Here is a 127333-nt window from a genome sequence, read left to right as displayed (position 1 = left end):
GCAATTGTTTTCATTTAGTTTTTTACTGCTTAACTTTCACGTCCAGGATTTCACTAAAGTTTTCAGGCTCTGCTCTAACTTGACAGATTTTTTTTTTAAACAGCATGATGATTGAGCATCAAATAAAAATACACTCTTCTGAATCAATGACAACAGAAAAAGAATCACATTGAGGGGATATTAGATGTGAATCCTTGCTATGATGATGTCCTTGTAACAGATCATATTGTAAATAAGATGGGTTAAATTGCACTTGTAGCTTCCCTTTCAAACAGTCAGGCTATTCTCTGGAGGGCGACGAGAGAGTGCTGCACACTCTTCCTCTAATAACGCTAGACAATGAGATCCCAGCTCATAACATAGGCCTCCACTATATAGAACAAGTAGTGGGGGCTTAGTAGCTAATAAAGTGGCAAGTCTTCAAATCCATGTCAGAAGAGCAGAGTGCCATAGGGACCTTTCATAACACTTGTATGTGCAGGTTCCAATGCAGTGTAAAGGTTACACATCCACATTGTACTGATCTAACCTGATGAATTGCCTTAAGCCCCACAAATTTTCAAGGCCGTGTTTCTTATTTAAAGAAGCAGAACTGAATAATTCTCCCACTCTCAAAAAGATGACAGGAGGTGTGCAGTGAGCGTTCAAGACACTACTCTATTGGATGAGCGCGCAGCAGTGACATGTATAAATCTCACATGTATAAATTTGCTCTTGTTTTTATATCTGATAAGTTTTTTTTCGTAAAAGGTAATTTTTCAGAATTATAACACACATCAATTTTGTTAATTGAATCACGGTGCATATTGAGTTCAGTCTCAGTAATTAGCCCTGATTGCTTGGCCTGTGTTTCATAAATTGTCGCCGCCGCTTTCTCTCTAGTGAACCTGTCCTTCACTCGAGCAAGAGACACTCCTCCAGCATTTCCACCCACTTTGTTTGTGAGTCTTTGATCCACAGTATTCCAGTTAAAGTTACACCCATGCGCTGCAAGTTGAAACTTTCGGTATTGTTGCTCTGGGGAACCTTATACCCGTGGCGCCTTCTGCTTTTGTCCTTCCCTTTAGCAACAGAACTCTCCTATGGTCCTGGACAAAAGACTACTCACGACACCATTTTATGATCTCTGTGATGATACCGTTTCCTTCCCCTGCTCGCATGTTACCTCAGTCTACTCATTCTAATCCAAAATGTTGTGTCAAAGAACAAGAAAAAAACAAAAACATTAGAGGTTCTCCCTTGAGATGGTTGTTGATTTGGAGAAAGGGATGATGAAGTAACAAACAATACTAGTTTTAACTTGTGCTTTTTCCTATATGCATAAAACAGATGCCATGCTATGTTGATACCTGAATCACAACACCACAACTTCTTGTTATTTTTCCAATTATACTGAGCTGCTGGACTACACACACACACAAAAAAACTGTCATGAATTTAAATTTGTTTGTGTGTCAAGTTACACATGCATGTTAGGTATAATTGATGCAACATTAAAAACCATTTTCTATAACAACAACACAATCTGGTGAAGACGACACCAACAAATACAGTATATTAAAGTAAGAGTGTAAAGTGCTGCGATGTCTTGCCTCTCCAGTCTGTCTAATCACTATGTGAGTGAAACATTCATGGTACACTAGATCAGTTCAATATTTAATTTCTCAACAAAGACTACATGATGGAACAGATGCTCAAACTTTGTATGTTCCTCAGGAGAGCGAAACTCACTTTCACTGAGCTATCGAGTGCAGAAATTGTGATTGTGTACGAGCTTTGTGTTGACTTCTTTGGGCTCTTCACCTATGCACTAAACACACAGTGGTGGGTAAAAAAAAAAAAGATGCTCAAAGACGCTGGTGAGTGAATCTATAGTGAATATATCAATTGTTTACACTGAAAATTCAAATGTGGAATCACATTAGTGATGCGCTAAAGGTTGCCCTTTGCCTTTATGTCACATTTCAAGTGAAAATTTGACTTGGCATGTTTACATAGGATTTCTTCATCTCCCTTTTAAACCCCTGTGGGCAAGCTGAAGGTGAGGGGAACTAAGATTATTATCCCCTGGTTTCTCTGAGGAGCTTTTCTTTATGCACACCCTCACAGATGTCGACATTTGGTTAGGCGGTGTACATAGAAGCCCCAGATTATCTAGCGCTTCAGGAAGTCTGTTTAGCTAAAGTTAGGAGTGGTTACTTTCCTGCACCTTTCTAATTTACTCTGGTGTGCTTTGACCCAGGTGCTTAGTCATACATCTGTGATTTTAGTTTTGTATGAGAGGGGGAAAAAAATATTGGTTATTGAATATTACTGTCCATTAAAATGAAATACTATAGTTGCACTGATGTTCACATCAATAGGCTCCACTTAGTGCAGATGTAGACCTAGTCACAGAGAGCGTAACAGATGGTGTACTATATGTCATAATGCTATAAAATCCAACCAGGAATTGACAATTGAAATCCCACCCTGGAGTTTGCCTCTTTTAGCTTTGGCATAATCTTCTCAGGATTTCAATTGCAAAGTCAAAGAGAATAGTGGAGCACATGGGGACTAGTTATCTGGGGCAAACGCGGTCTAAGGTTGACAATGCAAAGGCTATGTTTATGTGCATCACACTTGCTATACTGAATGTTTCCCAGAGTGCAAGAACATCCTCCCCTGAATACTATTCCTCTTCCCACGTCCCAGTGCTGCCGTGGAAAGTAGGCCAAGTGAGCACCAGGGCGTTGCTTTTTTAAGATGATCAGTTTGTCAGTGTGTTTTTGTGTGTGCTCAGGACGGCTATTCATGTGGCTTGACTCTGTAGAACAAAGACCAGCATTATACAATTTGCAGCACTTCCAATAGCAAGGAAAAAGGGAGAGGTTGGAAAATAGGGACAGGACAAGTGTGGATGAAACAAAGACAAAAAAAAATCTGGCTTGTACTCTAATTCATTTACTTCCTCTTTTCCACCTCTTTGTTGCAGCAAAAAGGTCCCTTGCCAGTAACACTCCTCTGCAGGATCATACTGTACTGTAGCTGGCATGGATTATTTTTAGCTATTGCTGTGCAGCTTTCACCTTGACTCCTTCTGTCTTGACATCATAATTAACATTTCTGTTAATAGTAACACAGTTCAATATTAATAAGCATCTCTGCTTAAAAATCAAAATTCAGTGGTAATGAATTGTTCTGCATTGGTTATATATGAGACACCTTGCCAATCGTCATCAAATATAAAAGTAAAATTCATGATGAAAATATACATTCTGATGTTACTGGGCTCTTGCAGGTGGGGGTAGTATCACTGTAAGCTGGCAGCACCTCCATCACTGGGGTCAACAGGCAAATTAAAGTTCTCTTGAGTGTTGAGGCAAAAGCTGTTGCCTGTTTGCTCATGCACGCACAGCTCTCTCTCTAGCTGGGAAAAAAAGGGACCAAGGTTAAAGCTGATGCCTCCCGTTTTGGAGGCCACGTTGCCCAATGCAACATGTGCCCGTATCATACTTACTGATGAGGTTTTTTAAATGACCTTTAAAGTGAGATTTTTTCCCTTTTTTGTGTGTTTGGCACTATAGCCGCCCTGTATTAAGTGTTAATATGTTCCAGTAATCAAATTTGTCTCACTTCCATCACCGCCACCGAGTAATGTGAAGCAGCGTGATAACTTTTTTTTTCCTTAAATAAAGAATTTTTAGATAGGCCCACAAAACAGTGATGGACACAATCAAGACGGGGGCTGCATAAGAGGCGAAGGTATCCTGGGTATTTGGTCATGTGTATTTTGGTCTAAATTTCCAGGGGATATTTTAGATGTTAATAGCCCTGAAGTGGTCTCGGTTTCTTATTTAATTTCTCTCGCCTTCTTTAAATGTAATTCGCCCACAGACTGCGCCGCGAGGCTCTAAACCGCGCAGAAACTCTCTCATCATTTCCACAGCAGAATGGAAATGCAAATTGTGCGCACGGGCAATGCCCTTGACAGAACTCACCACTGCACACAATTAACATGAGCACTCTGACAGAAGTTAGTGACGAAACGTGAGGTCACACCAGCACTGTGTCACATATAATGCTTGCGTTTATTCCACAAAATCACACAATAAACACATCTTAAAAAAGCACAGCAGTGGACTCAATAACAACAATAACAACAATAATAATAACATTAATAATAATACTCGTAATAATAATGATAATAATGCTATATTTTACTGTTTTACATCTACAAATCCACATTTTATTTTGATTTCATTCATTTTTTTTTTACTTCTTTTCTGCGCGCTGGCCTGCACTTTTCTAAGAATTCTTCTCCAAAAATATTTATTCGACATCATTTGTTCTTAATCTAAACATTTATTTCTTGATGCAGGAGGGCTGCGAGACTAAAGTTAAGAGATTTAGCTACTGAAGAGCACAGCTGCCTCATATCGACACAATGATCTCAAGTGTAACCAACGAGGGGCGCTGTCCGTCTATCAGCTATAAGTACTTGACACGAATAACCTACATGATTGATCTCATCACTCTTGGCCATTTTGTGTTTTACTGCTATAATTAAAAATAACGTGTAAACTGTATTTTAATGTGATATTTGAATATGTCATATCAAGTAATCCCGGTCGTGCATTTTTATTTAAATCAGTCCTTTGACTGGATAATACTTATAATAATAATAATAAAATATGGATTCAGAGTTTTCATTCAGGCTTTCTGAGTCAATGGTTTTAGTAAATTAAATTAAATATATATGTATATGTTTTTAAATAAGTGTTATCTAATATTTCTGAGCCCACATAATCCTTTAGAGACAAGTGAGAGGACATTTCAAACACTCACTAAGTCAATTTGCGCTTTTTCTGCGCAATAACTTGCACATTTCACATGTATATAAATACATTTCAAGTTCAAGCACACCAAAAAACAAACAATGGAATAAACAATGTTAGTTGACTTGCTGTAAACACTAAGTGGGCTGACTGCCTGTTTGTTCCATATGGAATTTGGAATGATGCGTAACTGTGGGCGTGTGATTAATATTTAATCGAAAAAAAAGATCACTTTAAAACAACCTCTGTGATAAAGCCGTGAGCGAACTTGCTTGGTGGCTGTTAATAAGATTTTTTTTTCTTACTTTTTGCCAATCAATCCATTAGGAAACAATGCAGGTGAGCATAATGAAAGTGTTGTCCCAATAAAGTGCATCGATGGACAGCTGGGCAGCGGCCGGCTGATTGACTTTGCCTTGACATCTGGGAGGCCCGCTGGCCCCTGGCACGCGTATAGGCTGATGTCGCCATTTACATGCAAATTTAAGGAGATCATGAGGGCCTCGCCCCGTAAATTCACACACAAAAAAGAAGACGTCACCCTCAATACGGAGGAGGCTTGTCCCGGCGAGACGGGAGGTCTTCGAAGTCACCCTGTACATTTTTATTGGCGAGCACGCGTCCCGAGGAGTTTGGTTTTTATATCTGTGGTCAGGCCCAAACCTTTAGGGGTTCATTCATTGTGATCACTGAATAGAAGAGTGAGATAACAGCCCCCCCGTGTCATCAGCCGGTCATTTAAACGAGCATCCAGCCTGGCTCAGTGCGCTCAAGAAAGATGCAGAGATCAGGGGTAGTTTGCACTTGTTTCCTTTCTTGTCATCCATCACTTACCTCCAGCATACTGCTGAGGAACAGATTTTTTAATCATTATTTTTATTATTATTATTATTTAGAAAAGATAAAAATGTGCCTATAAATCCACGCTTGTGCAAAGTTTCCATTCATGCAACCACTAAAACAAACGGGGATCAACATTTCTTTTTTTTATTTTGATGCTAACATTTCACCTAATGATGAAGAGCGCATTTTCCACGGTGTAAGCCCACCACGCAGATGATCCCACAGAATGAGCTGAGACGGATTCAGGCTCCGCGCCTCAGTGTGTGGAGCAGCTGACTCCCTCTCTCCACGTCCAGATGGCTCCTGCACACAGATTTGCATTCATTTTCCTTTAATATCTTCTGAAATAGCGGGGCAGCTGCATTTGTTGTCAAATACGGTTTAAAACTCCCTTTCAGGACAGCATCGTTACCTACGTGACGGGTGTGGAGATCCATTTTCCCTCTCCAGTCAACAGTATCAGATCTAAGAGGATTTGTCTCAAAGTCTCCTAATTTGATAATCAGATTTAAATCGCCTTGGTGCGTGTAATCAGGGGTTAAGTTCTAATAAGCGACTTGAAACTGTGCTAAAAAAGCATAGTGAGTTCTGTGCAAAAAAGATATTTGCAATCTCTGTAGAACAGACAAAAACATTTACAACATGCGTCTCGGTTTGTTTCATCTATAAGGGAAAAAATACAATTAACAAAGAGCCACGTTTCAAGGTTTTCTCTGATATTTTTTTTTACACAAATTAAAACTTGGATTTTGTCTTAAATTATATTAAAAAAAAATGAATCTACACACCTCATTTTGTGACTGGGCAATTTGGCAATAGACTAGATTGTGTAGAGGTGAAAGCAACAGCTTATAATTCACTTATCTTTGGCAGCAGCTATTAACCCTCAGCACCAGCTAGATAGATTGCTCAGGATATAGCACACATCTCTCTTCCTCGCACCCTCCCCTCTCTCCCTCCATCCTCTCCCCCCTTTTCACCACTAATGAACCGGATTGCCTGGCTTGTCCCTCTCGGACAGAGTCGGACATGAAGACAGTTGGCTCTTTAAAAAAATGATTAAGATGTTTCTGATTATTAAGTGATTTTAAAAGACGTGCATGAAAAGAAAAAGGAAGACACAGATGCATGGATTTCCTGAACTTTGTTTAATGTCATGAAGCTGATTTTTTTTTTCTTTAAGTCCATAACAGAGGTCAGGAGATCAGACTTTATGTTCTTGGAAATGGCACAGCGATGTGTGACTGAGTTGTTTTAACATAGATAAGAACTGATATTCAAACTTTGAGAATGCTTTATTTTTTTTTAGCGCAATAACAAAAGAAAGTCTCTCACAGCAAAACACACCCCGTTGTTAAAAATACTTGATGAAAAATTAATGTTAATTAATAGATTTACAAACACGTCTGATGCTGTGAAATGCTCTGAAATCAGCGAGTTATTAATTACATTTTAATAGTATCAAAAGTAATCCACGAGGTCAAATGTACACTCTATATGTTCAATATACATGAAGAAACATGATATTAAAATATGATTCATGGCCTGTGTTCTCACAGATGCTTTCGACACACCAGTGAACAAACAATCTCATCATCAACTCATAATGCTAGCAAATTTAATCGAATAAATATATCAAAAACTATTAATTTTAATCCATTATAATCAAACTAATCACGGAAATTGCAATCATTAGGCCAGCTAAAAAATAATAAGCAATGAATCCTGAATCCCCAGTTATTATTATTATGTATATTTTTTTTTATTATTATCATTTTTTTCCTCATTATGTGTGATGGTTACACCCGGTTGAATTTTCCATATCATTAAAAAAATCAAACTCACCACATATAGGGCCTAAGCAAGAGGAAAAGTGGAGCGAATGAGTGTTCTCAGGCTGCTGCACTATAGGGCTGTACCCGTACAGTGGAGCGCCACTGCCTGACAGGAACCGTCAGAGCTCCATATATGGTCAAAACCACGCCCCTTCAGCGTCATATTCTGACAGCGCCTCTCCCGTGGGTTTAGAGTTTTGGCTCCCGGGAAAGATTTCAGTCCTCGGGGAAAGAGGGCTTAGTTTTGCATGTTCCCATCCATCCTGCACGACGCGAAAGGGCCCCTTATCCACCTCTCCTGTGTACTAGGAACACCTCCACTGGTGATCAGCCTTTGCCTGTGTTTGTCTTGTGGAGAAGCAGCAGCACCTTTTTCAGGAGTGGGTTTTTTATTCAACAAGAAGTCCTGAAGGTTTTGGATGCGGTGCTTCAGGGATGTGGGCACTTTGAGAGCAGCATCACCCACAAACACAAACAACTGCCATCGATTTTTCTGTGAATAGCACAAAAAAAAGAAAAAAAAACAGAGGAACAATAGCAACACAAAAAAATCTTGTCTATTGAACAATTCACTTTTCCAGTCTGTGGATACCGCTCTAACTAAGTACAGCACTTTGAGAATTGTTCACATCGGACGGACTGAAGAGGGAGGCAAGACCTGTGGACCGGGTTTTCCCTCGCAAGTCTGAATCGGCTCTCGCTACTTATCCCGTGAAAAAAAAACCCTGAAGGATAACGCGCTTGGACGTTTATTTCCCTAATTTCACAGGAGGCTCTTTTTCACGCAAATTGTCCTAAATGTTTGGGATTCAGGAAACTATACCGCGGGGTGGGACGACAATGAAGGAGGAACCGCTGGGTGGACTGAACTCGGTCCGCTCCTGGATGCACACAGCTGGGGTTGTGGATGCAAACACAGCCGCCCAAAGGTACGCATGCCAAAAGCATCTGATTTTTCTCACGCATTCCCTCCTCATCATATCGACCCCTCAATCCCCTGAATACTCTGTATCAATTACGGTCTCCCAATAAATGCCCCCCCTTCGGCTTTCCCTTCTTTCATTACATCAGATTACCCATTATTGTGACAAATCAAGAAATCTCCCCCGTATACTCAAGCGTGCTTCTGCATCTCCAATGTTTCCATCAGCTTCTCCATCATCTAGTATCCCCGGTGTCCGGTGCTTAACCGAGATGGTCTCTTGTTTTCTCCCCGCAGCGGTGTCGGCTTGGCACGGGCACATTATGAAAAGCAGCCCCCTTCCAACCTCAGAAAATCCAATTTTTTCCATTTCGTCCTGGCGCTGTATGACAGACAGGGTCAGCCCGTGGAGATCGAAAGGACAGCTTTTGTGGACTTTGTGGAGAAAGAAAAAGTAAGCGCTGTATTTTAGAAATACATGCACCCCCTGTACATAATCAAGCACATGTTATCGAAATTATGTTCTCTGAAATGGCAATGGGTTACTAAGGGGAAGTCACGTGTAATATTGATTTTCTTAAAAACTCAATTCGCTGATGACAGAGAGTCGTTTTCAGCCCTTATTCTTCCTTTGCACAAATTATCAAAATATCTTATAAATATATATATTTTTTAAGAACACACACACATACACGCAGGCATGTGGTAGCGATGGACATTTGTTATGTTGATGCTGATTTTCACAAACTGTTGTTCTTCTGCAGGAACCAACCAGTGAAAAAACTAACAATGGGATACATTACAAACTACAGTTATTGTACAGCAACGGTGAGTCAAACTGTCCTTCATATTACACCAGGCGTTACTTTGTCAATAATAATAATAATAATAATTATAATAATAATAATAGGCTACATGTGTCTGATCATTGTTTATTTTTGGGACTTGTTAATAAACTTTTATTTTGGAGGCTCTTGTTGAATTGTTGCCTGTTCCTCCAAATTCACTCATCTTTTCTTCTTCTTCTCTTTCTTTTTCTCCTTCTTCTTCTTCTTCTTCTTCTCTCCCCAGGTGTCAGAACAGAACAGGATCTTTACATACGGTTAATCGATTCCATGACGAAGCAGGTAGGCTGCTGTTACACTTGTTTCTATACACGCACAGTGCAACATCCACGCTTCACCTGTGTAAAAATCTTAACATGCCGTGCAAATTGTCACCCCTGAGATCCAATATATAGCTGTGTATATATATAAATATATATATAATGTGCTTGCAAAACTCGCAGTTGTGGCACAAAATAAAAGTCAAATTACCGGTGTAATATGAAGAGACAGCATCCATTTTGACTGTTTACGTTTGAGCAGATCATATTGCAGCACTCTTAAAGTCAATTTCACTCACGCCAGAGTTGGGCTTCAGTTTGTCCAACATTAAAATTTAAACACTACCTCTGCTCCATATGATCTGATTTCCTGCAAAGAGTCTTCAGAGGTGACGCTCTCGCTCCCTCTCTCTCTCTATATATGTATTTTTAAATTTCATTATATTTATAAATATAAATGTTATTGTGCACACGTGCGTTTTTACGCAGAGCCAGAACGCACAACACTATATGATACGTAGATCTGAATCCAAATGTAATTATAATTTAGGGAAATAAAATCAGCGTCCAGGTCCTCCATCTCATGTTTTTTTCATTATTAAAGAGCAGGTTTAGTCTCCTGAATAGAGCCGTGAAGCCTGGACCACTGGTCACAGACAACATTCCTGTGCGAATGATCCGAGTCAATGACGCAGAACAAGCAATTTATGGATTTCTGTTTCTACAGCTGCAAATAGCGACATAAATCAAACCAATATAGATAATCGCTCGGTTCCCTGAAAAAAAAGAAAGGAAGAAAAAACACACATCAGGTCACGTAGGACATCTTTTAGAAGAAAGAGAGTGATGCGACCTGGTTCAGATATATCAGTTTTTTTATTGGCTTCATGCGTGACAAAAAAGGAAAAAATAATACATTAATTTTAAAAAAGCAAAATATAATATAAAATATAAAATCTTGTATTTTTAAAAACTATTTCTATATTTTGTTATAATGCTAAATATTTTGTCAATAACGTGCAGTTGTGCTTGCGTTTACACTTGGTGCCGGTTCAGTACGAGGGAGTAAAGTGTCTATCCTTAGAAATGGAAGAAGGAGGGAGGGATCGAGGGAGGGAGAGAAGAGCGGCAGAACTGATAGCTCCACGCCATCTGTTTCAGCCAATGCTCAAAAATTACTCAACCGTACCGCCAGACACCGCTTTTTATCCACAGAAAGATCATTGTTAGCGGCTCAAAATAAACAACAGATTGCCCATTAACACTTTCCCCCAAATATCCCCAGATTATAAGCATATTGATGACACTTCTATTGGATCTCTCCTTATGAAAATCCCTCTGTCTCTCCCTCTTTTTCTCTGCCTGTCTGTCTGTCTGAGTCACTGGATATTAACGAGATTAATAAAAAAAAATACTGTTTATTATAACAGCAATAATAATAATAATCCTCATTGTTATTATTGGTCTCTTGAATTTTAGAATTATTCATTTTTTAAATATTTGATGTTAATAAAATCTGTTTTTAGTAATTCAGGGACGTTTAAGTTAAATTGTCTAAAACATATTTCTTACTCAACAATACACATATTCACTTGTCCTTATTGTATTTATTTTATTAATTAATAATTATTATTATTTCTGAATCATGTGAAAGGTTAACATGCCTAAGATTTGACTGCTTTGTTTTTCACTTCTCACTTTGTTTTTTCAAAGGCCATAGTTTATGAGGGTCAAGACAAGAATCCAGAAATGTGCAGAGTTCTTCTTACTCATGAAATTATGTGCAGGTAAGCATTTTCTTCTTTCTTTTTTTTCTGTGGGGGTCCTTTTTTTTGCAGATCCAGGCAAAAAAAAAGAAAAAAAAGAGTAGTTAATTCCCTCCCCTTCAATAAGTTTTGACACTCATGATGTGATGCAGCTATCCAAACTGTCCTGTGGTCCTTCAGTAACTACAGAGAGAGAGATGGAGGCAGTGAGAGAGCTGCTGTCATTTCTAACTTTGATATGATGTGATTCAACTTTGATACAAATATGACAGTGAAAATGAACTGACTGTCTTTTCCAGTGAAGGGAAATTGAATGTATAATAAACAGTCAGTGACAAAGTACATGAGGTCTTTTTTTTTTTAAAGAAATGTATGTGAGCATAGAGAGCCTGCCTGAGACAATATGCTTTCTGTTATGCATGCTATTTTCCCCTCTATTTAGCACATAGTCACTTCTCGCTTGATCCCACCTGTCAACAATGATCAGCAAGCCTTTTAGTGTCATTTAACCACATAAATCTCAACTGCTCATATTGCGCTGCTATTCAGCGGTGTCATTGATACTAAAAGGAAAAACGCCTTTTGTTGTTATTGTTGAGCTCAGCGTGAGCTTTGTGAACATTGAATTCGGATACTGTCGGTTAACCTCTCCTTTGTTGCACCGGTGCATTGTTCAAGTTACTGGTTGAGAGCAAGTGCAGCATGAGAGCTGAGAAGGATTTGTCTTTTTCCATGCATAAACTCATCACTCACACTCAATTTATACATACATCCATCACTTATTTGTGACACGTTGAATATGCCCGTGCTGTAGAGGTAATTTTTTTTAGTCAGGAGGAAGTGTATTTTGCTGCTGAATAAAACAACTACCACAACTGCTGCCTGTTATCACGTAATAAGATATATTATCTAATTATTTTTTAGACTTGTAACCCAGTTGTTTTTGAATCATATTTTTGCAGCTATAAAACACTTCTTTATTATTGCTTCTTGACAGCCATGTAAATCAGGGATATTTAAATAGCTTGAGGTTGACTGACAGTAGCTTTGCACAAAATCTTTGTTTTCCTTTTCTGCACCATATGGCATAAATCAATCTTATTCACATATGCTTATATGTTTTCTTTTCAAATGGAAGCAGCGGATGATGTATTTGTTTATTTCTTTTGCGGTTTTGATTCAAGTCCCAATCAAAGAAGTGAACGGCAGCTAGCTATAGGCTCAGGGAGGAGATGGCTGAAACATGTGGTGGAAGATAGATTAGTGCTTTTGAGGCCATAATTGATAAATGCCCTGCAGAAATATTGGTTGAGGGTGGCACCTTGCATCTCCCTCAGAAATAGCAGCTTGGCAATTAGAGGTAAACAAAAGCTGAAGCTGTGAAAAGTGACTCCCCTGCCTCCTGGCCCAATCCCCACTCCCCTCCCCTCCAACACTAAGCCAAACAACACAACATGTTGTTTTCACCATTTTTATCAGCCATCAGCATCAATGGAATGGACAGATTGAGTGAAAGAAATCTCATGGCAATTTTTTCCTCCCTAATATCAAAAACCACTCTTAATGCATGCTTGTGGACTATTGTGTGTTGTTGATTTATTTTTTAATTGAGCATTTCTTGTGCTAAAAACACTTTCTATGTTTTTGCAGCCGATGTTGTGACAAGAAAAGCTGTGGGAACAGGAACGAGACCCCATCAGACCCAGTCATCATTGACAGGTAGGCTGTGTGCAGCTGCTTCTTTCCCTGTTTGTGAATGAGTGAGCGTCAGGCTGACTAAATGGATGAGTGACGGCGCACGGATGAGATGGTGAACAAATTAGTTCCCTCCCGGTGTTGCCAGACGGCCCAGTTGGGCTGACTTGCATCTTCCTGCTCACAGTGTGGGAACTGTGGGTGAGTTTGTGTGAGTGGCTGAGGGGCGTCTTTCCCAGGTACCTGTGCACTGAGGGGCGGTCACCACCTGGATAGGGTTTGTTCAATCACAGGTGGTTCAATCACTAGAGGATCATGCTGGGAATACTCCTAATTAGCTTAGGCAACTTCACATTTATTTGGCTGGCTTCCTCTCTTTGTTTATGACAGTGATGCTTACACTGTCAATAGTTGTTTTTCATTGACTGTTTCCTTCTCTCGTGTTAGCTGTGAGTTAGATGCCATTAAAGTTTTGTTTTAAATGGGATAAACATTTATGTCTGCTCTTTGGTTCTGCACCTTCAGGGATATATTACCTTCATCACCTTCTAAAAAGGAAGAATAAATTGCCTTTTTTTAAGGAATTGACATTTTTCTCACGCTGTGAAACTATAGGTCTCGGTCAGTGTGAATATGTTTAGGAAGGTGAAGGAGTGTGTGTGTGTGTGTTTGTGTGTGGTGGGATATAGAGGTGAGGCAGGGGGTGTAGTTTGAGCGTCGATCTCAATGTAACTCTCACCACGTAGTAGGGAGAGACAGCAATGCTAATGTTTGACTAGCCAGAATCACTGTTTGCTTAGTGGAGAATGCCTGGTATCTGACAGAGGGGACAACTCTCTTATTAGTAATCAAATAGGGCTGAGCAGTTGTTGCTGCCACTCCACTCCAGCGGCTTCTCATGCATCAGGAAGTAGGAGCTGGCTGCCCTGGGAGCCTGGATGGATTACCAGAGCTACTGCTGTCTGAACTCAAAGTCACACAGACACACATGTATATAAACGCAGACACAAACGCAGACAGACACACACACACACACACATGCATACATGTGCATCCCCATGCTGTTGCTGTGGTTGAATGTTTATGTTTTTAACAGTGCATGCACAAGACCAAGGATAATGCAATAGATGGAGTCCTTACTTAATTCATTAGTCAGGTGCATTTGTTAGTGACGGGGATGATAGTGCGAACATTAACATATAACTTGAGACGTCTACTTTGCCTGTCTTCCGCTGCTTTCATGTTTGCTTTGTGTTGTTCTGCTGCCTTTTACTGTTTAGAGTTTCGCACACCATTGTTCTTCAATCTGCGGGACAAAAACATGTAACTTAAGTACAATAAGCAAAATGAATGCATGGAGAATTAAAGTCAAGAAGAGGGGTGGGAAAAAAAAGAGCAGGGGAAAAAAGGAGCGGATGGATATTGTAAGCTCAACTGGCTCAGTGAGGGCTCGGATTTTCATTGTGACGAGTCTGAATAGGAGTAGAGTATCCCTTTCCTTGCACAATGAGCAGCTCTGTTGAAACACAAAAGCATATGTTCCTCATTAGACCCTCCCATTGTCTCCATGTCGTAACTATGAGCCCGTCAGCTCACCCTAACAGACCCACACAGGTTCCCAGTGACTGAAGGAGGCTTGCAGAGAGGGGTGCTTGTGAAAGGTTGCAGGGTTTAGCAAGAGTTACGGACATGACCAGAGCACACTCTAAGCCCGGCACATACGATTATTTACTGCAATTACTTGACTGTTCCCGCTGTGCATATGGGTAAGCTTTTAGTTAAAGCTTCCATGTTTTACAGCCGTTGCTGTTACATCTGTCATTTTCTCATGCACATCATTACAGGCACCTGTGCTGCGGTCGCTGCTGGCAGAAACTGATTATTTCCAATTGAGTAGAACATAGTTGAGTGACATAAACCTAGAGGAGAGGTTTGATTGTTGGATCAGGCATGTCTCATCTGTCTACAATTACAGTTTGAAAACCGGCTAGCACTGCCACATTTCCTAGAGAAACAGTAGCACGGCCGAACCTTAAGAAACAGATTTGGAGTGAATCATTGATGGCGTTCATTCTGTAACATTTTCCCAGATGGTAAGAGGGGAAAGCGCACACAGCTAGCTGGCATCTAGCAAGACATTAACTGGCGTTCCCATGGATCTGGCATATCCAACGGAGTTTGGGAAACTTATCATTCCAAATGTGTCCTATTTTCCTGCGGTCAAGCCAGACATCTGTTTACCCTATTTTCTCTCAGAGTTTTGATACAGATTTTCACTCAGATTTTTGAAGAGGAAGGATTCTCTTAAAAAAAAAAAAGTTGGTTAGATATAGGCCCAACAGCTGTCACAAAGTTTCAGCACTGCTTGGTCTGTAAATATTTCAGCACGTACATTTGATGCCCTTGCATTATTCATTTTCATTTTTGGATGAAGAAAGGCACTATTTTTGCAGCGTTTGGGGGGGGTTTATACTTGAGGTCCAACAGTACATGTAAAGTACATATTTTTCTCTACAAAAAAAAGTCATCAATAATGTCAGAAAGCGTTGCTGTGACCGCATCACTTTGCAGTTTGGTGTAATCATCTCCCCCCTCTATAAATCCAGCAGTGCTACAGATGTCACATTTATAAGTTAATGGTGCTTTAAAGTAAGTGGGAGTGTAGGTTTATTTAGTCTGTAATTTGAGTCTTTAGAATTATAGTGATGAGGTACCCAATATCTGATTAGACGGTTTTCCCATTTACAGTACAGGTGGTGTATAACCAAACATAACTCAATTTACGATGACTCCTCTGCCGTGGTATCTGTCTTCTCTCTCTCTTGCATATTGACTTTGTCTTCTCTTGTGTGAAAGATTAGATACATTGTTCAGGCTTACACATGGATTTTGTAATAAGACAGCACATGTTGTTGAAAGAGGAGAGAAAATGACTCATTCTGTCTGTCAGGGTTCAAAGGTCACATTTGACTCTGGAAAGCTGCAGCAATTTATGCAAGCAGAACCGGGCCAGACGGGGGGGTGAGAGCAAATGTGTTATCGGTGTGTGTGTGTGTGTATTCTCCCCATATATGAATTTTGATTTTAATGTACTGCATGTTCATACAGTTTAACATCCTGTGTCAATTTACACTGCCATTCACAAATAGATTCCAGGACCAGACCTTAGCATGTCAGCTCCATTTATTCCAGTGGCCACGGCACTCCCTTTCACTTCCTGTCACAAAGGTCAAAGAGCACTGACCTTTGGAGTGCAGCCCAGCCACTGAATAATTCATGACATTGACTTGTTTTTCCCCTTATTTTTCCCCTCGTCTCTCTCTCTTTTTTTTTGGTCAGCACACATGGTTGTGCTGTGGGAGGCTTTTATTCATTTAGCTCATTTATAAAGGCCTCACTGCACCTGTTCGTGTGTTAATGCAATTAAATTTTGGCCTAATGTAAATTTTGCTTAGCTTTCTGTTATGTCCCTCATTAGTGAGCCTGTATTTTCTAAATGACTTTGCGTTATCGTTCATTTGTGGAACACCTACGAGGTCATTTCCCAGAGTGCACTTGACTTGTTGTCAAGTTGTTTACCAGAAACAAAAGACCGCAGCCTTAGAACGTCTCACATGTGGTTCCCTCGGCCTTCTAAGAAACAAATCGGAAAATTTGTGTGCTCCCATCTGGTTTTTGCAAAACCGTGATTACCTCCAAAAGCTGAACAAATGCCAGTATTTATAAGGTCAGCCCTTTATGTGGAAATGTGATGTAAATGAGAATCAGCGAAAGGGGACATTAAACAAAATTAAATTCATTGTCTCCTTTAATGTCATTTACATTTTTGGCTAAGCCCTGGACTGTCAAAGAGGATTTCTAAAACCATTTTAATTGCACATCAGCATTGGAAAAGAGGGTGTGTTTTCACTGAGCGGCTGTCTTGATAACCTGCAAAAGAGAAGTGTGTTTATGAAGTACCTAAATGACATGTTTTCACTGCATCTGCAGAGGGGCAATTAACATGGCACTCACTAGGTAGTGTTAATCTAGCATTGTGCTCACACCATCAATAATGAAAATGATGCAGTGTATGAGGGTCACTGTTGTTGTGATTTAGATCTGATTGCTGCAGGTGTTGAGCTGTGGGACCTGCACTGCAACGCGTTTCAGGCTTTTACAGTGAGTCATTTAAAGCCGCTAACTCGTATAGGAAATTCTCTCTTATTATATTTGCACACACCTTATTATTTGCGGCTTAATAACATAACCATCTTGGTGTTGTATTTATGGCCGTGTTTGGTGTAATTCATGTGACAGATGTGGGTTTTTTTGACGCCCATTGAGAAATGAGAGAACAACCTGGCCACCCCTGGCTAAGTCAACGTGATGTTTGAGTGAAGCCTGTCTCCTTCAGAGCCAAAGTAGGAAGAGCAGGAAGTGTTGAGAGCGAAAGCTGTACTTGGCAGCTCTCCTTTGGCTTGCACTTGCCGAAAAAATGAAACCCAGACCCTCTCTGCAGCCCCATAGCCAGAACCTCCTTCCCAGTGCTCCAACATCCAGGATTGGGTAATACTGTTCACTAAGCAAAACATTACCTCAAATTATTCTCGCCCTGTTTTCTATTCCCTCCTCCCTCATGTCGGTTTTATCGCAGTTTGTAAATGTCAAGACACGTACAAAGACGCACAGTATAAATGATATTTTCCAAATTATGCTCACATGTTTGGGTTCACATGAGTGGCGGCTGAATGTAACGTGGTGCCTGACGTTCCCAAGGGAGACCCACCTCACTAGGGTAGGATTCCCCAGTGGCATCAGCTAATGGCAAGACTTGACAACAGCAGAGAAGCCGGGGGTGTTGTGTTTTACTAGCGCTGAGCAGGGGTGATGACTTTAACATGTGTGCAGAGAAAGACGGAGATGTTTGTGTGGTGTGTGTGTGTGTGCATGTGTGTGTGTGTGTCTTACTGCATTTGCGCGTGCACTTGTGCATGTGTGTGTGTGTGCGCTGTGCTAAAGAGAGAGGTGTGCAGTACGAAATACTGGCGCGGGCCAACAGAGCGACGGATTCGGCTCCAGCTTGACGGCAGTGAAAGACGAAACATGGTTCCACATGTGTTGAGAAAGAGCAGTCCATCTGTCCATGGAGACAACCCCTCCCCCCCTTCACCACCCCCGTCTCTTTCCCTCTTTCCTTCTCTTCCTCTCCTTCTCTCTTTGCTCTCCTCCCCTACCCTACCACCACTCTTTACTCCCCTGGTTCACTGCTGACAGAAACAAGGCCAGAGCTGGGGTGATGGGATGAATGCTGGGCCAAGAGCAACACTGGAACTTGTATACACACACTTACACACACACACACACACATGCTGAAGAAGAGTAAGAAAAGGTTATCAAAGATGTTTGTACATGTTGTTGAAGTTTGCTATCCTCAGTTGTTTTAATGTGCCACTGATGTGATTTAAATCCTGCTGTGGAGTAATGTAAACAACATTATTATTATTATCCACTAGTGCTGCAATAAGCCACCACGGTGAAAATTTTGCATTATTGAAGTTAAATCTGAAGTACATAAAACATGCCACTCTGTCAAATATTTAGCAGCTGTCCTTTATAATTAAAACCCATAGTTGTTTTGAAGGTGTTGTTTGGTTTCTTAAAGCATTAATGACGCAAGAGCTTTGTCAAGCAGCTCCTGATTCTGTGAATCACATTTAGGTCACTCAGACCCTTGTTATTTTTTGCCATTTTTTCCTGCTGAAAAAGGGTCTCCTTTCTTTCTTTTGGCATGTTCTCGCTCCCATTCAATCCTTATTAGGTTTCCCCTAATTGTCAAACAAACTGTTGGGTCAACCTCAGTCGTATCTGGCCGTAAAACAGCACATTAGGCCCTGGTGAGGGATATATGTGGTATTTCATCGGAGACGGAGTAATGCTGGGGTTTTATGGTTAAGTACCAGTTCACGCCCACGCCATTTGTTTCGCATTAGAGTGGAGGTTTTGTAAATCAGATCAATATGTTCGCTGAGATGTGATTCCATGTTGGGATCTCCCGAGTCGTTCTTTCCTCAAGTATTTTTCTTAGGGGACTGGTTGTCGATGCACACTCCTCCGCTTCCCCCCTCCCATGCCCATCCTTCCCCTTTTTTCCCTACCTCTGTCAGTCCCCTCCACCTCCACCTCAATCTATTTCCATTTTCTGAATGTAGCAATTTGTAGTGTGACACGGGCAAGATTAGGATGGGAAGCAGTCTGAAGATTTCATCGGACATGGTCCTGCTCCCACTGGTGTGAGGTCACAGGACAAAGATGGGGGAATTCAGGGATAGGGTCATCAGTTACCTCGGGGAAACGAGCTGGTCTGCTGGCTGCTCTGTTGGCCCCAGGGGTGCCTGGGATGTATCGGAGGAGAAGCCCCAGAGAAAGAGCCCTGAACCAGTGTCATTTATTAAAAGTGACAAGTTATTTCTAACTATAGCTCTGTTTTTATTGTTTTACAATGCTGTCATTTGGAACAGTGCCCCTCTGTTCAGGAATCACAAACGAGTGATGAATGAACCAGGTGACCAGCTTTTTTTTTCTTTTTCTTTTTTTACCATATGCTCTATGCACTTTGGCGACACATGGACGCTGTTAAATTATATTATGTATTTTGTTGCCGCACTAAATTAAACAAACGTGCAGCTTTAATAAAGATCGACCGAATGATAAGTGTAATAAAAATATTTCACCATTCACCAGTTTTCTCCAGGACATTTGTTCAGTAAATGAATAACAGCTTACAGTATGAATCTCAAGCTGACCTCTGCATAATCAGTACCAGAAGTCCCACAGAACATGACCACACTGTGGTGTGTGTGTATGCAGAGAGCAGAGCTTCAGCTTTTACTATTTGAGTTGGTTACGTTTTACTCTTTATAAAAAACATTCACGCTAATAATGGAGTATTTATTCAATGTTTGACCAAAGCTCTTCATTGAGGGTCACTAAGGTACTCTGCTCCCCCCTCTTTTTTTTACTGCCTGCCCCAACTGCGTTAATGATATATGACAGAAATTTCCTTGTGCTGGTTCAGTGGCAAGAAAGGTCCTGGCTAGTCTATATCAATCCATCTGACTTATGTTCCCATGTCTTGAATTACCGCTTGATGGAAACCTGCTGCGGGCTTCTCTTGCCAATTGAAATCAGATCTCCTCCACAGCCTGGTGTGATATTGATCCATATTCAACACCCAGGCTGCAGATCGATCAGTATTGATTTACAATAAAAAACACTCCTCTGCTTGTTCAGCACTGCGATCGATACTTTAAAGCAAAAGGGGAGAAAAAAAAATTTAAAAAGAAGAAAAACAGGACTGTGCTCTTTTTTTTTCACCATGCAGTGACCAGCTGGAATGTATAAAAATGTGAGGGGCATGTTTCTTTTCATTAGCGAAGTATGAATTTAAGTGACCAAACCTTGACCACAGCAGCAACCAGCAACCACAGTCTGCAGTGAACAATGATCCGCTCCTGCCATGTGAGACAAACCAATAAAAATGGTTTAACAGGATGACACTTCTATAAGGACTCATTTATTGAAGGAGGTGTGTCTGTTTCTGAATTAGTGGCACATCTGCACTGCAGTGGGGAGTGCTAAAACTGTCATATCAAATCTATCAGAAAATTGAAACGGAATGCTAAAAGTGGCGGATCACTTTAGCTTGATTTCTGCGTGTTAACACGATGACATGATTTCCTGTGGTTATGATATTAATTCATTCTCTATCCCACCCGCACACGCACCCGGCCTCCCACACAGTCATCATTAGGACCCGGTACAATGCCGAACACATTGGAGCAGACTAAGACGACCTATTGAGCTCCATCCAGATCCACTTTCCTCCCTGTCACATCTTAGTCCTAATCTCTCGGACTTCCTCTCCTCTGCCAAATAACTGTTCCCATCCAGCAGGTCCCAGCATTGGCCCAGGCTGCCAACATCTGAAAGTTATTATCCCCAATCTCTGACATCCAGGAGTTTACAGTTATATAATGATGGGGAAAACCACATGTCCCCAGAGGCAGAGAACATTTTTGAGATGCCTCCCCATCTGTTTTGGGGGAGCTGCCCATTTTGGGCCAAACTGAGAATGGCAGGCAGGCAGATATTTTTTGTAATCTTTTATTTTCGACCACTGGAACAGCCCAGTCTGGGAGTCATTATATGGGGTGATAAAGCAAATCCAATTGGGTCAGGTTCCCCTTCCACACAGTGCTGGTGGCATCATCTCTCCCTGCCTCAGTGCTCGTCCCTGACTGTGTAAGTGGTGGTTGTTTGTTTGTCCTAGAGAGGCTGGGCTGGGGGACTAATGCAAGCCCGGGGGCCAGCCAGGTCGGAGGCGACGGTAAACCCGAGCTGCCTGGTATAGCAGTACTCCCTCGCTGCTGGCTCGGCCTTGTTTGGACTGCAGCTCCGGTTTGCTTTCTTAGAGGGAAGCTGAGCCTCCGTAATCATTGAGCCTTTCGCTCGGGTGGAGAGCGCAGGCGAGACCAGAGGGAGTGATGACATAGGTCCACAGAGGCCTGGCCCAGTCCACCCCTGCTGCTCTTAGCATATTTATTTTCTCTTCTCATTGTATGGTTTAAGTCACACCATATTATGTTCGGACCTTATGCACGTGCATATAGGCACCCAGATGTGATAAAGTGCATGGCGTAAAGCTGTAGGCTTTGTTTTTACTAATAATGCTAGGGATTACTGACTTGCTGACCTCAGTGTAATCTTTATTAGTCTGTTAACCATATACTCTAGTTATGAAGCAGCCCCACCTGAGGTGTGCAGTTTAGGTTAGCGGGAAACTAAGACTGCATGCAGTTGTTTAAGCCATAAGTAAAAGGCTATTTCATATTTTGTCTGGATAAATGTGTGTTTCTGCTAAAGTGTTCCAAAATCTTACAGATTTGGATCATTTAAGACCTCCATCTTTCCCCAGGGCACTCCTCAAAAATGTTTTATTCAGCATCAGCACTCTGTTCTGTTTTGTTACGTTATTGAAATGGGTTGTCGATTCGAATAGAGTCAACCTGGTGGGCCAATCTCATTGTAGCCAGTGGAGAGTGAAAGCCATCTCTGCAGCATAGGCTCACCAGAACACACACAGAGATTGGACAAGGGGGGCAGTGAGAGCGAGAGTGCGTTCTCCAGATGGAGATCCCAGATATGGGGGAAAATGTCCGGGCCATTTTCCAGGGTTTCCATAATGGGAATCTACCCCTTGCTTGCTTATTAAGTTGTGCACACAAGGAGGAGTGAGGAGAGAGATGGAGAGGAGAGGAGATAAGGGCAGGCGAGGCGAGAGATGGACAACCTGTGTACCGTCACCTCTCTGTTGTAAGTGTCAAGCAGACCCTGTCGGAGAAATCACAGGTCATGTGGATAGATGATTGTCAAAGCTCCACGTTGATATAAGGGTTTTCTTTTTTGTCTCTTTGAGCCACAGAAGCGCATGATGAGATTTGTTTTTGTTTTCTGTTGGAGAGGGAGAAAGTATGACGCCGAGGTCAGGGAGGTCGGCTCTGAGGGTCACAAGGGTCGCAGCCTTTTTTGGTACCTGAGTAACCTCACATGGCTAAGCCATTTCTCAGGCTTCCCTGAAATGATGGTAGGGTGCGGAGAGGAGGGGGCAGGTTGAAGGGGTGGGCAGGAGAGTGATCTATCAGCGGCAGCAGGAGACATGCAGACAGCATGGCAGCTACTGCAGCTAAACAGAGTGAGACAGATAGGCAGAAGTCTCTCATACGTAACACCAGGAGCTTTAAGAAGACAGCGCTGAGTGTTATGGATGCTTGACATTGACCTCTTATACAGAGATGGTGTATTTATCAAGGTTGTAGGACAATGGTGTATTTGTTTGTAAATTATTTAGTTCACTGGGTGAAATGCTGCTTTCCTCACCTAACACTTGCCACTTTTGTAAGATAAGAACAATCTGTTTTTATTCTCCCCTTTGTGCTTCTTGTCAGCTGTTTTCTGCAAGGCTTAGAATTTAGGTGATCATATTTTGAACACTGTCAGTTCTATCAAGTCAAATCTACTTTAAAAAGGAGGAGAGGAAAAAAAAAATCTCTGAAGCTTACATTTTTCTCGAACAGAAATATTTGTGTACAGATAGGCCTGTCATTTTGCGAAACAACATTCATGATTCTTTTATTGGTGCTCAGCCATCACCCCCTCTCTTCCTCTGTGGAAAAAAGGGCTAGTCTACAAAGTGGCTTTTTGTCGTTTGAGAGAAGTAAACTTCATCAGGTCGACGGCGAGGTGTGCTTCACATGTCACTCAGTCGAGCTCCCTCCTAATGAAATGCTGCATACAGATTTCTGCCTGCGGGCTCAGGGGGATAAGACCGTGGTAACAGAATGAAACAAACCCCTTCCCATTCCCTTCACTCACTCACTCGCTCACTCACAAACACACACAAACACACACACACACCCTTGCTGGAGAGCATCCATGTGAGGAGATCCAAATCTGCAATTTATTCAAATATTGATATTTCTACTTGTCAGGAGAAAGGTGCCTTGAAATTTCCTCTGAGTACTCCTGTCAAAAAAATAGCAGGAAATATGTCAGATAATTCATAAATGGAGTTCAGCACTGCAAAGTCAGTTGGGAACAGCAAAAAATATATATGCTTGTCAATGAAGAATAGGAGCAATATTACAGAGGCTGCTGCTCATTCTTCCATCATGTCAAGCAAACAGCTTTTTTGCACGACCATAAGTGTACGTTTCTCTGTCTGTGCATATGTTTGTGTATATGCATGTATATTTGTATTTGTCTCTGTGTATGTACACGTGTATGTATATTATTGCATGTGAGCGTGTATGTATGTGTGTGAGTGTGTGTGCGCCTTAGCTATGTTGTGACTCCTACTTAGATGTGTTTGTTATCTTTTTCCATCAAGACACCCCATTTCCCGTCCCGGAGCAGCCAATGGGAATGTGTCTTTTTTTTTTTGCAGAGGTCCGTAACCGGACGCTGGCCTCCATGTGGTTTGAATTAGGGCCCCTGAAACTGTGAAGGACGCCTCGAATGACGTGAGGCACTTGCAGACTAAATTCCATTCTGCTGAACGGTGGAGAAAAGAACTCTCCGGAATCCTCCGAGATTTTTTGGCTCAGACCCGTAAGCGATTAAAACAGGGCGGAAACCAATAACTCAATGAATCATGGGGCAACGTCCCATGAAATCTTTCACTGCTCTGTCACACCCTCATGCGAGCCCAAATCAACTTCAAGTCTGCTGATTAGTCTGTTTTCCAAAGTGAAAAAAAATCAGACAAAAGTCGTGTTCTTTTCTTTGGTTTATTGAGCAGAACTTTCAACACTCTGAGCAGAAAAGGCACTTTACTCTCCCACTCTCCGTTGCTTACCCTTGCTGTTGCTTACCCTTGCTGTTGCTTACCTCCATTTTGACAGAATGGCGGCTTCCTGATGATGCATCGCTCAACCATGTTGTGCCAAGGCGGGACAGAATAGGCCTCCACATATCTCCTGTGGTCATGTGATGCCATAGTTCATAGCTGTTGATGAGATGCAGTTTGGCACAGCTTGGGACCCATCTGGGAGATGCAGATACGCAGACATGAGAAGTATTTTACAGCAATGCATCTGCGCGCTTGAAGAGCTATTTAGCATATGCTGCTATACAAGAGAATTTGCTTTGCTGTTGCCAGCTGCAGATTAGTCTTCATTTCTCAAAAAATCTGACAGACCAGCTGATCCATAGTCAGAGACAGCATGGGTGGGCATTGAGCAAAATAATAAATGATAATATTTTCCCTAACTACGTGCGCATTGTGTTGAATGATTATATACAGGGAAAAGAAACAATCTCCAGTTTTTCTTGTTTCAACAATAACAATGTCAAACAGTGCAGTAATGCTGCTGCCAGCATTGGTCGTTTTGTTTCTGTTAGCTCCAACAGAAGTCGAAGCCCATGCTGCTGCTCTAACTCAAGTGGCTGATATGTTAGGCCATCTAGGACATGGCAGGCGGTTGACAGTCCATGCAGCCTGTCTACCCACAGGACATCTCCACACAGTGTGTCCACAGTGGGGCCAGTGCTGTCATCTGGGCCCACTATGGACCACTGCTCTGCTGACAGTGAGAGGGTAAACGTTTACCACCTCAATCCCCCATTAACTCGGTGAAGGCACTTCGATCCTCTGTGAAAATAATGATATTGATTGGAGCTTGGCTCTACAAACGAAACGGTTGCAACTAAAAGAGGGATGGGCCCCTGCATTAGAATATGGGATTTTCGAGGATAAAAGAGTGTTTGGATCTTGTTATATTTTTCCTCTCCTCCATCTCCCTCTAGCTTTCCCCCACCTCCTTGTCTCCTCTCTTTCTGCATTTTTATGTGTGTGCATGTAGTGTGAGAGCCTGCGTGTCTCCTAAGATTACCCTCTGCTATCCCCGCAATCAAACAACAAATGACAACATCATTGCTCAGGCCTTTCAAAATACGACACAAAAAAGTGTGTTGTAGCTACATTAACTTGCAACAACCCCCTAATAGACCCTTGTGGGTTTTGTATCGCTCCCCCCTTCCCTCTCCTCTCGTCTCTCTGCGAGGCTGTCACATATCCACCCCCCCCCCTCACAGTGCGAGCCTCCGAGCCTCGGTGGAGATCAGGAGCTCCCTGTCGGAGGTGCTTTGTCACGTAGCCCAGGGAGCGTGGAACTCACCCAGAGCTGTTGAACAAACACAAGCACAGGGGCTGTCAATAGCAGCTCCGCAAACTAATTGCCTGTCAAATGAACCACCCTCGTTAAGCTGCCCTCACACACACACACACACACACACTCACACATGCGTGCGTGCATGCACTGTGACATTCATACGCTCACACACACATGCACTAACACCCACACACAAAGCCGATTTGATTCAAAGAGTAGTGATACCTTGTTAGAAGAAAAGACACACGAGTGGCACTTCTCTGTTTGCCGTCTTGTTTCTGCACTCGTTAACAGCGTGTGTAGTGCAGTCACCGTGAGATTGCCTTTTTGTTATTATTAAGGCGAACATAGGATTGTATAGTATAGCTGATGTAATCTAAACACGTCCCACACACCCTACACTACATCAGCTGGTGTAATATTTCAGTTTTTAAAACCTCTCATTAGATGGTAGCAGAGCTCCATACGCCAAATGTTATTGTTTTTGTGTTTGTTTTGCTTTTTTTTTTTCTGTAGTCATTAGGCGGTAGCAGTGGAGTGCCCAGCGCCTTGTCTGGGTGCCTGTAACAGTGCTGTCGGATTGACACAGCTGGGGAGAGCAGCTTGAGGCTGCACGCTCAGGAATACACAGGGGTGTTCAAAGCCCCTCTCTGAATCCTGATCAGAGCGCTGCCCCGGCCAACTGATGGCCTATTAAATATACATGCGCAGAGGTCAGAGCTGGAGGTCCCGGCTTCCTCCCAGCCATGTGCACTTAAGCGGAAGGGCTGGGCAACAATAAAACCTCCTCTCTCTCCAGCGAGCTCTCCCCTGACACCCTCACCTCCAGTGTGTACGTCAAGTACAGTGCTCACCTAGCGCTATATTACAACTGCCTTTGTGAAAAGGCCAAATGATGCATTTTTTACATGGTTATTATATATTTATATTCAATAACACCAAGGACCACTCTTGTGTCTGTCTGTCTCCCGTTATTTTTTTTCGGTTGTCACTGATAAATAGCCCTGCTCCACACAAGCAGTGGTGAGTGTGTGGTCTTTGTAGTTTACCAGAGACAAGGAGGTAGAGGGAAGAGCCCCATAATGGCTAGTCATGATTAACATATTCAGAGTGACACTCTCTCTGTGTTCCTTCGTTAAGCCCGGTCTGTCTGACTAATGAAGTGGAGCGGCAGTTTATCAATTAATCCAGCACTGAGCCATTTGTGCTGTGGGATAACGCTCCTTGCTGGGTGTCACGGTGATCCAGTTTGGTGCCCTTTAACCTCCGAGAGTGTCCAACAAGGCACGACCGTGTGACAGTGACAGCAAGACACACAAGTCCACAACTGGAGGTCCACTAAACAGGATTTGTGCCTGCTGTTCATGGAGAAGGGGTGTAAATTGATTGGGTAATAGGATCATGAAAAAAAAGGGAGATCTCCACAAACTAACATTGGGGGTTTTCAGCATTCTCAGACCTCGCATAGATCATAGCAAACAACTTAGTGCTGTCTCTATTAAAACAAGCCCTCCCCTGCCATTATCTTTCCCCCCACTGCTCCTTCCTCCATTTCACATTGTTTGTGTTCATTAAGACATGGGCGACCTGCCTTATCCACACATCAGACCTAGCTCTCAAGAGTAATTGCGATGGTCTCGCAGAGGATAATGTGGTTTAAACTCAGTATAGCCTGTCTATTAGGAGAGACATGATGGCAACCACAAATAATAAAGAACTATTTATTCCTCTCTCTGTGACGCTAACTAGGTAACATATCAAGCCAGCAAGCGCTAAGGGTCTCTCTTACTGTAAGAAATGGCACCCTTCATCCATTCCCAGTGGCCCCTTGCCTCGACATCCCTGCTCTTCATTTTCTACATGAGCTTGGTCATAAATGCACACACACCTCATATATATTTGATAGTTAATATTTATCCTCGCTAGGGAAGTGCACTTTACATGTGGTAACATACGATTACCTGCAATTCTTATAGCAAAGAAACAAAATCGATATGGATATATAATTCATGACTGAGGGGCTATCAGTTTTTATGGCTCTCTATCCAGCCTCATTAAAGTTTTATCGTAATTGACTGCAAGCAAGAGTTTTTAAGGCATGTTTCTCCCTCACTTTCTACCTTTAATAATTAAGTAAAGTTTAATTGGTTGTATTTTGAAGCACCTATAGTGGATGATAGGAGTCTCCCAAATTCAGGAGCATGAATTATAGAGTGATATGTTATGCATTAACCTGTCAGTTTGTTCATTTGTTAAGGCAGAAAAGTACGGTACCAACCCCCCAAATCACATCCCCAAATCGAATAACTGGCCGAGGCCCCTTCAAAAAATTCCTTTTTATGTCTTTCATTGCCGTGTTAATGTAGTGACATGACGCTGTCACTCAGAATGCTCCCATCAACCGGCAGGCCCGAATCGACTCCCCTGATTGGTGGTCAACTTGTTCTCTTGAAGGGAGATTGACAGACGGAAAATTGCACTCTCAGATTTCACCCTTCATTCGTTGCAGTTGTTCTTCCACTCGTCAACTCTCCGCCATGCCTGAGACAGACAGAGGCTTTATCCATTAGCTGCTGGCTTGGCGGGTGGGTGGGCAGATTGAGGCGGGATGGAGGAGGAGATGGGGGTAGGAAGACAATCCTACATTTGAGCACTCTGAGGGAAAATCAATCATGTCATCATAAGTGAGAAGTATGGATGAATTTCATCAGCTGGTTCCTGTCCTGTTCACGCCGCTGGCTTTCTGACTGGCCTGTCCCTCTGATTGGCTTTCTCAATGACCCTTAAATCCAAAAAGGGAAGAAGATTTTGAAAACACTCTAATAGGAGAAATCGGACAAGAGGTTTCAGGGTTACAATTTCCCACTTTGTCTGCTGTTACACTGTGGGAAACCTCAAGTGGTTTCTCTCTGACAAAGTGGTAATAGATTTACCATATGATTGTGTGCCAAACCAGCATTAGGCAGTTTTGTAAGAAAATGTTTCTCAACTATTTTCCATCCGCAGCAGATATGATGAAGTGTTATAAAGGGCAGCATCACTTTGCCACTGAAAATTTATTTTATAATTTTCCCCATCATCTCACAAGGTCACCGATGAGCACTAAAAGCATCATAGGTACAGGGTGTGAAGCAATCAAAAAGTGGATGAAAATGAAGACATGGGAATCACAGATGAGAAATTGACAGCCGTTTACAGCCTTGTTGTTGAGGTGAGTGACAGAGTGAGGGAGAAAGTGAGAGGGAAGGAGTGAGAAGGAGAAAGGAGGGGAGGGGAAAGGCAGAGTTAAAGTGGTGATAAATTTAATGGAAAAATCAAATACAAAACAAATTCATTCCTCTAAACTTGATGCTTCACTCGTTCTTTTCTTGGCCTGTGCTAAGCCTTAGAATAAACTGTCACTCCTTATCGATCGCATCTGAATTGTTACCGAGATTTCTGAAAAGTAGTCTTGACACACACCCCGCGAATAGTAATCTTGGGAGATGAGAACATCCAGACTGAACAGCTAACACCCCTGACTTAAAATAAAAGCGGCTTTTCTTTTCTCCCTTTTTTCAAATCCAAGCTAATACACTTTGGAGAATTACAAATTCAGTGATAAATATGTTCCGGTGAAAGATGTGCTCGTTTTTTTATTGTTTTTGCTAGTTAACTGTGGAGGAGAGGTGGTGGAGGTGGTGGGGGTGGGAGCTTACTATTTTGTCATGGGGGAATGTTTATAAGCAGCCACTGAGCATGAAATGTTTGTACACAATTTGTTTGCCATTTGTGATGGAGATGACATGATCAAAAAATCAATTGACTTCACATTTGATTTCCAGCTAGCGGTTAAATGACTGCTGTCGACATCACCCACTGAAATTCATGTATCATGGTATGGTTCATTATATTCTGATGGTGTATTAATTATGGCTATAGATAGAGAGCTCTGCTGTGAGCGGTAGCCTAGCTGCTGTGTGCCAGGGGGAGCTAGCCTGAGGAGGAAAGCTCTGCTTGTATCCACTCATCCCTCAGCTGACAGGCCTGCTCCAGGAGAAAAGGATTTCTCCGGATTGAGTGCCATTTTCTCTTCTTTAACAAGGAAATTAGTGTGTAAAGGAGATCTGTCAGGATAAAGTGCAGCTTGACTGCTGCCGCCCTCCCCTCCTCTCTGTCTTTCTTTCCCGCCCTTCTCTCGTTCTCTCTCTCTCCCTCTTTTCCCCACGCCATTTCTCCCTCGCCACCTCTCTCTTGCTTTTCTCTCCCTCTATCTGCCTTTTCCCTTCCTTTTCTTTTTTCGTTTCCTTCTCCCCCACTCAATAGCTCCCTCAGGGGATCTTCCTTGAGCATTAGCAGAACACATCCAATGTCCCAGCTACATGATTTCATGATATGATTTGTACCGGGGATTTGCAATAATCCGCAAATAAAGTTGAAAGTGAATGACTCTCAATAAGAGACGCAGACAAGCAAAACCAAACCTTTTAAGATTTTCTTTATCTTTAATGGCATGAAAAATGAATTTGTTTTGCATTAGATCACAACAATTTAGCAATGGCCTGAGTGTGTTGTTTTGTCTTTGGCTTTTATGATCATGATTAATTCCTGCACAGGAACCTCACTGATATACATAATGCATCATTCCCTCATTTAAATGTTCAGTTCCTCTGCAGTTGCAGAGAGCTCGGTAGCTCATTACACATTACCCGTGTGTGCCTGGGAGTTGGAGTATGCCAGCTTCTCACTTGTAGTCAAAGATACACTATCTGCTGCTTTAGCAGCATGTCATGAATCAACGATGCGATTAAACTCAGGTGTCATCTCCACCACACCAGCTTTCATTCACCTCGTGTTAGTCCCTTTATTTTGTCTCAACATTAGTGAGAACTAACTTTTTTTTTACCTAGAGGAGATGGACAGGGATGTGCCCCGCTGGCACATTTTAATAAGTCTGCTTCAAAGGTGTAGGGTGAGAAAAAAAATATCAAAAAAATCAAAAACATCCTGGGTTAATTTGAAATGTACTCTGCATCTGTGATGGGAAACAGCCTCACAGGTAAGTAAGGGAGACAATTAGGGAATATCCGTAAGTGCAGGAGCTGCATACTAAAAAACGCAAATCACTATTTCCCCATCTGGCCCCTACTGTGCCGAGAACTGCAGCTGAGGTCCGATTTCACCCGTCAATCACGGCCGCTTCGCTGTGGGGTGTGTGTCCTGGTGAGAGAGCCTACCCCCAAGTCATTAGCACACACAGTCAAACTGTACTGAGAACTGCCCTGCACTGCTCTGCTCTGCACCACGGTTTAAATATCCCCAGCCTGTGACAGGATCAGTTTAGCGATCTGTAGGATTGATCTCCTCTTTAAAGTTTTGCCTGAGGCGACTCTAATTGGGAACGAGGCTGCCTCCCACTCCCCTCACTCCCTTAACTGTCAGTCTTGGCTTTGTTTACTGAGGACATGCCCAAACCTATTTACTCAATAATGAGGAGACGTGGTGGGGATGCTGCTGATCACATTGAGGCCCCCAGCGGGACTTCTGCATGCTGGGAAGGGCGGGAACATCAGTTTAGACTTTTTGAGCTGCTAAAAGTTAGCCTACGCCGTCACTGTAATGTAGTGTAGTGGATATTTTTCCTCCTTGTTTTTCTCATCTGGCTCTCATTCCTTGATTTGCACAGCACTTGTCTACCTCTGGGAATTTTGTGCTTTTTTTCTTTTTTTTTCTCTGCCATACTACGCCGTTAGCAAAAATAGAACAGCATTTAAAAGACAGAGGACATAAGTAGCACCGTTTTACACTTGTATAATGCCGTCCATATGTATGCCAGCTGAAGCATGTGAGGTATCACTGGTGGCTTACAGTGGAGTAGACTATTCATGTCTGGAGTGCTTTTGGCCTATTGGGCCGTTTCCTTGCCTCTTATGGTGGATTCTTTAGATTCTCATTTAGGTTGTTTTCATTTGCACTGAATGACAAAGCCTTTGGCGTGCATGGCTGGGCTATAGACTCCATTGATGCCCATTGGGCTTATGAATGATGAAGTGGAGAGAAGCTGCCGCTATCAGAGGGACACAACACTGCTCTTAATAGAAAAGCATTTAGAAAGGCAGCGGGGAGGAGGTGGCAGTGCTGGGGGCTTTCTGACACTCGACTGATAAGAGGCAGCTCTTCAGAGGTGGTAGTGTGTACAATGAAACACGCTGATGGGGATACAATGACACACATGTTGCATCTGACAGGCGAATGATTTAGATGTGTGGTGGGTAGAAAAAAAAAACCTGGACCACACAACAGAGAGTTCTGTGACATGATACCTCCACCTGCGCAGAAATTTTGGAGTCTGCCTGTGAACGTTTCTACTTAATGGTTTGATTTGAGAGAAAAACGCATTGTCATTACTCATAACCGGGTCTGACAGATTGAAGAGGGGCAGGGAAAGGGAGAGAGAGGAGTTAGTAGTGTAGTGGCACGGGAGTGAAAGAGAGATATGCAGAAAGGGAGAGCTGTCAGTTTGAGGAATGAGCCTGATAAGAGGAAGGGACTCGGCAGATGGGCACAAGAAACCGGCAGCACACTTCTCAATTAAACATGTAAATACCAAAAGGAGGCAGCGATGGAGAAGGGAAAGTTAAACAAACACAGCACCGTGCTGTGATTACAAGCTCAATCACCACCACCTTTGTCACTATTTTTTTTAGTTCCTGCAACTCCAAGGAACTATTTAATCCAGCTAAACTTCTGCTTCAACATCTTGTATATTTCTTTTTGTTTTGTGTTTTTTTTTTCACCTCCTGTGGCTAAATTGATTCACGCAGTCAGATTCTTTGAGAAGTTGCACACCCACCAGGAAGTCTTGATATAGATCTAATTGAGCTATTCATCTATTCTATTTGCCCTTTGTTGTAATTTGTCTATTTTTATATCTCTCTAATAATCATTGTCCATCATTTTTACATACGTGCTCCCACCTCCAGCCCCCACATGTGCACCCCCTGCTGAGAACTACAGGGAGTATCTTAAATACTTCTGTAGGCAGTGTCTCTGACATTAATAACAATGAGCTTGGCATAACCACAGTGCATTTTTTTAGGGTAGATTCACAGTTTGACATTCAGCCCAGATGCTATCGTGGAGCCTCAGTGTTTAAGACCGCAGAGAAGACAGACATCTGTCACTTGTTACCTTTGAAGTGAATAAGAGAGGGATGCAGAAAAACACAGTGGACAAAAGGCCATTCTGACCACAGACCCTCAGTGTTTACAAACGGAAAGAGAGAGTGACAGGAGAAACTCAAGATGAATGGATCACTGCTGTTGATCTCTCCTCCTCATTCCATGTGCTAAGTTATTCCGTGGCTGCTACCCCAGTGGGGGGTGTAGGGAAACAGGAAGTTGAGAGAGGCAGGCAGAGGCAGACAGAACGCCTCAAGGACTCTGGAGGAGCAGAACACTGCAGCCTGCATGGGAAAAAAAACTTACTGTACACTTCTCTAACCTGAGGTACCAAACATTACAAATGTGAACATAATCCACATTTTAATGAGCAGATGATGCTACATTAAGGCAATATTTGCAATAGTGTTGATTTGCCATGTTGCAATAGTCGCGTTGGTTGCTGTTGTTTGTGCATAGTGTAAGAATGGAAGTGTAAAGAAATGTATTTTTATACAATTATTAGAACAATGGCCGTATTCATTTATCTTCTGTCATGTCTCCTTAGACCTGTTTCTATTTCAGGTTGCACGTCAAGTGAGAGCAGCTATATCTGGCTGGCAATTAAGCTGGTCCTGCCTCCCCTTGATGCTTGATTAGTCCGATTGATGGAGGAGGCCATATGTGGCGGTGTCAAAACTTGGCAGCCAGTCTCCATCCTCTCAAATGAGAGGCAGGCAATAAAGAGGCAGGCTGCCCAGAGTGGGTGCACGTATGTGAGGCCTGTAGCGCCACGATTTGGGCCCCCTGATATGCAGCGTTTTCTCTGGGGGTCTTTGGGGGCACTGACCACTCTAGCCAAGTTCTCATCGGGGCAGAGGTGGCCACTGGCTAGGCGTGTCACTGTACCAAGCCCTGTGGGGCTCAAGCTCCAGGCAAGGCGTGAGTGTGTGTGTGTGTGCGTGTGTGCATGTGGGGGAGTGGTAGATGGGGGGTTGGGAGGTTTAGAAAGCTGAAAGATATGGCCCCCTTCCCAATCTCGCTCGGAGACAACAAAAAGGGAATGCTTGAGAAGGGGAAGCAGCGGGAGGAGAGCACAAAGACAAAGGCGCGGGCAAGGTCAGTCTAGCTAATGGGCCTGAGCCGTAGGCTGCCTGGGGCTAGGCACACTTCTGTTCTCTCTCACACACTGGGCCTTCAAAGACCCTTCAGTCCACCCCTCTCCTTCTCTCCTCTCTCTTCCTCCATCTCTTCCACTCCTCTTTTACTGGGTTCCCTCACTTCCATTGGTGACACTTTCTCCCTTCAAAAGGTTCTGCACCGGTGGCTTTAAAACACATTTTTCATGAAACGCTCGGCCATTGTATCAACAATTGTGATGTTAATGAATGACATTTCGTCCAACACAAATAAGATATTTTCTTTCTTACACTGAGAGGATGCAGAAATCTCCAGGTTTATCTGCTGTCACTGGCCATCATTAGGTCCAAGGTGGGTCCCTGGAAGTGCTAAGAGGAACTGTTGGAAATGAGGAGGAGGTGGAGTGTTGTTGTCAGGTTGGCTGGCTGGCGTTGCTTGGCTCCACTCGAGGGCTCCTTTAATGTGCAGCGGAGTAGAATAAGTGAGTGGCTGTGGGCACCAGCTGAGCTCACTCTCGTCTTCGCCTGGTAGCTGAGGGGTGAGCCGCTGCCACCTGACACTGGGCACACGGCTCAGGGCTCCTCTTGGCAACGTGGCACAGCACACATGTCCCCTCATTTGGATGGAGATTCAGACACAACACACAAAAGCTTTACCCCCCTCCCAGTCCTCCTCCTCCTCCTCCTCCTTCTCTCCCTTCCCTTCCCTCACTCACTCTCCTGTTTTTTTCTCCCCTTCCTTTAGTTTTTGACAGCATCATAATAATCTGGGTATCTTCTTGATCATGCCCCATGTTTTTTTTTCTTTTCTTCCTCATCTTCTCAGAGACGAGTTTGAAATTGCCTGCGTCAGGACTTTGCTAATTAAAGTCATACTTTCAAAAATGCCATAATAACTGTTAATTAGCTTGATGCTATTTTCAGCATAATTTGCTAATTAGTGGAAAACCTGTACAGCGTTTCTCTCTAATTACAGTATGGCTCCGCACGGCGCATCTGTGCCTTGACTCCAAATGATACCATTACAAAGTCCCGTATTACGCATTCTCTCAAAACAGTTAATTGCCTCCACAGATAGTGAGATACTTCAGTCAGCTGATTTTTATGGTAATAAATGGACAGGCACAGACACAAACCACCCTGGTTCATATTTATGAAATATGAAATAGGAAAAACAACCTCCTTATGAGATGCATGGAGTTAGTTTGGAATATAATCTGGATGGTTCTGTGATGATTTTGTGTGCTCATGCGTTGAGTTACTGAGACTTTTAATGAAGTTTATTTTATTCTTTGTGGTAACCTTGCGAGCCATAACACTATAATTAAAGAGAGTAACAACATCAACAGCTTTATATAAGGTTAAGGCAGAGCTCTGATGGATTGTACTTTCCGGGGTGGTTGCCATGTAAATACAAGCAGCAAACATAATGTGGCCGTGCCACAGCTTATTACTGAGTATGTAACTACCTTGTTGTTCGCGCCGGTTATTTTCTTGTACCCTTGCAAGGGGAGAGAATTATGGACATGACCACAGGTTGACCCTAATACATGTATATACTAGACACAAATTATGACTCATTAAGTGTGGTGAGGAGTGTGATTGGCATGACCTCTGAACTCAGGACGTCAGCTGTGCCCATCCTCCGCTTTGCCCTGCTTTTGACAGCCACCAGTCTGACAGGGCTAGCATCGGTGCTGGCTAATTAATGCACCACTTCAGAGACCCTTTCATTTATGGCTTCTGAAAGGCATTATTAAATTAATTAAACCACCAAGAGTTAGTCATTATGAAATCAGGAGGTTTACATGGATGACAGCGTTTATGAATTAAACATCCCCAAAGTTCCTCGCAGGAGATACCCCGAGCTGCATGCGGGTACCTAGCGCGACAGATGTTTGCCCCCCCCTACACCCCCCTTCCTCAAGCTAACCTGTATTGCAAGCGATTTAGGTCTCATTTGGGGGTTTGAAAACTAAAGGCAGGAGAGAAAGAGGTTCAGGATAGCTAATGAGCAGAGAAAGAGAGGGGAAAAGGAGGTCACTAGCTCTGTTCATCTGTAGACAGTACAGATGGTTCTGTTTTATACAATACAACAATGGCGTACATCAATTTGTTGATCGCTAATAGATAGCTACTCTCAGATGAATTGCAGGCTGGGAGCAGTTGTCTGTGGGTTTTAACGGAGAACTCTACATTTATAGCCTCAAAACATTTAGAGAAGCTGTGTGCTGTTTTTAACTCATCATGTGATGTGAAAACTACAAATGGTTCACGAGATAAATCCCATAAACTTGGGCTTAGCTGGAGAGCAGAGGGCAGAGATGAGTAGCTCACTCAGGAGCCTTGACGATAGACTCCTTTTCATCTGTGGACTGAGATTCACAGATTATCTCAAGAGGCTCTCTATCTCTGTCCTCGTCTCTATTTCTCTTTTTCTGTTGCACCCTCCCTCTCTCGCCCCTCGATTCAGGAAGTTTGCCAGCTACTGTCTTTGTTTACAATGCCAAGGGAAAATGTCAGAGCCGTTGAGAAAAATATCCTTAGAATCTTTTTTTTTTCATCTTCTTAATCTAACAGTTTACTGAACTTGATAAGTGTCCTATCAACATGCTAATCAAATTACTTCGGAACCAAAATTGACAGTTTTCATTAATTATACAAGATTATTCTAATTGCAATTCAAATTTATTCATTCCGAACAGAAGGTATTCAGTAATATTTTACAAAATTTGCATATTAAATGGAGGGAGTTGTGCATTATGCATGGTAATGTATGCACAGTTTCTTATTTTTAACTTCACGGCCATATGTGGTGTCGTTGTAGGAGCAGGTGAAAAGTCTAAGTGTGTTTAATTTGCTTGACAAACATTCGGCTGGAGCTTGTCAAGGGGAGTATTGTGAATGCCAATCTTTATTCCCTCTTTATTGATTACCCCAAACTCTAAACATCTGGAGGTAAATGGCACTGAGAGAGATGAACTGAATCATGGGATTAGTACCTTCAATGACTGAATCACTATCAATTACTTCAATAGCATAATTCAAGTGTACCACATAAAAGCTGCAGTACCTTGGTTTGAGCCAGGATTAATATTGCAATTTAACGTAACAATGGAAGCATGGGAATGATATGGATGGCGTCCAACTTTTTCTACATTGATGTCATAAAGCTAATGCCGTTATCTAAATACAAATGTATTTAATTCCTAATTTAGGCTTTGTTTGTAGAATGAAAAGGCTCAACGCATTAGGCACATGTTTTAAAAGGTAATGGATTCTGTGAGTAAAACAACCTTATTTATTCACTGAGACGCAAAACCCCCAATTTGCTCTTTGTTTTTATTTCCTAGAGCGGGCAGTGAAGTGCAAACAGCTTACTGGGAAGCTGTTTACTACTGTATATGACAAAGGGGGTGCATGTGCGCATGCATGTGTGTGTGTGTATGTGCAAAAGGAGTTGGGGAAGGTGGTGGTGGTGGTGGTGGTGGGGGGGGGATGGGCTCTTCCAGCTCCACAGGCAAGGTCTTGTGTTGTAATGTAAGCGTAATAATTATCAAACAGCATCGGGGGCTCTGGGTACGGGCTTTAACAGGGGGAGAGCATGTTTGATATGTAGAATCAGCCCATAGTGCATCCATAGAGGGTGACTAAATCGCACGGTTCATGGATCACATTAGTATTGCTCTGCATCCACCGTCGCACTATAGGTGATTTCCATTTAGACACACATTTCCACATGAAGATAAATATGACTTGAATCGTAATTTCCCTGAAGTAAATATAATACAAATACAACATAATACAGTGTCAGGCCAGGCAGGCTAATAGATTACTAGCGTGTTTTCCATTTGTATGGTAAGTGGTGAACCTAGGTGGTGGTCTGGCGAGCAACAAATTGAATGTTTAATCCATCTCAGTGCAGATTGAGGGTATCAGAAAGATCGCTGTAGTCGTCCGGGGGTTCTCTTGTGACTGGAAGTATATTAGATATTTTTTACTCTTTAGGGGTTTGAGGAATGTTGTCGGATTAACAAGAGGTGCAAAGTGGTAGATAAATTCAATTTCTTATCTTTTCTGAAGTTGTCTGTTATTTTTCAAATAGGTGTTTGGATTTGACGTGCCGTATTTCCAGTCACTCAGCGGTGTAATCTCTGATGTCAGATTACTCTCCTTGAGTTACACAATATTTTATGACTTTTAATTAGAGAATTTTATATTCTAGTCCTGAATTATATATGTGGAAATCATTACGCTCGCTCATTATATTCTTGTCAGAGGCTTCTTCCTTACAAAACCGTGACAAATATGCAAAAGATATGCTTTCTTAATGTTACCAAACATTCTCTAAGTACATATTTAATTCTTTAATAAATGTTTGCTCTGGCATTTTGGAGAAGCTAGATTAGCGTCAACTGCACAGCATCTCATATAAGTGTGACAAATTGATATTTTTATATAGCTTAATCTGTTTACTATGATGTTTATGCGAGGAATTATTACAAACTAATTAAAGAAATCACTTTGATATAATTAGTCAGATTTCAGGAAGCTCATTAGTAGTAATTTGCATGAAAAATAAGCCCTGTAGTGGTGCTTAGACCCAGCTATCCGATCTGTGTTTTATCTGGTTACACATCAACCCCCATTGTTTGTTGTTTGAGGCTGTCTGAAGTGGCCCACAATATTTTCAGTCATTGCCCTGAGAAGCGGCGGGGTGTCTTTCAACAAATTCCTCCCCTAAAGCAAGTCAACCTGTATGTGGAAGCAGACACACGCCTCTGTGTACATAAGGCAGGAGGAGTGAGCAGCAAAACACTGTCTATTTATCTGTCAGGTTCCTGACAAAGAACTGAGCTGACAAGTAAGGGTTTCCCTCAGCAGAGCAGGGGGGCTTTATTCACCGTACTTACATGCCCAGTCTATGCCCAGAGACTCATGTTATTTGCAAATCACACTCTTTGAAAATTCACAAACGGGGCGAGACATGCCACGCTATGGGTTTGTCAGCTGCCTTCACAACAGCTAGCCATATCGCTAACAGTGTGCGGTTCGGTAAGGAAGCAGCTTTCTCTTAGCATTTGCCTTGCTGTCACTTTTTCCAACACATGCGTTCTGTGTCTTCATGCTTGGGGTCTCTCCTCCCTCAGAGGGTTGCCATCTTCCCTTTGGACTGACAAAACGCCCACACTCCCGCAGAATAAAAAAAGGAGGGAGGGAAAAAGAAGACATTCCTGGAATTACATCATTCACTGCTGAAGCAGTTCTTCTAGATACTGATGCACATATTTTATATTTGTCATATTTAAAATAAAGCAACTTTTTTTTTTTTTTTTTTAAAGATTGCCCCTGTCTTGCACTGTGGGGTTCAATATACTGGTACAAAAACAAGACCTGTTTATTCTCTATACCCTTTTCCCACCATGGGAGAAATCCTTCCCTAAACATCCGGACAGAGAAGCACTTGTGTGGCGCTGATGTCACAGACCTACCTGGCCTCCCTCTCACAAAAGCTAAGGTATCATTAGCTAGGCCCACACAATGGCCATTCAACCAAGCCACTGCGCTCCTCAGGACTCAGGAACAATGTTATTTTTTGTCTCAGAATTATAAAGACAGAGTTTTGCAGGAAACCTGACAGACAAAACCTTTTAGAGGTAAATGCTCCAGGCGGCTTTTGGGTTTAATCTTTTCCCATTAGCATTTCACCCCCCCCTCACCACCACCACCCCGTCTTCCCCTTGCTCACACACAAAGACCATATTTACAGGGTCAAAACTAAAGGCTCATAGTCTCTGGAGACTGCTTTTTGTGTAGATCTTTAGTGTATATTTACAAAAGTTTTAAATTGTATTTTTGCCTCCTAATAGTTTACAAAAAATGCTAAACGTGTATTTGTTTGTGTTGATATATACTGATAACAACAAAAGCCAGAACCATCGAACACACCTTAATTCCAGAAATCAAACTTAAAGCCAAATTACATTAAAAATATTAAGACAGAAAAGCAAAAAATATAATCTTTATATTATCAACAATACAACAGCAATGCTGAGGGTTCATATGGCTACCTTTGTGTGTGTGTGTGTGTTTGGGTGCATGTGAGCGTGTGCACACATTCACTTACACTTGTGTGTGTATGTGTGAGTGACTCCATGTGTGTGATTCATTCCAGGGCAGTTTTAGTCCTTATAAAATATTCATTTTGGTTGTGCAGGGCCCTGTAATTGCCATCTCTCACCCTGAATTATTTATACCTCGCACAGACTGACAAAGCTTTGCCATACGGCCCCAGATGAATCAGAAAGCAGCCATCTCTGCTGCCAACAGCACTGGGCTTTCACACAAATATGGCAGCCACGTCTCTCTGCCTGGCCTCTCTTAATTTGACATTTTCTTTTTCCCCCTGCCTTTGTCCTAGGTGCACAGAAAGGTTACCTGTTAGCTTTAAGCACCGACCCGCTCTCTGTCTTTCTGTCTCTATCCCCCCTCTACCTACATGACAGTCCACTGTGTGTTTTTTTTTTTTGGCTCTTCTGAGAATGCGTTAATGCGGTGGCGATGTCAGAGCGCCTGCCTCATGTTTTATGATGACTGACCAGTCCTGACAGCCACTTTAGATGTATGTATTATACATTAGTAATAATATGATGTAGGAATACACTCGCATACATTTGAACATGCATGGACAGACAACAAAACCACTGACTCACTGACCTATATGTAACACACACACACATACACACACACATGCAAATCAGCTCCTGCTGGCCTGCTGGGTCTTGCAAGGCTGTCTGTAAATGGTCAAAGCCCCCCTGCCGGCCTTCCCTGTACAGCTGTGTACCTCTGTGTCCTGCCTGCCTGGGTCTGATCACTCCAAGGTGCCACAGCCAGAGAGACGGTGCTCTATAGCTCTCATTGTAAACTGGCTCTGGGGCCTTCCAGAACCCCATGTCCAACACCCTAAATACTACTATTCACCCAGGCCAGTAACTCCAACATATGCTTATCTTCCATCTCACTAGTGCAGGGAGGTGCTGACTGGTATTTCCTCAAGGCCCAGAGCTCCAATGCTGACCAGCAATCAAAGCACCACATTACTCCTCCTGGAGATGCCTCTATATGGCGTCCAGCTGGTGAACATGAGTAAATATTCCTGAGAGCTGTATTGTTGATATGTGTGTGATTATTTTTGGAATGTCAGCAACCTTGTGGCTTGTTGCGGCTGTCATGGTCATTATAAGTAATCATCCTCACACGGTGGTGATTCAGTGTTACTCTTGTTTGGATGTAGATGATGTTGGTTCAACTGTGTTTGATTCGTTTTTACAAGAGGACTGTGCAAGACAAAACAACGCAGAATTATTTATGTTTTGTGTCTTATTATATTGTGTTCAAAGTCCTGGTAGAGAAAAAGCTGCATTCAGAGTAAAACAAAGAATAGCGTGCAACAGTACACAGCCTCAACAGTATCTTGATGTGAGGGGATGGGAGAGGCAGAGAGAGAGAGAGAGAGAAAGCTTGGGGCTAAACATGCAGTATGTGGCGGGCTGGAGCTAAAAGCTGCATAAAGCACACAGCCTTAGTCCACTGTTAGCAAGTGATGGATAGTTAGCAGGAGCTCGGAGTCTTCATCTAATCTGTTACAGTAAACCTGTGCCAAAGCCTGAAGGGAATCAGTGGAGGCTAGCTAGGAGTGGGTTTGACGTGAAACCATTTGTGAAGACGAGCGATTCTCTTAAGTAAGAAACTAACAGTGTCCAGAGAGAAAGAGAGAGAGAGAGAGCAGGAGAGAGATGGAGAGCGAGCAAGACAGGAGGTGAGGAGAATGAGTGAGAGTGTGAGAGAGAAGGAGGAAGAGATACCATAATGAGTCCTGTAGCCATGGAGTAAATGAAGAGGGATTGACAGAGTGAGGGATCCTCAAGTGAAATAATGTCAATGCCACTCTGCCCATTAGAGAGAAAGGGGGGATGGTGGAGGAGAGGGTAAAGAGGGATGAATGGTGGGACACAGCTACATCTTACGGTGCAGAGGAAGCACATAAATTATTTGTGACACCCTCACAACACACATACCACTAACAAAATATGAAATATGAAACAACAAAATGAACCGACAATGGCAGTTGAGAAAAAAAAATAAAGAAATAAAAACAAAAAAGTCCTTGGAAATACCCAATAAACTCACTGAGACACGTAGTTGGGATATTTGATGTCAAACAATAATAATCACTGTGACATCTGCCTTGCTGCTCTCGAAGGGAGGCTTGCAGAGGCTGTGAGTGGGGAAGGGGTTAATTTTCCAAACCCAATAAGGTTGGATAGTGAGGCACTTGTTCCCTGATAAAGAAGTGATAGGATCTGTGGGTCTGGTCCCTCGGCGCTTGTACAGGGGTAGAGCAAATATTGTTAATGTGCTGTGGTTTACTTCAGCTAAGGCGAGAAAAACAGCTCTGCCTGACGAGAGGGGACAGTGGCGAACCAGAATACGACAGAAATGTCCATGCAGCTCAGTTTGGCCTCCCGGGGACTTAACTGGCACGCATATCCGAACCCACTCAGTTGCATAAATAAGTGTTCGGGAAGATTAAGATCTGTAAGTGTCTCTATTTCTCGTTTTACCTGCTCCGCCTTGTCACAACAGGGATCTGAATGCAGTTCAGTGAAGTGCCTAATAACTGGAGCAGTAGGTAGGGGAAGGCAGGAGGCTTGACATTAAGACCCTGGCGTTTTGGAAATCCGATACGCTATTGACCCGTGTACTACTATCTCAGCGTAGAGATCTGGTGTCAGCAGATTGTAGTCTGGTGTTGGGAGCCGTTTCTTACAGGGCTCCTGTAACAGGGGCCCATTGAGTCTGGGAGGCAGCTGGGGCCTGATGGGCTGGAGCTGGGTGGTGATCGATACTCACCGCCCTGCAACGGATGACCTCACTGTCATGGCTGCCGGCTGTGGACACTGCATGCTAGTCATTAGTGCCGGGGCACCAATCAGGAGCTTAGAGTTGTCAATACCTGACTCTTACGGATACTGTGGCCATCTGTCAGTGTATTGTGTAACGGCCTGTGTAAATATGGGGAAGCTCTTTTGAACAATAAGAACAAGATGTACTATTGGAGAAAAAATACATACTCCCGAGTAAGTAATTTAAGAAGGGAGAATAAAATTTCAAATTAAATTTTTACAGGTCATTAAAAATCATAAAAATCCGTGCAGATAAAAAAATGAACGAAATTGACAGGACAGCTAGCCTCCACTGTCGATAGAACCTTCTTAATAATACAACATTATCCTTATTTGCCCTCTTCACTCAAATCAAAGAGATGGACATTTATGCATGAGTGACATCAACCCGGCAATTAAGTTGGCCATTTAAATGAGAGAAGGCCTTGCTCACCTCGGCTGTTTGTTTTTTCTGCCTCTCTCTCTTCTTTTTTTCTATTCCCCCTCTGTTTGATGATGGGAGAGGGTGAGCTAGAATTAGGGCGATGGGTCTTCCTTTGAGTGTCAGCCTAAAATGATCAGAGTAAAGATAAGAGGGTCTAGCAGCCCTCAAATCAGTCAAAGTGCCAAAGTCGGCCTTTTTCTCCTCAATTACCGGGTCTGTGAAGCCAGGGAGTGGAAGGCGCAGAGCCTGCTGCATTACTAAAGAGACAATCTATTTCCCCTTTGACCAGAGGGAGAGAAATCATTATGGCATGATTAGTAGCTTCGGCAGTGGGCGAGCATGGAGGTACTACAGGAGAATCGTATTAATTGCCTTAGACCAAGGCATGAGGCAGATTGTTTTAACGTTGATTTGTGGACCTGTATGACTAGCTGTCGGAGATAAAAGCTGATGTCAGGTCTTAGTTATACTGGCAGACTTCGGGCATACAGACAGAGAGGGTTGATGTCAAAATGAGCTTCCGTGGCTGCTCTGGAAGTCTTTCTCTATGAGCCTGTCGATGTCTTCCTCTTTGTCTTTCTTCACACTTTATAGTTTTCCTTTACGCCTCCCACTATCCCTCCCTATACTCTCTCCCCCCCCAGCTCTCCTCCTTCCCTCAGATAGACTACACCCCACCCCTTCCCGCACTCCCTTTCTCTCTCCCTCTCTCTCCTCCAACTGATAGCTGCCTTGGCCGATTATTTCATCCAGTGCGGTCCACTGAGAGCCTCCTCTCCCGGCTTTGGAAGAGCTTTAATTAGCCATGTTAATATCCCCTTCATTGGCCTTAATATCACTCAACACCTTCCTCCATCTCAGCGGCCACCAGGGTCCCCCTGTCCTGTCAGAACAGCTGATTATTGAGAAGGATAGCTTTAATCAAACCTAATTGCAGTTCATTCTTTCTCTCTATCCCCCTTTGCCCTCCATTGCCAACATCTAATGGCAGCGACGACTTGATATCCCATTAAAAAACAATTAAACAACCTCCTTTTGTCTCTGTGCGTGCCAAAACACCAGCACAAACTTCTGTAGATATTTAAGAAGTAAAAGAGAGAGAGAGGGGCCTTGTCTTAATTGCTCCCCTTTTCACCAAGGACCAATTTGCACTGTGCTCATGGAGAATCTTAACCAACTCAAATGTAATGGATGCTATAGCACTGCCACTGTTGTGGACTATGAAAATTAAGCTTATCTTTTTAGGAGAGAAATTGTGCTTAATTGCCTTCATAACAGTAAACATAAAGGAGGTACTTTATGATAGCGTGGGCACTTGGCTTCTTGTGTTTATTGTTTCTTAACTTTTGCAGAAACAGTATGTAAAAGCGTTCAAGTATCCAGGAGAAGACACAAGACTAACTCTGAAAGTAATGTGTTTCTTTTATGAAGTCAACGCATTGCCTGGGAAATATATTGTACCGCTCTGACATAAATTGTCTACCAACGGGCGATGCATGCACAAACACACACACATACACATAGCACATATGTGCAAAGGTAGACGTGCACGCACAAACACACGCCACTGGTCTTACCCAATCTGTATGAGAGGCGACAGACAAATAAAAGTCGTATTTCAGGTCTGCTTTCCGCAGATGTCTGCTGCTCTACATTATGACTCTTTGGGGAAATAAAAACAGGGTCAGGGAATTAGAGTACATAATGGTCATTTTGATGATCAGCCAACAGATGCAACCCGAAAACACAGTGAACACAATCAAGCGAAATGCACTAATGACAAGTCAGGTTTTTTATGGCTTCACCACACACCGACAGGCAATCAGCATTCTGGCATGGGTTAAAACGTCTTTTATTGATGTCCGAGCCAAAGCTCCTTGGATGTGGAGTGAAAATATTTTCTCACCTCTCCTCTCCCTCTTGGGTCCTCTGAGAAGCACAAGGTATAGGAGTCTATCGAAGAACGCTTCTAAATGACCAGTGCATGTGTTAATGTGGCCAGGGTTAGAAGGGTCATTTCAGACTCTGATTTATGGCCTGGCTAGGATCCCACTGGGCGAACGAGAAGTCTTAAGCGTTGTGAAAGCGTCCTCGCACGGCCACACAAGCCACTGTATTTAGCTGAATGAAATGGCCATGCAATCTATGGTGCAATCTATGGTAATCCAATGAGCCGCCTGTGATTCTGCGAGCCAAGTTAGTATTACAATGGAAACCACAGTATTGCATATAGTAATGCCAGTGCAGCGTGATGAAAAATAAATATCACAGCACTGTATTTATAATGAATCGAGAGAAAGCAGAGGGGCGATCTGTCACGATTCTGTGGGGAGAGTTTGCAAAAACAAGTCGATTTCATTGTTTATTCTGTCCAGCCATGTCAGATTTTACACACCGGGCTAAATCTGAGATAATTTTCTTCTATTGGTCTTGTTAATTTCTCACTCTTTCTTTTTTAACTATTTAATGCCTGTAAGGCCACATCTGATACACTCAACAAGATGCCTTATCAATAAATTCAGCAAGACCCGAGAGAAAGCAGGGGGAGGCAGCTTACAAACTAACCAAGCCCAGATCTCACTCAGACGTGACATTTGTTCAGAGACGATTAGCCAGGTTGTAATTTGTGGCATAATTGCCTCACCCACCCACAAGTACAGGGGTGTGTGCGTATGTGTGTCTGGGTGTGTGTATATGTATGTGTGTGTGTGTGTGGCATACGGTGGTCCCAGGAGTGTCCGCCTAATTGCCTGACAGGACTATAAGTTTTGTGGCGCGCTCTCACCTTGTTAGGTCCTTTATCCCTGATGCTCTTCAAACAAGACCTGGTCACAGGTGGGCCTCATTTGCTTCCCTATTGAACAGGAGAACTTTAATTGCACAGGGGGTGTCCTGGGATTAAAGAGGTGGTTGGAATATCAAGTGACTTCCTGTATGTTAGTGGCAGATGGGTGTTAGGAAAGACCCGTGAACTCAGGTGAGAGGATGAGATCACAAAGGGACTGATGAGCCAGATTTGAAAACGATAATAAGGAGTTTCACGTCCCAAACAGACATATCATTTACGTCACATTTCTGACTGCCATCATGAATGTATGAACTGTTGAGCTTTAAAGTTTATTTTTTGTTTTTCTTCTGTGATCTTTTTCAGATTCTTCCTAAAGTTCTTTCTCAAGTGCAATCAGAACTGTCTGAAGAATGCAGGGAATCCACGAGACATGCGCAGATTCCAGGTGACTGAAATCTATTTCACACATATCGTGTCTCTCTTTTATACACACAGGTGTACAAACACACAGCTGCTACACTATACTAAGTCACAATGACACAGAGTCACATATGAATACATATATATTTTTTTTATTATTGGCACTGAAAGAGGCACAGAAAAAGAGAGAGTGAGGGATTTTGTGTCCTGTGCACTCTGGACAGAATATTTATTAGGGAATACCATCTGACACAAATAAGGATATAGGATTTAAGAGCACCATCAATTGTATTCCTGACAGCTTTCTGAGCCTCAGCGCAGAGGGGAGGACGATCCAACCACATGTAACAACAGTGTTAACTCAGGATCTGTCTGGCAGCGGAAACGCATACCTTCTTGCGCACACACAGGAGCATATGTTTGCTTTGTATCTCTCTCATACTCACCCACATATGCACACACTTAATATCACACATATGCAATTCTCTTAAGCCATCTGAAACTCATCATTACAGAGGACTGACAAAATGCAGCCATTTACACTAAAAGGACACATCCACTGAGCACTTTTCTTGTTTCTTTAACCCTCTCGTATCTAATGTGTCAAGCAGTTGAGCCTTGAAATTATCGACCACCCCACCCCCCACACCCCACACCCCCGCCTCCTGCTTATCTATTTAACCAACCATCCATCCAGACTACCCAGACATGTTCACCACATAGCAGCCCGCTAGGTCAAGGTGAGACAGCGAGAGTTTAGTGTGATTTGTCCTATCAGGGCAACGACAAACTGCAGGAGGGGCGTTCGTCACTGACAGCACTGTTCTGTGATAGACACATAAGCCAGCATCCTCCAGGAGGAAGCCCAGACATGAAACAGACAAGACAGGGTGTCCCCTCCTGATGTCACCACCATCAGACCTCCCCTGCCTCCTCAAATCTTCCCTCAGGGTGAATGTGGACTGATGCATGACAGCCACCAAGGGCTTTCACCTCTCACTTCTCTGTGTCAAAAGAGATGCAAGTTTTTTAGCATCATTCACTTCATGATACTACTGTATATATATAGTGCCTTAAACAAGATTTGTGTTTTTTTAAATTGTTGCTGATGATCATCCCTTATCTTCCAGTCCAACAGTTAGTATGCCCCTAAATAGATTTAACAGATGCTCCAGCATAGGTGTTTCTCTGGCCAAAGTTGTGTATTCTGCATGCCTTCCACTCTACTTATTACCCCCCAAAACCAGCTGGAGGCCAGAAAGGGCCCAATCCATCATCCTCAGCTTGGCCCAGCTCTGAACCTGCACACAAGAATGGAGCTCTTTCACTTCCCCTTCTCTCTCCCCCCGTCTTCCTCCTCCTCCTCCTCCTCCTCCTCTCTCTATACCCCCACCCTTCCCAAACCAACCCAAAAAAAAATCACCCCCCTAAATTCCACTGCTACACCGAGGTCACTTACCGGCGAAGCAAACCTGAGAGGGGCTCTCTGTTTCCGGCTCAGAAACACTTTGGCCATTCACATGCGGGCTCACTGTTTGGAATGTGGTGGCCAAAAAACAACAACAAAAATAAGCATTATGAAATATGGAGTGTGGCTTGGAATTTGATCCTAGTAAAATGTTTGTTGAGTGATGGGATGGAGTACGGTTCAGTTGCTAATGACTCCAGTAATATTTTAAAAGGGAGGCCTTCCTCAAATAGATGGACAGGCTGATCAATATTCCTGAGCTTCAGCTATGATGACAGTTGGTGGAGTGGGTAAATGGTATTTTAGTGATCGAAAAGTCAATTAGCTGTACACAAATGCAAGAGAGTGAAAAGCAAAAACAAAATGGCAGAGAAGCGAGGTAACTGTAATGTGATATGTCCATAGAGGTTTGACAATAGTAATCAATAGATGCACAGACCTGTATGCATTTTTTTTTGTCTCACAGCTTGCTTTACTCTGACTCTTCTTTCAGGTTGTCGTATCGACGACCGTCAATGTGGACGGCCATGTCTTGGCTGTCTCTGACAACATGTTCGTACACAACAATTCCAAGCATGGGCGAAGGGCTCGCAGACTCGACCCTTCAGAAGGTACGCCTCCTTATCTGGAGAATGGTAGGCACATTTTTACATCTTATAATTTGCTACGCTCTTTTTCATTTTTTTCCTCTTAGTTCCTTTTAGACATTTTTCCCATTTTTTTCCAGATCACATTCCTAGTTCCTTCTAGTTCCTTTTTGTTCATACATCACTTGAATTTATACTTTTTAAGTTGCTTTTTTTTTTGCCTCCCTCATACCATACGTCTTTTTTTCTCGACTGGAAATAGTATGCATTACTCAGTGTGTTTATCATTTCACTAATGACGATGATAATACTCAGGCTAACTTAAAAATGTTATACTACTTCCAGTCTCCTAATGCACCTACATTTGTCCTAAAAGCTTATGTGAAACATGATCAAATTGCTGAAGAATTTGGCTGTGAGGTCAATTTCCTGCCATTGGGTTCTGCAGATTTAGCTGTGAGAGAGCTGAAACAGGGAGAGGAAGGAGAAAGACAGAAAGGAGGGGTGGGTTGATGGTGTGTGTGTGTGTGTGGAGGGGAAGGGGGGGGTGGCCTATGAGAAAAACAGAACTTACTGTTTTTCTTCCAACTGATTCCATATGATAGACTGATTGCCTTCTCAGCCAAAAGAGAGAAAAGGAGGACCACCAAACCATGGGAAATCTAAAAAGTAAAATGCACTAAACGTAACCTTTTGACCCCCGTGGCCTCCACATGCAGATGGGAGCACACACGGCTGAAAGATTGTAAGAAAGAAAGAAAGAAAAAAAGAGATGTAAACTGACTTAGGCCAATTGTGCAAATTGCTTATCTTCAGATTTCAAGGGCCAATTATGGCTGGGCAAACAGTTTATATACACCACTGACTAAAACAAGCTTCTCTACACATTAATGGGCATTAATGGTTCTATCACCAAAAGCAAATGTAATGTTTAATACAACAACGACTAATACAAAAAAAAAAAAAGACTAGACAATTAATATATCTCAGTGCTCTCCAGTCCTAGTGGGGGAAAAAGCTAATCTATTTGTTTTTGTCTTTATTAATGACTCCTCTACTGGAGAACAAAATCAAATAATTAAAGTCCTGCCCGGAGCACCAAAGTCATTATGTTCGCTGACGTTCTGTTTGTGTGTTTCACGTTTATGACACGATAGGTGTGGATCGCCTAGCAACCAGTTTCTTAATGAGGAGAGCAATTAAAGAGGTTGAGCCCTCGCCTCCATGTTCCCCCACTCCCATGAGACTCCTGTGTTTTCTGTGTATGTGTGTGTGTGTGTGTGTGTGTGCACACATGTGTTCTTTACAGGTTACCCCAACCCATCCTTTTATTCCTCTCTTCACCACACTCTTCAAAGCAGCAGAGTGACGCCCCGTAAAGCAAGAAAAGACGCTATTGTCAACCGCCCAGTTGAACATGTCTTTGTCTAATAACTTTAATACACCTTCCCTCTGCTTAACTGCGTGTGCTCTTCAAGTTTTTTTTCTCTCTCTCCCTCTCAGGCTCAGCTCCATAACAAACTAATTTAACATGCATCAACAGCCAGCGATCACTCACTTTGTTTGAGTCAACCTTTAACAAACAGAGATGTGACACATGAGAAAAAGGGAGACCTGGTCATAAAATGTAATTCCAGCCATGTCCTCCACTGTGCTTTGACAACTAGCAGGCAGACAGACAGCGTGCTTTAAATTAGCAACACATTCTTCACTGGGCGAGAAGCCTCAGATATGTGACCGAGTGAAACACACAGAGGCATCCTCTCCTCAGCTCTCTCTGCACTTGTACCTCACATTGATCAATAAGTGCTGCCCCCTGTTGGCGCAGAGAGGGCATAGCCAGCGTGGATGACAGGCTGATTCTCACCATGTGACATTTTTGTTCACTTGTGTGTACTGTCACACAACAAGCATATTATGCATTCAGACACGAACATGCTTTGTGGCTGCCTGTCACTCAAACATGTATAGATTCAGGCTCAAAGGTGCATAAACATGCTCACAAATAGCTGAGTCTTTCACACACAGCATCACCCCCCTCAAGCACACACACACGCATGAACAGCATCAGCACCGACACACACTCATAGACACACGTTCCTTAGCTCAGTTCCACCATTATAGAGCCCCAGACAATATAGGAGACTCAGCATAGAGCCTGCAGCGCCTGCCTCATTTGCATGCCAAGTGGCTGTAATGCTGTTAGGGTTTATGCAATAAAGACAAGTGAATCCAGACTGCTGGGCCTAAGAGGAAGAAAGAGAAGGAGAAAAGAAGGGGGGAAAAAGGATAGGAGGAAAGGAGAGAGAAAAGGGGAGAGTACAAGAGAGAGAGGCAGAGAGAGAGTGAGAGAGAAAGAGAGAGAGAGTCAAAGGGAACAGATGGCCCAGGGAGAGGTAAAAGGTATAATCCCATCAGCTGCACTATCAACCGACCATCTGGACATCCCACAGCACAATTACAACACATTTCAGCAGGCAGAACAAAGGACGGCTTCACGGGGCCACATCAGACCTGTTTGAGTGTCACAATACTAGAGCTAGGACCTCCTCTGCTCAGATCTCGGATCAGTTTTGACGTCCTCCACGGCGAACCCTAAGCAGAGAAGAGAAAGATTAGAACAGATCACGCATGGGCTGCCCCCGCGGTCAATTCACAGCATCTCAAAATGAATTCGACCACACAAACAAAACAATACAAGCTGTGACACATGAATTCGAATCGAGTTAATTTCCTCCACTGTAGCCCAAAGTTTGCAAAGACTTAGTGATGCAACACTCAGACTGGCTCTTTGCATCCTCATCCGTCCACTCCTCATGATGCCTATCATCTGCTGAGGGGGGCATTGTGCGTGTCTGTCATCAGATCGCCTGTGCTGACTGTGTAATCCACTTCGCCACGGTCCCCATTCAGCACATGCTCCCCTCTCTGTCTGTGCATTGAGACATATGCAAATTTTTTAGGCAGAAGGGTGGACGGCTTAGGGCCTCAGTCGCTGCCTCTCCATGGGTCCTTCTGTGTGTGGGAGGGGGCACTGGGATTTCCGTGGTGGTGCGTCTGTGTGTGTGCGTGTGATTGTGTATGCCTGTCATAGGTTTCAGGCTGCAGCTGCCCCCCAACAGTCCCCGTCACCATCAGGCCCTCTTCTTGCCTCCTCCTCCTTCTTCCTGCCCCCCTCCTCTCTCTCATCCCCAAAGTCAATTTGTTTACAGTAATTTTGAAGGGTGAATTATTTGCTGTAATCGTCCGCACTGATGAAGGTCAGGCCCTTAGAGGGGGCCCAGCATGCCCATAGAGGGTTGGTCCTCTTTCAGACGCTCTGCTTCGCAATTAAGGAAAGCAAATGTCACTCCTCCAGGCCTCACAAATGAAAATCTGTACGAGGTGATTAGCATGAAGTCAACAGCGCCTGTTAAAGTCAGATTCCCTGTAGTACCAATGTGTGTGTGTGCACTTTATGGGCAGGGAGAGAGAGCAAACATGACCTGAACAGACCCAACAGCAAGGCAAACAAAGGGAGATGTCTTGTCTGAGGTGATCCATACAACAATGGCTGACTGTGATTTACTTACTGGATGGAAAGGATAATAGAGGTTTAGAAGTGAGCTTGTAAAGAGAAAAAAAGGGGACTTGCTGAAATAGTTGTTCACATTTTGAGGTTCAGGGGGAAAAAAACATGCACAATTCGCAATGTATTAAAAGATATTGATGGAAATAGATTAAATTTGATATTGCTGTTTTATGGCTAGCTGTCATGCTATTTCTGTTGTAAACACGGTGTTGTGCTGAACACCATATTAAGGTAATGCATCAAATGACAGTGAATGTGAGGCACCAGATCACTCAAATTAGATTATAATAACAACCCAGACTGTTGATGAATGACAGAGCTACGTAGCAGAAGTCATGCCAGATGAAAAGCATTGTAATAAACAATATGAAATGGATTGAATCGATCACAAAAAGAAAGAAAACTCAATCTGAATAATTCATGAGTGCATTTCACGTTATGAAACCTGAAACTACACTGAGTGAGCCTGCACTGTGCTGCACATGCAGAACAAAGGTAATGAAATAACATGAACCAGCAAAGCTTTAGCTTGTCATTTCCACTTTAACAGCCTGTATCCTTGACTCATTTAAGATGTGTTCAACTTTGAAATTTTTACTGTACATGCGGGTGCATGCTTAATCAATTCTGATAGCTGCATGTGCCCTGACACATAATTTGCTCCATCAAATCATTTTCCTGGTGAGCCTGGCGTTTAGCCTTTGTGAAGTGGACCATTTGAAGGGTCTGCTTAACTACACCACTCCAGCGCGCTGATAAATGATTTTGATTCTCGTGCCTTAAAGGACAAATCCATCATTTTTTTTCCAGGGGCAATTTCCATGATATGTCTTTGTGAAAGAAAGACATGTAGGGCTGATCGTAGAGGTGATGCAGTAATGTGTCGGAGTGGAAGGAGACATGCTCCCGAGTGTTTGAGCCTAGGTGCTGAATTTGCTCTTCTCTTTGTCTTGGATAAGCAGCCACCCCATGCATCAAGGCTATCAGCCCCAGCGAGGGATGGACCACTGGAGGAGCCACTGTCATCCTCATAGGGGACAACTTCTTTGATGGCCTACAAGTTGTGTTTGGCACCATGCTTGTATGGAGCGAGGTATGATGTAGATATGAAGTATTTTAAAAGGCAAGTGTTCTGTTATTGCAGGGGGGGCTCATTATTTCCTTTCCTTTCCTTTTCCTCTGCGATCCAGCTGATAACTCCACACGCCATCCGCGTCCAGACTCCACCTCGGCACATCCCTGGCGTGGTGGAAGTCACACTGTCCTACAAGTCCAAGCAGTTCTGCAAAGGTGCCCCTGGGAGATTTGTCTATACTGGTGAGTCAAAACCTCCTCTTCCTCTTTCTTTCTTCCTCTTTTCTACAGGCTTCTGCTCTACCCCCCTACCTCCTCCATCTCTCTCTCTCTCCCTGTCTCTGGATGGAGCCCTCAGCACCAAGTCCAGCCACTAATAATGAACTAACCAGTGCACTGCTTGCTGAATGTTAAATGTGTGAGATTTGCACTGCTAGGAAAAAGCTGTTTCGCGGAGGGGGCTCCTACAAGTGCAACTCAATCCCCCCTCTGACCTGCCATCATACAAGGGCGTTGCCAAGCTCTGTTAAACTCAAGCTGTCAGGCTAACTCCTTCTGCCAATCCTCTTTATCTGTCCTTTAGTGTGACAGATAATGCGTTCTGCTAATTCTGCGGATTTTGTAAGCCAAAATGTGGTTTCATTTTTTTGTGAATCAGATTAGAAAAGCAACGTCTTAGCTAAATGCATGTCCAAAGTTGTTTGACATGAGGGAAGGTGTGCAGGGAGTTGAGAGACGTGTATGTGAGAGAGAATGTGTGTGTGTCACACTCTAAGTAAAGGATCTGATTATCTTGGCTAACAGAAGGAAGTGGTGGTCTTATCTGTCATCATTGGTGAGGAGACAGAGGTTGCGGAGGTCAGAGCCTGTCTGACCTGGAAGCCTCTGTCTGTTCCAACTTTGATGGGCAGAATGAAACAGGGGGGTGAGTCAAAGCACTTTCACTTCCCCCCAGTCAGCCAGCACTCCCAGGCCTGCAGCAGCAGCACAGACCTGGCCTTGAGCACTGCAAGGCCATGGAGCCCCCCCGCTCTCCACCATCCCACCCCTGAAATCCACGTCCAGACCCCTCCATCCTGGGGCAGCTGTTTCTCATCAAGTCCCCCCCCCTCTTTCTCTCTCTCTCTCTCACTCCCCAAACCTCCACACTACCACCCCCAGCCATCCGTCCCCTTCTCCTCCAACCGTGCAGTCTGGCCCAGCTCTCCTGCATTTAACCTCCCTAGCAGGAGTGGAGCAGAGGCCAACAAGGCACTGGGATAATGAAACAGGAGTGTAGTGTGTATGTGTGAGAGAAGTGAGCGAGGGCAAGGAAGTGTGTGTTTGTGCGTGTGTGTACATGTGTTACTGCACAGCCCTGAGAAGGTGTATAAGTTAAGACATTAATGGCTTCTATAGCACCCTAGTGAAAGTGCCAGGTCCCTTAAGAACAGACCCCATTAGTCACAGAGGCTAAGCGGATTGGGATGATTACCATCAGGTTTTACTGGGGAAATGTGTCCCCTTCTCTCTATCTGTGTTGATTTTTCCCCCCCATTCTTCCTCTCTGTCTTCCCTGGGTTCCTACTCACTTCCAGTTAGTATAAAGATACAATTACCCCTGGAGGCAACGGTGGTACAATTGATTAGTGCGGTGAATTAAAAGAGAGAGTCACCAATAGACAGGTCCGACTCCTCTGCTCTGCTATTCCCTGTGTGGCTCACCCTGATTGTATGGGAGGTTGACGCTTCAGAGAATGGAACCATTGAAGAGAGCAGAAATTAGGTATCACTGATTTAGTATGTACAGTGATTGCTGGGTGAAAAGCATGTTAGCTGCCTCTGTCAGGCAGTAAAATGTGAATGAAAGCAGGAGAAGTTCTTAAGAATGAAACCACCTCTGTGTTACTGTAACGTAGCAAATAGACTTAAAATGACCCAGAGTTACAATCATGCACTACATGGGTTAAAAAAATGGCATGTAGTGAAAGAGTGCTGTCTTAAAAGGCAGAGAATGTTCCGGTGTCATATTGGAGAGCACCATGTGCATATCAAAGGTCTGGTTATCAAAGCATATGGCTTCAAGCGTGACTTGAGAGGATGGCTTGAGAGGAGTGCCTTTTTAGACTTTTTTCTTTTTTTTTTTCCATGTTGACTCTTCTTGCACCACCACCCTAATTGTGGAGATTTAACTCGCTCAATTTAAGAAATTATCACAAATTACCAAGAGTCAACACAGAGGAGACTGCAGTCGATTCGAACAGCAGAGGGACACGTCCTCACTCGGGTTAGCACCCTGGAACGGCTCCAAAACTCACAATCCATTCTCAGAAAGAGAGCACCCTGTAGTGTATGTCAAATAATCCTGTTGGCATTGACTATTGAATGTTTAAAACACTAATGAGACAAACAGACAGACTATATAAAACTTTAGTAGGCTGTAGTTTACTGACTGCTTCCAGGAGCTTATGTTTCTGGCCTGTAATTGGCAGTTTTTTTTTAAAGCAATGACATATGGCCTATTTTTTGTTATTTTACAGTCCATACCTTTTACCTTCCAACACAGTGTTGTCCCTTGGAGCTTGCTAGCTTGTCCTCTGTCTAATCCATGTATTGGTTATCCATTGGTCAGGACAGGACTGGTAGAACCAACTGTCAGCAAGGTTGTAGAAAATCAAAAGGAGAAAGTCCTGGCTGTACCTGAGTCAATACTTTATTATACTCTACACTTTATTAAGCCCTGAAAACAGCACACACTGGTTTGATTACATATTATTTTTATAAACAAAAAGAACCAATTTTCAGCCTCATTTGCAGCCCCATAACCTTTTTACTGCATACTTACAGAAGTGTATGAAAGAGTAAATCATAAATAAAAACTTGACCGCACAATTTATCCAATTTAAGCTCCTAATTGCATCAGAGCTTTTGGTTTTCTATCTTGGCCAAGTTTCCACGAGAGCTCCCCTCCAGGGGCAACGATGCAGGCCCTTGGTTATATGGTTCTGCAAGCAGTCCTAACACACTCAGCCACTATTTATCCTAATCAGTGACATCCACATAACCAGGATTGCTTAAAATGAACCCCTTCCGCGCCCCAGAAAACGCACATTTACCGGGACCCCATTTGTCATGGGTAAATTGAGGGTCAGTAAACTTCGCCTGTATCCTCCAGTGGGGATCCAGGACATGCATCATAACGTTAGGAGAGAATGATTGGCGAAGGCGAGCTGTCACACATTTGTCAGGGGGAAGGGAACATTATTTGCTAATTTCCCAAGCTGGGCACTGACAGGGTGCTTCGTCTTCAGACCTTTGGTGACCAGCATGGCTTCTCAGCTATTAGTACAAGTCAAGTGTTTTTTTTTTTTTTTTTTTTTTTTTTTTTTGTTCCTTCACTGTAAAGCGGCAGTAATAAGAGCCATTCGTTCGACCTCACAAGACTGCGGCACACTGGGTGAAGGATTTTTGGATTGAACAGATGCCCCCATACAGCGAGCTGTTGTTGCCAGGCCTTAGTTGTGGCCAGACAGCCTTGAGGGCTGATGGATCACAAACTTTCCTTGTCAAGGTGACGCTATCGACTCCACTGCACCAAAATCTGACAAAATGGGTATGAGGCAGTCATTCATCAACATAAGGACAAAGGGGTCATGTGTGCTTCACTCAATACTGGTGGAGATCAAGAAATGTCAACCCTGTAAGGGACTGAAAAGGATGTGTTGATAGTGAGGAAGTAAGGTCTCCTCCTAGATACGCTTCATGTGGAAATCTGAAGCAAAGCAGAGGTATAAATAGTGATATCAACATCCAAAATTAAACTCACGTCTTGTTACACTCTTGGAAAGAGGAACAAAATGTTTTGAGCCTCCTCTCCCTAAAAAAAAATAATAAATAAACAAACAAACACAGACATCTTTATCAGAGCACATCAGATCGAGGCCCTGTGCTGTCCAGTCTGCGACTCGGGCCTATCCTTACGTCTCCTCTCCACCCTGCCGTGGCTTTGAAGTCCCAGACTTACAAGCAGATCAGATGGAGAGCTTCCTTTTCATTTCCTGTCCTGCAGGGTTGGGTTTGGTGCTCCATTGCTGGTCAGTAACGGGGTGTGGCCAACAGTAAAGATATGCTGTAATCAGAGGCATTCAGAGCGGTATGTAAACAGATCAGCTTCTGAGGCGGATTTACAAACACACACCAAAGTACTTTGTTGTATATTTAACTCCACACAGCAGCAAAAAATTCCCCTTCCAGTATGAAGTATGAGGTGCTGCAATGAGAAAAGGATGACATAGGCATTTATAAATGTCATCGCCACAGTCAAGTGGGTTGTAACCAGTTGGCACAACAGTTTTAGCATGTGTCAAACCATGTTATCCACTAGCCATATCCCCATACCTGCCTGTCTCATTACAACGCTGGTATTTAGCACTAGCTCCACAGGAGTGAGGCAGACGCTCGTTGCCAAGTTAGATGGGCCTGGTTTGAAGGCCTTGTGAGCTTGTGTGGAGCGCGACAAGGTTCCACGGAGGAAGGTCCTTGTGTCCAATTAGAGAGCTGACGTGACACGTGCTCGCACTCCCCCACTGTCAGGCAGCTTGTCAGGTAGGCTTTGAGAAGCACACTGTGGCATTATTCCACAGCGTGTTATCAGCAAGTGACCTGTGAAATCCAGCTCCAGGAAATTGATTGAAATAAGTACTTGCAGTTGAGCATGTATTTTTCCCCCATTACATCTCTCTGTGAAATGTATTGTGGTTATCTTTCAAGAGAAAAATGAAAGTATGGCAGTATGTGTGTGTGTGTGTGTTTTTTTCTCACTCTCTCTTTCTCCCAGTAAGGATGGTATTCATTGATTTAATTTTAATTGGACCCACTTTTTGTCCCACAGTATTGTTAGAGGTCTGTTTTGTAATGGTTCACAAAATGGATTGTCCTCACTAAGTCACAGCATCAGTCCTCTACCACAGGAAAGATAGACAGAGGAGGTGGGGTGGTGGGGGGGCTCTTGACAGACGAGAATCTTTTTTCCTCCTCCTCCTCCTCCTTCTTTCTCTACCTCCTCTTCTTGCCCCACTTTCAGTATGATCCACACCCAACGGGCTTTAAAAGAACTCCAGCCCCCGCCGCCCACCCCCTCCGCTGCCGCATTTTGATTGAAATTCATCGGCAAGTTTATTGAGAAATGAATGAGGGAGGCAGCGAGGTATTGACTTTGAGAGGAAAACACAACTCATCTTGAATGAGGGGGAAAATGCGGCCGTAATTTAGCCGTCATCGATCTGTGCCCCGTCCATGTATTGATCTTCATTTTACAATATTAATTTGCACTTGCAATCAGCTGTGAAGTGAACCCATTTGATTTCTGTTGGCCGGTAATGTGTGAAAGTCCACTGACGTCCTTAGAGAAGTGGCACACATACTTTAGATGTCATCTAAGAGGATTGAACAGGTGTCTTCGGCCCTTTTCTAATAATACAGCCGATATGAAGGGGAGTCAGAAATTATGGATGTGCAATCTGTAACATTGCTCCCTTTTAACCGTGTTAATTACATTTTATCTGTTGCAGGAGCAATATCTGCTGGAGACTGTAACTGTCTAGGTTTTTTTTTCCATCTGTATTGGCGCAAAGTTCATGAAATTTCAATGAACATTGATCTGTCTCCATTGATTTATCTTAACTGCAGATCTTTGAAATTTTAATTTCCTGTTCATCTTGAGACTGCTGGAGATGGAATCACTGAGTGATAACTGGCTGCAGTGGATGGAGATGATATGGTCAGTGTTGAAACAGATGAGGTTTGCTTTGCGTGGGTTTGCTGTGAAAAATACAATTTGGCTTGGCTTGTTTTCAAGATGGTCTCTACATCTGCATGCGTGTTCTCTGTTCTCTCAACATGTACTATACTGTGGAGCAGCAGCATGACTTATGAACGCCTTCCTTGTATGCACAGTTTTCAGTTTTTAACTCCTTACAGTAACACTGAGAGGATATTCACTCTTTCCGCGTCTCCAGTAGCTGAATATCGGCGAGTGAAGGTCATTAAGTGTGTGTTGATGCTGTTCTGAACTGCATTCATCTAACAGACTGCAGGTGCCTAGAAGGCTTCAGTTAGACTGTTTGACAAGTCGCAAATGCAATAACACTTGAATGAACTTCTGCCTGTGCTGTTTATCTGTCTCCCCCTTTCCAACTCCCACTCCACCTCTAATTTGTGTTAAGGGGAAAGAAAAAAATAACTGCTCAATGGTGTAGGAGGAGTGGAGATAAGCTCGAAGCAGTTAAGTATAATTAGCGAAAGTAATAGCTGGCAAATGGCAACAAGGCTAGGTTTTTATCTCCTGGAAAGATAGAGTTATCGTAATAAGCTGTAATGGCTGGCAGGAATGCTAGTACTCTGTGCAAGCTTCCATTCAGCCTCATAGACTTAACAAGGAACAATTTCCCTTAAATTTACTGCTTTGCTCAAACATTTCCCTATGTTTATACCCCGATACTGTAAGTCAATACATGTGTTCAATCCACTTTTATATAGACCGAGGGCACACAGAGGTGTATTGCCATGTAAGCACTTCTGCCTGCCAGCGTCAGCCATGTTACACTGTTCCTGTAGAGCAGTTACTCATGTCCTATTTCCAGAGAACATGGAGAAGGAGCAGCAGACCACACTCAGATGCCATGTACACACACCATCCACTCTACATTTTAAGTAAAGTGACGAGTCCGAGGCAGCGAGAGGAGCTCTTAGAGAAAATGCGCTAGTGGCTTGAAAAGGACCAGCAGATTAAGGCGTCAGATCAAAATAAGATTGGGAAGTGCACATTCCAGGCAGAGGAATTCCACTGAAGGCCTGCCACGGACACCTCTGCGCATGTGTAGTATTCAAAATTGGATATGGTCACAGCTGTGCACCGAGTCATGCATTCCATTTCTTCATATTCTGAAACATGATCATTCACTCTCCAGAGAGAGGGAGGAAAATTACTAAAATATTCATAAAAAATGTTCTTCCGAACCTTCATGCAGGAGAAGCTGCCTCTCCTTTGTCACTCATCTAGCTGATTTTACTCACATGTGGCAGTAATTCTTCCGCTTATCAGCTGTTTAATTCAGAACATATTTGCTGTCACTTATTTGTCTTATTACATTTGTAAAATTTGAATTATCACAAGCAGGGGGGGAAAAAAGACATAAGCGATATAATTGAACAAAACATGGAACCTGTCTAAATTTGAGCAGAAAATGAAAATTCTATTAGTCCCTTAATGCTCCCTCTCCCCTCCCCTCTCCATGTGCTCTTCATCTCTCCTGCAAAGTATTCAAATTCAAGCCCTGCCTTACCTCCCTGTGTCTCTTTTTCTCTAATTATCCATGAGGTCAGTAAGCAAAATGGGGAAGAAGCCAGGAGATCAATACAAATTATCCCTGAGCAAACCAGTGCTGACAGTTTGAATTGCAGCATATGTTTACCCAAAATCAGGCAATTTATCTTAATATCAGGCGAGTAATGCAGCAGGGGTGAGAGGTCACACAATCTCTCCACCTCATAATTACCCGCCTCTAAAACAGGAAAGTGGTATTGATTGGCCGCGGGCCGGGAAGCGGGCGTGACTGGAACGTGCCAGCGACTCCCCACCACACACACACATACAACCCCCTCTGCACACACATACACAGACACACATACACACACCCCTATCATACCTCCCTCCGTTCTTGGTCCCTCCTCCCCTCGGCTAGACTCCCCACCCAGTGCAGAATTTATGGGATGTGTGTGGAGGGTTTCATGTTTCCTTGCAGCAATTGAGAACCCCCCCCAACCCCACCTCACCCCTCCTTCTTTCACCATATTGTGTTGGAAGGACAGGGAGGACCAAAACAAATTTTGGCATGCATGGAGTCATGCAAGGGCATCGCAGAGCCGGATTTGCTCTTTAAAGGAGAGTAAAGTTTATGACAGAGTGTGAAGTTTGGAACATAACGGCGTGTCAAGGATTAAAAAAAAAAAAAAAAGTCATGGAAGGGGTGAGAGGTGGGGGGTAAAAAAAGAGGGGAAAGGCTGCTGTCAATGTGTGTGGTGTAAGAAAAAGTAAGATGAGCAGCACCAATGATTCTTGTAAAAGCTCTCACAGATGAAAGAAAATCTTTGCTCGGGAGGAAAAATGTGCACAGCAATGCAACGGCTACACACATTTATTGTCTAGATTGAATATAAGTGCTCAGTATATATCATCAGCGGCTCTTACAGGATTATTGACATTGTCTGTGTCTGTCTGCACCAATGTACATGCTATGACTACAAAACTGTCAACTCATCAACTGACAGCACCGTTTAGTGCTAATGCAAGTCTCCATCAGCTGTCAAAAGCATTTGCATGAAATCAATAGCAGATGGCGGTCTGTGCCACCAATTTCATTACGCCGGGGTTGTTACAAAGATCATCTCCATGATAGATGAGATGGCGACATGTCGACATGTGGAGATCACGCCTGATGCCTGAGCTGCAACTGCTGAACAGTGGGTTTAAAACTTAGACAAGTTTAAATGTGATTTTTTTTTTTAGGGAGGGTTTTGATAATTGATTCAGTATAACTTCACCTCCAAATCGTCACAATACCTAAGGTCTGCATGTACAGTAGGGCATCATTATCATTGCAAAGGCACATCAAACAGAACACCTCTCCCAACCTAGGTCTCGTCCTGTACTGTACGTCTCTCCGGCTGTGTTCCCAGCATGCCTGGCGGGTTGTGTAGGCCCCAGCTGAGGCAGAGGACAGGAGAGCGTGATGTATCACCCTGAGAGAGCCCACTGACAGCCTCTGATGATGGATGGCCTGATTATGGAGTGCTTTTTACACATACACAATTTACATCACACTGAGCAGCGGGGTCTGGCAGGGCTGCCGTGCACATACACTCTCTCAACCGGGCACTCACACACACACATGCATATATCCACACGTGTATGGGACTGCCAAGAGTGCATAGATAAAAAGGCAGGAGGGTTGGAAATAACAAAAGAAAGGGGGCAAATTCCTTCCTACAGCCTTGTCATGTACGATCAATATGGCAGATCAATCCTTTATTAAGGAGAAGATGGCTTTCCCTCACATTCCGAAGCAGACCTTTGTCGTTTCGGGACACATGATGACATGTCAAATCAGATTTCCAGCAGTGTATGTTGTAGTGGCGTTGGGTTTATTCAGGTGTGTCTGGCCTATAGGGTCGAATACCACTGTATTTGTAAGCTAGATCCTTGCTATCGATTAGCACCCTGCATTGTCCATGCTTGAACACATAATTGCTCCATTTGATCACGGTCGAGCTGGCAATTACTGTATTCAGGTTTTGGCACAAGCGGTGCATGTGTTCGATTGTACGCGTGTGTGCGTACATTGTGGAAGCTTGTGTTTAGATGGGAGGGAACAAAAGAAAGTATGAGAAACATAAATGTTCGCTTTCCTGCCGTGACTCCCTGGCTTGTGCTTCAGTGGCCCTGCCTGCTTGCCTGTGTGTGTGTGTGTATTGGTGGGGGTGTATGTGTCGGGGGGGTGGCGCTTGCTTGCTTTCACATTCTCTGGTGTTCAGCAGGTTCAGCGAGCTGTGCGGTGTTAATGCTGAAATTACATGCTGAGTAATGAGTGATGGGCCAAATTACAGGCTGAACAATGAATAGAGGCAGGCAGCTCTTATTAGTCTCCATAGAAAGCCATTGATTTATGAAGCGCCTTGCTCGGCGGAGTTACTCTCCTGAAAATGATATCTACATTGAGAAGTGATGTTCTCTATTAAGTCGTTCCTTCCCCCTTTACACTGCTCTCCTCCACCCACCCACCCCCCACCCCCCACCCCCCACCCCCTCTCCCTCCTTCCCTCCCTCGCCTTGTCCTGCCTACGAGTGTACACATGATTGTTTAGAATCAGGCGGAGCTGTAAGGAAGCCTTCAATTACCCATTAGGACTGTCAGACATAAAACGCCCTGCTCTCACCAAAGTCTGGGTTATGATTCATTTACTTTGTGCCACTGATTCATCGCCCAATATGCCTCATGCCCCAGATTACTATTTGAGGGGTGGGAGAGATTAATGGCTTTGTGGGATCTGCTGCCGTATTTCACAGGCCCAGTGTTGCAGTACAGTTGGTGCAGAAGGGTGAAATGACAGCAACTTACACTAGATCAATGTGTGGACAGCCTTTCACAGATTATTAAAACTCTGTTAGATTAAAAGAACCCCGCTATGTAGTTTGCTGTAGTCAATATTCTCAAGCAGATATAAAAAGGGGGGGGGAGGGGTCCCTCTGAAGGCTCCTCAGACTGATGTAGGTCATCATGGCTGTTAATGGAATAGCACTTGGTGACACAAGTGTCAGAGGAACCTGTGTCATTTTCCATCAGTGCTGATGTTTCATAAAACATCATCTCACCCCTGAGGTTTCGACAAAATTAGGCATTCTGAAATGACTTTTGTACCGTAAACTCAACAGATTTCTCAATTAGCCTCTTCCTGTCTCAAAATTAGCTCCGAAACTAATTTTCATCTCCTCCTTTCTCTCTTTCAGCCCTGAATGAGCCAACCATCGACTACGGTTTCCAGAGGCTGCAGAAGGTCATCCCCAGACACCCCGGAGATCCTGAGAGGTTACCAAAGGTCAGTGCAGTGCCTCTGGTGGATGGGGGGAAGAAAAAAATAATAATAAGCAATCTGGATCATAATGTCTCAATACTCTGACGGATAAACAAAACAACATTACCACCAGCACAGAGCGCTGTGACCCTCGACAGCTTTGCTCCACATATGCAGCTTACCCACTAACCAGTGTGGTAATGGTATTGGTTTTGTGTGTGGAGAGAGGCGTAAACTCTCTGTGTGGTAAAATAGCTCAATCAGGCGTTTTCCTCTCCAGTAGTCTGTGGAGATGGTAATCTGGTCAGAAACGACGTCTGCGCCCTCATTACCCCACTCATGTTTTCCTTTCATTTTCTGCAGCTCGATTTGGTTTAATCTTTTGTTTACAGAACCCTGTGCCGTAAACCCCCTAGTCTTACTGCAGCTAATAGACAAAGACTGCATGTTATTATGCTTTGGCTTTCTTATTGTTTTCTTTTGAACCTGGGTGAAGGAGTTGAAAGCCACATCAGTTTTAGACACACTGGTGTGGCTCATAAACAGGCTGCCATATTGAAAGACCCGAGCGTGAAAACTGAGGCGCAGAAACTCTTTGATTCTTTTATTCTTTCACTCCTTTGATTTTTGTACTCTTTCCATTTTCTATTGATAAAATCTATCTGTGTGTTTTCACTAATTGCCACCCCTGCCAGTAACCATTTTGATGACTGACGTTCCAGATGTGTCATGTGTAATAATATGACTGATTAGTACATTCAGAACCCTCTCGGCATGTAGTAAAGTGGAGGCCACCTCAGAGTTTTAATAATACTGTAAAACCTTTAAAGACCTTATCTATTAAATCCCAGCATGCAACACAGCAATATCATTACTGTCCAACGGACAATTTAATAAAGAGCAGGCTGTGTGGTAGCTATAGATGTTTGACCAAGGCAATGTGGAGGAATGGAACATCACAGCCAGTCCCTGCTTCAGTATATGAAGTGTTTCAATTAGACCTGGTCCCTGTGGAGGCAGGAAACAACACCTAGACATGAAATGTTACTCTAATTTCAACTATAAACGTAGACCAAAAGGTACACTTACCTTTAATATCCACATGGCTTGATCCATCTCCACAGGCATCACTTGTGAATCTCTACTCTTTCTTTACAAAAAATCCACATCTTTCCAACAAAAGAGATGTTTAACACAGCTACATTACACAGGAACCTTACTTCTTTCCTTGAATACAAAATGTCGTTGGCTGCAAGACAGATTTTGACACCGAACCCGAGATTAGTTTCCTGGGTTGTGCGTATACTTAATATAGCACGGTCTCCCAGCCTTTGCATGAAACAATCACAGAGTGAGATGAAACCCTGCACTTCCAATAAACAACATAAATATTTGATTTGCTCTCTAATGGACCCAAATATGGGGTTCAGGGGGCATGTAAATGATCCCACCGAGTGATTCGTCATTGTTAAGCTTGCCATCTGAGGGTCAGCTCTCGGGGTCAAAAGCACATTCCCAATAAAACAGCCTGCGGCGGCAGCGGCTGAGCCTGGCATGTACATTTGGAATGAGAACAGAAGCGGCATATAGAGAACAGCCATTACAGGCTGCAGGTGAGGTAGGGAGACTCTATAAAAAGAAGATAAAGCTGGAGGACGTGCGGTGTGCATTAGCAGAAAGGCAAATCGACACCAAGCCCACTCACCGCCTCTACCCCCCCCACCCCTTCCCACACCCCACCCCTCCCATGACTTCACCCTCCAGTTGATAATATTACTGCGCTATTGATTTCCACCAGCCTTCTCCCTGGGACCAGTAAGACACGTGGTAATTGTAAGGAGACAGAAAGCCAATATGGGAGTGCTCATGGATAGCAAGGGATGCACGCTAATATTGTTGCTACACAGAGAAAAAAGGGGGGAAGCTGCCGCTGATTGAAGTTTACCTCGTAATTCTAAGACAACATCGTAGATGACAGTCTGACCCTGTGGGAGGAGTGGAGATATAAAAATTCAATGCAAAGTCCAGGGTGAATATGAAAGTAATAAGTGTGAGCAGTCAAGTGATGAGAAAGGAGATTGGTTTGCGGGCATCGCGTTAAGTGAAGAGAGACTTTGGAATTCACCCTCCTTTTTAAGATCTTGTTATAAAACAATTTTCTATTCATAATATAAAAAAGACAATTTATAATACCATTTTGTGCCCTCTGGCAGTAATGGACAAATAGACTGGATATCGCATTATATCACACTCAATTTCTCTCTTCTGTAACAAATTAGATTCATTATGAAATTAAAAGTGGAAACTCAATATTGTTTTATTATTAAGCTGATTGCTTTGGATTCTTTTCTTTCCTCCCAAAATGAGCATAAGCCCATTCCTTTCCAATTCTTTGTGTAATCCACAAGGAGAAAATATTACAAATGTGTTCATGTCAAGCAATTACCCATGTATTTAAATGAATCTCTCTTCCTGTGCTCTTTGAAGTACCTTCATCTAATGGCCCTATGCTTCTAAATGCATTCATTACCTCAGGCTAGAGCTAACAGAGTAATTGCCTTACAGTTTTATAATGGCATTAGCACTCCAAGCTACATAACCTAGGCCCTCTTTTATTAACTGTGATAATATAAATACAACATCCATGCTAATCTAGTGCTTGAAGAATCACATTGGGGCTGTTTTAGACCACCATCTCCTTATTGTTAGATATTTCTTATCCTCAGCAGCAATAACGCAAACTGGCGTCTAAATCTGCGGTGATCTGTCATCTGAGCAGCGGTGGAACACGAGACCTTTATGCAAAGCACGGCAAACAATAGAAGAAATCTGTCACACATTTGTCACAGAACAACAGAAATCATTTGAAGCCTTTAATTGTTTCAATTTAACATGGTGTGTTCTGATATGTCTCCATGACAAGAAAGCCAATTACACTTATGCCGGAGCAGTATTGAGATTTACATGGAAATGCCCTCAGAACACTATTCCGTGTTAATCGTATTCACAGCGTGAGCTGATACGCATGAAAGCGTCTCGTCAGAAGAAAACAAACTTCTCCCTTGATTGGGTGCAGCACTTCTCATCATCCGCGGATATGACTAGGTTGCCACTTAAGCATAGCCCTGCGAGTCAGCTTGGTTAGTTAAGACACCACGCGGTAAACGACAGATTAAGGATGAGAGGCAATATCGTTTTCTCTCCTCCTTTTTTTCCAAGCTGTCCTTATGTCACTGCTGCAAAGTACCATATGGACAAGGAGGGAGAGGACGTTTTACAGAGAATGAAACATGGCTTGCGAACGCGACAGTCTTAATTGCTTTAATTGTTGTTTAAAATTGAGAGCCATGTAGGAGATCTTGAAATATGATAGAATAGATTATTGGTAATTATTAACTGCAGACAAAAAGAAAGAAAACCACTTTATCTCACTCAGCAAGAGAGAGAGAAATCTGTTCTGCCTGATGAGAACACATCAAGACAGCTGGTCCTCTCATTTAGTCTACCTGCCTCACGACAACCATAATTCTTTATTTGTATGCAAACTAGATGCATGCAACGTTGAGCATACACACCAATTTCAGAGGTAAATGCCCATTCTAAGAGCCACCCATCCGGTAACTTGGGGTGGATTAAGCGATATGTTTCTATAAGAGAGCATGGCATACGCTGGAAGTGGCTTCTACAGTGATTCATCTTGATAAATCAAGGACTGTGGTAGATATGCTCCTCAGGATGAAAGGGCCCATACACACACTCCGTACACACTACATACACTGTGCCTTGGAAATGCAGGCCAAGTCTTGGAGGCCGCTGTTTGAAGGCGCGAAGGCTGTGTTTACATTCATTTACGGCAGCTGCCGTCTTAATCCCACACTGCTATTGCCAAGTGATGGAACACTTCAGACAAATTACCGAGGCCCGCAAAAGAAAACACAGCGAATGTGGGAAGAAAACAAGCACCATCTGAGATGTTTCTGGTGACAGATTTGCATTGCTTTTAACCAGAGTTCTAACAGCACAGTCGACAAATCTCTGCTCTACAGCAGGTGACAACAAGCGAGCATTTTAAAAACACACGCAACAGCCATGTCTGCAACTCGCTTTTGTCAGATTAAATGCACTCTAAAAGGAGGAGAAGGGTTTTCATACAGCATATTGCCTTCTGTATTATAGAAAACAAAGAGAGCAGTCTGGTTGCTTGAGAGGGATTTAATTGTAAGTGCTGAATTCAAAGAGCAGATAAATACACACCAACGGGCCAAACCCCACCTAGCTGAAAGCCCGAAACAGAGTGGGGGGAAACGGGATCCGGGGCCAACTCATTTTCAGTGTTAAGAGCCAAAGCAACACAGCTAATCCGCATTGTCAAGCGGGGGCAAGCATGCAGACATGGATAAGACCACATCCTGAGCATCCGTGTCCCCAAGGCACAAGCACCCAGCTCTTGCTGGATGGGAAGTCATTTGTGAAGTCCTTTGCAACAGCCAGTCAAAGAGGTTAATTGAAAAATTCCTTAATGTCATTACAACAGAACTAGATTAACCCAGAGCTAATTCACTTTATTGTTCTGAAGAGAGGGGACTCGGCGCTGAACTCCGGTGCAAACGTGAAGCCCAGAATCAGGGGTGAGGTGTTGTTTTTAAAGGACTATGCCAGTTTAATTAAGATAGGGAACATTATTCACTGCTCCGCATGGTTGGAAGGAGCAAAATTGTAGCGCTGTATAAATGCAGCACTGGTGCCTCTTAAATCAAGGTGGCGTTTATTTAGGAGGTCGAATATGTAAACACTTCTAAAGCTCCCCATGACCCTGCTGTGTTTGGATTTTGTTTGTTACTGTATGAAGCGCCGGGATTCTCCCACATAATCTGTTTGGGTCTTAACTTTTGCTCTGCCTGTTTTCCTCATCAGGAGGTGTTACTGAAGAGGGCGGCCGATCTTGTTGAAGCTCTGTATGGAATGCCCCACAACAATCAGGTCTGTGTGCACACGGCTGCTTACACCTCTGCTAAACAGCTGAAATTTTACTGATAGCATGACCAAAGGCTATTTTCACCACTGTATCTAGAACAATGTAGGCTTAAATGCATTCAGAGTTAACCATACAGCCACAAACCAGGCTTCAAAGAGAATATATACACAGCTATAAAACAACCATAAATAACAAAAACCTCTGCCTTCTCTGCGCTTCTCAGGAGATCATTCTGAAGAGGGCAGCTGACATTGCCGAGGCCCTGTACAGCGTTCCCCGCAACCACAACCAGATCCCCTCTCTCGCTAACACAGCCTCCCACGGCATGATGGGAGTCAACTCCTTCAGCAGTCAACTAGCAGTCAATGTGTCTGAGTCACAAGGGAATGACCAAGGTATGTGATTTAGGGGTATGGCTCCATAACTTTAGAGGTTCTCAAAAGTGCAGGCACCTGCAGAGAGAGGGGGGGCCCTTCAGGGGGGTTTACAGCAAAATGAGAAATAGTTAAAACACAGGCAGTTAATGGGTCCAATTAAGTGCCCACTTCTCCTCTTATTAAACTGTCATCTGCAGCATGTGCTGATATAAAAATGTTTGACTGCAGCAGTAAAGTTCCTTTGTCATAATCGGTGAAGATTTCCCTGGTAAATACTACGCAGAAGAGAAGAAATGAATGAACACCCTTTTCCCTTTTCTACCTGTGTTGTTCAGTGGGCTACAGCCGGAACACCAGCAGCGTGTCCCCCCGGGGCTACATCTCCAGCAGCACCCCACAGCAGTCGAGCTACAACACCGTCAGCAACAGCATGAATGGCTACGGCAATGCCGGTATGAACCTGGGAGTGCCAGGTTCCCCTGGGTTCCTCAACGGATCCTCTGCCAACTCCCCATATGGAAGTGAGTAGCTTGCCACTATTGCACGCTGTAGTAGCACTAAGCTGCTGCTGATTTAATTCCAGCTTCCCACATTCATTTTCACTTCTATGAATCACTTCAGACGGGGATTTATAATATTATTGATGCTGATAATATGTTACCGTTGTTTGGTTTTTAGTGCTTCAGAGAACACACATGTAGCTCAGAAATGCAGGAATATTCATTTTTTTCTTATGTGTATTTTCACCATCTGCCACCTGTATTTGTTCAACCGGACAAGATGTTGATGGTAGGGGCCTGTGAGTACTGATCGTGTATCCCCCCTGGCAGTAATACTATCCCAGCCTTACCTTAACTGCCCTCTCCCTCTCGAGCACTACTCACAGCACGTTCTCACTCTCACCCTCCCTCCTTTCCTTTCCCTCCCTATCGTCTCCGCAGTTAAACAAAAGAGCGCCTTCGCCCCTGTGGTCCGACCCCAGGCCTCCCCACCCCCCTCCTGCACCAGCGCCAACGGCAACGGACTGCAAGGTGAGCACCCCTCACCCCCTCATCCCTTCCCTACGGACTACTGGTCAGATACCGCTGCTCAGGCCTCTGTCCGGTTTGGTGAGGGATTAATCATTACAAATATATGCATTTTGACAGGCCAATTTACACCTTTCAGTTTACACTCAAACATACACACACACACGCTCACACACATATAGGAGCATGTCTTCACACACTTACACACACATACACATGCCAGTGTAGGATTTCGCGTCTGCGCAAAACAAACACAAGCATCCTCGTTGCCCTTTCGTACAAATGATCCCTCTGATGTCGCAGGGAAAGACCTTCCCAGAATTGTTTTAGTAATTATGTTTATTAGGTTTTGTGCATGTGTCATGACCAACATGATTGCTTTGAAAACAAGCTTAGCCGTAGTGTGTGCCCCAAGATTAATAACATTGGGCTTAATGAAGTGGGAAATTAAAGTTCATCTTGCTACACGTTCATACTTATTAATACATGTTGTGCAGAAATTAATGAGCAATGCCTTGCCATCATCTGCGCTGGCAAACTTAAAAGCATTTCAACCATGACTCTACAAATATACTCAGAGCAATATAATAATACATCATCCCAGCACTTCACTAGTCGCCTAATTGTTAAAACGTGTGAAAATACTGAATATATAAACTCTCGGGGTGAGGTACAGTTGCTAATGATATCCTAAGCAGATGGTCTTGGTAAAATAACGGAAGCTACCTTTGATCTTGCCTAATCTCTCTTGGATAATGACGCAGAGGCACAACTTGTGGAAATGTACGACTAATGTGCTGCAGGAGGATGAAGAGGTACTGATAGGAATAAAATCAGAGGGGAGTCTGTCTAGTAGTACTGTAGCATTGTGGCATTGTGGGAAGTGACCGTGTTGTTGCTCTGCCGTCGCCACGGCCGCGTCTCCTGGGAGTCTGGGCCACTGTTTGCCATTACCCCAACGCCAGGAGAAATATCACACATAGCAGGACTGGCGTGCTGGGGGCTGAAATGTCAGAGCAGGAGGGAGGTTTTCAAACTCTTTCTCCTCGCATCGCCCCCTCCATCCCTCCCTCCCTCGCCCCCGACACCCCACCTCCACCACCACCACTCCTTACGCAGGACGTGCAGCAGCAGCAGGCTGGCCAACACAGCAAACACTCACAGGCACATACGCAAACAGGCACATTAGGGCACACACTTGCGCTGGACACACACACATACATACACATGCATGCACCACCATTTTAAGGATCTTTTTCATTTTTATATCCACACCTGTTTCAGGCTGAATAAACTAATCTCCGCTCTCTTTTGGTTTCTTTTCTTCCTCAGCCATGTCCGGCCTGGTTGTCCCTCCAATGTAAATGCACTTTTTTGTCATCTCAAGCACCAGTCTACCACTTCACAGGACAACCCCCCCTCCCCTCTCCTCCTCCTCCTCTCAGCACAATGCTGGTGTAATGTATAGTCAACCGCTTGTTCTGTTTTTAAAGAAGAAGAAGAAAAAAACAAAAGAAAAGAAAGATTTTTTTTTAAAGACTAACAACCTGCAGAAAAAAAGATTTCACAAGGAACAATATTCTTTTTCTGTGGGTTTTTTTTTGTCTCCCTGCCCCCCCCCCATTTTATCACCCCTTAAAGAAGAGGACACAGAATGATGAAGGGTTTATTTTGTATACCTGTCGGGTTCGGCCTCCGGATATGTCCAATCAGCCACACATTCAATACTGGAAGGGACTCTGTGGACTCACCATCTGGTTGTAAAGTTTAAAAAAAACACACTGATGTACAGTACATTTGCCAATGAACTTGTTTGCCTCAGACTTTGTTTTGTTCTGTTTTGTTTTAACTCTTTTAATAGATTCACAACAGTTGTGCGTCTTTATAATGTGACTTTTTTGTATTTTTGTGTGAGAAAAATACACAGGGGCCAAGACAGTTTGAATTTCAACTGGAAAACATATATGAGATATATAAAATGTAGAAAAAAACTGATCATAAAAGTACAACAAATACGAGTTAAAAAAAATAAAATAAAAAAGGGTGTGTGGGGGTGGGGGGGACGGGGACGGGTGGGTGACGTTGTATCATGTTTCATTCCTGCATTTTAACTTAAATTTTGTAATTTATTGTAGCTAGAAATCATCTTCAAAAGTTAAAAAAAATCCTCTTTGATTCAACAAGCACACTGACGTGTACAAAAACACTGCTCTGTTGATGAATATGATGTACTTCCATGTCTAGAGCTTCCTTTTAAGCAAGTGTGTTTTGCCATGTTTTCAACTTTTTTGCTAGCACTGTATATTAATGCATTCCTAGGCTACTGTGAAGTCTGTTTCTTGTTGATGAGGAGCAGTCTCCCCCCTTCTAGCTCCAAACCTCCCTTATGTGTTTTATATGTGGTTAAAAAATTGTAGACTATTGTGATATTGCCAAACTTGTGCTAAATATTTATACATCTGTCTTTTTCATGTTCTTTTAGATCAACGAAAAAAAAAAACATAAAAAAAAATAAAATCCATTGAGAATGTAGGAGTATAGTAGTTCATTGTCATATTTCTGTTCAAATACACACTTGCGCTCACTGAGGGAAATTTTGTAACATATCAACTATAAATAATGTATTTATCTCTGAAATTTTGTATATTGCTTTTCATTATGTATGTATTAATCGTCATGCCCTTAATATAGTGATGCAGCACAGATAATTCAGCCAAGAACTGTTGCCTTCATTTGTTTTTCTTTTTTGTATTTGATGAAATGCAATGTGCATATATTTCATGTGTATCCTCAAAAAAAATTTGTGTTACTCCGTCAAGACTCTCTGTTCATTTTTTTTTTTTTTTTTTTTAAGAGGGAAGTCAAACTTCATTGTTTATTTTTATATTGATTTTAAATTATCTATACAGACCATTTTTGGAGAAAACTTTGTTGGTTGTATTGTCAAATAAATTGTTTGTGACCCATATGATAGTTGTTAAGATCCAATAGAGACTAATGTGCATGAGGGACAACCTTGGAGATAAAAAAAACACTCCATTTGTGGTTGTATTTTTTTTTTTCTGTTTTGTAGAATGTATAGAAGTCATTTTTACTCACCACTTATGACTCTGCCACATAGCTTACATGTGTTTACAGGGAAGAAAAATTTAAAAATGTTCAACATTTGGAATGGAAACAGAAATGAATAAGTGATGTTTTATTAAAATTTTCAGTAAAAACACAATAGCTCCTCAGCTGTGGACTTCTTCAGTTTTACGTACAGTTTGGCTGGCAGACAAACTGACAATCAGGAAAAAAAGAACCTCTGAGGACAAACCTGTGATTCGTCTGTAAGATGTAGTGTTTAGAGATAACTGTTTGAAACCTGTGGAAAAAAAAGTGTAACATCCATAAAATATGAAAACTGCCTTTTTTACTCATATTCTTTCAGCAAAGCACTCTGACATTGTGACATATACCTTACTGGTCTTTGTATCAGTGTATCCTGCATCTGTGGTGCTTCAAAGGTTCATTGTAGTCATTCATAAACAGTGCAAGCTTTTTATTCAAAGCACCCCAAATGGGGCTCATTCAAATCCCTCATTTCATTGCATTAAGCCACCTAGTTAATAAAGAATCAATACATTGAAAGAGCAAGGTTATCCTTTGTCTATAAGGGCTGGTATCGTTTTGAACCTCTTATAGTTTGAGTGCTGAAAGGGGGGCCGTGGTGAAATCTATACTCATCAAGTGGGTCAAACAGAAGGATAGAAGTGTTTGAGGAAAGAATGGTGCTTCTCCTTAAAAACAACTGAGCATCTTATCTGGCATCCTGAGTGGTTGCGGGTAGCAGGTCACAAAATGTCAATTTCTCATCAAGGCAACATTGTCCGAGGCCACCTCTGCCTTTAATGCACAATTAAAAGACAGCAACCTGAGTGGCAATCAGCATATCGCCGCTTATTATGTCAACCGTCATGCACGGATCTCGCCGTGTGGGAGAGATAGTCCAGGAGCTGCTGATAGCGCAAAGGACAGATACACTCAAAAGAGCCGTTTAATTTCCAGCTGCCTTGTGCTTCAAATCATTCCCCCGATAATCCAGTGTGTCTGATAACAATAGCCACACATCTGCTTCCTGACGTTGCGTTATCTGCCTCAGATATGCAGGTTGGGATCTATCTAGCTGACTGCTGTCTCTATTATTCAATAAAAAATGTTGCACAAACAGACAACGCAGGAAGCAGAAGTTTGTTTTTTAAGAGCTCAGGCTGCAGGTGGGAGTTTATCGTCTCAGCAGGTTCCCCTGTACCCAACAACCAGCTTCAACCTCAGCCACACCATTCAATCATCGTGAGAGCCTCTTTTATTGGAGAACTCTAATGGCCACCCTCCACCATGATCTTAATGTGTGCATTAAATATTTATAAATCCTGGGTCAATAATGCCCCATAACCAGAGCCTGACAGACCCCCACCGTAACCATGTGGCTGCCTCGCTCTCAAACGCAGGCAGAGGTCGAGGGGTCACGCAATCAAAAGAGAGCGAGACTCGCCACATCCATATGTTGCCACTCTTATCAAGACTTTCTTCAGTACTGGTTATCTGTCAAAGGAAAGAAATATTGAAAGCAATATCGATCTTAACTAGCCTTGTGTTGCCGAGGGCCACTCTTCAAACATCTGCTCATGCATTGTTATATTTCAAAAAAAAAAATCCCCTCAATAATATAAGCCTGAGTGGTAATATCGAACATCTCCACCAGCACCACTAATAACTGCACCCCTAACAAGCATCAAAGGAGGTTTTTACAGCTTGATATAAATATTTCTTCATTACTGTCGTGTTAATTGTGCGGCCTGGCATCTACATGGGTGACTCGGTCTGTTTTTTTTTTTTTTGACCATATCCAGGCTGCGCTCCTGTGCTGTTCAGGTGAAAGATTGTGCTCCGGTGATAGCACGCACAAAAGAGTGGCCGGACAATGAGCCAGTCAATGGAGAGCTCCAGCTGAAAGAGCCACAATGGCCGTGCATGCTGGGAATTGGGCTGGATGATATAAAGGAATGAAACCTTCATTGAGGCCATGGAGGACAAGCATTCAGAAAAGAGGTTTTGTTTGCTCTTTATCAATCTGCCGTTTCCCATGAGAAAAAACAATTCAAACTGACCTTAAAAAGAGAATATTACCTTACGCATCCACTCCCTATGTAACACTTATTGAGAGCCTTATACATTCACTCTTAATGCCATTATCACATGTGATCATACTTGTGTGGGTACAGTAACAACATGGCTGGGAAACTTAAAACAACAAAGAAAGTGGAGGACAGTAGTTTATCTCCGTGCTTGCTGAGAGGTACTTTTTTAGGGATTTACTTTTGGACAGGCAGGATTTGTGTAACCGCTGAGTGATGTGGTTTTTTTGTGTTATTGTGGAAGAGAAAAAGTGACTGTGGTGAAGTTTACACCCAATTCTGCTTCTGTGTCTCATAAAATCTGCACAACGAGAGATTGTAACTTTGGGATGACAATGAAGCCAAAAATCTGACCTTTTTTGAACAATTTAAATCAAAACAGAGAACATGACCCTTTTTTTCCCCTTTAAAAAAAACTAGTGCCACATTAGCACATTAGTCTCCTGTCTGTGAATCTGTACATCAGATAAGACACGGCTCCCCTGCTACTGTACACTGGGAGTCAGCTTTGCAAGGAAAACTCTAGATCCTCACAAAGATTTCCACTTCACTCACTGCAGTCAAGAAGGATGAGCAAAGTATCCCAGTGCTTCAAAATCCATTAAACTTGTATTTGGGTGTCATTTGATACTTCATCAATGTTTCAGTGCATTTCAAACCCACAAATGCAGGGTTTACCCCTGGTAGGAATACAGTATTCACCATATTTTCCTTCGATGAACTTCACTTAGTCCAAAAAAAAATTACAGTGTAAAGACTGCCTGGTCAGGGAGTGCTATAGGCTGCAGTGATAAAATAATATCACTTCAACTGTTGTTTTTTTTTTTTTTTTGCCACAAGTCTCCACCACATAGAGCTCCTTTCATAGTACTCCTCTGTAGTGCTTTGTCCAGTAGTTCTGGATATGATATCATCTATTAATAATGTATTGGCAATGGATTACATAAAAAGGGAGCAGAAATAACATCCAATATTCATGCCCCCTGAGCTTGACTGTGTCCAATCCGTTTGGCCCATAAAACCTTAGCCCCATTTCCATATCCGCTGTGGGTCACAACAGGTCTGCCGCACAAAGGCTCACAGAGCAGCTCAACTCAGGAAAAGGGCAGTAAAAATCGGGTGGATTTCTGAACCCATATGAAACAGCCCCCCTTCGGAAAAAAAAAAAAGTGAAAAAGCCCTTTTCCGATTTCAGTGCCTGTGAAAAACCTGGTACTGTATTTCCCTCTTTAATTGTGCCACTTGAGAAATTGACGTGCCTCTGAAACATGGCATGAATCTCACAGTTATTGCAGTCCCCTTGGCAGGGAATGTTGATACAACATCTGCATGCTATAGAAAGTAATGGAAGTAGCAGAGGTGGCAGCTGCAACTCTACAGGAAGTGTGCCATTTTCAGGCAGTGCTGCTGTGAGAACCACTAACTGCCAGCCTGGTCTTGCAGGCAGCTCTGATTGCCAGGACACTATGACAAACACGCAGGGGCTGGGAGTGTTGCATCCTGGGGGATGACAGCTTCTGTTTGATTGTCAATAAGGCTCATTAGCAGAAAAAATGGAGAATGTGAAAAGAGATTAAATGGCTTGAGACAGGGTCCCCCCTCATGTTTCATTACAGAGGATTTATCAGAGCCTTTATTTCATCAATTCCACCTAAAAAAATGCTTCCACCCAAAAAGCTGAATTTAAAAACTCTTTATATTGTAATTCCAAGGAATGCTAATCAAGCCCTTTCAACATCATCCACACCTTAACATAAACCGCTCTCCTCTTGCTCCGAGCGACTCTCATCTTAAGAACAGTGGCGGATGTTTCCCTCCATCTTAGGGAGGGACGGCCAACAAAGCAGCGTGTAAGGGCCTTTCCCTGAAGAGTCCTTGTCACGCCGCGCCAAACCTCTGTGATTATCGTTGTTTTTGCAGAGAGTGTCCACGCCTGCCAATACCGCTGTTCCATAAATGAATTTGGCCCCTCGTCAACGAATTACCTAACACGCAGAACTGTGTATGTGTCACATCCAATTCCAACTCACCGGCTTTGGTGGTGTGTGTCAGCTGGAGGACTTAATCATCAATCGTCAATCATAATAAGCGAAACACATTGATAGGGATTCTTTTTTTTTCCTTCTTCTCCTACACAGTTAAATAAAGTGTAAAGGGAGAAGTTAAAGCTGACCTTGTTAAATTGGGACCACAATTTATATTCCTAATTTAGTGTATGGATTAATTAGTCTTGGCAAGTGTGTGTATCAGTTTCCATGTGGCAGAGCTTGATCAAATCATTGCTCACTTTCATAAGGAAACTCTGGAATGATATCTATCAGTCTTATCATGATGTGTTTTTGCTCTGAACGGGCTTTGCATATTTTTAGCTGCACACTTTTAATTAATACTTAATTGGACAGTTTATAAAAAGGACTTTTCCAGCATTAGTCGCTAATCAATAACCCCCATCTCACATCATACAAAATTAATCACTATGACCTGTTATCAGGCCTTAATGCAGCCACACACACACACACACACACACACACACACACACACACACACACTACATGCTAACTGGCAAAGCATGCATTTTGCACAAGGCTGAGGAATCTGGCTCATATTTTCCCTCTCCCTGATCCAATGCACTCCTCTCCCCCGTCATATAGATCGGAGTCTGCAGGGGCCAGAGGCGCTGACAGAGCCCAGATGCTCCCAGTCTGTCTGGGGGACTGGGGAGACTGGTGCCATGGGGTCCTGGAGCCTCTTGATGTGCCGCCCCCCTCCGTCAACATGACCAAGGCTAGACCTGCACTTTCTCCAGGCTGAGACACTCTCCTTACCACGCTGACAACAGCGCAGCACAGATTGATACATGCAGGGGCTACACGCTCACAGGCACCCACTCTCACGTAAACGCATGACCGTTTATCAGCCGGTCCTAATTAAGAGACTTCCAGACCAACGCTGAAGTTCGTGAGGTTGCAGTGACACGCTGATAGAAGGTTACTTACACACACACACACACTTTCAGCCTCTCATCTAGTCACCACGACCCTAAACTTGCCATCATGGGGGAGTTTCTTTAGTCTCTTTGTTCTAAAGAAACAAAAGTTTAATAAAAAAAAAAAAAACAGTGGCACCATATGAATCCTCTGTCCTCCTGCTTTCTCTCTCAAAACACAAAGATCATTACGAGAGCATCAAAGTATGCCATGTTTGAAATGATATTTCTCTTTGTAGTCATGGCATAGCATGGAGTGTATTGGTATTAGATGCTGCTGTGGCAGCTGTCGTGGCTGGCTGCGTGGTGCCTCGGTGTCAGGGCCTCCGAGGCCAGGCTGTCCCGGCAGACAGACAGAGGGGGAGGAAACCTGATAGCGCAGCCAAGCCCCAGTCTAATGTCTGTCTATCCAGCTATCTAACCCTCTGTCTATCTGTCTGACTGACTGCTGGACGTTGCCTATCTGCATGCCGGATACTCCTCTGGCTTCTAGGCAACAGTGCACCGCTTGCAGCTCAAAGTTAATATGTTCCAAAAAGTTTTGCTTTTATTTACTTTAAGCTGGCAAACTTCCCCAGATGAATAAAAGCAGACTATTTATGAATCACTGATGGGATTAACTTCTGCGGGGTCCCCACTTAGCTTGCAAGGGGTGCAAGGTTGTGATAACATTAGAATTATGAGCCGACATGTATGAGGGAGAAGGAGATGGAAGCACAGAGTGTGTTTGTATTTGATGTGGGGGCAGAAAATTGTTCTATAATGAGGAGGGGTGCCAGGATATGAGATGGGAAGTGGGGAGTTGGAGACAGGATATAAGTTATGAGAAGGAAACTAATGTTAGGAAATGCAGAGGCTGTTGTTGTAAGCTAAAATGTATCTTACTACTATGGGCCATGATTAATACAGCCTGGCCAGGTCAAAACCCTGCGCTAACACTACGGATGCCACCAACCCTATCCCCGTCCTTTTTCTGGGGCTCAAATGAGTGTGTGTCGTTTGTGAGAGAGAGCGTGTGTGTGAGGGGGTTAATAAATGTTGAATCAAACGCCGCACGAGACACTCACACTCCTTAAGGGTTGCCCATTAGCGGTGTGTGGGTGCATGGGGAGTTTATCAGTGTCTGGGTGATTTATGAAGTCAGACTCAATATCATCCACTTCACCCACACACATATGGACATACACATGTGCACACACCAACATGCATGGCCACATGCTCAAAACACGCACACACATACGCGCACATGCGCATGCACTCGTGGAGCCTCTCTCTCTCTTTGAAATGGAGGCAGATATTAGGCCAAAATTAAAGGTTTCACAGAGATTAACAGTGCGGATGATGAGATCGTCTCGGCTTCTTTTAATCTAATTCCTTTTTATCTCTGAGCCAGCATAGTATGGCAGTGGTACACAAGGTGGAAATACAACAAAATAATACATATATATGATATATATAATAATAAAACTGCTGATAAATACTAAAAATGGAAATAAAAGGTGGGATTTATATTAAGGAGGTACCTACACAAATTACACAGCCAATTACTGGCAGCATGTGAGATGCTTTGATGATGGACTTGTTTTTTAACATCAACCACAGAGAACTCTACAGACATCAGTATCTCTAGTTGCTAAATTCATAGCATTCCATAAAATTTACTTAGCCACAAGCAAAAAAGGAGGGTGCTTACAGTGCACTTCAGAGTGCGCCTGGCTTAAATGGGACCCCTTGTGGCTGTGTCACAGCTCCCTTCGTTAGGGGGCTGACTGTAGCCTGTAGTCACCACAGGCATCATTAGCCCTCTGTGAAACCACAGACTGAGTCTCATTCTTCATCTGCCTGTCTGCTGCCTCAACATTTACACTGCGATGGTGCTCCAATGGCAGAGTAAGTAAGTCCAGCAGCACGGCAAGACAGCCGCACAGAGCTGATCGGATAAGAAATTCAAAAATGCAGCAAAGTTCAAATGTATTCAGTGAGTGGGCCACTTGAATTGGTGGTGGAAAGGTTAGAGTCGAGGTTATTTTTGGAGGGTGGATTATTAGGCTACCTGGGCTGAACAGAAAAGGAATAACTATGGGCAAGTAAGGGTCACTCAGGAGGTGCAGGAGACAGTGAGGAGAATTGAGAATTTAAGGGAGGGGGAAAAAAATACTAAACTGTCATTGTTACAACACATCACTGAGAGGAAATGTAGAAAATAAAAAGTCCAAGACATATTCAATAAAAACTGTTTTTTTTTTTTAAACACATAGCAGCACCGCTGCACTCTGCATATGGTCTTTTTAAGAAAGAGTAATTTATCCCAAAGGGATTAAATGGGGCTGTAATGAAAATAAAACAACATATAAACATTTAAATTACAGATTAAATGTGCAGGATGAGGATTCAAGGTTGAAATGTTGATTCCTGTTTCCCGTTCTGTACTGCCCTCTAATGGAAAACACTACTCAGAAATAAAAAGAGCTCTGACACACAGAGCTGCAGAGAGACATACAGCATAATTAATAATGAGCTACACTGAGTGAACACTGTGTGAAATCACTTTTTAAATTAAATACATTTAAAATGATGAAAAGGCAGGATATGTCATTTTGAGGCGTATTTATTTTAACATGTCTAAGGCAACAAAGGTAAGAGTATATAATGTATAAGACATCCTCACCATGTCTAGGTGGATTATAAGGCGAAAGCAAACAATGAGATCTAAATGAAGACAAAACAAATGCTTCACTACAAAGCTTTGTAGCCATAAAATTCAGAGCCTTTATCACTGGATGTTGAACAAAGCATTCACTTGGCAGGAAATTAAAAAACCAACGAGAGGTACAAAGACTAATTCTGCTTAGGAAAAAACAACAACAACAACAACAATGCAAGAGACATATTTTTAAGGGAATAATAATTCTTTAGAAAAACCATTCCAGCACTATCTGGCAAACGCAACGGAGACCCACGGGAGCATATGTTTGTAATTCCTACTGTTCTCTGTTTAAGTTATTTTTGTACATTCTAATTCTGCAACAACTCTGTATCACATTAACTATGCAGCATCTCTATTCTTAGATTTTTTTTTTTTTTAAAGAGTATAAACTGAATATTTACAAGTAACTCCAGTTGTTCCACAGTGTGCGCCAAACACACTAAACTTTATGGCCCTGTTTTGTGTTGTTGAAAAAAATAATAATAATAAAATAAATAAATCTGCCTCCTGTGTGTGTGTGTGTGTGTGTGTGTGTGTACTGAATGAAGGACAGTTGGGCTCTGTCATGCTTTACTCCTTCCCTCTCTGTCTCTCATGGGTGAGCAGCCATTGTTTGAGATGGTCGCCCTTGCCGCTCATGTACGGCCCACTCTGTCCAGAGCTAGAAATGACTCGGTGACAAGGAATGAGAAGAGGAACCTGGCACGGACACACAGAGAGCAGAGAATTCAACTCAGAGGAAATAAACATGTGATTCTTTTCTTTTTGTTGTTTTTTGTGAAACATTTCAACGCATAAAATATTTGCTTGTGCTTATTTAGGATTTATGCCTGTTATTAGTCAACTAGTTTTAAACTATAGGTTTAAAAATCACATTTATTACAACAGTAACAACATAGTTTAGAGGTGCTAAAAAGGCATTAAAGGATCACAAATGTCTTTAATGTAACCAACATGCAGAAAATGTAAGCATTTTTTTTTCAAAATACATTCATGTGCTGCATGAAAACAAAGTGCCACACTAGAAGTGTCTAAGCTTGATCCTGCACAAATCCACATTCAGGGTGATGGCTCAGTCTTTGGGTATAAATGTTTTTTACTCTTTAATAGTAAAAAGCAAAGAAGCAATCAAAAATTAATGGGCAAAAACACCAGCAGGATGAATATTCAATCGAGAGGGTGTCAACATTAAGATCTGATAACCCTGTGATCATTAAAAAGAGGAAGTCGGTGGAGCGTTTACTCTTGTTGCAGACGACTGCCAGGGGGGTCCCGAGTTCTTTGTAAACTAAATGGCTGGAGAAAGATTAAACAAGCAAGCCTAAAACACTTCGATCATTGTGAATTCAGAACAAGACGAATGGCAATGGTTGGAGAGAATCACAGCAATTACTTCTTTTAAAATATTCTTAATGTTGCCCTCATTTTGTTCTCGTTACAGGAAAAACATCAGAACCGCTGCTGTACTGTCACTGTATTCTATTCCCACGATTTAATGTGACGGCTGCACCTCCAGCCTTTTATATGAAAGTTGGACATGCAGTGTGTTTTCAGTTCAAAATCTATCATTAAACCCGCTCCCATATCAACAGCAATAAAACTTTCCGAGCCCCAGATTAACCTTGCAGACAGAGAAATACTGCTCCAGTATTCGGATCAATACTGTTCCCCGGGTTTGGAGGGAGAGCAGGGTACCCTCAAGGCCTTCGGATCTGCCTCTTCACTTGGGGGGAAAAGAGCACTACACCAGGCTTATCAATACTCAAATCCTGGTGAAGAAGAAGTGCCACAGAGAGGCGAGGATCGATTGAGCACACTGAGCTTTTCACAGCTGAAGCCCGACTGGAGCAGTGCTACTGACAAGTAATTGACACTGACAATCTGACTCTGGATCTGTATCAGGAGCTGAGGGCTCAGGCTCCCAGCCTCCCTGACGAAAGGAAAGAAATGTCTGTAAAACATGAGACTGAGAGCTATTATACAGCCATCCAGCAGCAATGCCATTGGCTAATGGAAAGTCTATGGAGAGCGAGGTGTTTTTATTGTTTATTTTGCATTATAAACTAATTACTCTCATAATGAATTACTGTTTTTTTTTCCTGACTTCAACCACAGAACAGTGGAGGAAAAACAGAGCACTGAGATGAAGATGTACACAAACCTATTTCAGTGCAAATATGAGGGAGAACATCTAACCGACTGCACTGCCTGTACGAGAAGTGTTCTCTGCCTCACAGAGCACACCGGTGGTGCCCACAGCACTACATGGGCAGAGTTAAACAGGCTTTGATCAAAGGGTTTGATCAAAAGGAGACACACCACTTGCCCTCTAGCCCTCCATTTTGTACACAGTGGATTCATGGGCAAAATGATGCAGGCCAGGTTTCCTACAAGAATCGGAGATTTGCAGCGAACATCTACAGTTAAGACTTGAGAGTGCAGGAACAAAAGGTGTGGGCTTAAAATCGTGCTGTAGGTAGACGTTTTACTCCACAGCTCTACTCAGAGGGGAGGCGGTTATTTTGCCATCGCACATATTCCAACACACCTACAGTTTAGATTACATATCCTGGAAAACATCAGGGGAAACTTTTTTTTTTGTGTGTTTTTATTGGAAATCTTCAGCAGTGTGCATAACTAGTTTTCCATGCCTACTCAAGAGAAGTAGCACAGAAGTGTTGAGAACCCTTCAACAGATAATCATTTTTTAAAAATATATTTTATCATATATGTTTAATTACACCCACAGTATAGATTACATTTTTATGTACATGACAATTTGTATTAAAGTATTTATTCAATCAGGATAAAATATGGATATAAAACCTTCAAGTCCTTCATTCTTATAATCCAAACTACATTGAAGAATATTTAAGTACAGTAAAAACTACCAGTTTCACCATGAAATCAGTTGCTTGATTAATTGTGGACTGATCCATTGATCAACCAATCATTACAGCCCTATAACGAAGATTAAAGTGATGTAATGATGTCGCCACAGCTACTCATCAAATTCTTATTTATCACAACTAAAAAATAAATGACTGCCGACTATAAAAACAATTACTTTTCTTGCCTGACTAAATAAAGTAAGTAACACAGAAGCCTGTCAATCAATGTCAGCTTACTCACCGGGTTCCTCCTCATAGCCCCTCCCACCGCCCGCACCGCTCTGGGGTTTCCCACCATCTCTGCGAGGCGTTTGTACGAGACAGTCATTCCGAACTTCACATCCCTCAGAAGTACCTGCAGCACGCGGCTGGTGAACGCATCTTTGCCACAAAGCAGAGGACGGAGTGGAAGAAGAGCGGCAGATGGAAGAGGAGAACAGAGAGTCATTTAATCAAAAGATGAAGATCAAAAAATGAAAGTCGGGCTGAGAAGATGACGACTTGAAGACACATTGAACAAAATAAAATCAAAAAGTTTAAGACATTTTGATCCAATTAATATAAACTGTGTCCATCCTGGCACTGTATGATTCTCTCTTTTTCTATACTCATTAAAACAACTAAATACAGAGAAGTCCCTCAGTTTGACCTTAGAACCAGTATTAACACACTACAGAAGCTGATGTGAGAAAATTATTCCTATGGCAGAAAAATCTAGGTTATGCTTTGAAAGGTCACAGCTAAAATTAAAAAAGTTCGCTCCTTCATTTAAAAGGATTAAGAGAGGCCAAAAAGACTGCAAATCTGCTCCAGATTTTTAATAACAATAATTTGAATGTTGCACACCATTTGTGGCAGTGGGATGACTTTGAGGTTAATCAGACCAATTTGTCCTTTTAATTGCTTTCTATTCAGAGTAGATTCATTATATCATCTTCACTTAAATGGCGGAATTCTTCAAATCATCCGCAGCTTAACCGACCACATTAACGGCTTTGATTTCATTAGCACTTTAGCAGTAGCATTATCTTTTTTTCTGGATTACCAGGCAGTGACTGAGAGGCATGTTTGTCTAGCTGTGACAGCTACAAAAGAACAAAAAAAAAAAAAAAACTATTTGAAGCATCATGGAACCTTAGGACACTGATGCACTTGTGTATCTGGCGAACAACACTTTTTTTTTTTGTACAGACAACAAGATGAGGAACAATAGTCTCGTTATCAAGAGGGGGTGAAATTCTTCTAGTATATACATGTACTCAGTCATGAAAATTCAATTAGTGATCTCCCATTCTCTCTCATTTATATGGTCTAAGAGAGCACATGACAAGTGATCTATGTGAAATCCCTCTAAATTGGCATTGTGTGAAAACATGTCACACCCCTGTCTCTCTTCTACAGAGTGAACATCCTTTGCTCCCCAGGCTCCCTCGCTACCTTATAGTCACTCTCTGCTACACAAAGCCACGCGAACAAGGCAATTTGCCTAAACTGGGGGGAATAAGTGTAAAACCTAAAGGGGATACATTTGATTGATGCGCACCCATGTGAGTTCTTTGTCTTGAACAAGGCCCGTAGGTACTGTTTAATAATTTTTCAGGTAATAATCACGCTGTCAACGAGATGACGGGCTCTTACGCAGACAGACTTAATGTTATGAGGAGGTAAGATACACCCCTGACAAATTCTTTTATGCACCGCTCTCCCTCATAAAGCTCAGATTTGGCCACATGATGTGCATAGTGCATACTGATAATGCTTTGTCACCGCTGGGTAGATGACAACTTGCCCAGGCTGTGGATAAGACAAATCCCTTTTGATGCAAACGTTATTGACAAACAACCAAAGTCACACCAGAATCAGAGGCTGCTGAGCGCTTCAGCCTACAAACAGACCCGATGCAACAAGCTACTGTGAAGCTGTTTACACCTTTTTACAATTCCTGAGCAGCCGTTTCTACTGGAAGCTTTCATCTTCCAACAGTTATGGGGGCAAAAAAAAAAAAAAAAAACAAGTGTCCATGATTTTAACTTTGCCCTCATCAGCTATAGTGACAGAGACTTCATGTGGGTCACTGGAGGTGACCAGCACTGATTTGGAGAGCAGTCCCCCAGCCCCATACTTCATAAAGAGCCTAATACGGTGTGTCTGGGGTCAGGACCCTCTTTAGATCGGGGTGCAGCGATGTCAATTGTTTAAATAAAAGTTGAGAGGAACCACTTACATGTTTACACACATCCCATAATTATGTCACAGGTCATTACCTACAGTACCATGAGGCAAGGTGATGGGGCCACCGCAGAGGCAGGGATAGATTGACCCAGAGTAAAATCGAACACATCTAGTGATTATGAGGATATTGACATATATGATTGATCTGCTCATAATCTTGTATATGAGAGCAATTTGGAGGAGAAAAAAAAAGAAAAAGAAAACAATAAATGGAATTCCCTCAGCCCTGCTAATGATAGATTTGGAGAGATGACTTCCAGCTGACAGTCACCTCATACATGGTTGTGAGAATAAAAAGACAATAGTGGAAATGCAGCTACCTCATTATCCTTTGTGTCTAATGGGAGGGAAGACTTTGACTCCCAGTCAAAGTGTCTCTTGAGTCTTGAGGGATCCATACTTTTGAAGGCTGACGGGGTGCTGATGATTCTCTGATTATTCGATATTCTGAAAACGTTCATTTCCCTAATTCCTCTCCACATCACAGGGGCGAGTCCTGGTGAGTGTCTCATCTCGCCCTGCGCTGTGCACAGGGGGAGGTTCAGGCTCCTGCAGGAACACAGTCATTTGGGCTTTGAAGAGCGCCCTTCCCCCCCTTTGCCTGGCCCCCTCCCCACACATTCCCTGTGCCGCTTACCGAGACTAAGATCCTCTCGTCTGTTACATATGGATGTATAATTAATGAGATAAGAATATGCATCGTTTTAAGAACCCACGTTGGTGTCTGTGTTTTTCTGAGGGAGTGTGTGTGTGTGTGTGTGGACCCATACACACACACAAACACGCACAAGCTAACCGAGCATGCATGCACTCACCATTCCTTTACCCCTGTGTGTGATGTTGAGCATGACAATCAGTCAGACAGTATAGGAAACTGCACCTCGCATCTCCTTTCATGTCACCTCTGTTTCTCAGGTATATCGTGACAGCTAATATGAAAAGTGGCTTGTTTTGTCAGAAATGTGTAAATAAACATGGCAACACTTCAAGTGAAGGTCACAACTCAATATTACATGACAAGTGCTGCGAGAGCGCTGCTGCGTGCAGGATCTCCCACAAGATAACTGAGCAAACAAAAGTTGGTTGTCACAGATTGTAATGACCTGATTAAACTTGTATTTTTTTCCCAGACAGGCAGCAGTGACTAGATCTGAGTAGGAATGTGTATGGCAGGCAAAAACTAATCCATAATATTTGTGAATCAACAAGCAAGAAAAAAAAAAGAGAAACCTTCTATTTCCCTCCCTCAAAAGACAAATACTCTTGATGCTCACATTTAACATTTTTATACAGGCATGGCCTATGGTTCTGACTACTGAGAGCAATCCAAGCCTAAACCCTGTATTTACGGAGCCCCAAAACAACAGGCGAGGGAGAGAGGTGGAACACAGCACAATCACCTATTCAGATCAGGTACTAATGAAGAATTCCATCTATCCTGAAATTTAATTAAAACCCCAAAGACTTCAGATGAGATGCGATTTGAAAGAGCCTGGGGCTGGTACACAAGCACTTGGTGGCGAAGGGAATCACACTGAAAGTTGATATCGTAATTGGTCCTGATGTATTTCTGCATTGCCTTTGCAGGAGCGTGGGACTCATAGCTGTATACAGGGTCTCGATGGAGTACCTGCTCATTGAAAATGCCATCACTCAAGCACTGCAGATCTGCATGAAATTAGAGAGCAACTAAGGCCTGATTGCAGGGGAAGAGAGGCACAATTGTTAAATGCATATATTAAGAGTTATTTTTTATTCTGTGTAGGTGTGCTTCTGGGTCCAAATGAGCGTTTTTGAAAATCTTTAAGTTAAAATGCGATGCGCATCTCAGCATGACAAAGAAATTGCCTGTAATTGTCCTGAAAATGGCACGAATTTATAATTTCCAAAATGACTCGTCAGCGACTTGTTTCCTTGAAACAAAAACACCAGGGATAATTAATTCATCTGCTGTCTTTTTGTTTGTTTTTTTTCTTTCACCCCAGCACCCTCAGTCATTCACTCTGTGGTCACCACCACCAGTTGAAAGGAGACTAATTGTCCATTTTTGGAGTGCTTTAATTTTACTCGCCCTTGGTGACTGGTCAAGCCAACAATAAGCTCATTCAAACTTTACCACCATTCACATGTTCTCATTAAAAAAAAAGCTTCCTGTCTGAAAATGTCAAGAGTGGAATTCGATCAGTTTCAAAGAATGTGCCAAGAATCATGGAAAACCTTGCCAAGACTAACACGCGTGGTAAGAGCTGCCACAGATTACTGAACCAAGTTACAGCTCTGTGTTCTGTTCTCTCTCCTTCGCTCACCCACTCACTCACTCTCTCGCTCCCTCTCTCTCAGCCATAAAATACTTCATTATAACACAGTGAGCCAGTGAGTGTAAGTGATGTAACTGACAATTAAGAGTGAAAGCCTGATCCCAGTCATGGCTCTGCAAATATTTATCCATGACAGACCTCCTTGCAGGGCGGGGTGGTGAAAGGCAGGGAGCGGGAGACTCCCAGTGGTCTGCGGCTCACTGAAGTACGCCTGGAGCCATTCAACACAGCGCTGCAACTCGGGGCTCGTTTCTGCCGGGCTATCGTTGACCACACAGCTCAGGGGGGGCTCACCGCTCCTGTGAGGGATATAAGGCAGGATGGGGAGGTGAGGTGGGGATCAGAGGAGCAATCATGAGACCCAGTTCTTGGTAGAACAGTGTGAAAATATGTCACAGGAGTGTAATAATCTGCTACGGGTGACACGGATGACATAATTTGTTGAGTGAACCTTAAAAGTTGCTAATGAAGAAGCTAAAGTTATGCACAGACAGAATAAGGGCTTAATGAAAATGTAAAGACAGTAATCCAGACTTTTGTTACAGTATATTCATATGAAGTGCAGCGTGGTGGAGATGGAAAGAAAACACTGTCAGGTCAGAAGGAACAGTGCTAGCAGTTTAGTTCAAACAACTTTGAGGAAGAAAAAGCAGAGAGAGTTTTCGGACTGTGAAAGTTAAGAGCAAAGCGTTAACAACAGTTTCAACTCTGCTTGGGTATAGTTTATAGTTCATGACAAGAATAAATGGATTTTTTGGCCAGAGTGGTGCTGGCCAGCAATGCGCTGCACTTGGACGTGCATCTTAGCATGAGTAGATGCTTGGAGGAATTTGCCGATGGTTGAGTTGGCATCACTTAACAGCTGAATTTCTCTCTGCTGCTGACCACCCCCCAGGTCAATGCAAGCAGACTGACCCATATTTGACACTTAAAGACCCTACTGGGAAGGTCCTCTCTTAGCATGTGCATTACTCCAAAGTGGACCTCAAGCTGTGTTGTGGATCTAAAGCAGGCCGCCAATTCCATTAGCTGGTGTACAGGACTTATAAATAAATAATATCACCATTTAAGTGCCCCTTCTTCAAAATTGGCTTATCCTGTATGGTATTAATAATAGACATTTACTTTGTTAAACACACAGACAGTCTCTCTACTGCCTGCTGTAACAACACGGCCCTAAAGTGTTTTTACACTTCTGCAGGTCACAGTTTGAGCAACGTTTTATATTGGACATGTGAAGCCGAGGTTTACTGGAGTGTTATGACTGAGCAGGTCAGTTTTCAGAGAGCCGCTCTGCCTGCTAGTTTGTGGCTGTGTGATGGAAATCTCCTGGGTGCCGTTTAACAGTGGGTGTAAATACAGTAAAAGGTGTAAATACTCTTATTTCTAAATAAACCACACAGCAGTTTATAGTTGAGTGGTGAAAACTCGGAAACCCACCAGCGGGTTCTGTGCTGAGACCCACTCAAACAATGGCCATGGCTCATGGCAATCTCTGTCGGCATGGGTGAGTGCCCAGCCAGCCCCTACTTGTCATTGTCTCTCCTTTCTATCCCCCCCTCCCCTTTCCTCCCCCAGCTCTCCCTCCTCATTTCCCCCTCTCTATTTCTCTATCCTCCCACTCCTGCTCTTTTGGCTCCCCACCACCTATACTCCGACACACACATACACACACACACACGCACACACCATCCCCCCACCTCTCTTTCTCTCAGCAAGGATCTTCAGGCCACTGTTCCCTCTCTACACCCCCCCCCCCCCCCACCACCACCCTCACCCCACCCCTCTTGCCCTCCACCCTCAACACGCATCCTCCCCACCACCTCTTCTACCCCTCCACACCCCCTCTTTCTCTCTGAGAGGATGTTCCAGCCGCTGCACACTGACAGCTCGGGGATATTGTGTGTGGAAATGTTCCTGTTGGACCCGCAGGCCCTTACAATCTACTGGACAAAGGCTAGAGCACCTTTGCTTAAGGCTTGGCACCTTTGACCTCCAGCTCGCACTTCAGACTTGTCACCGTGGCTAATTTTCCTCTCCCCACAGCTTATGGATGCACCCGCTTTAAAAGGTGTTTGAGTGATACAACATTGACAGTAGTAAAAGTTAATGCAATGCAGTACATGTTATGGTTGGTAAACAACAGCGAAATAAATAAATAAAAGAGGGGGAACAACATCAGTCGGGCTGAAGTCTGTCACCTCTGGGTGCAATGGGGGATTGTTTTTAAAGAGCATGTGGGCAGCGGAGATGTAGCTCCTGCAACATTTCCAGGCACTTCAGTGAATCAGAAATCAAGCAGCATCATGTGATCTTTATAGAGTCCAACTGTGCCCTACAAATGAGAGATTAGAGATGTGTAATAAATGTCAGCCTAATTACAAAGGAACTCTCAAAGGGGGAACAATCTATATTGTCCTAAAGTGACTGCCATATGAAAACCAAGAATTATAATTAGTAGTGATTATAAAAAGTGTTTCAATAAATGTGCAGCAAGTGTGTTTAAGTTTGAATAAACAACTTAAATTAGGTTAAGGAAGAGGCTTCTTTTATTATCTTTTGACTACATAAATCATTTCTCTCAATGTCCTTCAGCCATTTACTATTTCATCACAGGTGAGGAAATAAGAAACTAATTCCAAACTAGCCAAGGATCTGCTGCACTAAAAAGAATATTTCCCCTGATAGAAGATTGTGATTTGAGAAAATTTCTAATATTGTGCTCCTGTCACAATCAATTTCCAATTACCATAAATCATTGTTGCGTAAAGTGGGAGTCATTTGGAGTTCTACCTATTTTCCAACTCTAATACAAAGAATGAATTGAGCATTTATATATAATGTTGGAGGTTATTTCATTCATCCTGGATGAAATAATCAGAGGAGACAAAGGGAAAAAAAAAGAATAGCTGACGTTAAATTTGTCAATTTCCTTTGGCATATTCGGCATCTCTAGTTGCACAAGACTTCAGTAAGACTTTTTCTATCAGCTGCAGGTGTAAGAATGAAGCAGGTTAACCACAGGATCTAATTGAAAGGAATCTGGCGAAGGGTGTAATGGTATATTGCACAGAAAGGGGAAAAACTCAGAACTCATGCCTCCATCCTGTGAAGCGTGATGGCGCTCATCCTGACTTGATCGGCTGTCACTTTTGACACAGCCTGCCAGAGTTCTCCTTCACCGATCATGGGTAACATGGCGGGTCAGAGGATGAAATAGAAAAGGCCAAGAGCAGTCCAATATTTTTCTCAGCCTTATAGCTGCAGATACTTAACTCAGAGACGTCAAAGACTCAAGAGAGCATGAAAAAAGCCTAAAATGACTGTCTAAAAAGGGAAAAAAATACAGCATGTCTCTATGAATGTCAAGATCCTGATGGTCTCTGAGCCAAAGGCTGTGATACAATTGTAAGCCACTTGCTCAATGCAGCTCGTCCAACCATTTGAAGATCATTCAGATGCCTATCTAGCTACTGCAGCACTAAAGTCGAGAGCTTTCCGAGTTGTAAGCTGTAAGGAATGCTTCCTATTCTGTTCTGGGTTGCACGTTTTGTGCTCCGCCGTTTCAAAATAAAAACAACTGGGCTGGATAAACTGCTCTCTAGATATCCAGCAACTCTTATTAGCGAATGTCCACCAAAGAGGCCGCAGCGCTCAATCCAATACATAAAGGTGGTGGTAAAATACTGCAGAGTAGGCAACAAAGCACACAACAATTAGATCTTCTCCCAACTGGCTAGCCACAGGAGTCAGTGAAGGCATGTATTACCAGAGCCTTAACTCTTACTCTATTATGTAGTGTATCCACACCCCAACGCAGCAATGTTTATCTACAACAGACTACTGAGCAGTTTCAAATAGCGTTTTTAGCCCCTATTCTCAAGTGCCACAGTAAGAGATTCCAATTACCCGAATGGTAAGGAGCCAGTGAGGGAGGCATAAAGTACATTAGGGATCCCCTGTAACTGCAGGGACCTTTTAGAGCCTCAACTGAAGAGGGCTGGGAGACTGGGGGGACAGTGACCCTGCATGGATAGCCTCTGTCAAAATTTGACCACGTCAAGCACAAAGGCATTATGGGAATCCAGTGTCACCAAGTCCTAATTACTGTCTGTGTTCAGAGCAAATTACTGCCTTGTTCCTCTGATTAGCGAGGAGGCTAATCTTCACCTGTGTACGCCAGCACTGCTGAGGGCCCTTGAGTGTTAGCGCTTCGTCTTCTGTAATTTATTTTTAAATCAGTGCCCGCTCCCAAGAGTTTTGAGTGTTTTGTTGTGAACCGCTTACCATGATCCCCACCACCGCCCCCTCACCCCTAAATCCTTGACTAAATCCTTGTTTGGTGCCGCAGGAAGATAAGCAAGAACAACACTTGGGCATAATTGACTCGTACTCCTCTCCAAGATGTCAGAGCGGAATCATCTCTCTGCATATTGCTTTAGTATGTCACACACTGTACACTTCTGCATGTTGCAGATATAGAATCCAATCAAGTTCTAAAACAAACTAGCACAACCCTCGTGCTGGAAAAACTTCCCAGTCGTCAGCAGGGAGTGGAAAGGAAAGAAGAAGAAAAAAAAAAAAACACTGCAGGGGCTGCTTTTAGCTGCATCTCTACACTGAGCGGTAACTCTCACCCTGGAGGTTCTGCTTTAGAAACCACAACATTTGCAGATTTTCATCTGAGTGAATGTCAGTGTCTCGTCTGTGTGGGGCGGTTTACAGGTAGTGTGTTACACAGGTGTTGGTTTACACAGGAAATGGCACATGCAGCCTGATTGGGACAGTCCCGGGAGACGGAGGCATAAACATAGAGCACAGATGGGTCCAAGGGCCAGTGGGAGCAGCACCTTAATGAATACGCAGCTGAGTACTACACTTCACAACATGCAAAACAATATTCTAAGGCCGCTGTAAAAAAAAAATAGACTAAAAATGATCTGAATATCATTACACAATGAATTATTCATACCATTTCTAAAGGGACTACGTCAAAAAAGTCTCCCCCCTGCTTTATTGACGAATTCATTCAATATCTCAGCAGATCACTGTTTGTATGACAAAGCAGTTTAGTTACAAATGTAAGCAAATTTATTTAGCACAGGCAAAATAATAATAATTTAAATTACATGTTAGACTAAATATAACAGACACGGGGATGGAGATAGATGGAGAACACTAAGGATAAAAAAATAAAAAAGTTGTTTTTATGGTTCCCGGTGTGTGAGCACATCATGTAAACAGGCCCCAAACAGGAAACACATTTACCATACTGCTATTCAGTGTGAACCAGGACATTGATTCACAACACTACATGAGTGTGAGAAAAACGATAAATGCATCACCTCAGATATTTCACACTAGCGTTGGTAGTGTGTAAAAGCTGTTGTGACAGCTTGGGTATTAGGGCTAGATGGATGGAAAATGTCTGGCTGCTTATGAATGCCAATGTGACTGGGGTGACGGTTTTGACACAAAAACACTCCACCTCAGAACAATTAGGCTGTTCTCAGGCCCCATCCAGTGTTGTCAGTGATAATGGAAAGCTGTGAGGATAACTGGTGATAAATAGACTTTAACACCCTCCTCCTTAAGAGCAATGCAGTCCTGCAGTCCTCTCATATGCTTAACTAATCATGACCATGGCCGGCAAATTCATACAAAAGACTAATTACTGTTGTACTTCACTTCAGTCTCAAAGGCCTCTTATATAAGGACTTGGGGGTTCTGTTGCCTCTTTTCTCCTCTTGATGGGTATTTTTTTACAAGTAGGCCTCGTGCTACACAAAAGCGTTTAAAAATTGGTGATTGCTTTCATCCCCTTTAATTACATTCAGAAATGGCATTTCTGCCACATAATACACCCCTATTGTTTCAGAATTATCTGGCTTGGGGAGTAAAATCTACAATATTTGACGATGCTCCCGAGCTAAATCGCCTCTTGAAATTGAAATATGCTGGCGAAATACAAAATAAAAAGCCATCCTTTGCTGCTGATATACTGGAAGCTCCTTGGCTTTCTGCAGAATGCTATTATTATGCATATCCAGGTAGAAAGTTAATTAACCCGAAGCTTAAGCTAATTATGGTAGCAGAATGCTATCAACCAAACGCTTTCAGTCAGACAGCTGTCCAGAATTTCATTTGCTAATCATTTGTCTTTTGCCGGAGCATATGGTACATTTCCCCGCTATCACAGCAACAACAAACAGATGAAAATCATTAACTAAAAACAATGTGCAATGTGAAAAATCAGACACAGATTTATAAGGCTTTGTGTCAGAGAAAAAAGAAGGGGATTTATGGCCTGGGAAATATAATGATAATTTTTGGCTTTAGCCACTTAGGATTTTAGGCAGATCACGTGACCCAAGTGTGCTGGGAATTCAGATGCACAAATATATTGTTTATATCTATATGCAAATGAGACAGAATGTTTATCTGTGTAAAATTAATTACAATTTTCTATAGGAGCATATGCAATGAGCTTGTTCTTAACAATTTTTAGCTTCTAGCACATTTTGTGCCTGTTTTTCAAACACAATATTTTTATGTTGTTAAAAGTAGAAATCCCTCAGCTCAGAATTAAATCAATTATTTTCCAAGAAAAGCTGCGTGAATTATTTTTTGTTTTTCATAAAAACACATCATACTGGCTGTTAAAGGGTGATTGATATCAGCATTGCCTCGCGACATTATCAGGCAATAAAGGCTACTCAGGTTCTAATGCAACATGTCATACGCAGGCTTCTGTAGTACATTTCTATTGAGGACCTCACAAGCTAAATTGCTTTTTTCCTGCTCCCCCACATCTCAGCCAGCTTGACAGACAAATTGATCAAAGCATTGTAAAATAATATGCTCACAAAATGTCTCGGGGCAGGAGTCCAGCCCTTTTTTCATTTTTCACCCTAATAAAAAAGTGCTCTATGATTTCCTCTGTATTATGTGTCTGTGCTCTGTGTGAAAGAGGCAAGAAGCATCATATTTCAGATAATAGTAATCTCCTGTAAACAAAATGCGTATCATTTTTCTGTGAACGCAGAGGCCATGCTAAAAAACTAAAAAGGGGGAAAAAACTGGTTAACAGAAAGGCTGGTGCGTAGGGCCCCAACAGGGGTTGTTGAGATGTAATGAATTTGTTCATCTGATGGTGCCTTCAGGGCTGTCGTTAGACTGGCAGAGGAGGTTGATTTCAGGAAATGTTCCTTAGATCAGTTAGGAAGCAAAAGGGGCTTGAGACGTTTCTATTAGAAAGAGCTGACGGTCATGGTGTGTAAGCAATACTTCAAGGGCGTTTATGTAGCTATAATGGCATTTATCAATAACTATCTATCAATGCCACAAATGCTTGTGTTGCTGCTGCGGCTGTTCAGCAGCAACCAGTACTGAATGGAGGGAAACACAGAGAGCAAACATGGTCACATAAGGCCTTCACAGCTTTGTCTTGCTCAGGAATATCTGCTGTGGGTCTCCCTTTTCATGTTATGCATGGACGTTATGTATTTCCCTTATCCAAAATACACTCTTAGAGATCATTTATCACACTGACTCCCTAAGCCCGTACCACAGCACATCCGAAGCCTTGTTTAGTATGTCATAAATAAATCAATGGAAATGGCTGATCTGAACTATTACTGCTACAGGCAGGCTTTTGTGAGATCTACATGTAAAGCCGGTTGCAAAGATAAGCCTGTATTTTGTCACTTTATCTCGCCTCCCTTAATGCCTGTTTACATTGCGTTACTCCATATATCTGAGGTGGCTCCGAGTTCCCCTGTCCTCAACGACGATAGCAACATATTCAACTGGTCCTGATAAAATCTAAACATTTTGTTAATGATTTCTTCTCTCTCTCACCTTTGAGAACATACAGACAGTGATGGGATCGAAGCCTCACTTATGACCGACATAGCAAATGATATTAAACTGAGAAATGATCTAGTGATGCGAATCATTAAATTCATTTGCATATTCCTACTGAACCTGAACACACAAATTAAACCCTGTTCACAAGGAGACGGAGAAAGGTGCTTGTGCATGGTTACAGGACATCTTCCATAATCAAAATTCCATATTATTAATTTTCTCACTTCAACTCATTAACAACAAGTGGAATGTTTTTACTGCTTGATGAATTTTTGGAAATGGCAGACAGTCGAGGAGGAAACACATGTTGAGGTATAATATACAAGGTCATTAATGGGTTTCCATAAATTAGAATTTGAACATACATTTTCAAAAGGATAACTTCCTATCCGGCTGCATTTGGAAATGGTTTAATTTCCCAAATCATTCAAGTTTATCAAATGCGAATCTGCGATACATGGATATTTAATTTCAATCTAATCAAAACTAATATGAGATGTAGGATGTGGACCTGTAAAAATAAGGAATAAGTACTTATTAACGCTGAATTTAATCAGCTTGGATCGCTTCAGTAATACTGTCAACATTCTGTCAGTTTTGAGGGATGGGCAGGCCTCTGAAATGTAATCACATAATACATTTCTGAGTGTCAGTTGACACTCAGAACTACTGCATGCAACTTGAAGGAAACATAAATAAACAGGAAGGAACAGTCCATGTTCCCCATGGCCTTTAGTGACCCCACAGACATCAGTTCTAATCGAATCCCTTGTGGGTAATAAACAAGTTATTTTTCTGAAATTTCAAATATACTGCAGGAAGAATCACAACCACATGCCATCAGAAATCTAATTTCAAGCCCAACTGTATTCTAGTGCCCCTCATATTTCTAGTGCCTGCTCATATTTGCCCAACTTTCTCCAGGATATTTCTTGTGGGATCTACAAAAATGCCCTGCTTCCAATGAGGAATGGTGGCACTCCATCACAGGAGTGGATTCTGTCTGCCTGTAAATTTCACACCTTTGTTTATCACGTCACCAGCCCGGCTGTTGTACAGTACCTTTCAGCAGGTGCGACATCCATTAGGATCTGGATGGTGTGCACACCATTCTCACATCCTCTGACTTGGATTGTCCCCAGGGGGCTCAGCAATGAGATGGTCTTCTGAGTGCACTGGCTCTCCCTCTGCTTCTTCATCTTGCTGCCCTGCTGAGGAAGTACAAATTACACTGTGTTCATTGACATATTCATGTGGCAACTTTCACAGTTTCCCACACATATTTGCATTGAATGATCTATTGAAAACCTAGCAGGCCACCAACGGAAGATGACTTACATATTTGAACACCTAGCCTTCAAACAATGTCATGATGTGACTTGATCCCTACATTACTATCCAATATTTCTTTTGTGCATGGGAAAGAATACGCCTATCTAACCAATAAATCGCCCATTTTTTCCCCTCTTTCTGTTCTATATATCACATAAATGAGAAAAACAATGCAGTCTGTTCCCTTGTCTGGTGGGGGATTCCCAAGATAGCTCGACATTATTTTCAATCCGTCATTTTTGGTTGATGGCCGGGATGTTTTTCTAGCATTAAATTTGTTCCTTAGGGTGCAACTCCGATGGGATTCTGGTTTCCAGCCCTTAACAACAGCAAAAACGTGCAGCTTTTCTGACGACTGAGATGGATACTGGCAATAACCAGACAGCAGTTCCTTTTTTATTTTTACTTTGAGGGGAAGGAGAGATGATTGACTATGTTATATGTGAGTTTTTGAGAGATGGGGGTTATAATAAATAAAGGTCACATTGATTGTAAGAGTTTCAACCAAGGAAACCTTTCTTTCCTGGAACCTTGATCTGAAAAGTGTAAAGGGCACAAATACAGTCTTTCTCTCTCTCTCTTATTTATTTATTTTCTTCATGAATTTGTTTAAATAGAATAGTGCATTAATTATGAATCATGCAGGGCTGCAACTGATTATTTTCATTTTTAATAAAGTCATTAATTTCTTGATTAATCATTTAATCTATTACTGTGAAATAATGAAAAGAAATCTTGTTAGAGACCGTCTCAAAACTTAAAAAAAAGAGAGGCAATGAGATAAAACCAAGCACGGCAAAATTAAACAGCTGTAACCAGAGAATTACTTCAACAAATAGTCAGTATGTTTTCCATTGTTTGCCTATTTGTTTTAATTGCTGCAGGTCCTATGACTCCCACTCTTGCAGACTAGCTAAAAAAAGACAAACTTTAAATTGGACAATTAAACAATTAATTGCAACCATTGAGTACTGTGATAATAAATGCATGTAGTTTTTCAGGAAATATGTGGGACAATCTCAGGCTGCTCAAAGTGTTTGGCTTTTCTTAGTCTTGCGTGACTGTAAAGTGAATTTTGGGGGTGTTATGGACCGTTAGACATACAGGAAAAGCAATTGGAAGATGTCACTTTGTGCTTCAGGAAATTGTGATGGATACTTTAACCTATTTCCTGACATTTTATACACCATTCCACAAGAAAAAAAATACTACTAATCACTAGCAGCAGCACAGCAACAAACAAGATTTCTACTACTTATTTCAGACCGTAGTTTTAATTTGAAAAAATGAATGTCTTTTATTTTTAAAAGACATCCCCCACCCCCTCCTTTTCATACACGCACACCACCAACACAACCACATCTGTCATGGTATCTGATCACAAATGCGTCTGCTTCAACTTTCTTGTTTCTACTCTTGCAGCTCTCACTGTATTCATCAGGGGTTTGCCTGAACTGACAATAAAGGCGAGAAATTTCTGAGCCAAACAATGGTACAGTGCACTTTGGATAAGCACTGAACACTGTCTGCCATTTAGCAAGCTGGTAATAGACTCATAGATAGAATAATGGACTTTGGCAATAATGGGCCTGGCTAATAGTCTGTGCTGATTAGAAATAATGCTACCATGTTTGTTCTGTGCCGTTTTCAGACTAGTCTAAGTGACTGCTTCAATGTTTTGGATGTTTACCCAGCTCTTCACGGTGAGGAACAACAAACAATAAGCAGCTTGTGTTGTTAAAAATCACTGGCAGCAGCCTCATGCTCGTCAATCATCTGACTCGTTTCTCATTAGAGTAGTTCCTGGTCAAACCTGCGTGATTAATGGAGTAGAAAGCGCTCCGTGACTGCGCAGGTGTGGAAACGCAACATGTGTCCTTATTGTGAAGAGATGCAGACAGAAAATGCTACAACTGTAAACAAGTATGGGTCTTAAAGCTATTTGAATAACACAAAGCATTTACACAAACCAATATGCACCTCACATGTTGATAAGGAAGTACATATTCGCGTCTTGCTGGCCTGTGTTAGCATCATAAAAACACAGCACCTCCTAGCTTAAGTATACGCATACTTTCTGGGCTGAAGGTTTTGCCAGGCATCGTTTAACACCATAAATTAGCTCTGTCGCTTACACGTGAAGCTTTTGCACCGGTCCGGTGACTGTGCGGTGCCCACTCCTCTTCATCCCACAAACCAAACAACACCGAAGCTCTCTTCCTGTTTCTCCATGCAGTTTAGGCAAACCGACCAATCACAGGACGTATAAATCTGCGCTCGCTCTGTCATTGGCTTAGAGAAAGTCTTCGCTCCCCCTGCAAAGGACACAGAGAGAAGGCTTGTCTAATAGGTTTCAAATTGGGATTTGGGGTCCTTCAGGGGCTCCCCGGTACACTGAAGACTAGTAATGGTAGTGATTTAGATATTTGATTTGCTTGATATTTTTACAGCAGGAAAAAATATGATAATGTATATTTCTTACCATTAATTTCAAACACTGTTATCGTTCCACTTATAGCTGAGACATTTATCCAATTCTGTATCTCTAGTGACAGCTTCTCAGTGAGGTCTTCAGGGTCCCAGGCATAATGTTTGTGGAATAAAAAAAAACACCTATGTGACTGCAGCAACCAATAACATCGTATGTATTACCAACTAATAAAGTCAGCATGATATTATGAACAACACATGGGGCACCACTCAATCCTTTTATTAGAGTTTTATGCAGTTTAAAGAGAGGGAGTTGCCTTATGTTGCCTAGAGCAGTCATAGATTAAGTTGAAGCATATATTTCAGTCATTATGACCAAGTGTGTGGCATCAGTCATGTATTTTTTTTTATGTCTGTTGTCCTCTGCAGCTTTATTTTTATTTCTGTGGTGCCTTCAGCTCTCTGCATGCCTCCGTTTGGAATGTGTAGGCCGGCGTGGGCCTGTGGCCCACACCCCATCTCAGCGGTGAGGGTGGGAGCGGGGGAGAAAACGCCACCCCTGCAGAGACCATTTTGAAATCTGTGAGGATTTCCGTGCCATCTGGACCCGCTGCCAGTCTGCCCCAGATAGTAAGGGTTGGCAACGGTACCCGACGGTGCAATATGGCTCTCTCTTTAATGAACTACTAACTGTCCCCCGTTTTAATTGATGTGACATTTGAGCCATTTATCTCTGACATTTCAATGAAGGATGATTCTCAGCCTTGCCATTTACTTTTTTGTGCTATTTTCTAAGAGTCATTTGCATTTTTCTGCTCTAAACCTGCTTTTTGTCTCTCATTAGCTAATTAGAGAGGAACAAGCACAATTAATAAAAATGAACATAACCTAGTTTGATATAGGCTTGATGAGGGATAATCAGAAAATCACGGTTTTCTTAATATTCATCAAAAATGATGTGAAGGGCTACCTGTGGTAAAAGGTGACTTCCATAAAGCCTTGTAACCTTTACCCACATACCAACATGTAGCCTACAGTGTGGGACAACTTATGTTCGCAGCATGGGGAGAATCAAGCTCAATTAATCAGCATATGATTGCAGTAAGCAGCCCCCTCTGCTGGATCTTCTGAGCCATACTGTTTGAAATCATTTTAATGCTGCATTCAGCGGCCAAATAATTATCATATGTGGCAGTCACACTGGATGTTTTGGTGTTTGTTTGTTTTGTGCATTTACTTTGAAAAAAAAAACATGATTCAAATGTGCATTTAAAAAATCAATTTAAAGACAGTTTTTAATATTTGTAAAAGTGTAATTTTTTATTATTGCCTTATTTTGATGAGCACATTTTCTGTTTCAGGTATTTTATTTATTATGAATAATGCAATTAATTGTAAAAACAGGAAATATTTTAGGCATGTGTTGAAATAAATAGTCTGAAGTGCGTGTGACTGACATAACAACTTACTATACTAAAGGTTCCAGGCTCAATTGTTTTCCATAATGACACATATTTTCAATCTTTTTAAGATATCCTTTAAAAACACAGCTCGCAGTGATGACGACTGTTCCTTTGATTGTGAGCGGCATCATTGCCAAGGTGTGGTGCCCTGTCTGTGTTGGCAGCCGGGCTGATATCTTTTGTTTGGGACTCAAAGAGCTCCTTTTCCTGTTCAGTTTCCCTCACTATTTTTGTTTGTGTGAGGCGTTGACAGACTTATACGTTGCACAGCTTCCTTTTAGTGTACAGCACCAGATGTTTGCGAGAATAACAACCCCAGTCTTTTTTTGTCATAATGACAGAAATTGTTTATTAGCAGTTTTGTCCGTCCGGTAACGTATGATTGTCATAGATCAGTCATATAGCCTGCCTGTCTGTGTTTTTGCTCTCTTCCTGAGTTCACAGTCTCACTCTCATGTTGGCGTGGGAGGAGTTGAAGTCATTTATGATATCAGATATTCTCTAGGAGAGCAGGAAAGTCCTGACAGACTGAATAACCACCATCCTCTCACACAGTGCTGTGTGTGAGTGTGCATTTTAATCAGAAGAAATGGCTCTGTGGGCCTCACATTGCACATTGTGGAGGTCTGGGTGTTCTTGTTGTGTACAGTAGATGTTATGTCGGTTTCTCTAAATCAAACCACAAAGCAGACGTTGGGGGGGGGGGAAAGCAACCTGTTATTTTGTTCTTTTTTACTTTGACTCTTTGTTATTCCACTCATCTCAAAAGAATTAGCCTGATCATCATATAAGCAATTCCACGACCACAGAGAGATGTGACAAAATTTCTCTGTACCCTCTAGTGCCCACTTATTTAGTGTGCCTGTGTGCCTCTGTCCCTCCATCTCTGATATGATGCGGCTTCTCTATTTTACTGTTGACACAGTGCTATGAATGTCTGAGCATTTTGCAAATGAAGAGGCTTGAACTCCTGACAGGCAGTGTCGCCGGCACCATGACACACTGGCCCGCACATGCTGTGCGGCATAATGATGACATTAGGATCCAGTGATAATATCAGGACGCACTTCAGATAAATGACTGATAAACCAGGGGTTGTGCCTCTCGTATTACACGCTTGACAGAGCAGCTAATCAGTGTCCAAGTGACTGCTATTACATAAATCATGAGCTCGACTTTGATGCATATTCCATCGGTGTTCCCTATTCATCACGTCATCTGGGGGAGACTCTCTGGATGACTGGCTGCCGGGCCAACACACATTTTAAGAGCACATTATGTTTTCATTAGAATTTGATATGATCCATTCCAGTGTTGATTTGATTTTACGTGCTCGGGTCATTTGATAGGAAGCTACCAAGGAGAGGGAGTGTATTGTTACACTGTGTAAGCTGTTTGCTGTTTCTCATACTGGGCACATTTTTTATTGTAGGTATGCCTGTTGATAAACATCACTAATAATTATATATTATTTTCAAAATTGAATTTTTTTTTATTTCACACATTGAATCTCTGTTCTTGGTCAATTTACAGAGCTGCGGTAATTATTTTGAGCAATAAGAATCTGAGCTGAGGATCACTGTTTTCATTTAGCAATAACATCAAAATACACTCTGAGATGAAGTTGGGAAGGCAGATGTGGAGTGTTGAAGTGAGTCACCATGTATGTTTTATTCTCCACTATTGGGGTCAGAGGATGTGAAGGTGGGGGTGTTAATTTAATCCCCATTCTTACCCAGAGCATGGCCACACTCTCTAAGGAGCTTTATCTCTGACAACTGTGTCAAATTAGAGAGACCACGAGCCCCTCATAAAGAATATGTCTGTCAGACTACATTGTTCCTGGCCTCTGAAATATACGGCTGAGAGAGACAAAAATAGAAGATAACACCGTAGTCCCACAGTTGGACTTGAACATGATGAAATAATTTTCGAGCCATGTGATCCTGTCAGCGAGACAAACCGCTAATAAAACTGATGCTCACATATTATTCTGTGTACCTTTTTTTTGGTAGCTTTGCTATTCATAGATTTCAATAAGCATATTAAAATAAAGCCTACCTGTTCTGGCATTGTTGTTAATAATTTTCTTTTTTTAATATTTTATGCTAATAAAATGCTTGAAAAGAATTATTTAGGAAACTTTATTGGACACTAATTCATTGTAATTCAGCCTGGCCGTGTATAATTGATGGGAGTGTTACATTCCATTAGCCATGGTACATAACTCTAGGTCAGTCCAGTCTAATAAGTGCCCATCATTTATCTCCCTGGTATCATCGCTGCACCACAGTCAAACATGTAAAACAACTCTTAATGTTCTCCCTAGTCCCCTATGGGTGTTTCTCCCTGTTATCATCATTGCCTCTATTCTACGGGGACTTCCTCTGGAGACAACATTTTCATAGACCTTTGACCTAAACCATATTTTCCATTTGAATGGTCTGACTAGTGAATATTTACAAGCATGTTTAATGTATAATAGATCTCATCTGTGAGTATCAGAAGCCATTTTCTGCTCAGTCAGGCTCTGGTGTTGGCCTTGGCCCTCTTTGCTTGAGGTAATATTGACCCCTCTTAAAAATAAAATGACCTGTGCCTCATTTAGGCCAAGTAGTATGCATACGTATCGCGCAACTCCTAAGGGCATACATGTTTATAACAAGGAAAGCTGGCGGTCTCGAATGTAAACATCTTAGCACTGTAATATTATTGTATCAGTAAAGTCCCAGAAGGTGGTAGATTTAATAATGTGGGTGGATTATATAAGAGAGAGAAATAAAGCAGTAATTTGAAATTGTTTGGGGACCTTTTGTGTCAATGGTTATGGAGGCTAAGGGACAACTCTGTTCCCTCAGGCCACTGTTAAAAAGGCAATGACTTTTCTTGTACATGCACAGCATTTTGGAATCTACATGCATTACTAGCACTACAGGCTTTTATCATGTGATTAGTAATACATAATACATTTGATTCTATTATCATTCATAGGGAGAAAAAAAATGAATGAAGGTGGTGAAAGAAAGGAGGAACATGTTTATGAATAACGTCTGCAGTCAAGTACTTGAATATACATTTAATAGTGTAACACATCTCAGTTTGCTTCTCCCATGCTTATACAACCACGGGGTTTTTAATCTCTTTCTTGCCGATGAAAGTCCCAGTAATTGCTATATTTCCCTTTTTGTTTCAAGGACCTTTGATGATCCCTTGGCTTGCATCAGAGGGCAAAGTCATTAGTGGAGAAATGAGCTCAAGTGAAGAGAAAGAGATTGCAGGGGCTCCCAGCATGATTGGAAACTTTGCTTCTCGTTGCATCCTAATTTGAATTCAATTTTCAATGTATATTTGATAAATAAAAGACAATTGGAAAATATGTACAGTACTTGGGGAAAAAAATGTGATTTTAACTCTACATTACATGTACACATAAGAACAGTTACACATCTGTATAAACATTGTTCATATCTCTAGAATTTATTAACACATTTTATTGTGTTACATGTTTGTAAATAACAGCATCTACACATAATAAACTAATTAAATTAAATATTACATACAGCATGGATGTACTAGATGTAGGTATTTGTGGTGATTTTGAAATTATTATTACATTCTGTACATTATTATTTTTCAGTGCATTATAGTGTGCATTTATTTTATACACTGCAGGCAGTATTTAATTGACAAAAATTGTCATCCATGTTAAGTACACATTTCACAGTAGCTAAACTGGCAATATGCTCTGTGTTATAATGCTGCAATCATCATCAAGTTGTTGAGGGAGGGAGTAGGGGGGATGCAGGGACATGTGAAATATGAAATGCTGTCAATCAAACTGCGACATACAACAGTCTGTTGCGGTTGGGTGACAGTGCTTCTTTCATGTAAATCACAGACATTAGAAATAAAAGACAGGCCTGTTGACTTGTTTCATGCTGGGAATCGGTGGCCCAGCATGTGTTGCTCTGTCTGTGCTTCACTCTCCTGTGGAACTGCTGTCCCATGGGTCCTAGCACTGCTCCCTGGGGTGCACTGCATATAATTACCCACAATCCACCCTGAAACAGCTCTCATTTACAGTAATCAACAGTCTGCACTTCAAAGGATTCATGTGGCATCAGACACCAAGAGCCAGTGTGTGTTATTACAAATTATTATTATTGCCTCAGAGTTACCTTTATATACTGAAGCTGATGACTGTTAACTAAGGCAGCTATGAGATTCCTGCATGTTTTCTTTTTGCCCATTAAGGGCTGATGAGGGCAAAGATGATGTGCTATATGCTGTTAAGAACTTCAAAAGCAGGCTTGGTTCAATATAAGGTCTGAACAACAGCCATGAAATCATAAGAATATTATACAGGAGGGAGTGAGGAGACGTGGAGGGGGTCTTCATCAAGGGCTTAAATTTACATGGCTAACAAATTCAGACTCAGAGTAAGAAATGCAAGATCATTTGATCATTTGGCAGACGTGATGGTGGTCTGTGTGATAATGGTCATTATCATAAACCGGAGCCATCATTAGGCCTGATTTCAGATAATGGTCAGTGTGGAAACCATTTTGCACTAAGAAAAGCCTCTCACCATTAAAGACATATTAAGTGAATTAACTCACATCATGAGTGGGGAGCCACTGTGTGGTATTGCCTGGAACATAATGCGCTTATAATGTGAAGTGATTTCTCCTGACTGGAGACAAGTCAGCCAGTTTGCATTCATAATAATTTGCTATAACCCTGCACCAATTAGGCACTCAGTGCAAAAAACATTTTCCTTTTTGTATCAACAGTAATCCATATGATAAAATATATAGTATGTAAACATTTGTATTTCATTCATTTGACATTAAGAGAGGACCTAATTGAGTTAAAATATTTGATCAGATTGTGAAATATACCTTTACAGTGCTCTTTCTTATTTTTTTTCCCAAATTTCTAAAAATGTATTTTTTACATGACAAGTGTAAGCATACATGTCGTATTATTATTATTGACATGCTTTCCATACAAACTCATATACAAGGCAAATATAATGTATAAAATCTTGGCCATAATTGTGGAAATTACATTTGAGAAAAAGCAATTGCATATTTTACCATGTGATTATCATTGATTTTTTTTTTTTCATTAATATGGACATACATATATGTGTATGTGTGCACACAATATAAGACACTGTAATTCTTCCATTTACCTCCTGGCAAAATGGCTGCTGTGCATCCAGAGAGACCACCTTCAGACATGACATCCTCAGCTCTCTAGTGGGAAAGACAGCGTCCTCCACAGAAGCTGCCTCTGACCCTCTGGCACTGCTGGGCCTCATCATTGCCGGTCCATTAGGGATGCTGGAGCAGGTCTCCAAACGGGCACGGCTGCACAACATTACTCCTACCCCTCACTGCTGGCAGGTCCCCTAGTGGCCAGGTCATGTCATGGCATGGGTGCCCTGTGAGTGAGCTTGTACCAGGTCTGCCCTTGACATGCCCCCCTCTCTCTTACTCCTCCTCCTCCTCCTCCTCCTCCTTCTCCTCCATGGAGAAGGGAGTGCAGACCGTCCGGATGGGGCACTGGGGGTGCCAGCTGGTGCCAGCTGCGAGGGGAGATATCCAAGGTGGCGGACACCTGTCCTAACTCGCGCCCCCCAGCTCCCACAATGCATCTGGTGCAGCCCTGCAGACCCATCGTGGGGAAATGAGGCGCTAACCTTGAGGAGAAATGCTCCCAGCGTCGCATTAAGAGAGGCCCTAATTGCTGAGCGCTAGCACTGCCAAATGACATTAGGAAGTGCTGTCGTTTACTTTAACATAATGGCTCAGCGTGTTTTTTGGCTAAACTTCCTTTGCTTCTCTGAGGTGTTTCACTGCAGTGGCCGTTTTGGCCCTGTCATGACCAATCAGTGGTGGTCTTGAGGATGACAACGATTCTTAAGGACAATAATTCTAAAGATATTTGAGAGATAGGTAAAAGTCCATACAACTACTCACAATACCATGTAAATTACTGCCATTTTTAAAAGAGCAACAGCATTTAATGTAGTGATTGTATTATTTATTTCTTTTTTTATCAAACTACATGTATGGCTTTGTCATTTCAAAGAAATACTAACACAGTCCACTCAGTGTGATTAAATTAAACAAGCAGGCTCATTACATTATGCATACTGTAATAAGAATAGCCCTGACCGGTCTGTAGCCATATAGCAGGCTCCGCAGAGAATGATCACATGTTTCGCTGCTGTACTAGATTTTTGGGGCACCCATTAGCAGAACAAAAATCACCTTTGATTTAATGAAAGGTCCTCATTTGCTTACTGGCTCCCCTCACTTACGGGCACATGGTTAAATTAAGCACCACCACCAACCCCCCCCTATCTTTGCCTCCATTCGAAGGAGACACCGTCCCCTCTCCTGCAGTATAATGCTGTGATGATTCTATGATCTGGTGTTTCAAGTCTGCGGGAGTGTCAGAAATCCACTGCAAGGTGCTTCTAATTGCAGATACACCTCAGCACTTGAAAGTAATGAATGTGAGCATGGTGAAACCTCTAAGGATCAAACGCTAGTAATACATCATCAGTTCTGAAAAGGGTAATTCGTTTCCCTTCGCCAAGCAAAATATTAGAAGTTCAGATAGGGGGTTTTATTATTAATTTATTCTTCCCCCCAATACATGATTTTGTAATTGAAGTGCTATGAATAAAGTAACCCATATATCTTAGTGAGCCACTATGCATCCGTTGACTAGACGTGGGATTTGAGTGTGTAAATATTGTCTGTACCAAGTCGCAACAAGGATGATTCTTCCTCAAATACACTTTGGTGATATCTTTGATTGGATTTTGAGCCATGTATTTCCCAAGATCATAACAAATCACACTTTATTGTGTCTCATCTTAGATCTATAGTGTTATTTACTGTACTTCCTGCAAGCTCATAACTCCATGATTTTGTTTGAAGTTTTGTTCCGATAAAATCTCATGTTGTCGGATATTGTCGGCAGATTTTTTTGTAATTGTTTAAATCTTAAATTTAACACACTTCAAATTAAGGCATTTGTAGCATTTTAGCACGCCTACACACCCATACATGCATATAGCTGCAACCCAAATGTTATTTCTAAACTTTGCTTCACCTGATCCCTCTGCAGAGTATCACCTCCAGTCACCATGGGGTAATCGTGCCACAGGGACCCAGTCAAAATAAGTCTGACAGTTCACTAGAAGATGGCCTCTTACTGCTGGTTGACCCTTGCGGCCACCGAGCTGTTGACCTCAGGAACGGAAGGGGTAAGAAGTTCAAAGCCCAGCTGTCCGTGCATGATCTCTTCGTCTAGGCCATATTCGTACACTGCGGGGGCCGCTTCCCCCTGCTGTTGAAACCGGTCTTCACTCAAACAAAAATCAGGATATGCTGTGCTCTTTCAATGGTGCTCTAAACTGCTGGAACTCAGTTGAGCGCAGAGTGTTTGTGTGTTCGCGGGATGTAATTTACAGCCTAGTGTTGAATGCGAGCTACCAACCTTGTGCAGGGACCGGTGTTGTTGCGGCTGCTCGTGGCATCTGCTCAGACGTCCACCGAGGAACGAGCATAACAATGTGCCATTCACGGGCCAGATGATGTCCAACTGCGAAGAAGAGCTTAGACAGGAAGGGCAGGAGAAGGGCAAAAAAGACAGGAGAGGTTGATGGACTTTACAAGAAAACTAAAATAATACAGGTTAAAAAAAGATGCTGGATATTTTTGAGTGAAATTCATTTTATGGAATATTCACCAAATGCTGTTGAACAGCCTGTCACTAGATTACTTACATAATCAGTTCCTTGTTATTTTAATGGAGAGACAAATCCGAGTTGTGGTCTGCAGTTAAAGCCAGGTCTCAGCGACCTGTCATCTGTGGTGTACAGTTAGGAGGTGGCTAACCCCAAGGGGAGGAGAGAAAGTGCTGGGGGGTCTGAGGTGTAAAAACCAAGGAATTTCAGGGGCTGATAAATGAGGCTCTTCCTAACTGCATATGGTATGTGTTTTAAACTGACTCCCCCTCGGCCCTCCTCGTAGCCAGCCATCCTTCATGAAGAGTTCAGGGGCCCTCTGCTGTACATGGGGGCCCTGTTTTGTTGCCAAGACAGGCCCCCTGCATAGGCTGCATATGGGACTGTATGACGTCTGGCTTGGCTGGCTTTCATGGATTGTTATGGTGGTGTTATGAAGGCTTCACATTGGGTCATTGTTAATTTACACTGACTTTGTAAGCTATTAGTTTTACAAAGGAGATGGTTTGTCACTCAGGACATACACCTGCTACCTGAGAATAACAGAAGTAAAATTATAATACATCTTAAAGGAAAACGGTCAAAAGGCAGAGAATTAAATGACATCTGTCTGACGGCTTCTTAATGCAATCTTGAAGTAAGGACAGATCTGAAAACAGCTTTAACACCACTTTCCACTTATTAGTCCGGTTAGTCCACTTATCCACATGTCTGTCCTCTATACAGAGAAATAATGGCAGTACATGAACATGGTGTTTAACAACATCAGTAGCAGCACCTTTAAATTTGAACCGCTGACAATATTGTGACCTTTTTGGAGCAGTAGGCACTTAGTATTGGTCATTTCCACACGTTATAGCCGACTATTGGCCACGGTGGTTGCTCACTGTCCTGTTCAGTAGTCTTTTAACCAGCCAGCTGGACACATATGCCCCCCAGTTATTCAACCGGACCTTTACCTTCTCTCTTATAATAGCACCCCACTCTCTCAGTCTTTCGAATGTATTCTACTCATTGTTTACTGTACATGCGGGTCCAGAGTAATAATAAATAAGGAGCGTGTGTGCTGTGCCAACATGATTGATTACGACAGGGAGGCAAGGTCAGGATGGAGGAACAGGCTAGGGCTGTCCGACTCATTGAGTTAACACTGTATCCGTATTGTATGAATGTCACCAGCGATCCTGTGATTTATTACTACAGCCACTGCTCAATTCTCCTTTTCTACCTCCCCCCTTCTTTTGGTACCTGACCGAGATACAGGATATGAACAGAAGTGTAGACAAAATTCAGTCTGTCAGTGAGCAGGTTACATCTGTGTTAGGATATCTGAAGTTTTTAAAATTTTAACATCATGCTTATGTGTGCATGCGTATGACCTATGTGTAGTAATTTTAAATAGAAAAAGCCAAAACTTTTAATAACTAAAAATGTTTAACCTTTTTTGCAGCACATGTATCAGAAATTGTATTTTGATCATTCCAAAAAGGATTTATAAACCATCCATAAATACACATACAGAAATATATATATATATATATATATATATATATATATTATATATATATATATATATATATATATATATATATATATATATATATATATATATATATATACCTACATGATACCTGCACACAGCAGCTCTGCACAACAAGGAAAAAAGAAAAGGTCTGACTGAATTGTTTATTTGCTTGAATAACACACCAAAAAAAGTCATTGTCACTTTCAACAATATATACTGAACTACTCTTTCTTTTCAGAGGATCTAACCTTTCGTCTTGGACTGAATACACAATGCCCCTCTGGACCTCTGGACTGCTCACTCTTTAGTGCATGTCAAGAAGACACCAGTCTGGACTATTTCCTCTGGGAGGTGGGTAAGCAAGCGCCACGCTCTGTCAGTTAGCGTAAAATGTTTCAGACTGAAGATGGATGGAGACGACGTGTCACTATGGCTCAACCGGGCTTTCACTGCTGCCATGGCCATGTCCTGGTCACATCAACCCAAGCGACCGAATCGCTAGGACCTGTCCTTCCTTTTGAGTTAGCATATACACTACATGACAGAGCTTGTGGCCTTCACTCACTCGGGGCAGCAAAAAAAAAATAAAAAATGGAAAAAGGTTCTTTTTGGTACGGTGGGTCATCTGGAAGAAACTGAATACTTTGACTCTGATTTGTTTTGTTTTAGGAAACTTTCACTGTTTTCTTTATAAAGACTTAAAATTCAATATTTCAGGTGCCAGCAATGCAGTCAGCAGTTATGTCACAAATATTTGTGCACGGCTTGATTTCCAATCGCAGAACATTACCATTAAAACAAACCACCGAAGCTAGAAAAACTTGAAGGGCCTGATGAGAGAGGACCCTGACATGGAAAGTCTTGGAGTGCTGACCTCTGCGTTTGACCTCCCCCAATATGTTTCCACAGGCAATTCCATAATTCTCTAGCCAACATTTAAATGCTTCCTGTTTGACAGGAAGTTCCACATTGCTCTGTGGGACCTGGGCTAATGCTCAACTGTGCGAAACGGCAGCACGCAGAACCCACAGTTAATTTATATCATGTCTCATCGCCTTTTTGTGGAAGACTGCACCCACACATGTACACAATCAGGCAGAGACAAACATTTGAGGCTTTTTGTTGGTCAGGCATGCATGTGGGCATACACACACGCATGCTGGTCCGGTAATGCACCCACCATTTGAGTCAAAGGTACAGTATGTAGTAGCCGTACACACTTGCAAAAGTCTGTATGACAAGATATTTTTCTCACACTTTTACTCTCTCCCCTTCTATTCCGCTCTCCCTCTCTATGTCTCTTACTCACTCACTCACTATTTCACAGTGTTGTTATTGGAATGTGTGTGTGTGCTGGTGCGGACTGTGAAACTGATGAATGACCAGCCATGGCAGATTCATAGTCCGGATCCTGGTGCAGCTGGAGAGGAAACTAATGGCAAGCTGGGACTATGGAGGTCTCAGAGCTAATACCTGTCTCTTCCATCAGGAGACCTGGGGGCATTTTTTTACACCCAGCCAAATAAGAGCCACCCCCCCACCACCACCAGCACTCCTACTTTTAACACCTTCCAACTCCTCGCCACTACCCCCCCTCAACGCCACCCCCCCACCCCACCCTTCTTCCTCATGCGCATACATACACATGCATGCAGGCCGCACACATGCACGCACACACAAGCAGTCAAGCACACGAGCATCCAGCCACACACAGATGGACACACACACACCCCCGCCGAGCCCCCAAACTGTCCAAACTGTGGGGTGCTGGGGGAAGACTTTAATAGTGAATGGGTGGCCTTACAGGTACTGGGCATCAGCTGTCTGAGAGTAAATGTGCGGCAAAAAGACAAGGATGGGCACTTTACTGGACATTGGCTTTTGCTCCCTGCTGATCAGCCTCACCATGAAACACTTCCTTTGTACGGGAGGTTCAGTCATGCAGGTCCAAGTTGCACCCATGGAAATGTTGTGGTTGTACCCATTTCCTCAGCAACCAGGTTTATTATTGAAGCCATGTCTCAATACATATATTAATGTTTGCAGTCTTACGCCTCCCAGTGTTATCCTCATTAGTGTTCTATACTATGCTCATCCTGAGAGCAGGCTGTGAAATAGAATCAGAGCGCTAGTGGAAGTCATTAGTCAGTTTTGAGTGTGCATATGTTCAATTGACCTGCAGTATGTAAATTCCTGCAATGCTGGCCTTGCATATGGGCCGAGTGCCTCACTGGAGGCCCGTCCAGCATGGTGCCTCATTACAGAGCGGCTTTCCAGAGTCCTCTCTGTTAATTAGAGAGCCTTTGTCCGTCACGTGACTCTGCTGCTCTGACACTCTGAGGTCACAGTAAGGACTTATGGATCTTCTTCCTGCAACGTCCGTTTGTCTATCTGTCTACTTTTGCTGAACTGCAACCACATCTGCTATCACATTTTTCATTTTTTGGTTGTGTACATTGGACGGTTCTTCGATTGAACTCATCTTTCAACTTTTATGGTCAAAGGCTTAAAATAAATTCGCCAACTTCTAAAGTCAATGTTTTGGTTAATTAAGTCTATATTTCTGTAATCTACTGTGAAAAAAAGATTCAGGCCAGTCTTGTTTTCTTGCTACAGTCCTCTCTGTGAAAATGTCAGTTTTTTCTCTTTTCTACCTTTTCACCTGCTTGTCAGACTTGCAAAGCACTCGGTGAAATTATCTCCAGGGTAACAACAAAGCACTGTCAAGATACCCAGCATCCTGCGGCTTAATTGTTATTAATTTACTGCAATTAAAATGTGTCTCTCTGTGTTTTTTTTTTCATGCCTTGACAAGCATGGATATTGTTTACACGCAAAGAGTAACTGTTGAAGAACATTTCCAAGCAATGTCACTGTCTATGCATAGCTCTAAGCAATTCCGGCACACATCGCGATAAAGCCCATATTTGAATAGGAGCGGATATCAAACACATTCATTAGGTTACATGCTTCACTTGATTAATTATATCTGAAGAAAATTGCGGGCACTTCGGATCTTAGTCTGGTAGTATCGCCATGTGCCATGGATCCCTAATTTCCAAAAGAAAAGGGAGGAGGAGGGGGGGCTGAAGGGGATTTTTTTTCTCCCAGTCTATCCCGGACAGCCTGCCTCTCTCCCTAAGGAAATGAACGTATTCAAATGTATCTCCATCAATGAGCACAGTAATTATGAATTCAGCACTAATTAGTAGATACACTACTTTCCTTGCATATTTGATTTCCACTGTGAGATGTTAATAAGGGAAGTGCCCATTTTTGTCCTATCTCATAAAAATTCCAGAGTGTTGGAAGGGAGGGGGGGGGGGTGAAGGGGGAGGGAGGGTGAGGGGGGGTGGTGGTGGTGGTGGTGGAAGGGTGGGGTGGGGTGGGGGGGCAGATGGCGAGAGGGAAACAGGGGATGCATTAAGTATGCATGGAAGTCGAAAAAAATAAGTTTACAGATAATTGGCGTGGTTACTGAGGGGCTAAAACAACACTGCTTACCTTAGTTAACATTCTGCTGGCTAAACATGGCTTTTAAAAGACATACATGCATTGTATTACTCTTCTCTCGTTTACAAGACAAATAAAGGCTTTCCACCAGGAAAAAAAAAGGACTCCAAATACAATAATAACGTGTTGAATTACTAATGTCACACCCTTTTCAGGGAGTGCACATTAGCATATGAATAATAGACAACCACTGTTTTTTTCCCCTCCACATTTTATATCTTTGTTCAAATGTCATGAAAAAGTAAAACCCAAAACTGTTTTGCTCTCTTACAACGCCAAGGGGTAATTACAATATTTTCCCAGAGAGAGAGAAATAAGAGAAACCCTCCCCTTCTTTGATAATGTTGCTGAAACATATTTACAGTGCACCACTGCTTGTGATTTATTAATATTAGAAGACAGCTTTTGTTGCAATGTTTTCATAGCTAGTGATTAGCACAGTCGGCTACACTGAATAAATTCATAAGTGGATTAAATTATCAAAGTGGAATAAATCTAATAATATAAATGTTTATTGGAAGTGAAGGACTTCATATTTCCAGCGCAGTCAGATTAGGGAGCAGATGGTCACCCTTATGCCAGTGTTACTGTGTGAACGCTCATGTCAGAGGCCATACCTTTACCAATAACATGAACATATTTCTGGACAACACACAATTGCATTGGATACAGTGGATTTATCTAATTAATCCAATCATCTCCTTTGAATGGGGATTTTCTGTGCCCATTGGTCTCCTCCTTTTTGACTGAGATTGGCGTCTTTGTGCCAGGCTGCCAGGCTGCCAGCCTAAGAGGCTGGTCCCCTTCTCAAGGAGACTGTTATGACCATGTGGTGTTCGTGCCAACCTCTGGCTGTGGCGGGGAGATAGGGAGTGTACGAAAAAAAAGGAAAAAGAAAAAAAACACACACACACACACAAAAAAAGAAAAAACTAAACAACAATACACACTCACAAGTGCTCTCTTAACATTGATGCATACACAGATATAAATACTCACACACATGCACACACAGATCATGGGCAGACAGGGCTGCCACTCTGCAATCTACTTAATCTGTGATCAGATAAACTACAATAAAGGCAAGCCTGGCAATAGAGGGCACAGGCTATTATGAATGATCTGTATGTCACTCAAACACGCACACACACAAAAACAGCCACACAAACACACACATACACACAAAGGCGGCCCCCTCACACTCTTATTTGACTTTGTGTGTGCTTCGCTGGGTTTATTATGACAGGCTGAGCGGCGGGGAGGGAATTAAACTGTTAAGCAGACATCAGAGGCAGTCTAATGTTTAATGCAGGAGCCGGGGCATGTGCTGACTGATAATGAATACAAACAGGCCAACGTCTTATTTGTTGTGCTTTTCATTGGGAATGACTGGGGTGCTTGACATCCACAGCTAATGTACTGTACGGGGCTATTGTTCTAACCCCCCTCTCATCCTTCCTCCATATCTTTCTCTGTCTCCCTCTCTCTCCCTCTCTTTTTTTTCCATTTCACTTGTCTCCCTTTATTGTGCTGATTCTTCAAAGCTGTGCTGTCACTGCCATCACACAACAAGCCTGTCTTGAGCTGGATGTGACAGGATAATGTTGTAATTCTTGTGGAATCACAATCTCCATCATGATAATGTGTTGATGGGATGTGGTAATAGTTGTTAAAAGGTCACCCAGTGTGCTGTAATTGGCTCTTTCATACTTCACTACGTTTACTACGACAGAAGGCATGACCTCGCTGGCAGAGACGGTAAATATGCCATCTTGAGAGTGTAATTATACAAGCCAAGCCTTCTTGGATCTCTTTCTCCCGCCTCCTTTGCCCTCTCTTGCCACTCGTTTCCTTACAGTCTCACTTTAGATGTCCAAAATGTAACTGTAAGTTGGCATGATAGATGAAGCAAAGCTGCGGTACAATACTGTACGTATGCCATGATTGGCAACTGTACAGTATTGTTAGGAGCAGGCGATTGTAAAATGAAAATCTAATTTGTAGAGGCATCTTTTTTTTATTAAATATTCAGATTTATCTGCTTAATTTGAATGATGTAAACAATACAGCACCACTTCTGCACAAATGAAACATAAAAATATATATATTTATGCACCTACAAACAATTTAATATCATCAGAATTGCACTGTGACAGCACAGGGAATTAATAATGAATAACAATTCTACATATTTATTTTTCAAAGACAACAGCTTGAGCACCTCTTAATTAGTTCAAACACACAACTAGGAGGAAAATGTGATTTATGTTTTTTGGGCATTAGGTGTTAAGTTGCATCAATACTGTAATTAATAGAGAGATACAAAGGGACTGTGTGCAAATGGCATAATTGGTGTAATCTCACAGAGACAGTAAACACAGGCAGATAAAAGAAGTGTGGGTGTTTGGTATGTTACTATTTACTACTATGATTTTAGGTTTTATTTTTAAATGCTTAACATTGAAGAATCACTTTCACTTTTACCTTAAGAGGACTTTCAACCTCACCTTGTAATCACAGCGCAGTAATGAAGGTCAAACTTACATAATTTGGAACCCATAAAACATCTTTTTCTTTCTTTACCTCTTTTTCTGCCACTCCCAACAATGAGTTTTCTATCTGAGGCAACATAAAATATGTAATTAACAAACAACGATGTATGAAAACTAACTCAGCTTTGTGTTCTCTTGTTCTGGGTCACTGAGGTAGTCCCTCAGTTTTTGCATTAAACAAAAATAAATAAATATCTGCCATGGTGAGAAAAAGGTGCTTATTTATTTTAAAATAAACAGCTGTTGTTATTTATTGTTATATATATATATATATATATATTTGTACTTTTTAATCACAGTAAATGTGTTCACATGAAATAATAATATATCAAGCTACTTGTGTTTTTATTTTACTGTGAATTAACTCATTTTGTTTTTTAATTATATATTTTAATTTTATTTCACTCAAAATGTCATTTTTTAAATGCTTTTTTACTCGTCTATTAAATAATTTCTACTGATTTTTTTAATGTACACAACAAAATCTTTAAAGATGAAACTGATTTTGCAGATCAAAGATCAAAGATAAAAATATACAATATATATGTATGTATATATATATATATATATATATATATATATACCATAGTATCAAAGTGAATGAGCTGCTTGTAATAGAGGATACAGATCCATAGCACCTCCCTGTGGTGCTGACCATCTTATTGTATGAACCAGTTCCTCTTTCAATATCTTATCTTTTCAAGTTATATCCACTTTTATGTACCTAGTGAGAATTTCCTTGCCATTCTAAGATTACAACGTTAAATTACAGCATCATAAAACATTAAAAACGAGCGCTCCTTTTAGAAAACTTATCATCCACTCTGACAATATGCTTCATTCAGTTTAGGCGGGTATTGAAAACTGCTGCCATCATTGTAACATTGTTATGGTAACTGCTTGAGTGAAGTCACCAAATCTTATTGTAAAATCTCCTACAATATCATAATAACACTTGGAAGCGGGGGCAGCAGAGTTTGACAATAATATATCTGTGGAAATCTTTCCCCCTCTCTGCAGATCCTCAGTGAGAGGCACATCAGAGGAGACATTTGCGCTTTATGAAGTGCATTCATTTGGCCATTTGCCATGTTTCCTCACCAGAGGACTGCTATGATGAATGAGAGAAGAGAAGAAGCAGATTTTCTCTCCCACCTCTCGGCTCTCCCCTGTGATTACTAATACAGAGCCCTGCAACCTCCCACACTATATGAAAACTGTAGGCTTGCTCTCATATCCTGGGTAATCCTCAATTTCCCAGAATCATTAAACTGAGACTAGCATCTCTGATGGCTGGAGATACTTGACATATTATGATTATTATCATATGAATACCTTGTTGTTACCCAGGAAGTTGCGAGGTCGCCTTAAAATCGATGTGGAAGACTGGCATAATAGCCTTTCTAGGTTGTTGCATTTGAAAAATAAAAGCTCCCGTTTGTATGCATAAGGTAAATCACTTTTATCTTATTTTGTCCTTAGCCACCACTGCCATGGACAAACATAAACTTCAGAGGTAAACTTTTGCACACTTCTGCATTCAGTTTTACGGTAACAATTTCATTTTATTGCTGTTCAATCTGCCAGATGTCACGGTTTGTTTCACAGGCTCATCCATGCAACCACCTGGAATGGAAACCCAGTGTCCCTGACCATAACTATCCAGCGGAGGTGGAGACTCCCTAACTAACGGAGCCACTGCAGGCTTGTGGTGTGGAAACACTAAAACTTTCAAATGCATCATTTACTGTACATATAAACTCGTGTTTCTGATTATAAATGCTACCCTTAGGTGAAATGGATAAAATTTATAAATGCTGAATTGAGAGAATTAAATTCGGCTGCTTGTGTGTTAAGAAAGGGGGGTGGGGGGTGTACTCTGCGGCAGAGGGCGGACCAGGAAAATTTATGTGGGAGAAAAATGTATGTTCAGCGGATCAGCTCCAAACCAAACATATTATCTTTTGGTATGCCCTCCTCTTCATAGCCTCAATCAGTTGTTCACAGTGTGTAATTCGCTGACATGTTCACCATGCAGAGACTTAGGAGAACATGTTCTGTCTCCCTCTCTCTCTCTCTCTCTCTCTCTTTCTACCTCTGAGGGGTAGGATACGGCGCTGATACTGTAGCTAACCTGGCACCTCTTCAAACATTCAACACAGTTTTACTCATGGACGAGAGGGGTTTATTTAAAGGTAACAAAAAATGTTCAAATCAAAACCGAAAGCTTCACTTCGTACCCACTTGGACTACAACGTACAGGACTTGCAAGACTTAAGGCAGTGTCTCCTGCAAAAGTTAATGACTCAAAATGTCCAGGAGCATTCAAAAACTGGGAAGTGAGCAAGAAAAAAAAAACAGTGTAGCCCCTGAGGGTTACATTAGCAGATCTCAGCTCTGTCTTCTACATGAGTTCTAGTGACAATTTTGGAGGATGGGTCAGATGAAAGACAACAGAAGGAAAGCAGGATCAAAAGCCACATGCTTTCCTGTATCCCTGCTTGTTCTAAGGGGCATACATAGTGCATTGGATTCATATCAAGGTCTTTGTACAGGGAGAGTCGGCCAACATGCAGTGGCCTTATTATTCTTTACTTCAATAACAAACCCACGTCTTCCCCTCTTGCCATCAAAGGCACAGCTCACCAGAAGTGAAAATACACATCATATATGAGTCATTCATCTTCCTTGAAATTTAAATAACTCCTTTGAACATTGTCTTTGGTAAGTTGTGGCCAAATATGTAATTCCTCATGCACTGCAATGTATAACATTCGTCTGAGACAATTCAGTGGCAGCTCCACTCCCCCACATCGTGGTGAACACAGTGCAAGAAATGTGCCTTACTTTTCTCACACTGTGAAACTACACCACATAACTTTTCATACCTTTCAATCAACTCCCATTTGCCGCCCGGTAACGACATTCACTCCCTCGCCCTGAGTGACAATAACTAAGTTGTCCACATCCATTCCACGCAGTTATCCGCCCGTAGCCTATAAAACAGAAATAACGCGGAGGTTTACTCACAGTGAGGGGTTACTCTCAGACCGGACCTGGGCAGCCATTTGAAGTGACAGGGCCGCCCATCATGCGCCTCTAACGGGGTCAGGGGGCCTTATGGGGACTTGATCCAGAGCGAGGCCAAGGGGACCGGGCCTTTAGAGAGGATGGATGGAGCTCTGGTAAAAAGGAAGGACGGGCTGATTACATCATTTTTCAGACCCACCAAAAGGCCACTGTAAGGACCTTTGGGCAGCTGGATTGACAGTCGGCCTCTCCGCTAATACATTTTGGAGTGATTTGTCAAAATGAAGAAATTGTTCCTGCTGACCTATCTCGCTCAGCTGTGAGTGACTCAGTTGGTGAGATTTGACGAGACGAGCGACGCATTGCTCATGCTCACGGTGACTTCACGCTGAATATATGAGAGCCAAAGTCATAACAAGCATTCATCTTCATGGAAAACTCGGCAAAAAAAATCTTTCAAGTGTGAGGAAATGACATTAGGGGAAACATGTCAGGAGCAGAGTTAATCACCTCCTCAGTCTGTGTTGTACTGTAGGTGGCGTTTGCTTCTGTTGAAGGGAAATGTTTTGTTTTTGTGCATTTCCTGAATATCTACAAATATTCCCTAAAGGCATGCTGCAGCGTGATGTTGCGCCACCTGTTTTCAAGGCGCACTCGTTCCCCGGGGCCCCTCAACAAATCATCTTCCTTGTTTCTCCTGCGGGGAAAGAGACACCGTCACGTCTGGGTTTTGGGTGTCATATCATAGCTGAAAGATGCTAGAGCATATTCGACATTTCCGTCTGTCCCAACAGGTAAAGTGAGAATCAAAAAAAGCAAATTACAGAAGCGTCTGGAAATTCTAAGCGGGAGTTTTTTTCTTTTTAGAAATCCATCAGGCTCTTTGAAATGTTATGGATAACTAGATTTTAGTTTCTTTTTACATGGTCTTAACAAAGTGAAATATATATTCTTCCGTTCCGTTTCTCTTTAATGCATAACGTAGCATCAGCTTAGCCGTGTATCTTTGTCTCTCAGCAGTGTAGACATAATGACTGACCTGGATTCATACTACTGTTTTCAATCACCATCTCCCTCCAAGGTTATTGGCCAAAATCCAAAGGTTGTTCTGGGATTCCACTTTATCAGAGGCAGAGGCAGCACAGCATGCGGAGTTAATAATAATTTGGTCTGTGTTTTACAGCTGTTACACAATGGACACTGTGTAAACGTCTTACAACACCGGGGCCTCGGAGCCCTCCATTTTAGAACAAGATCTGTCTCCGTAGGACGGTCAATGACGGACAAATAACAAAAAAAAAAAGATGTTCGAGCAAAGAACAAGACAATGAAATGGGTGACGATCTATAATGCAAACAGTGCTGCACATTATGCTGTATTTAAGAAGCAGCGACTGTGAAGAAATGCTCCTTTAATAGCGCATAGTGTGAAACTTTCTATGGATTTACATTACAGTCACCTCATGTGGTGTGAGAATGTGGAGTGAGTGTAGGCGCTGCCACGCTGAACATCTGCTTCCCCCATTACAAGCGGAGAGCACAATAAAAAAAAGCTACAGGTAAGCAGAGCTCCTCGGCAAAGCCAGCCACCGTTGTTGTGAGCATGCACATTCAATATAGATTAAGCCAACATTATGATAACTAGGTTCATCCAGGCAGCAAACATTGTTAAAAATTGAAATTCTGAAGTTTCATGCATATTCCTGTACATAACAAAATGAGTTTAGTTATTTACTGCCTGGCTCAGAACGCTTCTAATGATGAAACTGACGTCTGTCAACAATGCCTTTTTTTGAGGAATAATGAATATATTTACAATGTAATTCAGAACCCCAGTTGCCTCTAGACAGTTGAGCTTCCCCTTCATGCACCTCTGTATTTTATTCAAAGCAGAACCTCACCAAAGGAAAATCTTCTATTATCCAGCCTAACACTGCAGCCTGAGGAGAAACACTGGGTAAAACAGAGACTTAATATTTCATATTGGTTAGATTATTCATCCACACAAAGACATTTCCCTTTTTTTTCTTCCTCCCTCACATTGCAACGCCCTCATTAAAAATGGGACACTGCACATTGAAACTTTTTAAAAATTCAAATATTTTCTTTCAATCTTTAAAGAGCTTATATCTAATGAACTAAGATTTAATTTGGCATGGCTTAACATCCATTTGCACTGTTCATAATTAGGAATGCAGACCTCGGTATTAAAATGAAGGGGCAAAGCCCTCAGTAAGTTCCCAAGTGAAACAAGAATTGGTTCCACTTTAAGTATTAATTGATTGGCTTTGCAGTATCCCTTACAGGAGAAGAGTACACACACACATATAACACACATCCAATACACCCACCCCCCATACACACACAATTTACAGAGCACTCATTTCTCATCAATCTGGTGCTGCTTCATTTGCCTGTCTCTCAGTCCCCCAGAGAGAGACAACCTATCTGCTAGCAGAGCTTAGCATTTGATCATGAGTGTCAATATCAAACTGCAAAGCAGGATTACACACTGCTGTCGTCAATAGGCGTAATGGTTTTACATGTGTTAAGGTTAACTCAGCCATTTAATGTGCATAGTACCTTGGAGATAATCACTCAAAAAGGACTTAAAAATGTCACACAAACCTCAACAGACCTGGGCTTCGGCAGTGATCACACACTATACTCAGAGGGTCTTGCTGCATTTTTCTCTTTTCTAAGATTTGACAGCTTATGACTATGGAGTAGACAATTTCTACTGTATGAAACTAGTCTTCAAGGTATTTGATTCAAATTTCTTACAAGGAATATTGTCTGTGATGTATGATCAGACTGTCTGCACAGTCACCAGAGATACTATTATTGATCATAGGCCGACCTAATATAAATTCTGTTAACTGTTTATTAAGGAAGAGCTTTAGTCCTGCACAAAGAGTGTTCTTTGTTGATCATTTCATTTCACTGAGGACCATAATTTTGATGACTTAAGAAACATAAAATAATTTCTCGTCTCACTTTTGCTCTTCAAAATTTAACTAAACGTCTGGCTTTGCTTTTATGATTCCTTATATGACTCTGTGTGTGTGTGTGTGTGTGTAGGGGGAGAAAGAGTGTGTGTGTCCATGTGAAGCTGTGTGCAGAAGTCTCTTATTTTCACAAAACATCACACTCTCCCACTGTAAACCTCTGCCGGCGCAAGTGACAGCTAAAAAAAATCCCCCACAATGCTGTGAATTAGGAAGCGGTCTATTAGACACATGATCACATGATGTGGGATTAGTGGACTGAAGTCTTCAAAGCTGCTATTACAACTCCTGAGATGTGATACAGGCTCCCCCACTGCTCTCTGCAGGGGCGTGTGGCTCTTCCTCAGAGAATTACCTGACACCGTCGTGTCTGCGCTCTGGGAGACAAGTGCTGTGGCTCGGAGTGGAACAGCCAACATCAGTCGGAAATGCTCCCTCCATGCTGCGCTGAGCCAACAAACCCTGCATTTAATCCCATGTGTGAGCTGCCATGATGGCTACATGAGTTGACATCAGAGAAAAGGAGTTAGGGCGCTAAGGCTGGAATGATGGGTGATAAAATGGATTACAGACGGGGAAATGCCATCATGCTTGAATAGTAAGTCAGACTCAGAATGTTAATAATAGTGATTCGCTGTTTGGCGATCACACCCCTGTATAATCTGGAGATAGTGTCGTGTTGTTAGAATCAGAGGTGGAGATGTTTCACAGCTGATTATGGGAAGCATTTAATTGTACAAAAATTTAGAAATTACCTTGACTCGCGTGAGGTAAATTTCACACACGGTTAAAAAATAATTACATTTTAATTGTTTCAATGTAATACAGATAAGACATACAGCTAAATCCATTAGCAGGACATGGATGTTCTGATTACTCCGCTTGCGAGAATTGTATCTGGTGTGAGTTTATAGTGTTGTTACCACTGTAAACAGCAACTACATCACAACAAAGAACAAAAAAAAATGGGAGAAATAAAAGTGAAAAAGACATAATTTGTGGAAGAAAAAAAAAGTGGCTGCATTCTGAACTTCAAGTTACCTTTTCTAAAGCTGAACACTGGGAATTTGGACCTCCCAGCGCAAACATTAACGGGCTGAAATGCAGCTCTGGATGTAACAAAGGAAACAATACCAGGGAAGAGAGCCAAGAAGGCAGAGCTGGCACGCCTGTTCCTGGGACCATGGGAATTTGGCTCCCAGAAATAATGGGGTTGAACAGGGCCCAGCACCACTGCTACTGTAGCTGGGAAAATGGTGCACTGCAAGCCAGGCTAACATCCAGGGAGACTTAAAACAGGGGAGGGAAGAGGGGAGGAAAAAAAAATGAAATATACAGTATGGGTTGCACCTCACAGTGTGAAGTGAGATGAGTAAAATAATGGAGGAAGGGGAAGCCTGTCTTATGTTTGTCCTGAGCAAGTGATTGTAAATCAAAAACACTGCCCAGCTTAGTGGCTGGATGTGAGCTATCATAATACACTGTGTGGACAAACTGCTACCTGGGCAGAAAAAGGGAGAAAATAAAATAATAATAAAGAGAGCAGCGCAGGACATAAAGGGTCGCTCATGTGTGCTTTACAGCGTGTGGCCAAAAGTTGAGGCCAACTATATTGCTGTATGTGTATTTATAATATTGGTAGTGTTAATGCTAGCAGTCCCTCTCCAGCCTAATTAGGACAATAAAGGGTTATGGGCTAATGTATGACTGCCATGCCAAAGCTAATGAATGCCTGGTATACCTTGTTTCCTCCCAAGCGTCCTTGGACTGTCATCTCCAACCTTTTGATGTTGTATCTGATTATCCAGGCAGCGATTAATCATGATTAAGTAAGCACCAAGTCTCCAAGAGAGAACGCAAAAGCAGAGAGGGTGGGTGGACAGCAGGAAAGTTGCCCAGGTTCAGGCCTTAATTCTGGGCAGCTCAGTCTCCGTATTCTGCCAAGTGGACACTGGTAATGAGACAGCAAAGTAAAAAATCATGGTGCTGTTTTAAAGTGTTGCAAGAGGAAAGATTCATTATCCAAAGCCAACCTTTATCCAAGCCATAGTTGAGGCTTCCAAAGAAACGCCTCTTGCCTTCTGTGTTAACCATCGACTTGGACACCACAGCACGTTTTTCACATGCCCAGTGCTATTTGACAGCCAGTTTTGCATGTTTTGTTGATACACAGACATTTCAATATACCTCTCCGCTCACCGCTTTTCCTCCTCTCCAAAAACATTTTCCTGCTTTGATATCAGTTGATGGAATATAAATGGGTTGGAGCGGACCTAAGGTAACCACCTATTGGCCTTCATGCATTTCTAATGTAACCTGTTCTGCCCATGCTCACAGAGTAGGGCTGGCTTCATTACTCCAAGGTGCTGAGTCTTTTGCCAGAACCCTGCCTTTTCAGCGAATAGATCACCCTTGTGACCAGGGTCTCTGATACTGTATGCACCACCTGAAAGCTGTAGCTGTTTGCCCAGGTGCCAAAATAATCAAGTTCAGCTCGCATGGCGGGTTATGAAAGAATATTAACTGTGGGAATAACCCGGCTTGACATGCGTCGCCCGCATGCATGATCAAACGAGAGCCCTCTCAGAGAAGGAGTTTTCCAGGTAGGCCTACTGGCAGAGAAGTCTGGGCTTGTGATGACACCAACTCAATCATTGTTACTTTGATGTCAGAGAGGTCAGTGTTGTAATGGGTTTGGACAAAGGTACAATGATTCTCTCTTTTTGCTTTCCGACCTTTTTCTGTTAATGCATTTAGCATTCTGCGACTGTAATGGATTTCCCAGCAAAGAAGGAGAGTGGAAGCTGTTGTTGAAACACGTTTAATGACGTACCGAAGGACGTAGAGCAGAGGTCCAGATTATTGCCACTATCAATAATACAACTGTTTAAGTGGTCCACTTGGAGTTTAGGCAAATAATACTTCCCTTTCTACCTCCCTGCTGCCTCTCACTGTGAGAAGGTATTTTCTCCAATGAGGTCCGATGTAAAGGAATTTGTGCTCATTCTGAAAAACCGCACCTCTGTGTCCTGAGTGAGTTTCTGTTAAAGAGAACTCAAATTTGATTTTTCTTAGAGGATTTAAGGTTTCCACTTTAATGTTTTCTCTGCATTTCTTCCCATCAATCTTTCTGTTTTCCTCCCTAATACCAGTATTTCAAACCTAAATTATGGCAAATGATGTGTGTTCAGTGTGTTGTGAAGGAAAACAAAATAACCCCTGATGGCTGTACTGTAACTTTAACATTTCCCTCACAGCTTAATGTTTAAGTGGAAAACTTCCCAACCACGGAAGCATAAATCAACCCCCCCACCCCACCCGCCACCCCCCCCCCCTCTCTCCTGTGTTTCCTTATAGAAATGTTAAATTATCTTTCAGAGCCTGAGTGGAAACATGGAAAATATAAAGAAGCATGAAGTTATGTATCCAGTACCCATCAAACACGGAGGGAAATCGAGGAGATCACCATATAATTGGTTAGAGTGTGTGTACACATGTCTCCCTCCAGTTCCAGCACGGTCCTCCAGTTCAACACGGACTTTGAAATGTGGATTCAAAGCTAGCGGACTTCCCTGAATCACTGAAAACCCTCAGGACGTGGTTTGGCCTTTGCGGAGGTGGAAGCCAAATATGAGTCTGAGAAGATGAAGCACCCTGGCCTATCGTCTGTTCCTGGTAGGTGTTCACTCCCGATAAATATTTCATTTTGGTACAAAACAAATAACTTGACATAATTCCTCCCCCTCTCTTCCGAGTAGAATGACAGAGTGGCTGATTTACGCATGGCGAGAGGTGTAAAAAGCATAGAGGCATGGCGCTTTTCTCTATCCACCATCTAATGGATGCAACCCGACGGGCTTACAACTGTTTGCCTTTTTTTTTTTCCAGAGAACTGTGAAGTGAGGACACACTTGGTTTCAGATGACTTGCTGACTGTGATTTGTGAAGAGCTCTCTGACACATAACAGTTGGTTAATGTTGCACTGAATACATCTGTGCAGGAGGCTACTATTAAAAATAGCAATGGAATTCTCACAAAAAAAGAAATGATAAAAGTGTTAATTACTCCTGCACAGGCCTTTTTAATGTGCTCCTTCTAGAGGATACAGAGGCTAAATAGTTTGACCCAAGCCAAAGTTACATCTGAGACATAAAAGGACAAGTGATTTAAACTTTAAATCCACTGTGAAAGTGCATTAACCACTTAACTATTTTCTCATTTCTTTCTTCATGAATGCTTGGGGCTGTCTCTGCTTTGTTGCATTTGTCA

General features: G+C 42.4%; 2 protein-coding genes across 11 annotated transcripts; one reads left to right on the top strand and one right to left on the bottom strand.

Moving 5' to 3' along the window:
• Positions 1–7727: 7727 nt before the first annotated feature.
• Positions 7728–72778, top strand: LOC114446975 (transcription factor COE3). Of its 8 annotated transcripts, none has more exons than XM_028422910.1 (16): positions 7728–8424; positions 8715–8871; positions 9182–9245; positions 9489–9544; positions 11236–11309; positions 12939–13007; positions 46513–46594; positions 48531–48672; positions 53158–53288; positions 53386–53512; positions 63813–63901; positions 68792–68857; positions 69076–69247; positions 69565–69750; positions 70171–70260; positions 71590–72778. In XM_028422910.1, the coding sequence occupies exons 1-16, from the start codon at positions 8294–8296 to the stop codon at positions 71619–71621; spliced, it is 1668 nt and encodes a 555-aa protein (XP_028278711.1). In that variant the 5' UTR covers positions 7728–8293; the 3' UTR covers positions 71622–72778. The 8 variants fall into 8 exon arrangements, with proteins under 8 accessions (XP_028278711.1, XP_028278703.1, XP_028278710.1 ...); XM_028422902.1 differs by having other exon boundaries at positions 53155–53288; positions 70171–70338; XM_028422909.1 differs by having other exon boundaries at positions 8294–8424; positions 48531–48648.
• Positions 62759–100024, bottom strand: LOC114446976 (methylated-DNA--protein-cysteine methyltransferase). 3 transcript variants are annotated; one of them, XR_003671807.1, is made up of 6 exons: positions 99908–100024; positions 97503–97651; positions 88710–88870; positions 84263–84402; positions 81642–81829; positions 62759–62775 (listed from the first exon to the last, which is right to left on the bottom strand). XR_003671807.1 is itself a non-coding variant. In XM_028422911.1 (5 exons), exons 2-5 carry the CDS (start codon positions 97637–97639, stop codon positions 81701–81703), a joined length of 567 nt encoding a protein of 188 aa, XP_028278712.1. In that variant the 5' UTR covers positions 97640–97651; positions 99908–100024; the 3' UTR covers positions 81016–81700. The 3 variants fall into 3 exon arrangements, 2 of the variants coding, with proteins under 2 accessions (XP_028278712.1, XP_028278713.1); XM_028422911.1 differs by lacking the exon at positions 62759–62775 and having other exon boundaries at positions 81016–81829; XM_028422912.1 differs by lacking the exon at positions 62759–62775 and having other exon boundaries at positions 81016–81829; positions 97503–97648; positions 99908–100019.
• Positions 100025–127333: the final 27309 nt, after the last annotated feature.

The sequence above is a fragment of the Parambassis ranga genome, chromosome 15 (genome assembly GCF_900634625.1).
Source record: "Parambassis ranga chromosome 15, fParRan2.1, whole genome shotgun sequence".
In the NCBI taxonomy this organism is placed as follows: domain Eukaryota; kingdom Metazoa; phylum Chordata; class Actinopteri; family Ambassidae; genus Parambassis; species Parambassis ranga.
Note: the sequence above shows the minus strand (reverse complement) of the source record. Positions and strands in the feature narration are given on the sequence as shown.

Excerpts from the sequence above, each read along its gene's own strand:
- LOC114446975 (XM_028422902.1), top strand. The coding sequence starts at position 8,294 with ATGTTTGGGATTCAGGAAACTATACCGCGGGGTGGGACGACAATGAAG. Across the intron at positions 48,673-53,154 it reads GCCTCCTTATCTGGAGAATG|CAGCCACCCCATGCATCAAG; the intron begins GTAGGCACATTT and ends GTCTTGGATAAG. Across the intron at positions 69,751-70,170 it reads TGCCAACTCCCCATATGGAA|TTAAACAAAAGAGCGCCTTC; the intron begins GTGAGTAGCTTG and ends TCGTCTCCGCAG.
- LOC114446976 (XM_028422911.1), bottom strand. The coding sequence starts at position 97,639 with ATGAAGAAGCAGAGGGAGAGCCAGTGCACTCAGAAGACCATCTCATTG. Across the intron at positions 84,403-88,709 it reads CCACCCCGCCCTGCAAGGAG|ATGCGTTCACCAGCCGCGTG; the intron begins GTCTGTCATGGA and ends TTTGTGGCAAAG. Across the intron at positions 81,830-84,262 it reads GGGCTATGAGGAGGAACCCG|GTTCCTCTTCTCATTCCTTG; the intron begins GTGAGTAAGCTG and ends TGTCCGTGCCAG.